The following is a 140,296-nucleotide window of genomic DNA, read 5'->3' as shown; positions in this document are numbered from 1 at the left end:
TGCCACCACTCCAGCGCTCTTGCCTATACTGCCAAGGACTTCTGGGTGTCACATTCGACAAGGGTGCTGACCCCTCGTCCTGCACCCTGGATCCTCACCTTCCCTGCTCACCTCTGATCCCCCGGACATCACCTGACTCTTCACCGTCCTCACCTGCCCTGCTTTGCTGGAGCGGAAACAGCTCCCCCAGCCCCACACAGTCTGTCCTTGAGGTATAGGGACAGCAGAGGAATACTGCAGCATAGGACAAGAACTGCTTAAAATTTACCAGCCGACCTCACTGCTAGACAAACTCCCTGCCGGCCCTGCCTCGGGGACTCAGGGGGCCCTTCTTGGCCATCTGTTTCCCGAGTCACTGGTTGCTGGGCCTGTCTCCCCTGAGACCCAGCCTGGGCCACAGGTGCCTGTCCTCGGCCTGTTCTGCTACTTTCCCTTTTCTCTTTCCTTCCTTATACCAACCAGTTGAGCAACCATTTGCCTCCAAGTCTCTCCCACATCTGGGTCCGATAACTTGTCCTCTCAAAGCGAAGGGCTGATTTCTCCTGCCAGTTTCCCTGAACCCCAACCAGTGCCGTGCGAGGGAAGTAGAACGTGAGCCACACAGGAACGGTTAAGGGTTCCAGTGGCTTGACAAACTTAAAGGAAGTAAGTAGGACTGAGTTTCCCAGGCTCTCTGTAATCCAGTGTATCCAAAACATCCTCATTTCAGCATGTGCTCATACAACATTACTAATGAGATATTTCAACTTCGGTGTGTAACAAGATATTTTAAACCCCACGTGTGTTCTGCGTGGAAGTCCCTACTGTGTGCCTGTGTGCCTGACGCATGCATAATTTCATTCACAGCCCCATAACTTATTTACTTTTCTGTTGATGAACACGGACCTGGTTTCGGTAGTCACTACCTAAACAACGGTTTGATGAACATCTACGTTTATATATCTGTGTGGACGTGGGTAACGAACATCCCTGCAGAACACCTTCCTAAAAACGTGAGTGCCGAATTACTCTTAAAATGTTCGCAGCCGCTGCCCAGACGCCCTCTGCAAGGCTGAGACAGAATTCGTGAGTGAAGTCGCTGACTCAGCGTCTGGGCCTCAGCTCTGGGCGCTAGAGTTTGTTTCATCAATGCCAGTTCGATTGATGGGCGCACCGTATAATTTTCTTTTCCCTGATGTTGTGTAAGACTGAGCTCTTTTCACCTTTGTTCTCTAGTTCTCGTCTGTGAGTTATCTATGTCCTTTATCCATTGTTCTGTTAGACTTATTGCCTTTTTAAAAAAAAATGAGTTTCAGAAGCTTGGTTTGTATGCTTGCTCAGTTCTCCGTGGGTCTTTTTCTAGCTGAAGTATTTCTTCAGCACTAGGGTATTTTCTTCTACTGTATCTTTTTTTCTTTTCTTCTATCCATTCTCTGTGTTTTCCCTACTGGGTCTCCTATAATAAAGGATTTTTTAAAAATTTCATATAACTTAACTTTTAAAAAGATGGCATGTTTTTATTTTTTTTCTAATGCATTTTTGGAGAATCACTTAAGCTTGATCGTCCAGCTTACTAATTTGGTACTCATTGTCTACTTAGCCCATTTATTGCATTTTTAATGTCAGCAATCATGATTTGCATTTCCAAGAACTCCAAGTCTATCTCTTTAAATGGATATGATACACTCTTAACTCTCTCTGGGATATTCATTTTAGTCACTTAAAGATTTCTTTTGTTTTAGATATTAATTCTGCTTTTTTTGAGTCAGATCTGGTTTTGCACCTCTTTCAGGCTCTAGCTTTTCTGAACTGCCTGCCAATTCTTGGTTTTCTGTTGATATTTGCAAATGAGCATATGGGCTGAACAGTGTCGGTGGCTGGAGGACACTTCCTTATGCTTGTGAGAACCCCCTTCCTCTGGCAGGGACCGTAGGAGCTGGAGGAGGAGCTGGAGGAGGAGCTGGAGTAGGAGCTTGCCTCAGGGGACCATGTGTACAGGGCACAGTTAGGGACAATGGAGAGGAATTAGCTCACCTGTCCTACTGCCCCTCCTGAGCTCACCCTCCCACTCGGCCCCTATTGCCTCTGCTCTGGAACTCTGCTGGCAGAATTTCCTCTGTGGTGACTCTGTATCCAGCTCTGTGGCCCTGTAGCTGCCATTCCATTCTGTCATCCATTTTTTCTTACAGTTGTATATTTCTCAAAATTGCTTAATCTTCTGGATGTTGATCCCACTCTGCCTGACTGTGCACCACCTCCAAGATTCATGTATCTTTCTGCTTTCCTTCCACCATTTCAGTGGGATTTGAGGGAAAGAGGGATCACACCAGTGTGTTCTCAGCCACGCTGAACTTCAGCACACTTATTCCGCATTTAGAATTACTTCATGAGAGTAGGTTGTCCCCAGACATGGGATCATTGCATCAGAGAGCAGGAATATTTTGGGGGTTGTTGACACATATTTAAAACTGCTCACAGGACTAAGGAGCAGAGCAGAAGGGAGGTGCTGGCTTGGGCAGGGAGAGAGCAGAGTTCCAATCTTGGGTCCTTCACTCTCCGGCTGTGGAACCTAAGTGAGTGAGGGAACGTCTCTGAACCTCGGTTTCCTCATCAGTAAAGTAGGCGTGGCAATAATACCGGCCTTTAAGAATAACCTGAGGACAAATGGTGCAAAGCGTCATCCCCAAGTCCCAGCCTATAAACGGGGCTTGATAAATACTGTTACTCAGTGTTGCTTCAAATAAGTGGTTTGTCGGCATCAAATAATTGTGACTTCAATTAGGTGCTTGGAAAAGCATTCCCTTGATTGGTCACTGGCATTTCACGCTCCCAGATCAATCACTTCTGAGCTTGGCAGCTCCCTCGCCAAAGACAGAAGCCTCCCTCCTACCTGCCTGCCTGTGAAGGTGTCTGATGATTCGCTGTTACTTCTAAAGCCCTCAGAGATGCTCCGTGAGAACCCCTGGGTGCACGTGGGGTTGTTTTCACTGGAACGATGGGCCCTGGGCCCCTGTCTCCGGCTCCAGACTGAGCCCCAAGCTGACTGCGCCTTCTGAACATGGCCAAGTGTAAACTCCTGTGGAAAAAAATACCTGATCCTTATTCTGGGCCAACTTCCAGAAATTTAATTTCTTCCTCAGCTGAGATGTTGGTTCTCGTGACTTCCTTTTCCTATTTGACAACTCATTAATTGGAAATCCCCAGCAAACCTGCAGGGGTGGGGGACAGGCTGAGCCCTCAGCACCCCCGGTCCAAGCCCAGGAGGCCAGGAACAAGCATTTGTGCTCTGCCCCTCTGAAGGGCCGGAGGGGACTCTTGCTAGAGCCTCTGAAGTCACTGGCCCAGGAGTGCAATGGCCTGGGGCGAGGGGGTCAGGAGGCATGAAGGGTAAGGATATTTCCAAAGAGGCCAGCTCAGTGGCAGAGAGGTTGGTACTTGCAGAACCATGGCAGGCCCAGCGCGAGGTCGGCCAGGGGCCAGCCTTGGGAGAGGTCACTGAGGCAATGTTCTGAGAGAGAGTCAGAACAGAACACAAAGTGAGGGGAGGGGTGGGAGGGGCCAGGAAGGGGAGAGCCCATTAGGAGAAATAACAGGTGAATTACAGGACAAGTGCAAGACCTGAAGGGTGTTTCTTATGTCTTTTATTTTAAGGTATTTCACTCTACTTTGGTTTTGATTCAGTAAGAAGTAACAGGAGGGAGAGCTAGCCAGTCACTTTGGAATCTCTTCCTCTCTTCCCCTTTCCCGGCCCCACCCCCAGCAGGGCTGACCTCTACCTGCGGCCTGCAGACAGGCCCCCCGAAAGGACCACGACTTCACCCCCACAGAGAACCAGGCCTCCTCCTCAGGGTGACTGCTCCCAGAATGCAAAGCGGTGCCTGGGAAGGTCCAGGGGCTGAGTCTTGGCCACTCCAGGGAGCGGGTCTGAGCAGATTTGGCAGGGACGCAGCGGGCACTGCTGGCTGTCACCGGGAGCAGAGGAACATCCTGTGCCATTTTCACAGAGTCATATTTCCGACTCGAATGAAAGAAGAATCTTGAACAATATATAGATTTTCAGGGACTGAAGGCTTGCTCTCGCCAGATCCCAGCATAAAGCGTATTTTACAGCTGGGAGGATAAGTCTCCGAAAGATGGCATTTACCATGGAAACGCTGACACAGGCTCTCATTCCCTTCACGGTGATTACAATCCTCATTTCAATTTGTTTTTCTTTATTTTGAGCCGGAGTCATCTGCAAGCCCAGGAATCTATCTGGCTGGGACAGAAAACTAAATACTGCCCTCTGTCGGAAATGAGGCGGAAGTGCTTTTGACTCGCTATTGTGCAGATCTCGGTTTGAATTTTGGGCACCCAGGAGAACAGCCTTTCTTGCTGAGAAATTCCTGCAGGGCTTACCTTGTTTCCTAGAGAGAGTGAGGCAGGGAAGAAAAAGCAGTAATAGAGGGTGCTTTATCAAACCAGAGGCCCCTATGGGCAACTGGCCATTCAGCCCACTGGGGAATTCTGGGAGCCCCTGTAGACTGCGCACCTCAGTCACCCTGCCTGCAGGGCAGGGTGGAAGCCTATCACTGGGTATATCAATTCTCATGCACCGTTGGCCTGCTGGCCTCCGCTGGCTCCAGCGGCCACAGCAGGTCCTCAGGCCGAGATACAGATCCAGCCTTTGCCATGCTGAGTCCCCAGTGGATATGGGCAGCTACTGAGCTGTCTGCCGCACCCACTCCCCATTAAGACTTGCATTCTCCTCTGGACTCTTTCATTTGCAGGCGTATATTATGCCCTCTGCTTATTCAAGGCCTGTAGTCTCTGCTGCGCCCGAAGCTCAGTAATCCTCCTAACCAAATGCCCAAGAATGCTTCTACTTTCTCCGATAATAAAATCCATAATGCACCTGACTATGCTTCTCAATCTGCCGGCGCGATCCCTGCGGTCTGTGAGCTGATATGGTCTCAAATTCCTCACCACCTAAACAGGGCTTCATTCACCTATACAGATCACATTACAGATACACATACAGAACGTGGCCCAGCGCCTTTGCCCGCTTCTGCACACAGCCAGTGCTGGGGGATGGGGTTTTCCAAAGCTTGTGCCACAGATAATCAGTGGGCAGAGATGCTCCTCACAAGAGTTCAGAGCCTGAGTCAGGCTGGTAAGGTTGCTAGCTGTAGTGCCTTCTTGAAGGCCGCGATACCGTTGTAGGAAAGGCTCTGAGAAGCCCTGCAGGGAGGAAATCCAGTTAACTTTGTTTTACTCAGTGCTGCTTATTTCCTCGTGGGACCATCTCTTCACGGAACATTTATTATCATCCTGCAACACTCGGGGATGCTTAGCCTTTTATTTGCCCTCTTTTCCCCCTTACTGAATTTAAAAGATATTTCTATTAGACAAAACGTTTTACATGTTCCTTGTAGAAAAACTAGAAAAATGCTGCCCTGGCTGGTGTGGCTCAGTGGATTGAGTGCTGGCCTGGGAATCAAAGGGTCACAGGTTCGATTCCCTGTCAGGGCACATGCCTGGGTTGCAGGCCAGGTCCCCAATAGAGGGGCACAAGAGAAGCAACCACACATCGATGTTTTTCTCCCTCTCTTTCTCCCTCCCTTCCCCTCTGTCTAAAAATAAATAAAATCTAAAAGAAAAAAGCTAGAAAAATGCAAATAAGCGAAAAGCAGGGGAAAGGCACTGAGGCATCATTGCCGTGGACATTTGGGGTTTCCACGAGCGTGTGGGTGTTGCGGCAATCCTTTGTGGAAGGGGATTTTTGGTGCAGCAAGAGTCAATCTGCCTTCCCCAGACGATGTTCGGTTTTACGATTCTGATTCTAAGTGGCAGGTTTCATAAAATAGAGCACACATTTCAGCCAGCAAGGGCTGCAGGGTCATTCTGAATTATTTCCAAACCTCAGGTAGAGGAAAATTCCTCTAGCATATGTTAGAATTTTTAGGAAGTGGCAGGCCAAGAAAATAAATGAATTGGTAGACAGAGAGAAATAGGATACATAGTGATTTGTCATGTGAAAATATTATTTAAAAGATTGGAATGAAATACGCTCTGGAAGATGAGCTCAAGGTGACTTCTCCTCTCTTTACTGTTGTCAAAGCAAAACAAAGTATTTTTTAAAGTAACCCCCGCCCTCCCCCCGCCCCCCCGCCATGCAAGGCCAGTCTCAGTGGGGATTAAAGCAGAGCAGGGGATGCTGAGTCTGGTGGGGGACCCTTGCCTGGGAGGGGCAATGGTCTACGGTGTGTGGGGGAGGGGGGAGGGTCTCTCGTATCTTTTCCACCCAAGAGGCGCGGGGCTCACTCAGGGTGTCACCACTTTATTTTCCTCCAGATACAACAAGCACTGTGGCTGGTTCACTGACCCTCCAGCCAGGCCTGGGAGCGAAGGGACTTTCTTAGCCCTTTTCATAAATGCTCTCTGCACACAGGAGCGCCTTTCGGCTCTACAGGCTTTGCACTGGCTGCCCCCTTGGCCTGGGATGTTCGTCTTTCAGGTCTGAGCCCAGAGAGGGCCTGTGAGGACCCCCAGAGCGCACGGCAGGGGGCTGAACCAGCGGCTGCCTGATGGCAAGTCTCACAGGCAGAAGCTGAGTCCCCAAAGGGTTCTCAGACGATACAGTTGGAGGACATTCCTGTGCAAAGTTTGACGCAGGAGGCCAGGGTGACACTGAAGCCAGGCCTCTCCAGATCGCCTTTTTAAGATAACGGCTGGTCTGGAAGGCTGAGGTATCCCAGCAGGCAGAGCCAGCCCCCCATCAGCGATAGCTGGTGTTTACTGGGTGCCAACTGGGCGTCACGCTGGCTCTGCAGCCCAAGCTTAAGCATCGTCCCGACGAGGGGGAGGGCACCTGGAGAAAACCATGCTCCAGGCTCGTGGCTCTCCCTGGCCCGTACGATCCAGCAGCCTTCACTCTCAAACTCCTGGTCCCTGTCTCTTTTTCTTCTAAGCATTCATCACCCACTGGTGGGGTATTACTTCTCTTTTATGAAAGGCAGACATATGCATCGTCTTGTCCACCTTGATTCCCAGCACCCAGAACCCTGCCCAGAACAACAGATTCTCTATAAACATCTATTATTGAATGGCCACCTGTTATTTCAGTAGGCTGGGTATATCAGAGCATCCGGAGTTCAGGTAAGGGCTGCTCTGGGCGATTCAGTCTATTTGGCTCAAGTTCAGGCCCCAAACCCAGCTTCAGTGATTGCAGTCGACAATGCAGACTTCAGGAGTAGAGATTCCTCCCTGGGCTCAGCAGTCCCAGCAGTGCAGGGTGATGCTCGGGGACCTGGGCTCTGACCCCCTTCTCTGTGTGACCTCTGGCATGTCTCTGCCCCTCCCTGCCATCGGCTTCCTCACTTACATAGAGAAGCAGGTGCACTCTATTTAAGTATCTTAGGATAGGTCCCTTTGACAAGCATTAATGGGAAAGCGGTGCATTAAGGAAAACCAGTAGGGGAGTGGGGGAGGGGGAACCAGGAAGGAGGAAGGCACAGCATCAGGCAAAGTCCCCTGAGGCACCCACCAAGCTCCATTCCACAGGGAACCCTGGGACAGTGCAGGTCACACCCCAGAGTGTCTAGGTTGGGAGTCAGAGCAAGAACATTTATACCCCTGCCCTGGCCTCCCAGAGGGTGCCCCTGGAAGGGTGCAAATTTCCAGGGACCTCCAGCTCCCCAGGTGCCCCAGTTCACCTCAGGCACAGGCCAATGGACTCCAGTGGCATGCAGGCAGCCCCCAGACAGAGCAGAGCCTGCCCTGGGAGTGACAATGGTGGTATAGGTGGAGTTCTGACACCATCTCGTGAAAGGTAGGAGGGCCCTTCCCCACACAGTGCTCTACACAAGTTTTGGAAACGTGGGTTTAAGTCCTGACGAAGGACTTGCCAGATGTGCCAGCCTGTGCAGGTTACTGTATCTCTTTCAGCCTCAACACACTCAGCTGAGAAACCTGAGATACCATCTCCTCTGCTTGCTGGGTGGGAGGCATGTCCTTGATGAACTGCGAGGTTTGCACAGATGGCTGGTGATGTTACCACGATGCTCTCCATCAGTACTGACAGCAATTTCAAGCGATTCAGAGGCTTGCTCCTTATATTACTGTACTGCTGTCTGCCTGCGACAATCCCCAAACTTTAGTGACTTAGCCCAATAAAGGCACACATCTTACATGTGTAATAGTACAAAACAGGGGTTTCTACATTGTGGTGGGGGACCAGGTGGGTGGGGGGTATCTGCTCAAACACAGGGACGCAGGCTGACAGCCGCTCTGCATCCTGTAGCTCCCAAGGTCATCCCGGACATTGACCTTGAACTGACAGGAGAATAGAGAAAGGGTCACACATGGGAGGCTGCCCTGGAGAATGTTGCTCCTGTTCCATTGGCTAGAAGTTGGTCATGTGACCTCATCTATCTGCAAAGGAGGCTGGGAAATGTGGTCTAGCTGTGTACCTAGGAAGACATGGAGAAGGTTTGGCAGTGAGCAAGCAGGTTCGGCCACACTCCTGAATTTTGCAGCTGCCGTCGTGGGGATGTGAGGCTGCTCTCCCGGGGGCTCCGCCTTGCACAGGTGGTCTGTGGGCACCATTGTGCTGCCCCTCACATTGCCCATGCTGTCTCTGCTTGTGGACTGAGTCCTGGATTTTATCCCAGCCTGCAGGACACCCCTCACCATAGCAGGTCCTTTAGGGGGCCAATGATGTATATGTGCAGTCTCACAGCTCCTCCTGCAGACTCTTACTACCCAGCAGGTAAACCCCGGGCCTCCGAGTTAGCATTTAAACACAGAAAGCTTTTCTCCCCTCCCCTTTATTCCCACCAACTCCTGCCATTCGGGGGTGGCTGCTGCCCACGATTTCTAATCACCGCTTCAGAAAGATGCTGTTTCTACCTGGCCGGATGCACTCCCAGCACCTCGACACTTTCAAGCGGATCCCAGTTCACCCACAGCACCCCACAGGCCATAAATATTTCATTTCATCCACAAGACAAGCCAAGCACTGCCTGAGGGTCGGAGATGTGCCTATGTGGCTGGATTTCAAAGGAGCAAGGCCAAGTTCATGCCTATGTGGACGAGGCCTGTGGCTACTATTCAGATCTCGTGCTTTGGGACAGCAGTCTGGTTACCTAGAGGGCGCAGAATGGAGCAACAACCTTCTTCCGGGGCTTCCCATTCCTTCTCCCTGTATCTCCGGAATCTAGAAGTACCCATGATTGGAGGCTTGCCCTGTAAGATAGAGAACCAGGTGTCTACTTACTGTCCTTTAATGCCTCCCCCAGGTCTTAGATTCTTTGGAACCCAACAGGTTTAGGGTGATAAACAGCCACAGGAAGGATAGCCCAACTCCCGTGGCTGACTGTGGGCGCAGCCCTGTAATTGTGCAGTGAACCCCCCAGGGTGCAGTACATTCTTGGGGCAGGCCCCGTCCTGCCGCTTTGGAGGTAATGATGGGCCAGGGGGATCATCTGTGACTGCAGACTTGGAAGCTCAAATCCACTAACGTGGTCTAAGGCCCAGAATGAGTCCTTTCCCTCCGTGGGCCTACATTTCTTTGTGTGTACAGTGAGGTGGCTGAACAAAGTTATCTTTGAGGAAGAATAAGCCTCTGGTTGCAGCGGTTGCAGTTCCGAGACCTGCCAGGAGAGGGCAGAAGGCAGTAAAGGCAGGTGTTGCAGGAATTCAGAGGAATGCAGCTGAGGTGTACCCGAGCCACAAGGGAGGATTTCGGGGGGAGTAAGGAGGGCTGTGGCCCCCGCAACTCCTTTCATTGACGCCTGCTGTCATCACGTGGGCATCCGCCCCCAGTCCCCACTCGGTACCCTCGGAGACCTGATGGTCCTCTATCCTTTCAGATTCGCACTGCTTGCCTCCCCTAGGGTGACCTGGATCCCAGGCCTCTCACCTGTTCCAGCCCCTTACTCTACATCTTGATTCTGTTAAAAGAGCAGAAAATCAAGCTGAATGACCTGAGCAAAATGGAATATAAGATATCAGGGACACAAGATATCTTACAGGAAGCTGGGTAATCAGATGTGGGAACGACCTGGTCGGACAGTGCGGGGCTGGCCCTGAGACGTACATTACTCTACAAGATTTGCTAATTGTATCCTTCCATATGCATTTACCATCTGGCATTTTCTACAAAGAACTTTCATCAACTATTTGGTTTCCCTGCAAAACAGTTCATGCCGAAGAGTCAGGAGAAATGTTTGATTCCTTCCCCCTTTTTTTGTTGGGATCCCTAGCAACTGCCGAAAATTAACCAGTAAAGTTTTCTTCTTGTAAATAGCATGATAAATTTAGGGGTTTTCATTCCATCCATTGCAATTTCAGGCTATTGCATTAATTTTTATGTCCAAATTGTTCCATGTTTAGCCAGCAGGAGACCCTCAAGCCCGGGTGCCTTCGATAAGATACCATTAATATTTGACACCTTCCTCACCTTCCGGGATAAGCACACGTCCCAGAGCCTCCAGCACATGTTCTGCCCCAGGTGTGGAATCAGCCATTTCTCAAGGAGCCCTGATTCTTCTGGGAAATGGGGTTTAGAGACTGAAACTCAGGCATGAAGGCCATTCATGGCTTCTAGGCCTTTTCAGCAGACAAAGCTAGGAAACACTTCTTTTTAGAAAGGAACTAAAGAAATAACGAATTACTGAAATTTTCTATTTAAACGTAAGATGACAGGGTTTTCCCATTATTTCATTGATTACAGCTCTTTTCTTCTTACACCCTCCCAGGTTTCCCGGCCTCCCCAATTTTGATTGTACAGACCCAAGACCTAAACCCCCCATGGGTTAGATCTCTCCCTTACTTTCCTGCTCTTACTTTTCCACCTGAGCACCTGCCAGCTCTGAAATGTAATGAGTAGTCTGATATTCTCCTTCGTTGAGCTAATGTAGTGGAAATAAGATGGGCTTGAGGGGATACGGTGAAATTCTTGCCACCCAGGACAGCTCAAGGTCATGTGAGCCATTGGATTTCTAAACACCAACCATTTCCAGCAAGCGCTCCCCAGCCTGCCCAGGAAATCACTTCGGGCAGAAACGCCTCCCCCAGGGAAATCACAAGGAAAAGTAATTAAATGAGTATGATAGTTAAGAGCATATCGACAGCGATCCCATCTCCGAGAGTCCCTGGAGAGAAAGCTGAGTGCTTTTTCCATTCTTTTTTTTTTTTTTTCTCTTTCTTTCTTTCTTTCTTTCTTTCTTTTTTTTTTTTTTTTTTTTTTTTTACAATCTGGTCCAGGTTAAACTATGTTCCATCACAACTTGCATCAGTGGAGTTGTCATGGTTACAGGTGAGCCTGAGAGCGAGCTATGACAGCCTGGGCTCTGAGCTCCCTGGGCTGCATGTACCTTTAAGACATGCCCATTTGTCTTTCTGTCCTGACTAGAAAAATAAGGAGAATTAATAGCATTTCCTGGCAAGGTGTAGCCTGTGAACAGGTGCAGGTGAGGGAAAGGAGGCGCCTCTTCGAACACGTGCCAGCAGCCGGCATAGTGTCCCAGGACACATCACACAAATCCCCCATGCGTTCATCTGCCCATGCGTGGGGAGCAGTGGAGAGCAACTCTCCAAATGGGGAAACCGTGAGCCACTCCCAGAATTCTCCTTAGATGGAAGGTAAGAAATAGTATCTTCCTTCATCCACGGCAGGACGCCAGCCACCAATGCAAACCACACACGTGGTGTTACCTTTTACTTAGTAGCCATATTTTAAAAGTTCAAAGAAACAGGTGAACTTGATTTTTTAATGCTTTATATTTAACCCAACATATCCAAAATACCCTCTCAAACTAACTAGTATAAAAATTAATGAGATTCCTACATTCTGTTTTTTCGCAGTAAATCCTTGAATGCTCGTGTGTACTTTACACTTAAATTACTTCTCAATTTGGCTGCTGAAATCTATCAGAGACACTTGAGCTATCTCAAGATTTCATAAAATTTGCAGTTGAAATTGTCAAGTCATATACTCAAGTTAATCCACACACATTTAAGTTTTCAATAGCAAATTGAACATGTTTTAAGTCTTAAACGTAAAGGAAGAGAAATTAAATTAACCATCTAGCCCCTTAGCCCGACTGGCTGCAGTTCAAGTGTTCAGTGGCCGCATGTGGCTGGCGAGCACCCTGGGGGCAGCAGGGATCTGAGGCGGCCACTCCAAGTGTGGCCCGCGGACCAGCGGCATCAGGGTCCCAGGCAAGGTGAGTGGAAGCGTCCTTGCTTGGGCTCTGCCCCAGACCCCCGATTCAGAATCTGCACTGCATCACCCCCTCCAGATGGCCCTCGAACACGTTAGTGTGAGAAACTCTGCTAAAGGGAAAACACTGCAGGCCCAGAGAATCCGTGAGCTGGGGAATGCGTGTTGTTTTCAGCTGCTTGCTGTGAAGGTGACCTATTACGCAGATAACGAATACAAATGACGGTATGAGGACCTCGGTCTACTTCTGCAGCCTCGCGACTCACCAGCTTTACCCTGCGCTCCAGCCGTAAGGACTTGGTCCGTTTCCTAAGGATCTTTTTGCTCTGGCTCCTTGGCAGGTTTTGCATTCACTGTGCCTTCTTCACCGCCACCCCCTGACTCCCTTCGACTCCCTTCGTCTACCCAATTCCTCCTTGTCCTTCAGCTCTCCGCTTCAACAACACCTGAGCCTGCAGGTCTGGGTCGGTGCCCAGCACACCTTGTGTCGTATCTGCTTATTAAATTGTCTGTCAAGAGACCCCAGGCGACAGTGGCCCCCACCGTGGTGGGGACCGTGTCAGTCTTGCTCACCACTGCACTGTGTTCTCTAAAGCAGGTTTAAGGCCTGCCAAAGAGTAAACAGCCAATAAGTATTTGTTGAGCGTTGTTGAGAACCAGGAAAAGAGGACCGTGGAAAACCAAACAGGACGGATGACGGTGGATAGGCTGGGGCAACTGACCCCCAGAAAAGCAATAAAGGCAACAACCACTCAGGATGTTCCCAAGGGCAGAGCTCATGAGAAAGCAGTTCAGAGGGTGTAGTTGTCAGTGGGGCAGCTGAAGCTGTTTTCTGAGATTCAGATAGAACAGGGGGGTGCTTTCCACGGATCTGTAGAAGTAAGAGAGAACTCTGCCCAGGCCTGGGGTGGAAGCAAGGTACACTAGCAAGAATAGGCGGAGATCCAAGGCCTGGGTGCTGTGGTGTGATCACACTTGAGCGGAGGGAGGGCGGGGGGGAAGACAGTTGTGCAGGAGAACATGGGAACTGCTCTCCTTTGTCCTGGGTACTTGTTTTGTTGGAGGGAGGGGGATCATTGCTTCTCCTAAACCTAGAACCCTGGGGCCCCCTCTCGAACCTCTTCAGAGATTCTGAGCTGGTGGAAAGAAGCCAGGGAACGTGGCAGCTATCTGGAGAGATCAAGAAGCAGGAAGAAAAATGAGAGAGGTGGGTACAGATACTGCTGAAGGTGTAGGTCACCTAAGATATGGCGGGGGCGGGGAGGCACATCTATTTTCACAGAATTCTCCAGGGATTACAAGAAACACAGACTCCAACCAACCCCGACTGAAAAGCAAAATACTGGAGGAGAGCAAGATATTTGTGTACTAAGATGTGTAAATTCTGTGTGCACGTCAGCGATAACAAACAAGCGTGCACAGGCATCGGCCCCCGCTGGCTCGCGCCGGTGTGACTCAGCGTCCTTGACACTGAGCCATACCAGAGTGTGTCCAGATTTTCTCCGATTCTATTTTCTCCCTTGAATGAAAACTGTGATTTTTACACTGTTGCAGATCAAATAACAGCATCAGCGGCCCACACGCATGGCGCACGCCTCCTCCCCTCTCCCTGATGCCACCCAGCCCCCAAAGAGTTAAGTCAAAGGGTAATCCATCTGACTGGGTGGCAGTTGAAGATGATGAGCCAGGAGGAAGATTAATAAAGAGACACGAGGAAAACGGGACACTTTGTAATGGCCACGTTACTGTTTTGGTTGCAAAGAGGGATCATCCCCTTTGAAATGGCCTGGGTTGCTCTGTGGAGAGCTGGCTGGCTCGGGGAAAGAAGCTACAGGAAAGGCCAAGGCCAGGAGCCTTAGGTAAAGGCTTCTGGATGAGCAGTTCTTCTCCTCATCACCCCTCTGTCCCTGGAGGTACCTGCTGAAAGTAACCCCCCGGAACCCAGAGTGGAAACCCAGCAGGGGCCAGGTTGACCTTGTGACATTCTCCTACGTGGGTGTCATCCCCAGCAGCACATTAGAATCACCTGGGCACTGTAGGGGAGGGACGATGCCTGTGACCCTACCCAGGGACAGTCCCATCAGAACGTGGGAGGGAAGGGCCCAGGTCCAGGTGTTATAAAATGAGCCGCTTGGAGATTCACAACCACTGCGCCGAACCAGTGGTTCTCAGGCTTAAAAGTGCACCCAAATCACTGAACTGGCTGTTACAAAAATAATAATAATAATAATAATAATAATAATAATAACAACAGATTGCTGTTTAGTGGAACTTCTGATTCAGTAGCTCTGGGATGGGGCCCACTTCCCCAGGTGGTGCTAATGCCAGCAGTTGGGGACAACTCATTGAGAACCACGGCCACAGTAAGGTATTTCCAGCATCCAGCCCCTTTTCCCCTGGCCTTTCCTTGCTCCTCATAGTCCACTCCGTTTCTGTGGTTACAAGCCCCTCATCACTGGTTGATTGTTGGATAGTCATTTGACCGCTCCAGTGATACCTTCATCACACGCTCCCGGGCCTGGTTTTAGACCCATTTTAGACCCGTCCTCCTTCTCCCTTTTGCACCAGCCTTGACCTTGCAGGACCCCAGCCTCGCTCAGGGATCCTATTCTGTCATCTGCGAGCATGACCAGAGTCTCCCCTGGGCTCGCACGGTTCCGGCCCCGGGATGGAGGACACAGCTGGGGGCCTTTCGTTCACCGGTCACGTCAGGGGCCCCTGCCTTGTCTCAGTGCGACGACCGTCTCAGATCTTCCCGGTCATGCTATCTCCATCAGACAGAGGCATTTGGAAAAAGGTGCGAACCGTCCCTGGGGACTAAAGATGTGCCGTTGGCCGGCTTTCGGGCCCAAGTCCAGTTCCGTTTATCCTGGACCTCAGTTGTCGGACCCATGAAAGAAGAGGATCAGACTGAAACTTTGCTACAGCCTCTTCCACCTCTACGCAGTGAATCATTTCCCTACGATCCGAAAGGCTGAGCAATTAGCTCACATTACCGGTATAATTAGACTCACCCCAACGGAATAAAATATATTAATCTGGAACAGAGTGTGAGCGCGCACCTATGGCAACAAAGACGATCACGGGCTTATTAAAAATAGAAAATTACAATTTAAAACTCTCTGCATTCATCTCAAAGGCACTTAAAGAAAGTGGTTTGGGCCGAGCCAGATGAGTCAGCAACCTTATTCCAATCTATTTGTGATTCTCGTGAGAATGGCTGTCATTTCCCGAATACTCTCCTTCCCAAAACTCATGACCTACTGGTGAGCGAAAAGGGCAGGTTTCCAAACAGTGTGCACAGTATGACCACCCCTTGCAGCTGTCACCACACAGAGCAAACAGTCTGGAAGGCGATACAGCAAAAGGCTAACGGTGGATCTCTCTGGCTGGTGAGAGGAAGGGTAATTTTAAACTGCCTACTTCTAGCTTATAGTGGCTTTTACTTTCATCCACAATGAACATATCATCACTGCTTTGATAAAGAAAACACAGAAGCTTTTTCAAAAAACCTTTTCCTTCCAGACTTGTACCTCCTGAGTGGCACGAGCCTGTGGAAAGGACGCTGTGTCACAGCTCGCGCAGGTTGGGTTCCCTGGGGGCCTGTGTCCAAGCCATCGTTGCTGGTCCCGCCCTCCACCCACAGCACCTGTCCACGCTGTCCCCCTGGGGACACTAGCGGCCACTTCCTCATGTTTTCAGGATTCTGTGTAGGTAGGCAGTTTGGATAGGCAAGAGAGCTCCTCCAGCCTTTAATTAGTAAGGCGTCCATAAATCTTTTAAAATCACGCGCGGGGGAGGAAGAAACTGTCCTCTACCTGTCTAGGTTCTTTCGCCTGGTCTCCTAATTAAAGACATGAGACAGGTTAACGAGAGAAAATGGCCAGGTTTAATCACACACGTACATATAGGGACGTGAAAGAATCAGAGATCCACGTGGCACCTGGGGCTCGGGGACAGAAAGGGGAGATGAGGGGTAAATGACATCTGAGCTAAGGACGGGGTCAGGCCCCTTGGGCTTCGGGGGAGGAAGGCCGCTGCAGGATGCTAAGAAGAGCAGATGTCCTGTGACCAGAAGCTTGCCCTGCCCTATAGGCAGGTCATAAAAAGCCACCGGGTGATAATTCTTATTACAGGCGAGGCCCGTAGTTTAAATTCTGGAAGGGAAAAGTAAATGTTTCATGTGACCTTCAAGGTCCCAATTGCCTTCAGCTCAAAATAACTCACACACCCAAGCGGCACCTCTTGGGGAGGCCTGTTCTGAGCCCTTCGGGGGTTTTCCGTGCTACCATGTGATGTGCACTGTGAGTTCACTGCAGAGACTCTGAAGAATGTAACAAAGGAAAGCATTTCATCCTTTCCCAGTGGTGTGTTTTTCCATCCTTGTACTTTCTCATGCGCGCCTGCCCACATGCCCGCAGCCCTCCCCATTCCCTGGCACAGTGAAGGCTTCCTGAGGAAAGGACCCGGGATCCTCCATCTGAGGGCTTTCTTCGGGGATGTTCAGTCCACAGGTGTGAGGCAGACCGAAGTGCCCGGACTCCTAGAAACAGGTCCTGCCAAAATGAATGGGAGTTGGAAGATAAAAGTCTCCATTCCTACCTCACTCGTGTAAGAGGACTGTGAGGAATAAGTTCACACAGTGTCCAGGGTTTCCCGGGGGGCCCGAGCCACAGTTTCCCACAGTGGTGGCCTCCATGTTGGCTTCCTTCCCTTTCCTACCTCACTTCTCCAACGCCCTGGCTGGAGCTTCCTGGGAGCACCTTTCAAAGAAACCGCCTGTCCTCAAATTCTTGTTCTGGGGGAGCCCAGCTTAAGAGAATGCTACATTGCATGGAAGGCGTGGGGCAGCGGGGGTGGGGAGAACCCTGTCAGTGGGGGTGACCTGGGCTGGACAGTGGCTCTGCAGAATCCAGTGTGTTCACTGGGCTCTGGAAGACTGTAACTGGGGGAGGGACGGGGGGACGGGGGGAGCTCTACGTGCAAAACTCCAAGGGGCAGGAGCGGAAAACGAGCAGCTGTATTGGAATGGTTTTCTGCTCTGACAAGCTGTCTTTGGTTAAGCATTCTTCTCCCTCCTCTTCAGAATGGACGAGTGACTCTTAGTGTGCCGCTGAGGCCGTTTGTTCTTTAGGTCACATTGCCCAAGTCCACCTTATTTCTGCTCTCACAAAGTGAGCACCCTCCCCCTGGTGGTATATTGCAGAGAGTTCGCTGAAGGGAGAACACAGGTGAAGCATGCTGCTCCCCGGGCAGAAGTGGAGACCCAAGTCTCCCTCCAGACCTCAGCGGGAGCCGCCAGCAGGGAGCAATGCCGTCCCACAGCATTGGGGTGCAGGCCAACACGCCCGTAACTGGGCCCCCCCAAATTAACTAACTGCCCCCCAACCTGCAGGTGTTCCCTTGCTAGAACGGCACGGGGTACACAGCAGGTCATTTGCATGGTTTGGAAAGAAAATAGAGTCTGTTGGGCAGCTAAACAACCAAGCATTCACGAGGTGGCACCCCTGCGCAGGGCAGTGGTGGCCGAGGAGGGCGGTCTCTCCACGGTGCGGGGCAGCGGCGGCGGTGGCTTCTCTCTCAGGGCCAGGTGGCGCGATCCTGGAGGCGGGAGGCGGCAGTTCGGCGGCAGGAATTGCTCCCGGAAGCCCAGGGCGCTGCCACTGATGCACAGCGCGGGACAGACTTAGAACGTACTTCACTGGGGTGTCTTTCGAATGAAAACCTCCACTCCGCTCTGACGGTGCTTGAGCATTCAGAGCTGGAAAGATGATGACTTCTCCCCCGTGCCTGTAACAGAATAAATTGGAGCCCTTCTTCTCCGAATGCCCACTCATTTTCAGAAAGGACAAAGCCGTAGTCGGATGGTAGCTCGGGCTTTATTCCTCCCCGTAGATGGGGCTGTTCCCGGACAAATCTCCCACAAGTCTCTTCCCAGGGGCCTTTTCAAGTTTTCACCGGGCAGGAGCTTTTGGTGAACGGAGCCACCGGGGAAGCCCATTGCTTTGCGCCATTAGTGCTGTGTCATTATAGACAAGCAAGCCGGCGTCCCTGAGCAGTCCCCACGCATGAAGTGCCACCAGCTGCCCCTCTTAGTATGGAATGTGACACTAAGAGATCCCTGCTGTCAACAGGGTAGCCGTGGTGGCCTTAGAGGGTCGTCAGGCAGACAACCTCCAACAAGCAGAACATTGCCATCAGCACTGGCCGCACACCTGTCTGGGCCTCGGCTTCCTCCTCTGAGGATGGAGGGTGGGCCCTGTGGTCTCCAAGAGTCCTGACCATTAGCTGACACATTCTCCGTCTTGGGCACAGAAGCCGTTGAGATGACCTGGCTTTCTGTCTCTCCATTTGCTTTGAGTCTGAGTGTTCCTTTTAAATTGCCTCATAGATGCACGGGTTTCAAGCTGAGTAGAGTTATAACAGGTGGCTACGGTTTCTTCATTAATTTAACAGACATGTCCCCTTTTTTTAACCTTATGTTTTTATGAAATAGCTAATACATACAGGTCCACCCTGAATCTGGACAGTAGAAACAAGGCTGGAAAAGGAGGAGGAGGAGAAACAATGTAGGAATTTATGGAACGTGGCAGCAGGGAGGGAGAGGGAGCCGAAGGGGTGGAAAGGTTTGGCAGGTTCAGCCCCTGGGAGAGAACGGACGGGCTGGTGTGGAGTCACACTGAGCTGAGTGCCTCTCCCTCCTCCATCTGCTAAGCTACACAGCCTTGGGCAAGATTTTTAATGACTCTTCGCCTATTTTCTCCTGTGTAAACTAGGGACAGAAATGATCTCCTACATAAGGTTGTAATGAGGATTAAATGAGATCATTTCCATCTGAAGCCAAGCACATAATGGATACTGAACAGATGGTGTCTGTTGCTAATCACTATGGAAGCCAAGAAGGTCTTCAACGATCCTCCCCTCTTGGTGTTCACACCCATGCCTGGCCCCTCCCACACTGAGTTGGTGCTGACCTATGGGACCAATAGGAAAACTGCACAAGAAACAGCGTGTGAGGCTTCTGAGGCTTCTAAAGCTAGGTCATGATGGTTTGCTTCTGCCTCAGCCTGCTGGATCACTTGCTGTGGGAGGAAGCAAACCAGCTGGCAATGCAGACACCCAAGAGGCCCCACAGAGAGGGCCCCATGGAGCGGGGCCTCTGAAGAAAGCAGACCTGCCATCACTTTGATCTTGGACTTCTAGCCTCCAGAACTGTGAAAAAGTGAATTTCTGTTGTCAAAGCCCCCAGTTTGTGGGACGTTGTGATGGCAGCCTGAGCTCACTAATAAAGCCGTGCCTGTCCTTGTCGTGTGGCCTGGGCTGGCTCGCCACATGATGGCTAAGTTCTGAAGACACACACACACACACACACACACACACACGCAGAGCAGCGGTATCATTTTTATGGCCTAGTTTCAGAAGTCATAGAGCATCACTTTTGATATACGCTATTTATTAGAAGTGAGTCATTAAGGCTTGCCACTGAGTCGCTAAGCTATTCAAAGCAAAGGGAATCCGACTCCACCTTTTAAAGGAAGGAGTGTAACATAATGTGCAGATATATTTTAAGACCATCCCCATCATTACCATTATTGTGTTGGTCATATAGATTTGAAGATGCTGGCAGGCCAGCCAGGTGGAGCTGTGCCCCAAGCAACTGGATCATGAGTGTGGATTTGGAATGTGTGGGTCTGGGAGTCACTCACGTAGAGAAATACAAAGGCAATGCAACCCCAGGGAAAGGGAGCAAGGCTCAGCCTTAAGGAATGCCAAACCCAGCCTGGTGCTGTATAAGTATTGTTGATTTGCTGAAAATATTGGCAAGACTTCAAAAAGCCAGCTACTCGGCCTACCTTGGGCATTTACTAAGAGGAAAGTACTTGCTTCTTCCCATCTATGAAAGCTTCTGACAGCAAAAAGCCACTACCTCACACTCCAGGGTCAGAACAGGCTTTAAAATGTGATGAACTCATAAAACAAAACATCATCATTGTCTGCAAACTGGGTCCTAGGGACCCACAGGTCGCATCCTTTGGGATCCTAACCAGAAGACTCCGCTTTGACCAGAACACAAACCCGTGGGAAGTAGGGATGGCTGGAGTGGGCGGGAGCGGTGGGGGAAAAATGGAGACAACTGTACTTGAACAACAATAAAAAAGAAAGTTAAAAAGAACCCAAAAACCCAAACCCCACCCAACTCCAGTGATAGGCTGCTCTCTTGGGCTGTTTGGTGCCTCTTCCCATCAGCTGACCGTCACTGGCTTTCTTGCAGAGGACCATACACTCGACACAGGAGCTTTTTAAAATCAAAACCAAAACAGGCTCTGGCCAGGTAGCTCAGCTCGTTTAAGCTTCGCCCGGATAAGCCAAGCTTGTGGGTTCAATTCCTGATCAGGGCACATACAAGAATCAACCAATGAATGCATACCTAAGTGGAACACCAAATCGATGTTTCCCTTTCCTGCTCTCTCCAAGATCAATACATAAAAAAGATAAATGAGTGAAATTCAAATCTATCCTAGCAAAAACTCAGGAGGCCTATAAATGAAGAAATAGGGCATATGCAGATTCTGGGCGGGGACAGTAAGTGTCAGACGCAGCAGCGGTGAGCATTGGGATTGGTTGCCCTGGAGGAGCTGGGCGGTCTGCGTGGGTTAGGATGAGGTTGGGACAACTGAAGCGACGTTCAAGAGGAATGGCGTTTTGTATTTAAGTAACCAGTCATACTACATTTTTAAAGCATGTGAATATGTCACCATATTTTGTATAATGCGCACCCACATTTTGCGCGCATTATACATGAAATTATTATGTATAATGTAATAACATATTATTTTGTGTGCATTATAAATGGCATTGTTATATATGGTATAAAATATATTATTTTATGCGTGTCATACACGGGATTATTATATATGTTATACCCATGATATGTAATTATTATACCCATGTATAATGCGCATCCTTATTTTTCCCTCAAACATTTGGTCAACAACTGCGCATTATACACGGAAAAATACATACTTAATTTGATTTTACAAATAGCATCTGATTATTGGCTTAAGTTGCATTTAAATTTATTATCAGGACTCCCATAATTGTATAAACTTAACACCAAGTAAAACAGCCTCTCCCAGAAAGCAAACTACAACTCCCAGCATCCCGCCGATGGCAGAGATGGTTTGTTCCCCGATTCAAACTACAATTCCCAGAACTCCGCGAGCCAAGAGGTGAGGTTCTGGCCGAGGGCTGGGTGGCTGTGCTCGCGAGCCTGCGCACACGCACGGACTCCCGTGCCCGGCTCGCACGCCGGGGCCGGCGCGCGGCGGGCACCCGCGAGCCCGGCGGTGGCAGACGGGACGGGACGGAGCTGCCTGCGCCCCTCGCCTGGGCCTCCCCGCTCGGAGCAGGCGCCCGGGTGGCGTTGCAGCGGCGGATTCAGACAAAGCTGTCGCTACAGAAAGCACTCCTGCACGCGTGGGCGGAGGGGGCTTCAACCCCGGGGAGTCCAGGCTGCGGGTGAGATGCGCGCGCTCGGCGCTGGCTAGGGCTCCGTGACCCGGCTGGGCTTGGAGTTGCGGGATGGGCCCCTGGACATCTCCAGGGGGTGGACGATGGGGCCACCGGGCCTTTGGGAGAAGGGGAGCCGAGGGTAGTTTGCAGAACGGAGGGGTGGCGTGTGATGAGGGCTTAAGAAGGTGCAGGAGGTGGGCAAGGGTCAGGGGGGTGGACCCTGAGGGTCCTGGTGCCGTGGGCCCGGGCGTGCCCGCTGAAGCCCTTGGCTCCTGGCAGGCACTGCAGCTGGTCCCCAAGCCCTTTGCCTGGGGGATGATGGTGCGCGTGAGGCGCGGGTGGCAGGGAGCCAGCCGAGGTGTGCGAAGAGGGCCTGCGCCTCCCGAGCTCTCTTTGAAGGCAGGACCTGGGCAGGCCTGCAGCCGATCCCTGGGCTACTTGGGGCCCAACAGGGCACCCACTGTGAGTGTGGCCATAAGAGCCTGTCACACATGCTTGACAGTGCCTGGGTAGCCCCTGAAGGAGGGGCTCCGTGGACTCTGGACCCCATGTGTAGGACCCCGTCCCCAGGTCACCGATGGAAATCCTCTGCCAAAGCCCTGCACTTGGTGGTGGGCGCCCAGGGTCTGTTTATTTTATGCCAACCAACTCACAAAGCCTACTCTTGGGAGGCCTGCATGGTGGGGTTGCCCGACCTAGCGGGAAGGGTACAGACAGAACAGCCGTCCTTCACCAGATGCTCACTGTTCACATGCTGGACATTCGCACCCTGCCTCTCCCTTACCAGCTGTGTGCCCTTAACCATGGCGCTCGCCCTCGGTGGGCCTGTCTCGCCCTCTGCAAAACGGGAGTAAAAGTACCATCATCACCCAGTGGCTGTGGCAATTAGAGAAAATAATCCCGACAAGTCGTCAGCCCAGGGTCTGGCCCACGATGTCTGTTCGGCACATGTCACCATGTGTGGTCGCCTCCGATAGAAAACGTTAGCGGTGAGCTTGGAGCCCAGCTCTGCCTTCGGGCTGGGACTTGCTGCCCTCTCTGGCTCTCAGCGGCATTGGAGAACCTCCAGTTCACCTTTTCACCTAACAGATGGGGAATCTGAGCCCCCCTGGGAGGCACAGCCAGGAAGGAACACAGGGTCTCACTTCCCCAAGGATGGGCAGCCTCTCCGGGAGGAAAAGGGAGAGTGGAGATGCCCAGCAAGGCGGAGGGCGGGTGCTGGTGGCTGGGTTCCCGCACCCCCTGGCCATGTGGGCATCCTGGTGGCCTCCACGTGGGGGCTGTCAAAGCAGCTGCAGCTTTTTTCATACTGGCCTTCTGGTTGGCAAGCGCGTGCTCTAAGCTTTGCTTTAGAAAATATTTAGCTATAAACAAAGGCTTCCAGTGACTATGTTGAGCTAACTGGAAAATTAAATTACCAAATGCTTCGTTCCCTAAGGATCCCCGGCACGCTCGCTTTGCTTGTCACTGGATACTCTCCCCGGGACCCGCTCAGCACCCGAGGGGCTCTGTAAATGGGGTGAAAGGACGAATGTGAAAGGGGGACCCACAAGTGTCACCATAGGCGTTGGAACCACACCTGGGCTTGAATCCCAGCCCCACCGTTTAATGGCTGCGTGACACAGGGCAATCCGCTGAACGACCCTGACCTTGTGCCCTCAGATGTGAAATGGATAAATGAGATAATGCATGCAAAGGACTTAACGCTGTGCCTGGCGGAGAGTAAGAGCCAGCGAATGGGAGCTGCTCCGTCGTGATTATGACTAAGAATACTGATATAAAAATAATTGTCAGGCAGTGTGCTTTGCTCGTGTTGTCTCTTTGAATTCACAAAACCGCCCTGGAGAGCGAGGTGTCGTGTCTGTTCTTCAGACCAGGAAATGGAGGCTGGCAGGGGTCCAGAATCGGCCCTTGCAGACAGACGCAGAAGAACAACTCCTGCGTGACACTGTGGGGATGGTGGATGTAAGACAGTCACGCTCACAGAAGCGGAGAGTGGACAGGTGGCTGCCGGGGCCTGGAGGAAGGGGTCGGGAAGGCCTCAGGAAAGGGCGCAAGGTTTCAGGCACACAAACGACTACGTCCTAGAGGTCTGCTGTGCAGCGTAGTGCCCGCAGTTAGCGGTTCTTGTGTGTCACGATATACGTGCAGTTTGCCAGGAGGGCGGATCTTCTGTGCTAAGTGTTTTATCACAGAAAATGGGTGGTCATAATAAGAGGGCAGGAGGAAGCTTTCGCAGGTGATGGGTAGGTTCATGTAGAGGACGGTGAGGGTTTCACGAGTGGACCCTTATCTCCAGGCCCATTGAGATGCAGACATTAACTCCGCACAGCTTTCTGTGCGTGAAAAGGAAGGAGAAGAGGTGGTCCGGCGTCCCGCTGCTGCCAAGCCACAGGACAGGAGCTCACTTCCTGGCGTCTCAGCTCCAGAATCCGTGCCGTTTAACTCTCCACCTCTCGGTCTTTGCAGCTTTGAAGCGCAATCATGGCCCGGGGCAGCCTGTCCTGTTAGGGCCGGGGGTGTTCTCAGACCACTTGGAGAAGACACCGGACTTGGCAGCCTGGCTGCGTGTTTCCTGTCCCTGTCTGAGGTCCCGTGAGGCTGGAGGAGGCTGTCCACCAGGTGAGTCTGGGAGCTGCCGTGTTAGGAAGAGGCAGCTGAAGCAAGCAAGGACCCTCGGGGATGGGGGAGCGTGCCGTCTGGTGAGACCTGGAGAGCTTGGTTATGAGAAGAAGTGGTCTTGCTTAGGGGCTGGGAAGGGTCTCAGAACTGTCTTCCTCTTTCTGGGCCTGCTGTCTGCTTTTGGAAGGGGAGGAGGCCCACCCACGGGAGCCTGGATGTGAGGAGGAGCACACTGCCCCTCAGGACCTCTTTTCCAGAATAGGGTGGAGCACATCATTTCCGAGGGCTTTTTCAGCTCTAAAACATGGGGATTTGTAATTCTAAGTTGATGGCTTGCCCCTCAGCACAGCACCGGGGCAGGGGGGATAATGGCCACAGCAGTCTGCACCCAGAGTTCCTTGGGGGAGAGAGTGGCACAGCGCCCTGCGCCTCCTACCACCACACGTAGCTCCATGCCTGGCCGGTGGGGTGTAATTACACAGAGGAAGCCTTGGGTTGCTAAGTTACAGTTGAGGGCCTGTGGGTTTGCATTTCCAGAGCCATCCACACCTGCTCTGCCCTCGAGTGACAAAAACTCGCTGCTCTGAGGTCTACCCTACTTCTCCGTCACTAACGGTACCTCTGAGTCTGATGGCAGAGGAACACAGTGCTGGAGAGCAGGCCCCCTGGAGTCAGGCCCAGACTTGAACTCTGGGGTCCCTGCTTGAGCTGGAAGACCTAAAGCGAGGCGCTTCATTCCACCAAGCCTCAGTCTTTTCATGGTGCAAGAAAACGGAGATGGTACTGGAACCTGTAGGAGGACTTTTGTGAGGCTTAAATGAAAAGGAGCAGGAAAAGGGCTGAGGACCATGCCTGGCACATAGTAGGTGCTCAGTAATTCGAGATGGCGGTGGTATTGACCTCCACCCTCAGCACAGAGGCCAGCGCTCTCTCTTCCTGAGTGGGCGTGGGCGGTGATCCATCTTTCCATCTCGTGTGGCTCCCTCTGTCCCGGGACCCAGCATCCTCAGAGAATCAGACTTCTCACTCTGCCAGGGGCGACTGCCGTTGGCACAGGCTCCTGCTGAGAGTCGTCTCTTCTCTATTTTGAAGTGTCACAGGCCCAGGGAGGGTTCAGGGACCCTGGCCTGCCATATTGCCACTGTTCCTGCTGTCTCTGCTCCTCCCAGTCCAGCGTCTGGTGTCAGCCTGTTTTAGATGCGCCAGTGAGGAGACCCCCACAGGGTCCTCCAGCAGGGGGGGTTTGCGGCAGGAATCATGGCACATCCTGGGGTGGCACCAGGAGTGGCCATAGTCATGCTGGGTCCCAGTACTTCTAACAGGGGTGTAAGTAGGCACCCTAAGGAACTGGAGAAGTGGTCCAGCCCTGCTCTGTTCAGGGGCTCATTTCTCAGGGGCGGGGCAGCCAACACACGCCACCGCTGGATCTGGCCTCTCCCTGTGCCTCCCACTGGGGGCTGCTTCAGACCCAGGCTCCACCCTTCCTCCCTTTTTATCTGCGGCCGAGAAAACCCAGGGCAGATTGTTGCCCCTCGTGCCCCAAGGAGTGCAGCTTGTGCGAGAAGGTGTGGGTTGGGGAAACTTTCCTCCAGAGGGCGCTCCGAGTGTGGCAGGCTTGTCCGTGTGCCCTGGCGTGCGGGCTTGTGCATCGTCTCGGCAGAGGCTGGGGACAGAATTTACTGAGCCTTGATGGAGGGGGCGGGTCATCCTCTGTCGAATGGGTTGGTCACCCTGGGCTGGACAGAAACGCCCTGCTGGGTGTTGAGAAGCAGGGAATTGGAGAGTTGAGGAGTGTTAGCAAAACGTCCGCGCAGCTCTCATTAACACTGAGCACGTGTAAGAATCTGCAGGACACACAGGTTCCTGGGCACCCCTCAGAGATGCAGGCCCAGGAGTCTGCATTTCCAGTCTCCCAGGTGATGCTGGTCCTGCGTCCCACCATGAGTCCCAGCATGAGCTCTGCTTGGCAGGACCCAGCCCCGCTCCGTACCTGTGAAGTAGCCCTAACAGGTTGGCCTGGTTTTGCTGGCCTCCCTCCATGCGGGGACCCACAAAGTGGCCGGTCCCTCCATGGGTAAATGGCCCCAACCCTTAGAGAAGTCCTCTTCCTACATACCCACTAGACGCCTCCTCCCTGTGACTGCTTCCTGCAGGCTTCACTTGAGGGCCCTGGGCTGGCCCACACCACTGTGCTAGGGGCAAGGCAGGGTGGCCTCCCGCTGCTGGGAGTTAGGTGTGTACCTGTAGTCCATACACATGCTTGGGGGCCTGGGCTGCATGTGGCATCACCACACACATGCGTCCTGTCGGTTAGAAAGGGCTGCAGAGCCCCTCCCCCATGGGGGGGCATCCTCGCTCTTGCTGCAGAGCCTCTCAGGTGTCAGAAGATTGCCCAGGGCCAGGGCTTCTCTTCTCCAGGGAAGTGCCCTCCCTGCTCCTTCGAGCATCCCCTGCCCGACAGCATTTCTTGACCTTGACCGCACCAGAATAGGGTCATATTCATGGTCGAGCCCATAGGCTCTGATTGCTGGCAAAGGTACAGAGCTAGTCTACTCGTGAGGAAACATCAGACAAACCCACATAGAGAAAAATACTGGGAAGGAACTGACCCTCACTCTTACTATATGGTCAAGGTCACGAAAGTCAAGGAGAGACCGAGACGCTGCCCCCCACTGGAGGGAACTAGAGAGACCTGATAATGGGGTGCCACACTTCACCTTGAATCGGGTTCTGGGCCACAGAATAGGGACCACGGATTAATAATCATCGCACATCAATGTTAACTTCCCGAATTCCTGTTACATTAGAGAATGTTCTCATTCTTAGGAAGCACATGCCGAAGCATTAAGGGCTAGAAGGGCAAGATGTTTACAGCTTATTTTTAAATGGTTCAGGGAAGAGAGGGAATGACAAAACGTGTTGAATTAACAGTTGGTGAATCCGTAGCAGAGTTCTTCGTATTATGCAGGCAACTTTTTGTAAGTCTGGAATGATTTCCAGATAAAAAGAAGGAAACACAAGATCACAGTTGACGTCACCAGCCTGCCTGGGTTCGAGCCTGGTTGTTTCCTGTGTAGCTTTGGGCAGGTCCAAACTCTGGCAGTGGTTTTACCATCTATTTAAAATGCAGATTGTCACTGTGAAGTGGAGAACTCGGCATCTAGTAACTGGCCAGGGATGCTGCTGTTGTGTTGTTAGGATGGTGAAGGGGCCAAAGAAAAACCCGAGCCAGCCCTGACCAGTGTGGCTCAGTGGGTTGGGCATTGTCCCACAAAGCGAAAGGTCCCCGGTTCGATTCCCCTTCAGGGCACGTGCCTGGCCTGCAGCCTGGGCTCCCGGTTTCTGCCTGCCTTGTCGTGCGGGGCCCGGCCACCACTGCCCTAGGATGGGTGAGGAGCCTAGCGGCCTCAGGTCTTGCTGAGCGGGCAGGTGTGATCACTGGGCATGGCGGGGCCTGTGGCTGTGGTCAGGTTTGTAGCAGTCACTGCCCTTGGGGACACGTGAGCACTTAACAGAAATGTTCGCCTTATCCCCCATGACCACCAAAATACCTCCAACACCCTGCTAAACACCCCCTCGCCCTCCAGGTCGCTTCTCTGGCGGGCCCCAGCCTTGACCAGGGTGCTTTCCTGTCAGGCACCTGTGCACTGTGCGTGCTTCACGCATCTTTGTGAATGTTGGGTGCTTCCTGTGGTGAGTTGTCTTCTGCCCCTCTTGACATGGCAGTCCTCTCAAACCGGCCCCGGGGGCCCACTGGCTGTGTGTCCACGGTGGGGTCTGAGCACCCTGTAGGAGTGGCTTTTGTTGGAGTTTGCAGTTTCACCTAGAGAAACTGATGCAGGCGTGTTCCCGGTCTCCTGTTTGAGCATCTCAGCAGCGGCTCCCACGATTCTGGTCCTTGCTGGCATCCCTGTTTCCGGCCACACGGGTGCGCTGTTGCGCCGCTCTGCGGTGCTGGAGAGGACCACACAGGAAGCTCTAACTTGCAGGCAGGTGACTCACCGTGCCATGCAGAAAGCAGATGGTGTCAGAGCAGGCTGTGCGGCCAGCGGAAGGAAGGTTTCAGCGTTGAGAGGCTGATGAGAGTGCAGGTGAGCCGGTGAGAGGCTGGGCTCGCCTGCCCCACTGTCCTACCTGGGCTGAGGGCCTGGGAGGCTGGGCTGTCCTCAGCCAAGCCTGACATCGCACCCATCATGCCTGAGTCCCACAGACTGGAATTCTAGCGGGGCGCCCCTCTTTGAAGGTGTTCCACCCCCTTTTGCTGATGAGGAAGTCAAGTCCCAGTCACCAGCTGTTAACCTAGGATCAGTGTCTCCAGCTCTGACTCAGCTTTGCCCTTTATACAAAACAGTGATGGATGTTAAGGTTTAGTCTAAGAGTGTGAGTGCTTAACTAAGTGTTAAATGTGCCCGCTCAGTTAACCGCCAGGTTTACAAGGAGCACGCAGAGGCTGCCGTCGTTTGGCAGAGGGTTAAATACTTTCGTCAGAACACCCGCGGCCCTGCAAATGTCTAGTGTGGGGGCACAGTCAAGCAGTAGGTTGCCAGTTCCAGTTGTATGTGCTGCTTCTGGTAACAAAAGGAGGTGGGTGCGGAGAGAGATCGTTCTGTGGACGTCTGAGGTGTCGGAACCAGTTTGCGCTTCCCTAACTCGCGGGGTGCGAGGCAGCATCCATGCAGGACCGAAAGCCTCCGTCGTTCCGCTCGAGTAATCCAGGCTGCAGCTGCCATCACAGCACTTCTCGGGGATGAAATCAGCGCGCTGTGATTCTCAGTGAGCGTTAGGAACAGCCCTTGGCAGTGAAACTGTTGGAAAATGATGTGACACCCTGTGTGGACGCCGTCTTGACTGGCGGGTCTTCTGCAGCCTGGGGCTGGCGGTCCCCAAGCTCTGCCGCCATGCTCTTAGAGGAGGGGCCGGTGCACAGCAGCTGGTTCTGGCTGTCATGCAGCTGGGGACCCGGCTGCAGTGGGGGTGGCCAGCAGCCCCAGCCCTGGGGCCTGCACCTCATCTTCATTCAATGTGAATGGTTGCCGGAAGTTACACGTTGGCACACTTCACATCGTCGGTGGGTTTCTGTCTGCTCTGGAAAGACCAGCAGAGTAGTGGAATGGACTGGGCTTTGTTCCCACAAATTCACATAGTCCAACCCTAAGCCCCCAAAGGCCTTTCCGAAGGTAATTAAGGTTACGTGAGGTCATCAAGGCCAGGCCCTAGTCGGGTAGGGCTTGTGTCCCTGTGAGAACAGGGAGAGGCCAGAGGCTCCGTCCTCTCTGTGCACACACAGGGAAGAGGCTCTGTGAGCACGCAGTGAGCCAGCCAAGGACAGAGGCCTTAGGGGAAACAAACCTGCTGACATCTTGATCTTGGACTTCTAGCCTCCAGCTAGAAGAAAATACATTTCTGTTGTCTAAGCCCCCAGCCCAGCCTGTGGTCCTTTGTTACAGCGGCCGGAGCAGGCTGCTACAAGTAGGTACCACGGGGCCACCTGCCTGCCCTGCCCCCGTTACCCTGAGCTGTAACGTGGGTGTTCGGTCTCCGGTCACACAGCCCAGGCATTGGCACACCCAGAACAGGGAGAACTGGCCTGGAGAAAGGGGACGTCCCTGGGGCTGTGGCCCACTAAAGGGCTTTGCCCATTTGTTCACTTTTTTTTTTTTTTTAAAGATTTTATTTATGTATTTTAGACAGAGGAGAAGGGAGGGAGAAAGAGAGGGAGAGAAACATCAAATGTGTGGTTGCCTCTCACATGCCCCCTACTGGGGACCTGGCCCACAAACGCAGGCATGTGCCCTGACTGGGAATCGAACCAACAACCCTTTGGTTTGCAGGCCGGTGCTCAATCCACTGAGCTACACCAGCCAGGGCCATTTGTTCACCCTTTTGAATCTTCCTCCTGGGAACTGTGTTCATTATCCAGGAATGTTTTATACGGTGATGGGGGAAGGCCTCTTTGATCTTCTTCAGAACTAGGGGTCTGATTAATGTACTCTTTGTCTCCATCGGTTCCCTTTTGGAAACCTTCCTGAGGATTTTGCTTGATCTTTCAGTTCTTCTGGTTTATGCAGAGCAGCTTGGGGGGCAGGGACCCAGAGGGGAGTGTGGGTCCCCTGTAATGACCATGACTGCCCCAGTACTTGTTGGCTTTCTCCCACATCACTGGGGGTGACTTCCCAGCAGGTAAAAGTCCAAGGGTGGCTCTCCATCTGTGTCCACGGTGGTGAAATACTGTGGAGTATCTGTGGAATTCATGTTGCCCCGGAAGCAGATCCTGAGGCAAGGGTTCAAGTGCAAGGAGATTGCTTGCATTGGTTCCCAATAAACACGAATGGGGGAGTGGAGGTGGTGTCCATGCATCTGTTCCCACCGGGCGTTGGCGTGGGCTCCCTGGCTCATAAGAGGTCAAGTTAGAAACCCAGGCACTCGGCCCTGGGGCCCTGTGCTGTAACACCTAACACCACTCTGTTTCCGGCATGATGTTCTGTCATCCCCTGCAAACTCTCCTGTCCACACTCCCCCGGAAGGGTTCCTGAGAGCCTGCAGGGCCTCGGGAGGGGCCCTGTGCTCATCCTGCCTCCCCAGCCTAGGGGGTGGGCGGGGGACCAGCTGCAGTGAATAAACAGTCCCCTCCCATCCCCAGTCTCCCGGCTACGAGGCCCCGGACCCCTGTGTCGCCTGGTTCCCATAAGCTTTGCCAACCTAAGCTCAGTGGACTGGCTGCTGCCCACAGCCCCCCAGGCCCAAGGGAAACCCTGGCCTCCTTCCTGCCTGGGGGCCCCACCCCACATCGCCCCTGCTGCCAGCCTGCCTTCACTGCAGGGGTGCGTGGGGGGGGCAGGTAGCAGAATGCCCCCGGGAGACGGGAGTACCCCGGGCTGAGATCCTCGCTCAGGTTGGAGGTGGTCTTTCCTCTTTTCTCTCCTCCTTCTCCTGGGGGTGTTACTTTTTGACAGTCCCGGGTGTGTGGCTGTTAGCTTCGCTTTCTGTTGGAAGCCGTTCTCCGTATGATCAGAGCAGATCCTGCATCCACTCCTGCCGCACAATGTGCCTCTCCTGCCCCCGGGAGAGCTTTATTTTTTACCTCTTCTGAATATTACCTTACAAGTCCTCTACTCTCCAGAACTCTGCATTCGTAATAGTGATTTCTTTGATTCTTTATTGTTTCTTTTCTGGCCAAGCCCGAAGTCCAGGTGAAGAGATGTGCACTGCCCCAGGGAAGCCGTGGGGTCTAGTCCACTGTACTGCTCACGTGCGGAACAGCGCCCGGGTCCCCTAGGGCGGACGGCCCCAGAGCCAAGCACCGCGCCTGGCCCACAGTGCCAGCGGCGGACAGACTGTGCCAACACCTGTTCTCTGTCCTTCTCTCCTGCAGGCTTTTGCCCATCGGTGCCCAGGGTGCCCGCCGGCATGGCCTGGGGCACTTGGCAGCGGCCATCGTCTCACTAGGGATCCCACGCCGGCGGCGGCGTTAGGATGCAGCTCTCAGCCGTGTTCAACGCCCTGCTGGTGTCGGTGCTGGCCGCCGTGCTGTGGAAGCACGTGCGTCTACGGGAGCATGCGGCCAGTCTGGAGGAGGAGCTGGCCCTGGGCCGACAGGCTCCCGAGGCGGCCCCCGCGCTGAGGATCGACTACCCGAAGGCGCTGCAGAGCCTGATGGAGGGCGGCACGCACATGGTGTGCACAGGGCGCACGCACACCGACCGCATCTGCCGCTTCAAGTGGCTCTGCTACTCCAACGAGGCGGAGGAGTTCATCTTCTTCCACGGCAACACCTCTGTCATGCTGCCCAACCTGGGCTCCCGTCGCTTCCAGCCGGCCCTGCTTGACCTGTCCACCGTGGACGACCACAACACCCAGTACTTCAACTTCGTGGAGCTGCCGGCCGCCGCCCTGCGCTTCCTGCCCAAGCCGGTGTTCGTGCCCGATGTGGCCCTCGTCGCCAACCGCTTCAACCCCGACAACCTCATGCACGTCTTCCACGACGACCTGCTGCCCCTCTTCTACACCCTGCGCCAGTTCCCCGGCCTGGCCCACGAGGCCCGGCTCTTCTTCATGGAGGGCTGGGGCGAGGGCGCACACTTCGACCTCTACAAGCTCCTCAGCCCCAAGCAGCCTCTCCTGCGCGCTCAGCTGAAGACCCTGGGCCGGCTGCTGTGCTTCTCCGACGCGTTCGTGGGCCTGTCCAAGATCACCACCTGGTACCAGTACGGGTTCGTCCAGCCCCAGGGCCCAAAGGCCAACATCCTCGTCTCCGGCAACGAGATCCGGCAGTTCGCCCGGTTCATGACGGAAAAGCTGAATGTGAGCCACGCGGGGGGCCCACTAGGTGAGGAGTACATTCTGGTCTTCAGCCGCATGGAGAACAGACTCATCCTGAATGAGGCGGAGCTGCTGCTGGCGCTGGCCCAGGAGTTCCAGATGAAGACAGTAACCGTGTCCCTGGAAGACCACGCGTTTGCTGATGTCGTGGGGCTGGTCAGCAATGCCTCCATGCTGGTCAGCATGCACGGGGCCCAGCTGGTCACGGCCCTTTTCCTGCCGCGTGGGGCCACTGTGGTGGAGCTATTCCCATATGCGGTCAATCCTGATCACTACACCCCGTATAAGACGCTGGCCACACTGCCTGGCATGGACCTTCACTATGTTGCCTGGCGGAACATGGTGCCAGAGAACACGGTCACACACCCTGAGCGGCCCTGGGACCAGGGGGGCATCGTCCACCTAGACCAGGCCGAGCAGGCCCGAATCCTGCAGAGCCAGGAGGTCCCACGACATCTCTGCTGCCGCAACCCCGAGTGGCTCTTCCGAATCTACCAGGACACCAAGGTGGACATCCCATCCCTCATCCAGACCATACGGCGCGTGGTGAAGGGCCGCCCAGGGCCGCGGAAGCAGAAGTGGACCGTGGGCCTCTACCCAGGCAAGGTGCGGGAGGCGCGGTGCCAGGCGTCGGTGCAGGGCGCCTCCGAGGCCCGCCTCACCGTCTCCTGGCAGATCCCGTGGAACCTCAAGTACCTGAAGGTGCGGGAGGTGAAGTACGAGGTGTGGCTGCAGGAGCAGGGGGAGAACACCTACGTGCCTTACATCCTGGCCCTGCAGAACCACACCTTCACCGAGAACATCAAGCCCTTCACCACCTACCTGGTGTGGGTCCGCTGCGTCTTCAACAAGCTCCTCCTGGGACCCTTTGCAGATGTGCTGGTGTGCAACACGTAGCGAGCGTGCGAGGCCAGGCCTCGGGAGGGCGGCTCCGCCAGCTCGGGGTCCCTGGGCCGCTATCCCCCAGGGTGGCTTCTGGGAGGCGATTGTTTATTTGTTGAGTAGGCCCGCCCTGGGCCTGCGCCTCTGTGTCTTCTTACTGCATCTGGGGTGCGGGGTCTGCGACATTCCTCTGTGCCCTGTTGCAGTGGGTCACTCCCACCCCTGTCCCCTTCTCCCATCCTGAGCATCCACACCCCTGCAGAAGGTCCTTAGGGAGAGGAGGAGGAGGAGGGAGAAGGAAGGTAAGAATCCTACGGAACCTGTTTTTCTGGGTGATCACATTGGTCCCTACCAGCATGATCTTTCTGGCTGGTACCCAGGTTTCTGGAAACTACAAGTAACCGATCATGTGGTGGTTTGGGCAGGTGGGTCATCAGCTTCCATCACCATAAAACTCACCTGTAGCCCAGTAAAGGGACATGCATTAAATGCTTCTCAACATCTTTGTTGAGTTTTTTATTGGACAGTAGGAAGTAGGACTGGGAGGTGCCCTTTAGTCCCAATTGTCGCCCACAGGGGTGCGGCAGAGGGAAAGTGTCAAGGACTGGGAAGCCAGGCCTGCCGGATGATTGGATTTCACCTTGACTGCCAGGTGAAGGTCACGATTCCATCTAAGTAGGACGAAGCCTGGAAGTGGGTGAGAGAGGGTGAGGTGAGGAAGAACAGTGACCACCGGCGGTTCTCAGGGTCAGCTGGACATTCGCACTCACGAGACCATGACAGACCCCGGCATGGTGTCCACTCAGAAGGATGTAGGACAGAACGCTTGGCCAGGTGGCAGGGCAGTGCCTTCCACAGCAGAGGGGCCCTCACACCAGTCCAGGGTCCATTCTCTTGCTCACCACCCCCCCAAGTGACTGCTCAAGGGTGACAAGACGAGACCCACGGTGGTAGTTGTGGGGGACACTTTGTCTCAGAAGCCCCACGGGAGCCATTGTCACACAACTCAGTCATAGTCCCTGGCTCCCCTCAGGGGACATGCCTGGTGTAAGAGTCCCCACCCCCGGGGAGCCTGTGCTCTGGCGTCCCCCCAGGAATTCAGCTCATCCCTTCGGAGTCCCCCCGTCCAGACGTGGCTCATCTCACAGAGGTCAACCTCACGGTCGGCAATGTCGCCAAACACACACCTGACACTCCGCCTTCACCTGGCTTCCATTGGACGCAGGGCTAGAGAGTTAACCCCAGGTCACATTGTCCTTAGAGGGGAAAGAGTCTTCGCCTCTCCTTCAGAGGGAGACACCGCTGCCGGCCCAGCTCGGAGCCCATGCGGATCCACGGCGGGAGACCTGAGGGGCATGTTTTCATGGTCAGCATGTGCCTCTGTGACATTTAACCCAGAATATCTTTCTCCCTAACTGCACCCCCCTCCTGTCACCATCCCAGGCCGCCGCATGAAGCCACCGCAACAAGTCCGTGCAGTCACAAGTCCCAGACCCTGCCGGGGCCCGGGCGGGGGCAGCAGGACCACTGGGCGGTCCTGCTAAAGACACAGTCTCGACTGCAACTTCTCTCAGTGACTCTGCATGTAGATACACACCCAGGAAGTGAGTGCCGGCGTCCTCAAAGGACAGGCACAAAACTGGTCCCAGCTCTGACTAGGCAGAAGCTGCAAGCAACCCAAATGTCCACCGACAGGTGAATTCACACAAAACACGCGACAATGAAAAAAGAGAACTTTGGGTTTGTCCAACAGTGTAAATCTCACAGACAGACACGTCAGACCCAAAATACATACTGTGATTCCATTCATGTGAAGTCCTGGGACAAGAAACCAATCTATGGCAATAAAGGCCAGAGTCCAGGTTGCTAGGAAGGACTGGATGAACAAGGGGTGAGGGGCGGGGTCTGGGAGGTGGGGCATGCCTTGAGTTACAGGGTAACCCGGGGTTCCCTGGTGTGTCTGTCCACGTAAGCAAGCAGCAGCTTACGCTGGAGGTTAGTGCACTTTACACACTTCATAGCTGCATGTTGCACCTCAGTGACAAAGGGAGAACTCAGCTCAAGGGGTGGGGAACCCTGTGTGTGTCCTCTCCAGCTCCCTGGTAATTAGCCCTCCTGCCGTCTCCCAGCCCCAGCTCTGCTGCCCGTTGGTCCTCCGGGAAGGCACTCCACCCCCACAAGGGGGCGCCTAGAGCCCAGTGAGGGTGTTTAAGTCTGCACTCAGGTGAGCGAAGGGGCTCGGGATGGTTCCTTGGTTCAGTGAACCAACGGGTTTCTGCTCGGGTCCAAAGTCACTTTCTCCGAATCTGAAATCCTGCCTTACGTGAAGCCTGGTCCTGATACTCTTTTCCCGTAACATTGTGACATGAACGCTTCACCCTGTCACCAAAATGATTCTTTGAAAACAAGGTTCTAGTTGGCTGGAAAACTTACCGGTGTGTGGCCTCCCTAAGAAATCGGTAACCTTTCCCCAAGTCCCACCCTTTGAGTATTGCCGGCTCTTCTTTTGCATCTTTTTTCAACATATTTTTTTAATTGATCTTTAGTTAACGTGTGAAATACACAGGTCTTCAGTGTAGACATCCCTGAGTTGGACGAACGTGTCCGCCCACGCACACCCCACCCCTACGCGGTGTGGATGGCTTCTGTCATCACCACATTTGTGCTTTTTTACGCTTCAGAAATTTAGTAGGAAATTTCTTTGTTATTATGTAGGAATTATTAAAGTGCATTTACTGCTAAGGGAATTATTTCTCGAGGCTGTTGGCTTTAAACCTGCCTCTTAAACACATCGGCCCACTGGTGACTCAGGTGAAGGTTCCGGTGGGAGGCAGGGAGCTGGCTGCTCGGGAAGCCCCTCGGACCACGCCTCACATGGGCTGCCTCCTCCGTCAACAAGACAGCCAGGTGTGTATCACGTCCTGGCACCCCTCACTCATATCCCACCACCTCTGGGGTTCCATCTGCCACCTGTGTCTCTGCCTGACACCGCTGTCTCCTCCCCAAGGCCTCGGGGGGATAGAGTCCAGCCATCCAGTAGTTTTCCCAACCTGTCATCTTCTATGTCACTTGGACCAAAACTGAACTCTGTCTCTGCAGTTGAGTGAAACCTGACTTACCACCTAGAGATATCTTCCTCCCTGGTTAACTTCCCCAGAGACCTGGAGACTCTCCTCTTATCCGCTGGGCAAAACCAGAGGTTACCCCAGCTCTCCCACTCACCTTCCAAAAGCCTCCGGTCCCCCTACCCAAATGCCCTACCAGACCCCAACGCCCAAAGGAGCATCCCCTGAGCAGTGCTTACCAGAACCCCAGGTGGGCAAGCAGAGGTCTCTGGTGTGGGGCAGGAGGGCCGGTGATTCCCAGCCGAGGGGGAACTCCACACTGTCCCTCCGAGGGGTCATAAGAAATCCTCCCTCCTCCTGCCTTGGGGCAGAGAGCGGGCAGTTTCAAGGGGAAGAAAGGCCGACGTCCCTGGAAAAGTCCCAAACCAGAGAGACAGCCCTTGCCTGCAGAAGTGGGCCTGCAGGAAGGGTCTTATCTGAGCCGGCTGGCGAGCCTTGGGCATTCTGGTGGGACGGCTGAGAGCCCAGGCCACCAGGGAACAAACATCTCAGGGTGTTCACCGAGGTCTCCGTCCCCTCCCTCATCTCCTGTGTCCTCCTCTGACCTCCACAGCTGCACCCTCAGTCACAGGGACCTGCTTTCCAAACAGAATGCCAAGCACGCGCTCTGACAACCGGATGGAACGTGCAAACCTGGGCCTGTCTCCAAACATCGGGAACGCGTGGTCACCGCAGCACACAGCCTCTGATGCCTTCCAAATTGTGTGTTCTCTGCGGAAATGTGCTCGATTAGATTTTTAGAATGAATTGAGGGAAGGGAGGGAGAGAGGGAGGGGGGAAGGGAAGTAGGAAAGAAGGGTGGGTGGTATGAGCAGAGGCTCTGGAGTCAAATGAGCCTCGGTTCCAATCCCAGCTCCACCAGTTACCTGCTCGGTGACCTTGGGCAAGTGACTCAACCTCTCTGAGCCTCGGTTTCCTTGACTGTCAAACAGGAGCAATAAAGCCGACTTCGAGTTATTCTGAAGGTTTGCAATAAGGGACACAGGGACAGCTCTTGGCATAGAGGCCGCTGTCCGTGTTCAGCTCATGCCAGGCGGTGCCCCCCAGGTTCACGGGCAGGCTCTGCTGTCTCTCTCTGAGGCCCCAGGCAGCTCACTCCCTGCCCAGCTGAGCGTCTTCGTCTGCAGTGAGGATCTGCAGCTGGGGTCGTTGTAGGCGTTCAGGAAGTCATGGGGTAAAAGCACAGCACCTGGCTTGTAACAGATTAGCTAGGACAGCTCCGGAATGCCTTCCCCAAGCCCTGGCAGCCAGATGAGGCGGCAGAAGTCTGAATTTTTCAGGTAGAGAAAGGCGCCAGGTATGCAATCTTCCCAGCAGGGGCTGAGGTTCCACCCAGTAACTGCCCACAGAGGTGTCTCTGCAGCGAAACACGAACATCCACGCAGCGTGGGATCCGAGTTCTGGCACCAGCCACCTGGCAGGCTTTCCATTTGCAGAGCTGGGGGGCTGCTGGGACTGCACCTCGGGAGCCCTGAACCTCTGTTCCTGTCGTCCACCTCTGCTGCTTGGAAACGCCATCGTGTTCCTTGGAATGGCCTTTTGGGGGTGAGGTGCAAAGGAACAGGGTCAGGCCTAGGTGAGGCCAGTCTGGCAGCCTAGTGGCCAGCGGCTGCGATGGCCTCACCAGCACGCTCTGTCAGGGCTCTCGCTGAAGCCCGATCCCTGTACAACGGAGCAGAAACCCTTCCCACCCCCACCCCCTGCCATGCAGACCGAGGCAGCTCCTGCCCTGGAAGCATCTGGCGTTGGTGGGAATGTCCTCATCTCCACCCCTGGCAGTTCACCTCCCTTGGCACATCCTCCTCGTTCCAGAGGTAATGGCAGGGGAGGCGCAGAGCAAGCAGCGCTCACGCGGAGGCTGACCGTGCTTTTTGAAAAGGATAAAAAGCGAATGAAGTTTCAAGTTTGCAGGAAAGACGCAGTCCGTAGACTTTCCAGCAAAGAACAATGGGCTTGGCCGGAGTCTTCGCCTGCCGCTCCACGGTCCAGGGAACGGGCAGCCTCGCCTTCAGCTCTGAATCCGAGCGGGTAGAGGAAGAGGCGCTGTTGGCGGGGCGGGAGAGGGTGGGGGAAGCGTCTTTTGCTGGTGGCCCTGGGCTCGAGAGGTGTTAGCACAGCTCCTGCCTGGGTTTGAATTCTGACCCTTCCACTTACAAGCTGGGTGACCTTGAACAAGTTACTTAACCCCTCTGTGCCTCATCTGTACAATGGAGGTAATAATTAATCACATCTACCCATCAGGTTGTGGTGAGGTTAAGTGCTTCAGACCATGTGAACCACCATCACTGTGCCTGGGGCATAGTCACCAGGCATGAAATGCTAATGGGTTTTCTTTTTTAATTTTTAAAAAGATTTTATTTATTTATTTTTAGAGAGAGGGGAAGGGAAGGAGAAAGGGAGAGAAACATCACTGTATGGTTGCCTCTCATGCACCCCCTACTGGGGACCTGGCCCGCAACCCAGGTATGTCCCCTGACTGGGAATCGAACTGCACCCCTTTGGTTTGCAGGCCGGCACTCAGTCCACTGAGCCACACCAGCCAGCGCTAAATGTTAGAGGTTTTTATAGAGGGTACTCTTGGTGAATATTTGTCAAGTGCTAACCTCAGATCTGAACCCACAGCTCCTACATTCAAATTCAGTCCTCTGAAAGGCAAAACTAGAAAAAAATATTAAGGATAGATGTAGCTATAAATCTATGGGTATATATTTAAAGACTTTCTGAAGCAGAAGATAGGAATTCCAGGGGCACCTGTTAGGGAACCGCACATTGAGAGGCCTGTGCCCCCAAATTGCAGCCATTCTCAGCTGAGGAGTGGCCAAGGCGGGCTGGGGCCTGACCCTAGATTTCTGGGGGCTTGGACAGAGCTGGACTTGGAGCACTCCCGTCCCCCCTCACCACCCCTCTCCCCAAAGTAAGAGGCCAGTGTTGAGGGGAGTGCGCCGGGAGATGCTGTCTTTGCCGGGTGGGCTAAGCCGGGACAGCTGGACCCCACCCCACAGTGCCTCAGGTGGTCCACAGGCCCTGGGCAGCCTGGGAGGGGCCATCGACTGTCCACCCACGGCCCCTCTCTCTGGCTGAGCAGACCTGCTCACGTCAGGACACAGAAGTGCTTGCCGGAAGCTCGGGGCCCTGCTCGCTGACAGGAAGGTCCTGGCTTGGTATCTTCGGAGAGGAACTCTACACATGCGTGTGCACACACCAAACCACACACACACCCCACGCAGACTGGGTGGATGCCCCTCCTGTCCCTGGCAGCCACCCAGACCTGTTTCCATGCCCAGGAAACTTGCTCCCAGGGGTGGCGCCCCCTGGGGGATGCTGGCCAGCTGCCTCAGCCTGAGCACCCTCTAAGCCTCAGAGTCAAGCAGTGTGAAAATGAAGAGCCCAAGTAGAGATGGGAGAGCCCTAACTCTGCTTCAGTGATGAAACATTTCTCCACGTTCCTCTCTCCTTAACGTTTTCCAGGGTGACAAGGGTCTCGCTCCCACCTCTGGCTGAGGGTGGGTCATCAGGCAGGAGGGAGGGCAGGGGGACTCCAGACAGAGGCCTAGCGGGGGCTGTTAAATGGACCCCGGTTGAGTCCAGGAGGGGCAGTGTCCTCTGGGAAGGAACAAAGGGAGAGGAGAAAATGCAAGAAGTCAAAGGAAGACAAATGTATTGATGCTCTTGAGAGAAATACCTGAACCTTCTGAAGCCAAAGTCCCCCTTCCAGGGGCCTCGATCTTGCCCAGGACACTGCTGCATCCTGTGCCCACTGAATACGCTGGCTTGAGACTTGTTTGTGTGTTCGTAGCCCCCACGCCCGAACTGCCCTCTTCCACACCAGTGCGGAAGCGCCTTGAAAAGGTTGTAAAAGATCTGGAGAAAGGCACCAGGCCCAGGTGGTTTTATGGGGGAGCGCTATCAAACCTTTGCAAAACACATGATTTCTGTTTAAATTGCTCCAGAGTGTTAAAAAGACAAAAAATTCTGAATCTATTTCATGAGGTCCACTTAACTTTAATAACAAGGGGATCGTGGAGTGCACAGGGAAGGAGAATCTTAGGCCACATGTGAATATATATGCAAAGAATCTAAATTGGCAAATGAAATCCTGTAGTTCCTAAAAGGCTAATATACCTCAGCCAAATGTAGAGACGATTCAGCACTAAAAAGTAACAAAGAAAAACTATACATTCCATAGACATTGAAAGAGCATTTAACAAAATTCAATCCCCATTCTTGATTTCTGAAAAAGTCAGTGAGCTAAGCATAAAGATAAACTTTTTAAACTTAATAAAAGATGCTTATCAGAAACTATCTCTTTGAACCGAAAATACTCAATGGTGAAATTCTACAGGCATTCCCCTTAAAGTCGGGAGTGAGATGAGAATGCTCACTACTCCTGCTCTCAGTCAAGTTTACCCAGAGACCCCGGCCAAGGCAGTGAGACAACAAAAATAAGTGAAGGTCTTCATAAAGCACACACATTCACACTCACAGTTATGAAATAAAAACGTGAAATTTTCGTTATTTGAAAATGATGTGAAAGAAATTCTACGTAAATACTAGAATAAAGCAGAAGAGATTATTTCAATAATCTCAAAAGAAGAAGGCATGAGACTCAGAAAACTTAAAAAGAGAGTAAAGCAGATCTGAGTCCATAGAAATTGAAATTTTCTACTTGGCAAAAGACACCGTAAACAAAACCAGGAGACAAATGACAGCCTGGAAGAAAATATTTACAACACAACCAAAAGGACAAAGACTGATGGCACTAATTAGATTCAAAGATCTCTACCAAATTGACGAGGAGAGAACCAACATCTCAAGAGAAAGGGACAACTCACGAAAAGTCAAATACAAAGGCCCAGTCATTTGAAAAGATAATCATTGAAAAGATAACCTCATTAGTGATTGCGGAAATGCGGTTTTAAAAAGAGGTGTCCTACCAGTCGAGTAAAAAGGGAAAGTTTGCACACAGCAAGGTCTGACGAGGTGGGGGGAAGCATTCGGGCCCCTCCCTCTTGGTTGGAGCATAACTACACCACCATTTAGGAGGGCAATTTGGCAGTTTTTCTCAAAAACAATAAAGACTCATACATACCCTTTGATGCGGAAATCCACTTACGCAAACATAGCTAACAGAAATAATTGCACGCCACGCAAAAATGTTCACAGCAGCATTGTTTACAACTGGTGAAAAGTTAGAGCCACCTAATTAATGTTCATCATAATGAGAATAACTAAATAAAGCATGGCACGTCCCTGCCTTGCAATTCTGTGCAGTCCTCAGTAAGAATTGGGTCCCCCTGACCCGTGCGGCTCAGCTGGTTGGGCATTGTCCCATAAAGCAAAAGGTGGCCGGTTCTATTCCCCGTCAGGGCACGTGCCTGGGTGGCAGGTTTCGCCCCTGGTTGGGGCGCCTACAAGAGGCAACTGATTGATGTTTCTCTGTTTCATCAATGTTTTTCTCCCTCTCTCACTCCCTTCCTCCCCCTCTAAAAATAAATAAATAAAATCTTGAAAAATAAAACTTTCCCTATTAAAAAAAAAAGAAGAATTGGGTCAGCCTCCAGGTGGCTGACACTGAATATAGAAAACGTAGTAAAGTAAAAGTAGTGATGGAGACACAGAAATGACACTAGTTTTGTTACAGTTTCACTTGCATGTAGTGTGGGTGTCAATAAAATCTCTAGGAAGTTTCCGGGACTTTCTTATACCTTGGTCTTCGGTGCTTCTATTATTTATGAAATTTGTCATTGGTGAGCATGTATTACGTTTATAATCCTTAAACTAAAAACACAGCAGAATGAGAATTGAACATCTGAAGTCTATGAAGACAAAATGCTTGGCGTTTCCTTTCTCAGACCTGAGTCGACTTGCAGCCCGAGCAGTTCTGGGCCACGAATATAATTCCACGAAGACCCTTGGTTAGGTTCATCTCATACACACGTGATGTCATGTATACATGTCTACACACACACACACACACAGTTGCCCAGCTCTGTGTATGCACATGGGATGCACAATTTTACAGTACATGGAATAGTCCATAGAACATTCTTGAACATGTTTATTGGTGCGAGGGGTAAATGACCAGAGCCGAGAGGGCAGAAACGAATGTAGTGAGATTGAAAACCCACCACCCACCCTGTGCACCGTCCCAGGCAGGCAACCCACCCATGGTGCCCTCCCGGCTCTGGCTTTTCCCATTTGTCTTCAGATGAGTGAGCCCAGGGCAGTGTGGCCATTGGCATGGGGGCTCGTCCACTCGGGTGGTGTTGTGAGCGCCCCACCAGCGAGGCGGGAGCCCTGCCTGGGCAGCGTGGGGCTCACGGGTCCTCATCCCTGAAGACTGTCAGATTGTGCTCCCGGATGTGTCGCAGAAGGACCTGTCCTCGCCGCTCCAGGGTCTGGAGCACCTGCTTCAGCCCCTGCCGGCCGCCTTGGCTCTCCCAGAACACCGGGTCCATCTGCAGCGACTTGAGCAGCATGTTCTGCAGACACCCCGACTGCAGAACCTTCACAACACACTCAGGAAACCTGGACGAACATCCCCCGGACGTCAGAATGGAAAGGAAAAGCAAACGTGACCTCAGAGAGTTTCGATGAAAGGCAAAGCCAGATGGCTGGAACGGACACAGCTGGGGAACCCTGGCAAGGTCAGTGTGCAGAGTCCCAAGGGCCACCCGCCCTTGATGACTAACGATCTGGGACTCTCCCACCCGCTCAGCTGTGGAAGCAGGCAGGGGATAAAGCTTCCAGGTGGGTCCCATCCCACAGAGTTGCTGGGTGAATCAACTCTGCCTTCCCGCTGCTCTGCTTGGCAAATGCCAGAAAGAGTCCTAGGAAGGCTGAGCTGCCTGCCAGGACTGGGCAGGGAGGACAGGCTGCCAGGCTAGCCGCCCTCCATCAGGACAAGGGAAGGGTTAGCCTGCCCATAGCCCAGCAGGGCAGCTGCTATTCTGTGGGGCCAGGAGGCCCTCTGGATACTAGGGGTGGGGGCATTCCATCCAGAAGATGAAGGGCCTGCTGGCTCTATCCCCTCTCAGCTTTCCCAGGGCCCACCCCTCTTCCCGAGGCCCAGATCTAATGGCTTCTGTCTGATGATGCACTGAGCACTTCTCAGGAGCCACGGTGTAATGCCCCACGGTCTACAGCAGGGCCGTCAAGCCTCAGTCCCTGAACCTCCACCCACCCTTTTAGCACTCACCCATCAATGCCCTCCAGCAGCCGGAAGTTCAGCTTGTCCTCAGGCCGCTGAAGGTGGCCGCTGTTATCAATGTAGACCAGATGAGATGGGTCACTGCTCCGGACCTCAGGGAAGGAGAGGGGCAGAGACAGAGGTGGGTGAGGATGCAGCCTAGCTGGTGCCCATGGACACAGTCAGGGGGAATGGAGGGGCTTGGGGGCCCTGAGCTGCCCACCCCACCATCCGCCCTGCTGCTTGTCCAGATGGTCCCCAGGTGCTAAGCCGCCAGATGGCCCGGTGCTCAGTCTTCCAGGCACCATCCCAGTGAGCCCCCCAGATCGCTTAGACGGGGGCCTCTAGTGTGAGCCCCATTTTCCAGAAACAAAGGCACAAGGAAGTAATTCGCACCAGGTCCCACTGCTAATAAGTAGCAGGCTGGTCCAGACCGGGCCCAAGCCACGGTGCCATCCTGCGGGATTGCGAGGCAGAGGGCTGAGCCTTGCTGTGGTGGCCAAAGGGGTGAGGAGCATGGTGAGAATCGGCAGGTGCAGAGGTCACTGCCCAGCAGGACTGCAGGATGTAAGGCACGCAGGCACCCTCACACACCCCCCACACACCTGTGCCCACACACCTGGGTGTGTCCCTGAGCATCACTGAGAACACACAACACTCTCCTCCTCGGGGAGCACCGACCCGGCTCCATCTCCACGGGAGAAGAGTTTAGCGCCTCCTAACCCTCTTCAAAACTAAACCCAGCAGCAGGGAATTCTTTCGCACCTCCCAACTGTGGTGTGTTTGGGAATAAAAGGCCATCTCTTTCGCCCCTCCCCCCACCCTGTGCACACACCCCATTCCTGTACGTTCTTCAGGATTCCATGGCAATTTCCCATAATTCTCCCCAGTGGCCTCAGTTCAAATGATGAATGTTTGTCTCTAAGACCCCAGCTTCCCACAGCAGGGCTCATCTGTCTCTCAAAGCCTAGTGACTCCTCCCTCTGAAGACGAAAGGGTCAGTTACATGGCTGCCCATCAGAGTGAATGATGGACAGAAAGCCTTACCTTTCACTGAGGGAAGGGGTGAGCCACTCTGGGGGCCAGGGATGGAGCATTCTCAGCACCCAGAGACTCTACAGGAGCCCTGGCTGCCAGGCTGGTGTCCTGCCTGAAGTTCAGCCTGGGACACCATGCCGATGGCCACCTACCAAAAGCAGCCGGTCTGGTGAGGCCACACACACACCAGGCCTCAATAGGAGAGAGGCCCCCCCTGCCCAGGGGCCCCTGACTCCTTGTGCAGGATGAGTGGCCTTCCTGCCCCCTACTGCCTCTCTCTGATGGCCTCAGCACAGCGCTTCCCACCCCAAGCACCAGTTTCAATGGGGGCAGGACATCAGTGTTCCTCTGGTCAGCCCACCTGGGAGCTATCAGGCCCTAGGAGAGAGCTCCGTCGCTGCCACCAGCCAGCCAGATGGCCCTGGAAACACCCTCCCAGTTCCAGGTCTCAATCTGCATGTTCACTGGCACAAGGAGGATGTCCCACTGGACGCACAGTCCTGACACTCTGCATCCAGGGACCCTTGGGGCTCCCTGGCATCTCTCGGGGACAGCAGAGTCCGTGAAAAAGGCTCTTGCCCTATCCGACACCTTGACCCCATTCTCTCAGTTGTATGTATTATTCAGACAAAGGGTTCTGCTGCGAAAAGGAACAGGACTGGGAGCCCCCAGGGCTGCACGATCTCTGCAGCTCATTCATAGCATCTTCTGAAGGCGACAGGAAGACGGGAGTCTGGGTGACGAGGGGACATACCAGGATGTGGACCAGCCGCAGCTCGCCTGGGTTCCCGCATTTCTCTCGGAGCCCCTCTTCCACACAGGGCTCCGAGGGCTCAGGCTCAAAGCCACAGCAGTAGCGATCCAGGCGGTCGTGGACCTGTGGGGACACCCATCATCTGAGGGCGGTGGCACAGTGCGTCTCTACCGGGTTCAGCACCCAGGCCTGGCCCCTGGGCCACACGCTGGGGACAGTCCTCAGGGGCTCTGTAGCTGGCCTCCAGCTCCTACTGGAACTTCTGCTCCGCTCCTCTGGCTGGCAGCCAGCCCTGCACACCAAGAGCTGTTTGCTCACGTCTCAGGCCGGCAGGGGGTTCCAGCCACACCCTCGGCTTCCTCTACAGCTGCTCCAGAGCTCTGGCCTGAGGCCCGGGGTCTGATGCTGACTGTGTGTCTACCTGGGAGACCACACAGGCCATTCTGTGCAGATTTCAACCTGTAGCCGTGTTTGTTTCCAGAGAAAGCTACAAGGAATTTGGGCCCTTACACACATGCATTGCTGGCTTCCCCAAATCTTCACCCATCTAAATGTCTAACAGAAAGGGCCTGGCCGGGCCCAGTTTCCAGTTGATTACTGTGCCAGACCCTCTGGTTATTCTTTCCACTTAAGAGAAATTCAGTTTAAACAACAGCAGACTAGCAACCAAACCAGACCAAGTCCAAAGTTCATCCCCATAGCCCTTCAGGATTTGATTCTTTTCCCCCTTTTTGAAAAACTGACTTGGGTCAGTGGATTCCAGAAGAGCCACTGGCTGTCCCTGGTGGCCCATGCCCCCCACTACCCCCGACTCCCACCCCACCAGGCAGGAGCCCTCCCTCAATGCGGGGGCAGCCACGGGGTCCTTCCAAGTGGAAGGGGTGGCTCTGGGCCAGGCTGGCTTGCTGCCTAGGGTCAGATTACGGTGGGGTAGCAGCTTCTCTCTCCAAGGAGGGCAGGGGCCGGTCCCACATGGACTGGCTGGCTGTTAAAGATTTTATGAGGCTTTGGGGAGGTCAGGGTGTGGGGGAGGTAACTTGCACTAAATCTGACTCTCCTCTGGGGCCTCCTGACAAAGGGCAATCTTCCCAGAGGCTCCGGGGAGGCACGTCAGGATGCCCCATCTGCACCAAGCCTGAGGAAGAAGTTGAGACACCAGCTTAGGGTTTGGATGAACAGATGATGGGCTTTGAGGATATGGGTGGAGGAGACTAGGTCTTATCTAAAACGACGTGTGCAGATCACTCCAAATTTTAAACATCGACACAAACCCCAGCAGCTATTAAAAATGAATCTGCCCTGGCTGGTGTGGCTCAGTGGATTGAGTGCTGGCCTGTGAACCCAAAGATAGCTGGTTCGATTCCCAGTCAGGGCACATGCCTGGGTTGCAGGCCAGGTCCCCAGCAAGGGGCACATGAGAGGCAACCGCACGTTGATATTTCTCTCCCTCTCTTTCTCCCTCCCTTCTCCTCTCTAAAATAAATAAATAAAATCTTTTTTACAAAATGAATCTTCCACAGCAAAAACACTAGAAATTGCCCCAAGTCTGCAGAAATGAGTCACGCCCATGGTGCCATTCATATTGACCACCGCCCTGGAGGCCCCAGCAATGCAATGGGGTAAGAGAAAGAAGGAAGAGGCGATGTGAAGACAGAACAGTCATTGCAGATGAAATGGGGGTGAACTTGGAAGCGAAGTTAGCAGGTGGCCAGTAACCAAAGTAATACACAGAGATAAGGGCCTTCACACAGACCAAGAGCTGCCGGCCAAAACACATAAAGGAGGAGCAAGGTCCATTGTCAGCAACCACAGGAGATGAAATACCCAGGCATAACCCAACACGAAAGCGGGGAACCGGCTGAAGGAAACATCAAAATGCTTCCAGGGGCGCCCATATACAGAGAGCCGCATCCTATTCTTGGCTAGAAGATGCTGCATTTTAGGGTGTAAAGTCTCTCTATCTTAGTCCACACAAATTTAATTTGATTCCAATAAAACCCCAGAAGGACTTGGGAAGGAGAAGGAGGTAACAAGCTAAGTTTCATGAGAACAGTGTGCAAGAATATCAGGGAAATTCTAGGAAAGAGCAATGAGAGAGACCACGCCCTGCTGGTTAGTAACATAAAATATAAGCACACAGTAATTAAAACAGTGTGATTCTGGCATATACATAGGCCCTTTACTGGAACAGGGAAGAGCCCAGAAATAGACCCACGTGCACATGGAAATTGGCAGTATGTCAGACTGGGATAAAGATTGATTATTTAACAAATGGTGCTGGAACATTTGGGTTACCATTTGAGAAAAGAAAAATTGCAGTTTTGTACCTTATCTCTTACTCCAAAATAACATCCAGATGGATCAGAAATACAGGAAAACACATGAGAGAGTGTTTGAAATAACCCTGAAGTGAGGATGGCCCCTTAAAATATAGTAACCTAGAAGTTGCAAAAGAAAAGCTTGATAATTTTAACATAACGTTTTTAAAATCTCTGCACAGCCAAGAGACTGTAAGTGGAGCTTAATGACAATTGAGCCTGAGAGAAATATTGCAGTACAATGAAAACAAAATAATAATTTCCCCAAACTCTAAAAAGCTCTTGAAACCATGAAGAAAAAGACCAACAACCCAACAGAAAATGGGGCAAAGATAAGACCAGACAGTTTTTAAAAATGTCTCAACAGAGACCAGATTGGGGCGAGGTGGAAGGAAAGCGGGGAGCCCCACTCTTAGGGCCGTACAGGGCAGGGTCATCTCCTGCGAGGGAGCCGCCCACCGTGTTCGCACCTTGGGCCCTCTCTGGCCTCATGAAGTCCTGTCCTACGCTGCTTACCAGGTTAGTGCCTTACGGGAACCCACACGTCATCTCACGGGTTCCGAGAGTCAGGAACCTGTCGTGTGCGTGCTGGGTTCTCCTCTCAGGGTCTCACCAGGCTGAACTCAAGGTGTCGGCCAGGCCACCTCTCAGTTGCAGCTCAGGGTCCCCTCCTATATGCATTCCCCGTTGGCAGCAATCATTCCTTGAACTTGCAGGACTACTTCCCCGGGACTCTCAGAGTCCTCCTAGTGGCTTCCCTGACCCACAGGCGGTTCAGGAGGAGGCTGTTAGCTTCCTCCCTTGAGGCCAGCAGGAAAATCTCTCAGCTGCTTTGTCTTCCTTAAAAGACTCACTTGATGAGGTCCCGCCCACCCAGGAAGAGCTCTCTTCTAATCAGCTCAGAGTTAACGGTTAGCAACCTAATCACTGAGGGTCTATCAGATTCACAGGTCTCGAGAGAAGGGGTTAGTACTCGGGAGAAGGGAAGCTTGGGAATCTTCTTAGAGTTCTGCCTCAGCCTAATCTGGGTCTCACTTTTGAACACGTGAAAAGATGCCCAGAGCCACCCTTCCAACCCCCTGGTCCAGGCAGATGTTCGCTCTGCTACATTTGGCCGCACCACCTGGGGAGATGGGGAGAAGCACGGCACCTGTCTCTTGGGTCTCTGTAGGACTTAAATAAGTTCATGCGTGCGGTTTGCACCAGACATTGCACTCCACAAATGGCAGCCGCTGCTATAGTTCACGTCTCTCTGGTTGGAAGCCCAAGAGTTCAGCCGTGGTCATGAACCTGGGCTCCTCTTTAACGGATAAAACACCTGACATCCCAGGGAAACCGAGCCAGAGGAGCTGCCCATGAACGGCAGCCATCGGTTCAGACTCAAAATGAGAAACACACACTGATCGCAAGACTGAAATGGGCCCCTTGGGAGGGACATGGGGCCAGTCTCACCTGGGAGGAACCACCTCCCGAACCCGGGAACACTGGCCTGCTGAAACTTGGAATTAGGAGGTCCTGTTGGTATCCCATCCACATCCTCTTGGCATCCACAATTCCTGCACGAAGTGCTGTGGCTCTCGGCCTTCGCCCCAGGCTTGGCTGGCCCGCACGTGGACCAGCCTTCAAGTGCCAGGAGGTCCACGCCCTCAGGAGCTGTCCCAACCAGTGACGCTGGGTTGGCGGGTAAACAGCAGGCTTCTTTGGCCCCCAGGTGGGACAACTCTGAGGCCTGTCCTACATACCCCTGAGATCTCAGGGGGACGGAGCCTCAGCTGCCCACAGCAGTGTCTGGGCACCATAGGGGTTGTGTGCAGAGGTGTGTGGCTATAGCACTAGGGGTATAAGGTTCGTGTGTAAGTATACAGTGTGTCTGTTCGAGGTGTGTGTGATTGATTTGGTTGTTGTCCAACAAGTATTTTCTCCTCTCCCCCTTCTACTCTGGGCGGAGTGTGCTTGCTTCTCTTCCCTGACGACGGGCTTGGCCGTTGACTTGCTTTGGCCAAAGGAATATTAGTAGACATTGGCAGAGGTCTTAAGTGTGCTTCTGCAGTTTGGGTGGGCTCTTGGGCTTCCCCCACTTCCCCCCAAGAGGTTTGCCCAGGTGGTACTGCTCCTGCAGCTGGGGCTCCAGGACAGAAGGTGAAGAGCCACCCTGAACCCACCCGCAGCTGGGAGCCAAGTTCAGCTGAGCCCAGCTGACGCACAGACCCTGGAGCAGCAATGAGGAGCTGGTGTTTGAAGCTGTTGAGTGTTGGAGAGGTTTGCTACATAGCTTTGTCTCCACAATCACTCACCAATACAGAGTGCCGTGCAGGATTTGCAAAGCATAGGGTGTGGGGGTATAAGGAAGGTGTATGTGTGCAGTGCTTGTGTATTTTGTGTCCAGGTAAGTCGTATGTCGTCACACACACACACACACAGACACACAGGAAAACAAGGGTTTCTGCTGGGTTAAACAGCACAAAGGAGCAAGCCTACCACCGAGTGCGCCGTATGTGGGGTTTGTACCCAGCTCCTGGTCACCAGGTACCTCCAGTTCCTGTGTGGGAAGCCCACAGCCCCGCCTCTCCCGCTTGCCAGGGGTTTCTAGGAAGGCAGACAGGAGTGTTTGACTTGACCAGCCTGCAGCAGAGCAGGGAAGAGGTGGCACGAGGCCAGCTGAGTCGTGTCTGACCACACACCCAACCTGTGTGTGCTTTGGCTGCTGTGACTTCCATCCCGCAGCAGGCCCGGGCAGCGGGGGCGGGTCCCACACCACAGCCCCAGGAGACGGACAGAGGGCCTCTGTGTGGAGCAGGAAGCCGCTGTATGCACATCAGCTGGGCCAGGGCTTCGCAAGGAGGTGCCTCTGATCTCAAGGCCCCAGGGCATCCCTGCCAAGGTCCCCTCTTCCTGCCCTCGTCATGGCCAGGTGAACGGTGACTGTGATGGAGAGGGTGAGATCTGGAGTCAGAGCATCCAGGCTGCATCTCCACTCCCCCAGCCGTGACCTTGGGTAAATAACTTCATGGCTCTGGGCCTCAGTTTCTCAACTTTGCTATAGAGGTAAAAGTAGTACCTCACTCGTATATTTGCCCTGCGGATTGGATGAGTTAATTCATGCTGGGTGCTGGGGACGGTGCCTGCTTATGGTGGAGCATGTGCTGCACCAGGCACTGTCTCAGGCACATTCCATGAAGCGTCTCAAGTACAGAAGCCGCACTAGGTCAGGGTGACCCCTGGACCCAGTGCCCCCAGACAGATTCGAGATGAGGATTCAAGCCAATGCAGTTTATCTGTGAGCCGATCCCAAAACACAAGCAGGGGGTGTGACACAGGGAGGGCCAGCAGTCACCGCTGCGGGGGCCTGGGCACCGTCCCCCAGGGCGCTCTGAGAGGCCCATGGATGTACGCCACAGAGCGACCCGGGGCCAGTCCACAAATGACTGATGCCTGCAGCCCCCCAGTTGCCCCTCTGCCCTGACTGGGGGTCCCAGAAGCTCCAGCCCCTTCCCCAGAGTCCCCAGAAACTCCAGGTTACTTCCCAGCACAGTAGGGACCTCAGCTGCCCTGCGGCTTCCTTCTCACTCTTCAGTGCCCAGACTGGACTGATACCACCTCTCTCTCTCTGTCTCTCTCTCTCTCTCTGTCTCTCTTTCTCCATCATTCTCCCTCCTTCTCCCTCCTCTCTCCCTCTCTCTCATTTATAAATTACACAACCTTCTCAAGTCCTTGCTGAGTCACGGATATAACGTTACAAACAGTGGTGTGCTGATGAATGTTTCACTCCCCAGGGGTGGGGGAGTCTTGATATGTAGCCTGTGCTAGTTTCCATGGTGCAAATCGCCCCACCCGGGCCAGTTCCCAGCCGCCAGCATGACCAGGTGTGGAGCTGGCAGGAGGCGTGGAGCCGCCGATACACAGTATTTACTAGACAGACGCTAATAACCTCAACAGCACGGGTAATTAGAAAACCGTAGTAAAAGAATTAGGAAGTAATGCGTTCTCAATGTTTCTTACCTTTGTTGCTAATAGAATTATTATATTTTTAGTTTATATAATTTAATTTTTAAAACTCCTGTGTTTCACAATCAGGCCACAAAAATTCCTGGAAATTTTAACCATCAGCTCTCATGAGCTGATGCAAACTATTCTAGCTCACAGTGACTGGAAAAATAACCACAGAGGCTGACCACGTGGGGTTTGGTAGTCAAAACACAGGCCTTGGGGGAAGAGTCCCCAGCCGTCCCCTACTCCTGTGGCTCTCCAGCCCCACCCGGCCCAGCACCCCATACCTGGAGCAGGAAGTCGAAGAGGGCCAGGCGTGCCCACTCGGCACGGTGGATGCCCAGGCACGACGCCTGGCCCAGCCCGCTGCAGCCATGTGCCAGCAGGGCCTGGTACTGCAGCCAGCCCAAGGCCAGGGAGTTCTGGTCGTCGTCTGGGTCGCCCAGGTGCTGCACGTCGGGCGCCCACCAGATGACGGGCCTCACGCCACCGTCCGTGTAGCGATAGGGCAGCAGGGGGCTGTGGAAACGCCGGGCCACAGCGGGAAGGCTCCGGCGCAGCCCCAGCACGCGGTCCAAGTGGAAGGCCAGGACCTCAGACAGGTCTCCAGGCCTCTTGATCAGGCCGCAGAGCCCCTGGGAGCAGAGTCCACTGAGCCCAGGAGACACGTCCTGGAGGGCACCCTCCGTGGAAAAGCCCACTTGCAGCACCTGCCCGTGGCCGGGGACCCTGGCTTTGCCCACCACCTCCCCCTGGGCCAACAGCTGGAGGGTCTGCACATCGTGCTCGGTGAACCAGGGGGGCGCCTGCCCGCTGGCCCCCAGCTCGGGAGTGTCAGCAGCACACCAGGTGGGTCCTTGCAGCTCCCCGACAGAGCCAGGCCACCAACGAGTCCCTGTGGCTGAGGTGGGACCCCCTGCTCTCTGCCCACCAGTCAAAGCTCTGTTCCCAGCTCCTGGCAGGTCCCTGCCTTGGGCTGGATGGGACCGGAGGGGCGGTCCAGCAGCAGCTCTCCGGTGCCCTGGGAGGGTGCTGGCCAGGGTTCCTGTCTCACTCTGTGCCTCCCAGATGGGACCATCCTTCCAAGGGGGTCGCTGCAGGTCTTTGGCTCCTGGACCCTTGACCTCATCCTCCCTCAGGAGCACAAGATGCTGAGTGCCGAGTCTCAGATCTCCTACAGATGCCAAAGCACTGTCCCTCTCGACCCACCCTACATGCCGGCTTTCCCCTCCTGGGGGCCTGCTGTCGTCCACTCCCCTTCGGTGGCTTTGCCCCTCAGCACACACAGGGACGGAGCCCCTGGGCAGGGCCCAGTCTCTCCAGGAACGCAGGCTTCTTGTCTGCGGCCTCCAGCGGGAGCTCAGAGCCTGTGAGCCGTGGGGGGCAGGGGTGCCGGTCACCGCCTGGGGCTCCATGGCAGCCTGAGGCTGTGTGGGGAAGCAGGTGACAGCCATCACAGACAGGGTCATCAGGGGGCAGAATGCCACCACCAACCGCCTCTTGCCACGCAGCTCTCTCCAGAGCCAAGACGCCTGGGGGACAGGGTAGAAAAAGAAAACTTGAGACCTGGGATAACGTCAGCCCCAACTCACCACGCAGTGAGGATGGTGAAGGAAGGCCCTTCCAGAGGCCTGCAGAGGGGAGAGAGAGGAGCCCAGGCAGAGGACACCCCGCTGCCTTCGAGGGAGGCCGGGCACCTCAGGCAGCGCTCCTGCCTCAAAGCCCAGCCTGTTGGCATCCGGGGAGCTTCTGCTGATCCCTGCAGGCAGACCGGGGCTTCCCCTTGGAATAAACCACCACACGGCACGTGCACCGCGCACCGTAAGGGTCTCTTACACATCTGTCCCTGCCTCTGGGTGTTGGCCCTCTCTCCATCTCCCTGAGTGTCCCCGGGGCCACTCTGTCGTCTCCCACAAACACACTCCCCTTACCAGGGGCACACGGCTGCTCAGCTACGGAAGGCGCTGCCAGCCTCCCTCACAGGCAGGCGAGACTCGAGGGCACGTGACTAAGTCCTTGCCGGTGGCAGGAGCCCGCCACTTTTGCCTGCCCCTCTTGCTCAGGAGGAAGTTGGCTGCCCGACCACCAGCTGGCAGGTGCTGGCAAGGACGCACCCTGGGGCAGTGAGTTTTCTCAGCACGTGGTGCCGGATCGACAGTATCACGCGGGAACTTGACAGAAAGGCAAATTCACAGGCCGCACCCCAGAACTACTCAATCAGAACCAGGGAAGGAAGGAGCTTGGGAGCCTGCGGGAGCAATGGGGGGCTGCCAAGAGCTGTTTGGGCTACTGGGCTTTGGAGTCAGAACTTACTCATTTTGTAACCTATTCAACTTACAACATATGGTCGTTCTGTCTGTAATATGTTGAGAAACCTCCACCCTGTCGCCCTTAGCGGCTATGCCAGTTTCTCAGTCCAAGACGCGTGGTAACTATTTTTAGCACAAAGGAGGCCGCCGGTCCACACCTTGCTTTGGTTGGCATGACAGCGTGCCCTGAGGCCTTTTCCACAGCTGTCTCTGTCGGTGTAGCCGGAGCTCCTTTCCCCATCCCTCCACGGGGAGGCTATTCAGATCGCTTCCTGTTTTCATTCTAGCAAATGGTGCTGCGCTGAAGGTCCAGTGCGGGCAGTTCTGGGGGAAGCGGTGCGGGCTTCTATAGTGGCTGCCCTGAAAGATGAAGGGTTGGGTCCCACTCCTTCTCCTTGGCATTAACTTTCTGCTGCCCATCATTTAGTATCTCCCTTGACCCTCCAGAACATACAGAGATGGGAATCACAGCATCCCTGCTTGACAGGTGAGGAAACAAAAAGTCTGGAGCACGGAGATCTGTCCAGGCTCACGCAGCTGGCGAAAATACCCATATTTTCAATTAAAACTGAAAGGAGAAATGTACATGGACAAAGACTCTGGGGTTTTTTTTTCCTTCCTTCTAAAAAGAAAAAAATGTGTTCAAGTTGGATTCATCATCTGTATTCTCAAATTTTTGGATCCCACTGGGGAAAACTAAATCATCTTTTCAAAATGCCACGAGGAGACAGAATGTTTTGGTCCCGCTCTCGGCCTTCCTTGGCTTCAGACAACCTGGGGAAGCTGGCAAGTGTGCGGCTGTGCAGAGAAAGGTTCCAAATGGCCCTGAGCAGACGTCCCCGCGGGCCACCCAAGTAAGGCTTTGGGAAAAGAAAAGCAGCTTTGATCAAATTGAAAAAAAATCTTCTGAAGAGAACTATTCAGCTGAATGGTAAGGAGTATGTTAGAGAAAGGAAAAGGGGGGGGAGACACCCAATATACTAGAAAGTTTGCTGGTGGAACCCATGGGGCCCCACGGCTGCCCAGGCCCCGGCTGACCCCGCCCCGTCTCCCCAGCTCTTTCCCACAGGGTCCCAGGATGACAGGGGCAGTAGGGAAAGAGGAATGGGGACCCTTCACTGTCGGGCTCTACAAGGGCTCCTTTTCTCCTCCCTCCTCAAATCCCGCCTCCCCCCCCCCACCGTGTACCAAGGCTTCCCCTTAATTCCTCAGAGAAGATGCCCATTGGCCCAACCGTCACGTCCACCCCAGATGCAGGGGACGTGGCTTTGGGGAAGACACAGCAGAGTTCTCGACCAGCTCCTGCCCTTCTGAGCTACATTACAACAGTGAGTTACACAACCTCTGCCCCATTTCCTCAGTTCCAGAATGGGGGAGAATGAGATCATTCCTTCCCCACAAGGACTGGCATGGGAAATGCATGCACCAAAATGGGTTAGGGGTCCACTACGTGGTTTGGTACATTTAAATCAGAGGGGGGACTGAGATTTTTCTGCCTTCACTTTCTGAACCCCCTGCCTTCCTGGGATCTGAAAAGTAACCCACGCCCCTTCCCGGGTTTGGGCACATTGTAATGTCGGAGGCACCTGGGACAGACCTGAACTCACCCCCCAGCCCTGTAGCCAAGATAAAGTTGTAGGTTATTGTAAGTCATAAAGGTATAGGTTGTTGGTTGTTATCCAGCCTCATGACAGAACATCCCAGCGAACGCAGATCCCTTGGTGGTTTCTGTTGGGCTCAGTGTGGGATGTCTTGATGGGAGTTTTCTGGGTGGGAGAAGAGACTGAGGGGAGCCACATGGTGATGATGGTGATGATGGTGTGGTGGTGAGGTGGTGGTGGTGGTGGTGGTGATGGTGAAGATGGTGGTGGTGGAGGTGGTGGTGATGGTGATGGTGCTGGTGATGGTGATGGTGGTGATGGTGGTGATGGTGGTGGGGGTGATGGTGTTGGTGGAGGTGGTGGTGATGGTAATGGTGGGATGGTGATGGTGGTGGTGATGGTGGTGGGGGTGGTGGGGGTGGTGGGGGTGATGGTGGTAGTGGAGGTGGTGGTGATGGTGGTGCTGCTGATGGTGGTGGTGACGGTGATGGTGGGATGGTGGGGATGGTGGGGATGTTGGTGGCAATGGTGGTGGTGCCGTGTGTGTGCAATAAAAACTAAGGTTGGTGCTGGTTCTGGAGTCATCATTAAAGATGTGACAGTCCCTCTGTGCCGTTCCCTGACCTCCTCCCTCTTCTAAACAGCCCCACGGGCTGACCATCAATCCATCCCCACCAGACTCTCAGCAAGACTGACAGAGATGTTGGAATATGCAGTTTCTGTTCTATTTTTAAAAATCAGTGGAGTTATTTCCATAGCCAAGGCCAGGGTGAGAGGTGACATGGGAGCATATTGTCAGAGGACGGGATTGAGAGCACATGTCAGTCCTGTGAGTTTTGCTGCACACCCGACCTGATCATACCCTGCTGCCCTTGGCTGAACCCAGAGTCAGGCCCCAGGCAGGGCGAGCTGGGCTGGCACAGGCCTCTGCGGGCAAAGGCGACGGCACAGCGCGTCAGAATCTCCAGGCACACAGTATCTCTCTCTGAGTCAGATCTGCTGGGCCCGGGGAGGCTGGAGCTGCCTGCTCCGTTGTGGCCAGGACCCCAGGCTGCCTGTCTCCTCAGCCGCCACCAGGCCGGGCCGCTTTGCTCAGCTTCACTGGAGAGCTGTGATTTCCTTTCCACATCAGCAACTTCAAGACAAGAAAGGACTTTTGTCTCTGTAATTTCTGGCCTGGCCAATTCCCAGGAAAAAGAAAAAAGGGGGGGAAAAACCCAAAGAATTATAACTAGCATTTATATAGTGTTTACTATATGCCCGGGGCTGTTGGAAGAATTTTGCTTCTGTTAACTCATCTAAGCTACATGCCAGTCTTATGAGATAGGTATTAGTATTTATTATCTCATTTTACAGGTGAGAAAAACAAGGCACTGATAATCGGGGTGACCCGAAGCCCCCAGACCTAGCAAGGGCACCACTAGGACACGAAGCCAGGCAGTCTGGCTCCAGAGCCGGAGGCCTAGTCGCTGTGCTGCCCTGGGAAGGGGCTACTCCAGCCCCGATTCTGAAAGACTGCACTGGGTCTCCGGGGTGGGAGCTGCTCCCAAAGGAGGGTCACCTCTTTAGGACCGGGCAGGTCATCTGTGAAATGACGCTCAAATGAGCTCAGGGTAGGTGGCCACCAGTTTGCACAAATCGATGGAAAATAAGCATATTTTCAGGCTACATTTAATTTTCTCCCAAAATGAAAATAACTTCATTGTATCTCCAGTCCTGCCTTATTAAATAGAAGAATATCAACAAGAAAATGCCACCATCTGACCCACTGAACTCTGGGCACCTTGAGAGGTAGCATCAGAAGCAGGTTTCCAATCATCTGTTATCCTCAAACCAGATCTTGGGCTTGATCTCAAACCCAGGCAGGTTTCTACGCCTCCTGCTCCTTCCAGAACCAGACGGTGCCCAAGTGCCTTTCAGCTCAGGCGTTCTCAAGACCGTGGCCAGGAAACTGAATGCGTCAGACCTGAGAGGTGAACGCCGCAGATCCTATAAACAAGAGGCATTTACCGGGCATGTACCGCGTGCCGGGCACTCTCAAATCCCTGCAAGGTACGTACTAACCTGGTGATTTCACAACTATAGAAATAAGATGTAGAGAAGCACCTCGCTCAAGGTCACACAGTGAGTCCACGGCCGGGAGGATGTGAATTCCCCCCAGAGCCCAGCGCTCCATCACAGAAGATTCAAGATGAAGGAGGGAAGATTCGAGAACCTTGGAGGGAGAGGGGAGTTTAGGGAGGGGCTGAGCATGGGAAAGGACCCAGGGATTCTGCTGCCTCTTTCAACACTGTCCTGTGGCTTCAGTCTTGACTTGCAGCAGCCGTGGGTGCCGAGTCAGAGACAGCCCAGGCTTGTCAGTAGTGGTCCACACAGCGAGTTCTCAAGACAGAAAACGGTCCTCGAAAATGAAAATCTCTTTTCACCTCCTCCTCACCCTTCCTTAACTGCCCCACGCAAAGGCTCTCCTTGGCCCATCGGAAGAAAAGCATTTTGACAGGCAAAGGCTCTTGGAGGTTTATGGCACAGACGGGGCTGAGCGCCCAGGGCAGGGGGTTATGGCAAATCCTCTTGACTCAGAGTTGAAGCTCATGCCCTACAAGCAAACGAGCCCCAGGCTGTCTGCCCGGGTGCTGCTGCTTTGCTCCCATAGCCTCACTTCAGGGACGCAGCGACCTGGGGACACGGTGGGGACCTCCCTGTTGAACAAATGGCAATCGCTGGCGCTGCGGATGGTGGAGACAAAGACCCAGTGACATCTTAGGAGAGTGATGGCTCTCGGTCAGGGGGAGGAGCCCCAGAAAATTCCGGCTATGAACACAGTAAGGAGGAGAATGTCACCTTTGGAGAGGGCAGAAATCTGGTGAAAAGGCATGCTCCACACCCTCGTGGAAATACGAAAAGCAATTCAAGAAATTGCTTTGGCAAAGGCTCAGCCAAAATAAAGACAATTTTTCAAAAACAGTAATAGAAATGGACATTTAAACTCTCTCAGCCCTCTCGGCCGCATTGCATTTGGAACATAAAATGCTAAGAGGTGCTTTTGCCTCTGGGGATTGAACACAGAGCTCCTGCCGGCGGGAGGCCTGGGCTGAAGGGGACCAGGAGGAGCTGAGCAGAAGCGCCCTGGAGTCTAGCTCTGCTCACTTCAAACTTCTGGAATCAAGAACTACACGAGCATAAATTCATGTTGTTTTAAGCCGTCAAGTTCGTGGCAATTTGTTAGTCATGATTATGTAAACACTGATCTAACCAAAATTATCATCTAATCACACTGGGGGGGGATGAACGATGAGAACGTGTGTGTGTGTGTGTGTGTGTGTGTGTGTGTGTGTGGTGGAGGTGGGAAGAGGGGCTCTCCCGTGTTTGACAGATGAGGAGAAAAAGCCCGGGGAAGGTGTGGTGAGTTACCCAATGAAGCATCTTCTCTCAAGAAAAGGCTGACCGCACGTGGGCGCTTGTGTGATGATCTCTCTTTAGCTGGTTGATGTTCTGTGTCTCAATTAATTAATGAACCACCGGACAGGTGAATCCAGACACCAGAGGGAACTGTGGGGAAAGAGTGTGTGCGGGATCTCCCGAGGCTCCCTGCTAAGTGAGGAGCAGCGAGCCTTCGCTCGGAGCTGCTAACCCCCTTCGTGGCCCCCTGAGTGGTTCTCACAGCCTGACCCAGACATCTCTGTGAAGTCATGCTAAGCACTAAAGGTCACCTTGGCCAGCCCAAGAAAAGAGGCCTCCATTCCCCACTTCTCCATCCCCAAGTGCCTGAAGCCGGCCAAAACTTCTTCCATCTGAGGTGGGCAGAAAAACAACCGATTTAAAAACCAAAGCAACTGCCACCAAATGCCACCAAAGCAACTGCCTAGTGGATCCTCAGTAAATGTGTGTGAGTGAACGAAAGAATGAGGTGCACACATTCAAAACTGACACAGTGGTGGGGTTCAACTCACACCAGGGGGCACAATCACTTTCTGCAAACCAGAGGTCTCAAAATCTGCTGAGGGCATCTTTGTGGTACAAAGGTTTACAAACTGTTTTTCCCAGTCTGCATGAGTCATAAGCAGGTAGAGCTACATGAATATATTCACTATAAAACATGAACAAGAAATTTAAAAAATCATAGAAGTATTAGGTGAAGTAAATGTAACCAGAAGCTCTGATTTTTTCAGACTGTAACCCGGTGGGCTGCCTGGGGTGCCTGCTGAGGTGAGGGAGCCCCACTGTGGAGACCTCTGACTTGGAAGCAGTCTGCTTCTTCACACTCAGGACAACTCTGGCCGAGAGTGATTTGGGCTTGACCGTGCTCATCTATTATTCCTTAAAAATGCATACTTCCCCACAGTGAACTAAAGGTAATTTGAAGGTGTGACGGGACCAAATAAAATAAACGTTTTCTGGTGTGAATCAGGAGAAGCACCAAGACGGAGGTCCCGAGTCTAGAGCTGCTTCTCAGAAACCCATGAAACATGGAGACCAGGGGCATTTCAACAAGAAAATCGGGGTCTCGTGAACACCTGTAGTTTCCAAATGTTCGGAGGTGAAAACGAGGGAATGGGGTCAGGAAACCAGGAGCATGGGAATGGTTGAGCGTGACCTTGGGGGATGGAGGCATTGGAGAAGGGGGTTCTGCTGAGCACCTCTGTCCACCCAGGTCCACGCTGCCCGACAAAACTGGGGTCCTGACCCCATGGGGGACTTTGAATGTCCCATCAGCCACATTTAAAAGGGGTTAGGGGAAGCCAGAGGAAGTTGATTTTAATAATATTTATACTTAGCTAAACGTATCTAAAATATCATCATTTCTACATGTTATCAATATAAAAAGCAGGAATGAGATAGTTTATAGTTTCTCTGTAATATGTCTTTGAAATGCAATGCAGATTTCACATATCTGGCACGTCCCAGTTCACACTGGCCACCTTTCAATAGGTGGCCGGCGGCTGCCACACTGAACTGCCCAGCTCTAAGCTAGGGCACAGAGAGGTCCTGGAACCCCAGGAGCCCACAGGGTGTTTGAGAAATGCCGCAGTAAAACGTAAACAGCTCCAGAGCGCTTGGCCCGATGCGACTGAACGTACAAGCTCCACGGCCAGCACAGACCTGAGGCACGGTGGAGCGCCAGCCTTCGGGGCAGCTGGCTTCTCACAGAGCAGATGAGGTGAAAAGGAAGTCCTGATCGAAATTACCCTTGACAGTCCCTTAAAACAAGGAAAATTGAGACACTCTCCATTTTTCCTCCTACCTTAGAACAGATGCTGAGTCTTGTCTCAACAAAATAAAACCACAGAGTTGGAACATTCTAGTAGCACCTTCACCCTCTGAGACCACCCGTCTTGAGAAATACGCTAGACCACCTAACACGGGGTCATGGCACAGCAGGTTCAAATCCAGACCCACCCAAGCCCCACTGTCACTTGGAAGGAGGGTGGTTATGGTCAGTAAGACTTCTCATTGACCCGGCGTCCACATTGTCATCTCCAGTCCTAAGAAGCAGCCGGAGACGGAAGGAGGGTGGGTGTGACTATAGGAGAGGTCGGGGGGCTGCGAGGAGGACGCCTTGAGAAGACACACACACACAACTTCAGGGCAGAGGTGGGTGCTGGAGGCAGCAGGCTGGGTCCCTGGAGCCCGCAGGAAGGAGCAGCTAGCCAAGGGTCCAACTGGCCCTCGGACATTCTGCCTCCAAAGCTAGTGCGACTGCCTCTCACTGGCCGCATAAATGGAAGTATGGGTGTCCCAGAGCCCCCAGTGCCAGGGGCTGTCACAACCTGTGCCCTTAATTACCTTCCCTGCTGCCTCTACTGTTTCTCTGAGGCTCCTGGGATAAGTGTTCCTGGAAGTCAGCGGTGGCCCTGCCTTAAATCTCACTTCTCCTCTTTTGAAAAGGACGACGTCAGCCCCTCAGCTTTGTGTCCTTGCATAAACAAGCAGGCACGGCCTCCGCGTCCACATTCTTGGTAAGGGCTGCGTGAGCCACACGGAGACAGACCGATATTTCATGCCTCTGGCTCCTTCTCCTCCACCCTGGCCTCCTGCCCCGGCCTGGCTGGGCCAAGCCCGGCCCAGGCTGGATGAGACTATAGGCTGCTGGGATGAAGGTACATCCAGGGTTAGAAGGCATGGTCCCTTACCCCGGACTGTGGCTCCCCAGGTTCCACCCAGGAGAGGAGCTGGAAGGGTGACGCTCGGCTCCTCTGGGTCACGAAGTGCAGCTTGGTTCAGCACTTGACCCCGGGCAGGCCTTCTGGACTAGTTCACAGTGCCGGAGCCCTGGTTAGACAGAGCTCTGACGAGCTGCAGATCTGATGCCGGGGCATCTGGAATGGAGTATCTGCTGGCCCGGGGCGGAGAGGGTAGGGGACAGAGGTGGAAAGGGGACAAAGAGCCCTCCTGTGAGGGGCAGCTCACAAGTGCACGGTGGTGCCAGGTGGTCCCAAACAATGAGGTTTTCCCTGTCTTCAAGAAAATGTGAATTATCCCAAACTTCGGGAAACAGGTCCCGGGCAAGACTTTAAAAGGCAACACTAGCAAGTAGGAGAAATTAGTCTTCAGTGTCCTCCGTGCTGCATCCCGCCCCCAACTGCAATGAAAGCTAAATTGGCCATAACTTCAGCGGCTTGTCGGACCATCTGACTGCATGGGCGTAGCGCTCTCAAACAGCACGTGTAAGGAGGAAAGTATTCACAGAGCAGGAATGCGCCTTTCCTGTTTGCATTCCTGACAACCTCAGCCACCCAGAAGCGTTATCGGGAATGTGACAAAGAGTTAGACCAAGGAAATGTCCACCCTCCGACACCCTGGAGGTGGCTGGGGTGGAGGCTGCTGGCTGTGGAGAGGCACCCGTGTGCACCGGCTGGTCCAGAACACAGGGCATGCTGGCAGGGAGGGGTGTGGTCTGAAAATGCAGCAGCAGGCATGCCGCCTCCCAAACAGGCTCCTCCCTACCCCCACCACCATCCCAGTGTGTGCTGGTGGCAGCTTCCAAATCAACTACCTGCACTGGAACCCTTGCTGGAAGGTCTGCTTCTGGGGGAAGCCACCCAAGACATGACCCTATAGGATGGTCATGCAAATTAGATGAGGTAACTGTCGAATGCTTGCAATTATTCCAGACTCACAGTGCGTGCCTGCACGTCAGCTGGAAGGAGGGGGCTGCGGCAGAGGCGGCTCCTCCCTGGGCTCATGTGATGGGCGGCTGGGAGAAGAATCTGCAGTGACTGCCCTGGGTGAGAGCCCTGGGTGCGTTTTTGGAAAAGGATGTGTTGTTTTCCGATGTGGAGATTCTTCCCATGTCTGTGAATCCCAGACCTATCTGCTGCTCCTTCCCTCCCTCCACTCTCTCTCGAGAGAACAGCAGCCAGCATACTGAATGCCTGCCACTTGGGAGACAGAATAGTCAGGCCAAGAGGGAGCCTGCTGCAGCGGTGGGGGGCAGAGGCCAGCAGTGGACCAACAGGACCTGCTGAGGGCCTGGCCACCCTCAGAGGCAACTGGATCCCAGACTCCTTCGCCAAACTCCAGACACAGCCACACGCAAAACTACCTTCCTGTGACTCTGTGTGTCACCCAAGGTGTGGGTCACAGAGGTGGAGAGTGGGCAGGAAGAAAAACCTCTGTACCACGTGTACCGAGCAAGGAGCCCTGGCTTGTGGAGCTGCCCATCCCAGGCCCCCGGCCCCGACACCGAGGGAGCAGTGCTCCAGCCCACGTCCAACCCTGACTCTGACTCACCGCTCAGCACACGGAGGGAGTGTGGAATGTGCACTTCTGCACAAGGTCCCTGGCACAGACAGCTGCCCGGTCTCTGCTCCAGGGACAGAGTAACCTACGTGTCATCAGAAAGACAAACGGCCTCTCGGGGTTGGCACACATTCTCCAGGCGGGCCACAAGTCCTCAGGCTCAGTGGGGATGGCCCACGGCCCACAGGCATCGGCTCAGAAGGGACTGGGCACCCACACCCAAACAGTCCTGGAGGGCCCTCCTGAGCCCCCAACTGAAAGATGAGCCCCCAAGCTGGTTGCCAAGTTTCATTTTGGGGCCCAGAGGAGGAGGCAGCTCACCAGGCTTCCCTACCATCCCCAGTCTGTTAGCTCAGAGCCAGGCTGTCTGGGTGTTGATTTCAGCTCCACCGTGTCCTTGCTGGGTGGCCCTGGGCCTCAGTTTCCTCATCTGTACAATGGTGACAAAAATAATACCCCCCTCCAAGGAGAGTCCACTCATCAGTTTGCCGGGCAGACACTCCTGAGCCAACACCGCTCCTGACAGAAGAGATGCATCAAGCACCAAATGCACAAAAGCCACTCCCCTTAGGAAGGTGACATCCTGGTGGGAGAAGTGTGACTTGTCACTCATGAAAATGAAATCACTCCACCAAGCACCACGAGAGTTTTATGAGCTGTTGTGGGCACAGCATTCAAAACAGAGCCTGGCCCAGAGTCGGGTTCCCTTGGTGATCCTATCGTTACTATTGTCACCATGGCGACAGCTTTCTGGCAATGCCCACAGGGTGCACTCCGTGGTGGGCACTCCTGGAACCCGTGGGGAGAACACAAGCCCTACAGGTGGGCCGTGACCCTCTCCTCCCAGACGGGAGGGGGTTAACTGTTGTGTCTGGTCTCTCCCGCTGTTCCCTGGTCGTTGGGCTCTGGTCTCTACGTTGATTATACGCTGCAGCAGCTTTGCCGGCCACAAGGGCCTTCTCCCTGCCCCAAACTGAATTACCATTTTGTTCCAGCTCACAAGAGCACCAGTGTGGGGACCCCGCAGAGGGACGGAATTTCGGAGCCCCTGTCATTGGTTGGAAATTTTCTCGGGCTGCCTTTGGACTAACAGCCATAGATTTTGCTCTCAGGCTGGGGTGGGGAGGGAGTGGGGACTGCTGAAAAGAATTAAGCGCGTTCTCTCTGGGCTTTCCAGGACAGAGATGTGCCGACCTCTAATAACAAGTGCACTTTCAAAGTAGCGAGGAGTGAAGACGGTATTTCCGAGTGTCTGCTCCCATGCACATGATGGAAAATACCTGTCTCCTCTTGGGGACAGTCACAGGCTCTGCTGACCCTCCTGTGGCTAGTGCCTACATGCAATGTTGAGGAAATGCTGCATTTCGGCCAGACGTTGGTGTACACGAGGGTGGGACTTTTCTTCAATGAAGTTTAGGGCTCCCTGAATCTTAAGGTCAAGAAGCCTTAACTAGCCCCCCTGGGGTGACCCTTTCATAGGGTATGTGAATGTCTGATCACTATGTCATACACCTGAGCCTACGATCACACGGCACGTCAACTGTAACTGGAAAGTAAAGTAATTTTTTTTAAAAAGGACCCTTGAACTAGGCCTGGTTTTGCTTCTACCATTTGACTGCATCCTTCTCCAGCTCACTGTTACAGAGGTGGATCCACGGGCTGACCTGACAGTGGTCCATTCACAGCACATATCCCTCAGTCCAGAACCCCTTCTCGTGGGAGCTAGGGTCCAAGGCTGCCCCCCAACTCATGCTGCCCCTGCAGCTCCCTGCAGGGTCCTACTAACTGTCCTAGAGGCCCAGGCCTTGCTGCACCTCCAGCCCTGTCTGTTGCCCAGGGACAATGCCATCACAGCTGCATTACTTGAGCACATTACTGCGCGCCCGTGGCCATTGGACCAAGTGCTTTATGCTCATCACAGCATCGAACACACCAGCCCACAAGGGGGCAGTGCTGTCTTCATGGGGAAACTGAGGCTGAGAGGTAGATAGTTTGCAGACTCGGCCCAGGTGCTAAGCAGTTCGAATTCACTTCTGAGTACCACCGCGCTCTGAACTCCTCACGCTGTAAAGCTGCACCAGAGAGCAGGGCTGTGATGGTTAGGGTTTAAGCCCAGCTGCGCTGGGCCCCTGCTGGGGAGATGAGTGTGAACCAGGAGCCGGCAGCCCTTCCTAACTGCCAGCAGTGGGCACTGCTCAGTCAGCCATCCGCACTCCCCCCCCCAAAGGGATTTTAACTAGAGATGCAGGAGAAAACGTTTGGAAAGAAGGAACTACAATAGCACCTTTGTAGTCACGATGGGCCCTCTAGGGCTCTGGGAGAGGTGGGGGTAGTCAGGGGTGGCCTGGGGCAGAGAGCACACAGCCAGACAACTCAGATCAGGACACGCAGACCCTGGCGGGGGGGGGGGGGGGAGTGGGCGACCAGCAGGGAAGGCTCATGCTGTCTAGGAGGCCACCCACTGCCGAGGCCAGGTCCCGGGCCCAGGTCCCCCAGGAGGTGCACACTGGGCTTCTGTGTGGACAGACAACAGAGCCACTCAGTCCCGGAGAAAGAGGCCTGTGTGGCCTGCCCACCCACCCCCAGCTCAGGGAGGGACGCCCACATGCCCGTTCACTGGCCATCCTGGCCTCCCGGCCTCCAACCGGCGGCTGCAGCCTCTGCCCCCACTGGACCCAGGCGTCCCAGACACTGCAACCCCCAGCCCCGACCTGGGCCAGGCACAGCTGGAGTCTGGCTCCAGCCCCTCCCCTAGCAAACACTCCTGCGTCAGAGCAGGGTGCTGTGGCCCCCCTGCAGCTGCTCCAGGGCCATTGGATTGTCCCTGGGGCCGGACTTCACTCATCTCCTTTGGGCAAAGGGATGAAGGGCCTTGTGGATCCTGTACTTTTTGAAATTGTGACCCTTCGATGTTACAGGTTTGACTATACTGGGTCTTCCCTTCCCACTGAAACACGTCCTCAAGCATTTAGAAGAACTAAGCCGCTTTTTAAATCCTTGACAGAGTATCTGGAGAATTCCCCAGTGCCAGGTGCACTAGAAGCCACCTCAGGGTGCTGGTGCAAAACCAGTCCGGACAGAGGCAAGGCTGTGGGACAAGCCGAGTTCATCCTGCTCACAGTGCTCCCTCCGTCCCCCTCTGGGGCACAGGGCTGACCTGGGCCTGGGGAAGTGCCCACAGGCAGTGCCCATAGGCGGTGGCAGTTGGTCCTTGCCAGCCAGCCAGGAACGCATCCCTGCTCTGCTGCAGGGCGGTGCCCTGCTGAGAGCCCACCGGGAACCCCAGACCAGTGCAGCCCCAGGCCCCAGGGGCACACTCTCGCACTGTGGTCTGTGCCAGCCTGGGAGCCCCCAGGAGGGAGGACCTGCACACCGGTCCTTTCTGTCCCAGCCTCAGTCTACTCAGCTCCCATCCACACAGCTCTGGCTCTCGTTCTCTCCCTTCCTCTCTTCTAGCCCTACCCCCTCTGCTGTCTTTGACCAGGTTTTTGGCTGATGGTGTATCTGGAAAAATCCCTACCCGACTTGGCTCCTCGACGTGCAACCACGAACCTGCTGCCTAAGCCGAGACAGGATTTGAATCCTCCAGATGGTTCTGAAGAGGAGGTTGGCTCATTGCAAGCAAACACCCTCAAAAGCCAAACAAAAACTGCCCACAAGTAAACAGCATGGGACGCAGCCCCTTCCTACCGCCACTTAGCAGAAACCCAAGCCCACGGCAGTTAGGGAAGCGGGGCCAGGTGAGATGGAGCGGCCACCGCCCGGCCCACCCTCCAGCAGGGGCGGCCAGCTGGGCCTGCAGCCAGGAGAACGGACCCAGTGTGGCTGCGCTGGCTGGCAGAGGGCAGGCAGGACCAAAGGTAAGGTTGTGAAGTGGCATAATCACCGTCATCCTTTAGCATGGCCACAGTACCTATCCCATCTTTACAATTATCAAGGCCAAACCAGCTCAGAGGACTAAGGGGGAAGTGTCAACACTTCAGCATTGCTCTTGAGAATATAACGTAATTATCTGTTTGATAGGATTAAAGTGACTGATATCATTTTTAAATACGTTACTTCTATATCATGATTACTTCTAAGTGTGACTAAAGGACGCATTAGATCAATAAAAGCGAAGATGAGAAGGAAGGAGGCAGCTATGCAGGGAGAGGCCTGTAAACTCAGATGCCTGAACAAGAACCTGAGGTCACTATTGACCTGTCCTCCAACTCCCCATCTGAGGGTGCCAAGGGCTGGAAGTTCTCCCACCCAACTCTCCCTCCCCACTGCTCCCTCTGCCAGCAGAGGGCCCACTCCTCCCTCCTGTCTGCCAGGATCAAGATGACCCCCCAAGCCCCCCTCCACTCTACTCCACTCCACTCCCTGCACCCCACCCCCAAACTGCTCTCCAAAATGCAAACACAAGCTCACCTCTCCAAGTTCAAAAGCCCTTCCCTTGCCCCCTCTGTCTCGGGTAATCACACAAATTCCTGGCTCGGTGTGGAGACCACTCATGCCCCAGAGCCAGGCTCTGCCTCCAGCCCCATTTCTAGGAGGTTCCCCCAAACTCTCTCTCCCAGCCAACTTGGACAGCTCACTTTTGCCTCCAGGGCTTTGCACAAGCTGTTCCTTCTGCTAGGCTGCCTTTCCCTCCTTCTCTTGTTCTATGATTTTTAAAAGAAATTTACATACAAAAAAGTAAAATGTTTAATGTACAGTTCTAGGAGGTTGAACACATGTATAGATTCATGTGACCACACCCCCAATCAGCACATTACAGTTCTGTCACCCCAGAAAGCTCCCTTGTACAGCCCCTGGGGAGTCACAGGCTCTCCATCCCTCACCCCGGCAACGATCGCCTGTTCTCTGTGCCTACGGTTTCCACCTCTCCAGAATGTCATACTAAATGAGTCCCATGTATGGAACCCTTGAGACGGAGACCCTCCCCTCAGCCTGATGCCTTTGGGACCCACCCGTGCTGCCGCATGTGTCAGCGCCTTTCTCTTCGCGGCCGAGCCCGTGGCAGACAAGGCTCCTGGTGTGTTTATCCAGTCTACAGCTGAGGAGCACCTGGGGCGTTGCCAGTTTGGGGAGATCATAAATAAAGCGACAATACACAGCTGGATCCAGGTCCTTGTACAGACACAAGTTGTCATTCTTCTGGGGGAACATACAGGATTTCTGGGTACGTGGTAAGCGTGTGTTTAACTTCAGGAGACAGTGACAAACTGCTTTCCAGTGTGGCTGTCCGGCTGTGCATTCCCACTGAGCTTCCGTTGCTCTGCGTCCTGGGCAGCACCTGCCATTGTCGGGGTGATTTGTTTTCTAGTTATGCCAGTGGGTATGTTGTGGCTTCGCTTCTCTTCACTTGGCAGAATCCAGGCTGTCCTTCGACACTCCCTGTCCCTGTCCCTGTGCAGGAGACTCCCGTGCCCCTCACTGCTCAAGCTGGGGGCATCCAGCAGGACGATCCCGCCTCTCTGCATTCTCATCAGAGCATCTGGCTCATAAGAAAGAAACGTTTCTCTGTGCTTCCCTCTCCCCCAAACCCACAACCTGCTCCACCCCATGTGCACACCCACACAGGTGCACCTCCACAAGTGCACACATAGGCACACACAAGCAGCATCACCAGAATGCACACTCCCCAGGGCACATCTGTGGTATTTGTTGTTGTGCCTTCTGCCCTAGAACAACGTGGCCTTAACACAGGCATTTTCTGAATGAATGAATGAATGAATGAATGAATGCCAAGGCAGCAGGAAGAGAGGAGCACTAATACACACTCCTGCACGGATTGTGAATTCCCCTTTTGTGGCCTTCTAGATGTGCCACTCAAGAATTCCAACGCCACTGGCCCAGGCCCTGCCCAAGGGAGACACATGTCCGTTGGAACCAGTGGAGGCCTGGAGACCAGCACGAGGCCCCACCGGTTCCTCATCCTCCACCCCCCTCTCCCTCCCTTTCACTCTCACCTCCTTCACCCCCAAACTCACCAGCTGCTACCTCAAAGCACCTCCCATTCTGGAGGCGCCAGGCCAGGCCCTCAGGAATATGGCCAGACCCTGGCCACTTCCAGGATATGAGTCTGTGTTTTGGGGGTGGGGTGGGGGGTGGACACAGGGGTCCACACAGAGAAGGGCAGCCTGGGGGTCACCCACAAACCACTGCTGCGTCCTCACGGTCAGGTCATTAGACACAGGCCGGTGTGGACACGTCAGACAACACAGGGATTGCGCCCCAGACACCCCAGACGGAAGTACTTCAGCAGTCACATCCAAAGTCATCCAAGCAAAGGCAGCCCCGGTGGCTCATGGCTCCGGGGCCTTGAGGATGCCTGACATGGTCTGTCTCCATGTTAGTGCATTGGATGCAGAGAAAGGGCTGGACCCCCCCACCACATACACACACACACCCGACCTCCTGTGGGAGGGTTGTCAGCATTTCTGAGGCCCATCTGAAGCCCATTTCTCCCGCTGGCCCCTGAAACAGCTAAGGAACTCATTCCTTTGTGAGGCCAACCCACCCTCCTCCACCCTCCTCCTCCAACCCACTGTTTCTGGACCAACTCCTGCTTGGTGTAGTTGGGGCCAGTGGGTTGTTTAAAACCCTGTGCTCACAGCCAGTCAGCCCTGTGCTCACCTGGCTCAGGTGTGCAGCAGGAGCTGCGGATGAGGGGCGTGACCACAACACAGAGGGTGTCAGATTCCGGCAGGCTGGGCCGGCGGGAGGCCTGGATTCCCAGTTCTGATTCCAAAACCGGTTTGGCTTCCTGAGGGACTCATCCAGCCTGGGCAGGCTGCCTTCCCACCCAGCAAGGAGGCCCGGGAACAAAGAGGGGCAGCTCTCTCCTGCAGACTGGGCATTTCCTGCCTGCTGAGGGAGAGATTTGAAGCAGCAAGAAAACTGAGAGTAGAAACCGCCCGCCCTGGGTCCCCACTTAGAGAGGAGCCCCAGAGACTGGTCCTGGAGGAGCGCATGGTGACTTCCTTACTGTTTGCTTCAGTCCCTGACAAACAGAAAACCTGTTTTGGTGGGTCCTCTGGAAAACCCCGTTGTTATAGCACCTCCGGGGGCTCCTGGGCTCCTAGTGTTTTCATCTCTGATTCCATTTGCTCCTCATGACAACCCGCTATTAACAGCCCATTCTACAGAGAAGGAGCCTGAGGTTCGGAACATTCAAGTGCTGACTCAGAGCCACAAGGCTGCCTCATCGGGCATACACCCCATTCTGATTTCAAACCCCGTGTCCCTTCTCCACCACTCCAAGCCACTCCAAATGTCTCCAGTCTGTGAAGAGGCCCCTGTGTCTGTGAGGGGACCCATGTGCTGGCGGTGGGAGGAGTGGAAGAACTAGGAGACCCAGGCCCTGGGCCGGCTATGAGGGTGCACTCAGCTCCTTCACCTGGAGACTCCCCTCTGAGCTAACCTCCAGGGATTTCAGCTCTCGGTTCTGTCGAGGAGAGCTGACCCATGCGTGGGCTCTCCTGGGACCCCCTTCCCCCTCCGCGCAGAATGAAGACAGACGCCTCCCACGCTCTGGGCCCCCAAGGGTGTCTGGCTGCAGCAAAATCTGAGATGCAGAGGCTGAAGAAGCAATTTATCCCCAGGAGCTCGCCCAATTCCCACTTAGCCGGGCTCTCAGATCCCCGTGTCCAGGGACCATCAGAGGCTGGCCACGTGCCACTGCAAACAGCCCCAAAGTGGAAGGTCCCCACACGCAGGGAGATGGCTATCAAAATCCTGCAATGGATGGAGCATTAAAAATACGCGGATTCTTTGTAGAGAGGTAGTCATGGAAACACGCTTTGATAAAAAGGTGAATAAAACAAATCAGGCTGTAAATCTGCACGTTCGGTATGATTTCAGCTCTTTCAAATACTCCTGGGAGAGTAGGAGGTGCAGCACAATGGTAACCATGGCTACCACCTTGAAGACAGAAGTTGGCTGGATGGCCGTCAGTTCTTTACCTCCCAAGAATCAGAAAGAAAACTTTTGTTTTTTTTTTTAATTTGGCAGGAAGAGTCTTAACTTCATTCAATATTTTTCATCCAAGCCCAGAGATTTAGTACTCATCAAGAGTCCCGCCGTTACCATACGGAAAAGCAGCGAGGGTCCCACTGTAGCTTTAGAAATCTACTTCCTCCCAAGCCTGGCAGAGGCCGGGACCCCCTTCGGGATGATCAGAGAAGCCCCCAGGTCCCGCAGCGCTGGGTTTACTTTTGCCAAAAGACAGTTAAGGGTTCCAGACGTTTAGCTTTGTCTTTCCAACTCAGGCTTCCCCTTCTTCTGTACCTTGGATCCACAATAGGGCGGTGGTAAGGAATTACTGGATTAGAAGTTGGCCAAGTTCACATCTCAGTTTTAATGAGTTTAAAGAGGTTTCTCTATGGAAGGATTCCCTGAGAGGCACGTGTAGCCTGTATCATTTCCCTGGTGAATTTCACCAAAATCTTCCATTTTAGGACCTGAGACTGAGGTGTGGCCGGAGGCAGGGACCCCTGGGGAAGGGCAGATTTGAGTGTCCCCTTCCCTGGTCCCTCAGCCTTCGAGGCCTGGGGTTCTCAGTCCCGGCTGCATGTTGCAATCTTATCTGAGGAACTTTAAAAAGGTCCCCCACCCCGGATTTGGTCTGGGGAGCCGTCAGAAGCAGGGCTGAGAACCCCTCCCTCCTCACGCCCTCTAAGCTGTCTATGCTCAGAAGAGGTCACCGCCAGGGCTGGGGCCCAGCTTCAGCGTCATTCACCCATCGTCTACTTTTGCAGCTAAATGGAGCCTCCGTGGACATCTGGTCCAGTCTCTCCTTTCACAGAGGAGCAAACTGAAGTTCCTCCCGAGGATTCCTGGCGCCCTGCCTCGTCCTTTGCTGGCTCCAGCCAGTGCCTGCCCATTGGGGTCGCTTTCTCAAAGTGTCTATCCTTCCTGCTTGTTGGTGTCTGTGAACTCCGTTGATGGAAGAGCTACTTTCACGAGGTCCCCAACTTCGTGAATGATGTCCCGGACTGACCAGTGTTCCCACACCAGCCCTGCGGTCCTGGGGTGCGGGGGTGGGCACTGGGAGCCAGGCATTGGAACCTTACCAGGGCCAATAAGATTACGGTAATAAATATAGGGCATTACTTTTTAATATTCAGACATGGCTCAGTTATAGAAGATAATATAAAGTTCACACGCATTTTCCAGTAAATAAAGTGACTTCCAGGTGCCTCACCCATCGGAGGCAGCCCTGAGTGCCCCCACCCCCCACCTCCTGTGCTGTGGATTGGATGAAGTTTGTGCGGAGCCGAGAGGGGGTTACGGTTCAGCCAGGTGTGCGGGTCCATAATGAAAGCCCCAAATCACGATCCTCCCTGCCAGGGGAAGCAGCACAGCTGACCACCCCTGTCCTGGGTGCAGAGACGAAAGTCGCCACCGCTCCCATGGAAACTTTGGGAACAATTCTGGCCCGAGTAGCCTGGAAGGCTCTGCGTGCCCATAGTGGGTGGGTACTGCCCGTGGCCACCTGTCTGGGTGCCCACCCTACCCTTCCACAGCGCTTCCCTCCAGCAGCGCCTACCATGTCCCCTGTGGTGTGGCTGGACCCGCTCCTTGGTGCTCAGTCGGCTCACCAGCTCATCCTGCTGCACCCAGGCCGCCCAGCGCAGTGGCTCGCTGGACTTCCCTGGACGTGGGTTTCTCAGACCAAAGTCCACAGCTTCCTGGCAGCCAAGTGGCCCCACGGACAACCCTTGGGCAAGGGATGCGCGCGGGATGCTCCCTGGGTGGAGTTATTAGAGGAGGTCTGGGCGAATGCGCGCGGGATCTGTGGGTCTGCGGGAGCCCTCCCGCAGCCTGGAGCCACCGAGATCAGCTAGGGACATTTGCAGAGTTTGCAAAGTCCCTGCCGCTCCTCTCGGCCCAGCCTCCCCACTTCCCCGAAAGCACGGAAGGGGGGAGCTCCTTTCACAATAAAAGCCCTGCCCCATGCTCGGGCAGCCGCAGCCGCCAGAAGCAGGGTCCCAGGTGCTGGGAAGGAACCGTCCTGCCCACCGCGCGGTGATGAGCGGAGTCAAGAGGCCAGGGGCACCTGGGCTTAAGGCCCAGATCCCGCCTCCAAGGAGTGTGGGTACACTATGAGTCCGCAATTCGGAGGGTCCTGCTGAGAGTCACCAAAACCATCACTCTCCCCTGCAAACCCTCAGAAAGACAAGCCCTTTTTTTTCTGGCACCCCACAGCCCCTTTGGGGAGCTGGAGTACATGACTGATACCCACCCTTCCGTTATCGGAAGCACAGACAGTGCCTGTGTCCCCTGAATCACCTCCGGGTGGGCTGTGCACAGTCCCCCAGGACAGAAGAGTCTGCGTGCTCCTTGTTGGAGAGAGGACAGGGCGTGGAGTCCACAGCCAGGAGTTAGCTGGGGGCTGGCACCTGGGTTAACAGCTTAGTGACGTTCATTCAGTGCCTGGACCTTTTAGAGACCCGGAGTGGCCCAGCTGTCCGCCGTTGGGCTCCCTGGGAGCACCTGGGACCGGGCTGAAGCAGTACCCTCCAAGATGAAAGCTAACTAACGAGAATCAGTGTTGGCTGTGCCTGTGACTCTGTGACAAAGCGTGTCTGCAACGCTGACACTCTCTGTCACGTACTTTCCCCACTCCCTGTCCCCCGGCCCCTCCCTCTCCATGTACTCATCCAGGGAGCATTGCCGCACCTCCTGCGTCTGGTGCCGAATGTCGTAACAAACAAGACGTACCACCATGGTGGAAACCTTTCTGGCTATCTGCTCGGACTGAATATCCACGCGCTCTGTGACCCCGCACACCCGCCCGCAGACCTGCACCCAACGGCCAGGTGCCAGCACGCTCGTCGCAGCGTTATTCCTGGGGTCTCAGACTGGAGACAACCCACATATTCAGGAGACGCGTGACCACGTCAGCCAAAAGACAAGCAGAAGGAGGTTCACAGTAGCTTCATTCACACCCACATGTCCATCCCCCAGCAGTACATTCAGTCAGTGGGACGGCGCTCAGCGGTTTTGAAAGGCCTCTGTCACACGCCACAGCATGGATGCATGTCACAGGCTAAATGCGGTGAGAGCATCTGAACCTACAAGTTCGCACAGCCAGTTATTTCCTTTGTGCGCAGAGCAGACAGCGCTCGCCGGCGGTACATAATAGACACGGTTCGCCCTCGGGAGGGGGTGACTGGTGGGAAACCGGGGAAGCCTCCCCAATCTGGGCGGTGGGCACAGTCCTCTCTCGGTTCGCCTCCACTGAGGACTAACTCCTGTTCTCAAGCTTGCTTTTCCTCACTTAGCAATATATTGTGACTATTTCCCTGCCAATCAAAGTAGCTCCATCTCATCAATTTTAGGTTGCTGTCACCTTTTTTTAATTGAACGTACTTTTAGAAGTCGTCTCCCTGAGGTAGTTGTACGTGCTACAGGGGTGGGGTGCCATCTTACCAACCACACGAAGAAAGAGAACTTGGGAGCCGTGGAGCATCACCCCTGAGCTGTGTAGTCTTGGACGGATCATGCGCCCACCCAGCCTCAGTTTCCTTGTCTATGAAATGGGAGTAATGCCCACCTCGCGGCATGCGTTGGAAAGTTTTAAACAGACGGTGAGTGTAAGGAGCTTAACGCCTTATGGGGGCTCATCAAAGGACACCTCTTCTCCACCCCCCTGACCAAGGCGGTGCTCACAGAGACCTTGATGAAGCTCTGATGGCCCCCTACCCTGTTCCTGCACCCAAGCAGCAGCCTAGAACGGCGGGCCCCAGCCTTTCTGGCACCAAGGACCTGTTTTGTGGAAGACGATTTTTTCACGGGCCTGGTGAAGGAGGGTATGTTTTGGGATGATTCAAGCACATTTCATTCATGCTCACCTCTCGCTGTGTGGCCCAGTCCCTAACAAGCCGGGACTGGTACCAGTCTGCGGCCTGGAGGTGGGGGACCCTTGGTCTAGGGGGTGAAGGAGGGGCAGCACCAGCTCAACATGCTTCCCAAAGCCAGGCCCTGCTTTCCCAGGTCGGCAGTCACTGGTTAGCGTCTGAGGACAAATCCTGGGATCTTGGGTAATGGGGATCATGAACGGCCTTCACCATGGCAGACAGTATTCCCTCAGAAGGCATGCCAAGGAGGAAACGCACTGAGCTTCAGGGCTGGCCGGCAGGACTGGACACAACCAGGCGGTCCCAGAATCAGGGGTGCCCAAGGCAGATGTTTTAAACAACGAGGCCTTGAAGAGGTAAACAGCACCACCGTGTGGCCATGCTCTGCAGTGCAGCTGGTCTACGCTTTGATTCAGCCTTGGGTTGAAGTCACCAAGTGGTATTAATATATCCATTTCTCTCCCAGTGCCACCCCTGTGTCTCAGAGACCCTGATCGAGCTGAAATGGAAAAAGGGAGCTAACACACAACAAACCACCAAAAGCAAAAGGCATCTACTAGACACAGAGTTTCTGAGGGCTGTGCCTCCCAGCACCAGACTGAGTGAGCATGGGGGGAGAGGTGCTCTCAGGAAATAATTCAACTGAATCTAAAGAGGACAAGTCAGAATTCCTCCCAGGTGGTCCAGTTTGTAGCACAACAAGAACAAACCAGGATTCGGGGCAGCAGACCTGGTCAGAAATCAAGAATCCTTTGTGGTTCACCTGCAGAACCTGAGCTCCTCCCGCACAGAGGGGAGCAGCCAGAAGAATCTCCCTCCTACACTTCACACTGCAAGGAAGTGCAGTCTTATGCAACCCAGTCCCGGGGCTGCTATGAAAAGCGCTTCCCCAAACCGCCTGAGGCAGAGCTGGGCAGGCTGCCTCCTCCTTACCTTCTTTGTTCTCCCAGAGTCTTATACACTCTTCTTTGATAGCATCACATTTTGCTGTAATTAGACGTTTCTGTATAATGTCCTATTATTAGATTGTGAGGTCTTCTGCGGTAAGGGCCACATATTACTTTTTCTGATCCCTGGCAACTAACACATGAGTAAAATACAAGTGTTTACTTTTAAAATACTGGTTGACTCTAGGTCATCTGTTCACTTTGAGTGTAAGACCCCAAATCTACCAAATTAAATGAACTGTGCCAATTCAAATCGAAGCTGGAAGCTTGGGGGTTAAGTTTGCTCTTGGTTGAGAAATTAGGGGTACACCATGTATGCTGTGAGCTCGGCGACTCTGTCTCAGGCCCCGCTGCACTAGGGGAACACCGTGTCCAGGCCGAGCCTTCTGATGCAGGGCAGGGTGGAACACCTCAGCAACAACAACAAATGGGACAGCCTGCCGAGATATACATTAGGCTGGCTCAGTGCGAGGGGCGGGGCGTGAGCAAAGGAGCAGAGGCGAAAGTTGTAAAAGGGAAGGCAGGTGGGTGGAAAGACCGGAAACAGAGACGACCTGGAACTTGAGAGGCAGAGGAATGTAAAGGATAGGAAATAACGGAACAGGGACGTTGTTATTCCATCAGTTCCCCAAAGGATAAAAACAGATCGCTCACCTTAAGATGTCAACAAGAAACAGGAAAGACTAAAGTCTGTTCTACAGACTAAGGTGTCTTACGTTCCGCACCTGAGAAAGAAGCAGGAAGGGATGGACCTGCAAAGAGCTGCTCCGGAGGCTGTGTCGGGAAACAGCGATCTCAGCTTCCCTCCTTCCTATCCATCCACCCACTGCCATCTCCTTCCCCAGAGGGTCGACTATGGTTCTGTCTACAGCATCCGTAAGAAACGGCCTCACACCCTCCCCGGCCACTTCCAGAGCCCCCTTCTTACTCTAATGGCAGACACCTGTAATCACAAAGGTCCACTCTAATAAACTAGTCTTTGGGCTTGGCTCAGATGTGTCTCTTTGTAACTCCCATCTGAAGCCTCCCAGGAAGCAAACCAACTCTGCACCTTCCACATGACGACCTTTTGATGCTGCCGAAGCCAAGAACTGTGTGTTCCCGAGTATTCGCTTCTCTGAGACAAAAGTGAGCTTGGAGTGGGAACCTGTGCTCCCCGGTCTGCTGCAGGTCAGGGAGTTAGGGTTTGGCCTAAGGAATAACTTAGCTGTTGGCTTTCTGCCTAAAGCACAGATGGGACATTCCCTTGGGTGGCAGGGAGGGGAAGCACCGAGATCCTGAGAATGCAGAGCACATCGTAGTTCCCTCTCTCCATCCATTGCACCCCTCCCCCATCACAGAGTAACCATGCCCTTTGGGGTGGGAATGATCCCAACCCCAGCTCCCAGTCTGGGCCCCTCACTGGTCTAAGCTAAGCTGGTTGTCCCACCCCACTCACTACAAGAGAGACCAATTCAGGGATCAGCAGTCCAGGCCTAGCCAATCAGCACACAGCATTTCCCTGGCCACAGTACCTGATTTAGAGCTGGCAGGAGGCTTAAGATGGTTCCCAGGAGCAACACTCGGGACTCTGGTCAGCGACAGCTGAAGTCTGAAGAAGGCCTGCCCTGCTCTCCCCTGGGTACCATTCACAACTAGCAATCACCTCATACCCACGAGAGGAGCCAGACTGCAGGCAAAGCCAACACACAGGGAGGCGGAGAAGAGCAGAGATTGACAGCAAAGCCCCATACAGGACCTAAAGGAATGCCAGGGCTTTCCCCACCAGAAATCCCTGAGGGATAGGAACCATTTGGTTCAGGGTTATTGAAACTTCTTCTTCCTTTTTGTAATCCTCACCAGAGGACACTTTTTATTGCTTTTAGAGAAAGAGGAAGGGAGAGAGAGAAACATCTGTGTGAGAGAGAAACAGCGACGGGTTGCCTGCCGTACCCTCCCGGACTGGGGATCCATGCGTATGGTCCACGCTGACCAGGGATCAAGCCAGCAACCTAGGCATGTGCCCTGACCAAGAATCGAACCCGCAGCCTTTCGGTTATAGGACAACGCTCCAACTAACTGAGCCACAGTGACCAGGGCTATTGAAACTTCTTGATTTCTAATGCAAAAATGGCCATGGTACCCCGAAGGGCGGTCGGAATCTTCTGTTGGACATCATAAGCAGGACAGGAAAGCAGAAAGCCCACCTCAGATCAGAGGAAACAGAAAATCAGGGGGTAAAGACACAGCAGCCGTGATAAGAACTGGGGAGATGAAGAGAAAAAGGTGAATGAGGATGGCACCCAGAGGAGCCAGGATGAATAAAACCAGAAGACGGGAAACCATGGGAACAGAGGACAAGAAGCAATCCACGCGTGTCTGACAGCACTAGGTGAAGAGAACGCATACCCACTAGAATGTAAAGATCGAGACAAGGGAACCTGTCAGATGACTGACACTCACGTCCCCAGTCACCTGAGGACATGCCCCTCGGGCGCTCTCCATCCAGAGCTCCCTGAGGAGTGGAGCACCTGGGTGCTTCCCCTCGCTCCAGCTGGGAAACCAGAGCTGGTCTGGGAAATGGAAAAGCTTCTCGAGGGGAACGAGGGGAAGGAAATGGGACAGGCAGGTGAGTGGGCAGACAGAGTCATCCCAGGGCTCCTCCCAGGCCAGTATCTCCAGGGAAGGAGGGGAAAGAAGGGACATTACTAGGGAGAACAAGAAGAGGACGTCCAGGGAAAGAGGCAGGAGACCCAGGGCAGAGGGGGCAGAGGCTTCCAAGGTCAGGGCGTGGACAGAGGAGCAGGTGCTCAGAGAGTGTGAGTGAGCAAGTGGGCGATCGCACTTGCGGAAGAATGGAGCTTTCTGGTTCTCGCCCTCTCTTAGAGCACTCAAGCTCAGACTTCTGCAAGACCAGGTTGATTTGGGGCCGGGTCTCCCAAACTGAGGGGATGAGGAACTGAGGCCTTGGCAGGGGGCACCAGGAATCTAGTCTCCTCCCACTGTACCCACAGCACAGGGCTAGGGGCTGGGCAAGGAGGTCCTGTGTGAGGTCATGTCAGCTCTTGCCCTATAGAGTCCCCACAGCAACCCACCCTGCGCTCTGGGGCTCAAAGGCTTTGGTTGGCTCACCTTCGCCTACCTGAAAAAGTCCAAATCCTCAGCACCACAAACAGTTCCATTCACTATTCCGGGGCCCAGTTTACCTGCCAAGGATCATCTCTTCAGCCACCACCCTTATCTTTTCTCCTGTGACCAACCTGTTAAGAACCCAAACACTTTCTTTGCCCAGATATGTGCCCTGGCACCTGGAGATCCCCTGCCTGAAGACCCAGCTCCTCCCTCCCTAGCCTGCAAACTCACGTTCATTTCAAGACCCACCTCAAACGTAACCAGCTCTTCAACCCAGTGTCACCTTCTGGACATGTGTCGCCGTGCACAGCACTGTGAACACTTCTGCCGCAGCCCAAGGCTCAGACTGTGCAGCCAGCCAGCGGCAGGTGTGCTTCCCCTGGGTGTCAGTCAGTCTGCAGGGTGTCAAATATACTCTGTCCCTGCCCTCCACTCTGGGATGTACCCCACCTTCCCGGTCGCCACACTGCCTCCTTTCTGCCCCTTATCTGAGCCTAGAGCCCGGGACAGAACCGAGCCTCGTGGTGCCTGCCCCGCACTCACCAGGAGCGTCTGGGCGGGCGTGAGCTGTCCCGGCAGTAGCTCCAGCGCAGGGCCCAAGTGCGCCCAGTTCATTAGGCTTGCCCTGGCCTCGGCCACCCATGGGGAAGTGAGCATGAGCAGGGCCCTCCTGCGGGCTGCCCAGGGTCAGCAAGGGATGCTCTGGACCCAGGCAGGCCTGGCATAGCAGCCTTGTGCCCGGGAGTCCCACCAGCCATGCAAGCCCCCCCTCCCACCTGCCAGCACCCCACCCTCCACGGGAGCCTGGGCTCCCCACCAGGGAAGTGGAGGCTGAAGTACTCATGCCATTCTGGCTTGTCTAGGAGGAGGGAGGGCGGCTCATCTCTGTGGTCCTCCTCTCTTCCCTGCAAAGGAGGGAGGGGAGAGGGGTCCAGCTCTCCCCGAAACACTGACCGTCCCTGGGGTCACGCTGCTGCAGGGATGGGGTAGGTGGGAGAGCTGGCAGCTGGAGGGGAGGCTGCCTCTGGGAATCCTCTCCTGGAGGCCTTCCCACTGACCACCCTTCTCCGCTTTGCTGCGCCCTTGCAGCATGGGTGCTGACACAGAGCATTATATACTTTACTTCACTAGGCCTGTTAACCTATCTGCCTTCCTTTACCAGGTTTTACACTCCCAGAGAATAGCCTCCTTCCTTGATAGGTTCGTCTTTGTGCCTCCAACAGCCGCCCAATGTCCAGCACCTCTTAGGGCCCAAATTCTCTATGTGCCAAGGAATATTTGTTGAATAAAACAAATGTTGAACCCGTTTCTCAGTTGAAGAAAATAAGGCCCAAAGAGAGGAAATGGCTTACCCAGCATCACACAGCACAACAGGAAGTTAAGCTTTTAAACAGGGTTGCAGAAATAAACAGAGACCACCCATATGAGAACAAGCAAAGCCTATTTATTCAGAGTTTATTATAGAAAGGGAGCTGGCCCTAGTCACTTACTGGCATCTGGCAGAGTCTCAAAGTAGGCAGAGAAGTGGGAAAGGTTTATAGTAGAAAACAGGAAGGCTTCAGGTAGGCTCTGGTTGGAGAAGGTTAGCATGAGGGTTAGCTAGAAGCAAAACATCTCTCACAATTGGCCGAGGGACCATATTCATCAAATGCTGGCTGTTTGGGGCTACCGGGGTTATTTTGGCTTCCGGGGCTGGTTGCTGAAGATTGAAGGTCAGAGTTCTGTTTTTCTATACGGTCTGGCCCTTATCCGTTTGTACATTCGGTCCCTTCTATTCACGTATTCATTCCCTTCCCTTTATCCCATAATTGGAACACTATTTGGGTTTCTGCGTGAATCAGTGCTTCCCGAAGAGCTGTCCTTTCACCTCAAATAAACACCTGCTGCCTCTCACTTTGGCTTTTGTTGTTAGGTTAACACAGGTATATGCGATGCTGACGAGAAGGTGATTAACTTTGGGCTGGACCGTCAAGAGCCCAGCTGCCATGGCGGAGTTTCCTTCAATTTCTGGAAAAAAGAAAGATCCTTGAAGGCTAGGCAGGTGAAGGGACCATAAATAAGCCCATCCCTAAGTTAAATGAGACTATCACCCAATCTAAAGGCAGCATGAAATGATTCTCCCCTGCATCTCTATTTATTTCAACGGTGCCACTGTTGCATCCGGGGGGGAGGCAGCGGGCAGAAGTGGCAGGCATTGAGGGAGCAGCCCAAGTCATCTAGAATTGGAACAAAGGGCAAACAAGACTGGGGTACAGACGGTGCAACTGGACTACAGAACCCACAGAGAACCCCACTATAGGAACCCCAACAGGTCAACAGAACCGTCTCTCTGGTCTGTGCCCAGTTGCTCAAAACCCTGGGCAATACGTGGACTGGGCAGACGAGAGCAGACGGGACCAGAGACTCGCTTGTGCCCTCTTTAGAGAACTCAACCCACCCCACTGCCCACCCTGGGATGTGCAAATGAGGCGAAAAACAGGCACACAGAATGCTGAAGGACAACGAACGGAACGAGGCTCGCGCGGGGAAAGGAGACGAGAGCTGCCAGTAGCCTGAGCCACAGTGGCGGCTTCGCTATCGCGCAGGTTAGAAACAGCGGTGCTGGGAGGGAAGGAGGCACCCCTTGCGCCAGTCCTCCTCCAGCCCCAGCCCCGCCCCGCTACTGATTGCTCTGCAAACGAGCTGGCAGATACCCAGCGAGTTGGTGCAAATCCCCAGCACTGACCGACAGGGAGCGCCTCGGCACCGAGGTTCGCCCTCCGCGCTGCCCCAGAGATGACATCGCGCAGGCGTCACCGCTTGTCCTGCTCTCAGGCCCACGGCCACACTAGGGCACCCGCCGGGAAGCCGCCTTTGCGTGTCGTTGGTCCCTCCAGGCCATCCCCCCCCCCCCCGGCCCCGCGGATCTTCGTGACCTCGTCCCCACCCTTCCGCGGAGCTTCGGCAGAAGGGTGGAAGGCAGAGGCGTGTCGAGGCTTCGCCCTGCTTTCTGTGGATCGCTGACTGCTGTCCCCGCGGACGGGTGGGGGCGGCTGGGAAGGCCAATTTCCCTGGGGCGGGCCAGCCTCGGCTCGCGGAAGCCAGTAGTCACTGCCCGTTCGTCCCTCGGGCCCTCGGGGCTGAATCCAGACACCGGGGTGGCCAGACGGACTAGTGCCAGAGAGCTCAGTGAAGCGTGATGGTCCGAAGCGCGAGTCTGCGCTGAGCCTGCGGAACCCGCACCCTGCTGGAGGCTCTTCCCTCCGCGCTGCAGCCACACTGGCCGGAGCGGGTGCGCACTCTGTATCTCAGGGCAGCTCTGCCAAATGCTTTGAGCGGCCCGCCCCTCTGGCAGCAGCACCACCACACACAACTCCCATTGACCTGGCCTTGGCATTTGTCATGTATGTTCGTGATAGGGCCTCTCCTGTAAGTCAGTCGGGCAACTGCTTGGCTAGCTGCCTGCTGAGCAGCCGGCACCAAGGAATAGACACAGGGCACGCACAGTAACCATGCTATTCACTCAGCTTTTACCGAATGATGTTCACTCAAAGTAGAACATCAACATACACTGATGTCCTACTCACACTCTAACAATCTAAGAGAAATGTATCACCCCCACACAGAACAACCAATGGGGGATAATGACCCGAGTCCCAGAGTCTCAGTCTGCAGGTCCAGGAGACAGCACGGTGGGCAAGGGAATTGTCAGCGTCTTGCAAGAAAAAAACCTCCGGAGCCAGGCGGGCAGCGGGGCAGGCGAAGTCCTCAGTCCAGCAGGGCAGAGCCTCTGGCCGCCTGTGCCAAGGGGCAGCAGTGTGGCGTGGAGCAGCCCTCTGGTGTGTGGAGCTCGGCTGTCTCAGCAGTGGTCTGGAGCCCGCCTCTGTTATACGTTGAGAGTGGTGTGCTCCCACCCTTCTGGGTCTTTCGATAAGTGTCTTGGCACCTCTGATGCTGAGTGGGGAATTTGCCCAGGAGCCCATGGGTGGTACATGGCTGTTCTGCTTGGCCCCCAGGATGGCAAGTGCAGAATTTCCCCAGGAGCCTGTCTATGAGTGGTCCCGCTCTGCAGACACAGCTACTCTGGTCACGTGTGCAGATATCTTAGGTGTGTCTCCTTGCCAGATGTGTCTGCTCTGACTTAGGTAGTTTCCCTCTTGAACCAAAGTGCCATGGCTGACGGGCAGCCATCTTGGTTGACATGATGACTCCACTTTGCTTTAGATACTTTATGCTGTCTTGATAGGACCCATGTCCTTTTATTGGTCCTGCCCTCCGTAGTATCCTCCAGGTCTTTACTTAATTACCACCTGATTAATGGAGTCTTCCTGACTCCCCACCCACTTCCCACTCTGCTCTTCTCTTTTGCAGCACTTAGCACAATTGGAATGACATCTTCTCTGGGCAATGATTTAATATCTTTTCCCCTTCCTTAGGCCATAACTCTAAGAGGGCAGGGACTGTGTCTGTCTCATTCAGGATTGTAGCAAAATTCCTGGCAGTAAGTGGCCAGTAAATATCTGTTGAATGCATAGATGGGGCTGTTCCAAGGAAGGAGGGAATAAATGAATGAGCGGGTGTGAGGAAATGAATGAATAAAGGTGAGAATGACTGTAAGGTGGTGCTGCCACCCATTAAAAACTGGGGGACAAAGTTCAGCTCATTGGAGTTGGCCCAAAGATTCCTAGTGAATTCTAAGGCTGGAGAAAGTTCATGGTGCTGAGTACTTGCTGTGCCCCGAGCAATCAGAGAGGACTTCATGGAGGAAGTGTGGATATCCTGTGGAGGGGAGCACAAGGCAAAGGGAACTCACTCAAAGAGGGCATGTGGAAATCCTCTGGTTATCTGAGGAGACTGAGTCCCTGTTTGCAGGTCACCGAGAAAGTTAGAGTCGCTTGGGGGTGGCCAGAAGTGGCTGAATTGAGTCTGAACTTCACCTATTATAACAATGGGCGAGGCTGCTGGACTAAACCGTCAGAGTCAAGGGCACAGGTTTCTCCTTGGGACCTGACCTGACATGTCCCAGAGGCCCTGAGTAAACAGCCAACTCACCTCACCCGAGCCAGGGCAGCTGTCAAAGTCCCCGTTTCACTGGAACCCTATTGTGAAATAAAGCCATTGGTTTGAGGTCCCTACTATCTCCGGCATTTCATAGTTTCAAGATTTCCAGTCTGCACTCGTTAGAGAAGTGTGCAAGCCACTTGGGCCAGGGACAGGGCCCGAGGCCAGAGGCTTGGAGACTGAAGTCATATGAAGAGAGGGTGGATGTGAAACGGAGTGCTCGGTGCATTTCTGATGAATCAGATAGCAAATTAGTGCATCATTACTTTATTTATTGCACATGAGTAAATAAAGTCATGAGTGGTCAGCAAGCTGTGGGGGTGGGAGTGAGGTCAAGGAAAGCTTCATAGAGAAGACGCTGGAGCTGAGTCTGAAAAGGCCAGCCCAACACCTGAAGCTGGCAAGGAGGCCGTGGCGGTAAGCCAGAGGCTTCCTTCCGGTCCCAGTGGTCCTCCCACACGAGCAGGCTCTAGCAAGTGCTAATTGCACTCCCACACGCTGTTTCGCCAGGGTTATTTATTATAACTTGCAGCCACGGGGCAAGGTTCAGGCAGGCAGACCTTTCCATCGTCAAGGCCTCCCAGCAGCTCTCCGGCACCCAGAGAGCAGCGTGTCCAGCTCTTACCCTGGGAGAGCACAGCCATGGTGCTCTGGGGCCCAGTGCTGGGAGCCCTTCTGGTGGCCGTGGTGGGATACCTGTGCTTGCTGGGGCTGCTCCGGCAGCGCAGGCCCCAGGAGCCCCCTCTGGATAAAGGCTCTGTGCCCTGGCTGGGCCACGCCATGGCTTTCCGGAGGAATATGCTGGAATTCCTGAAGCACATGCGGGCCAAGCATGGGGACGTGTTCACAGTGCAGCTCGGGGGCCAGTACTTCACCTTCCTCATGGACCCCCTCTCCTTCGGCCCCATCCTCAGGGACACGAAGAGGAAACTAGACTTTGTGGAGTATGCGGAAAAACTGGTGCTAAAGGTATTTGGGTACCAGTCCGGGCCGGGAGACCACCGGATGATACACTCAGCCAGCACCAAACACCTCATGGGCGACGGCTTGGAGGATCTCAACAAAACCATGCGGGACTGCCTGTCCTTGGTCATCCTGGGGCCGGCGGGCCAGCGTCCGGATGCCAGGAGCTGGCAAGAGGATGGCCTCTTTCACTTCTGCTACAGCGCCTTGTTCAAGGCCGGCTACCTGAGCTTGTTTGGCTGCACAAAGGACGTGGAACAGGACCTACTACAGGCAGAGGAGCTATTTGTACAGTTCCGCAAGTTCGACCGCCTGTTCCCCAGGTTTGTTTACTCCTTGCTGGGGCCCCGGGAGTGGCTAGAAGTGGGCCGGCTCCAGCGTCTCTTCCACAAGACCCTGTCTGTGACACACAGCCTGGAGAAGGATGGTATCAGCAACTGGATAGCCTACATGCTTCAGTTTCTGAGGGAGCAGGGAGTAGCCCCGGCCATGCAGGACAAGTTCAACTTCATGATGCTCTGGGCCTCCCAGGGGAACACGGGGCCCACCTCTTTCTGGGCCCTCTTGTTCCTGCTGAAGCACCCAGAAGCCATGCAGGCATTGAGAGAGGAGGCTGCCCACGTCCTGGGGGAGGCCAGGCTGGAGGCCGGGCAGTCTTTCGACTTCGAGGTCAGCACCCTGCAGCGCACCCCAGTGCTGGACAGTGTGATGGAGGAGACACTTCGCCTGCGGGCAGCGCCCACCCTCCTCAGGGTGGTGAATGGTGACCACACCCTGCAGATGGCCAGCGGGGAGGAGTACCAGCTCCGCAGTGGGGACATTGTGGCCCTCTTTCCTTACCTCTCAGTACACATGGACCCCGACATCCACCCCCAGCCCACTGCCTTCAAGTACGACCGCTTCCTCAACCCCGACGGCACCCGGAAAGTGGACTTCTACAAGGCAGGCAAAAAGATCCACCACTATACCATGCCATGGGGCTCGGGCGTCTCCATGTGCCCCGGGAGGTTCTTGGCCCTGAGCGAGATGAAGCTCTTCATCCTGCTCATGATCACGCACTTCGACCTGGAGCTGGTGGACCCTGACACGCCCATGCCACCCGTGGACCCCCAGCGCTGGGGCTTTGGCACCACGCAGCCCAGCCACGACGTGCGCTTCCGGTACCGCCTGCGGTCTCCTGAGTGAGCGCGGCCTGCAAGGGGGGCTGCAAGCCTGGCTAGGGGGAGCCCTTGGGGTCTCCACCTCTTCTCGCCCCTCTGAAGCTCCAGACCCCCGCCAACTACCGCTGCCTCTGGCTCTGTGGCACCCTCTACCTCTGTCCTCCTTGCTCTCTGGCCTCCTTCTAGACACCTCACAGGCTAATCATTCTGTCTCACGGTGGGTTCGGCAGAGTCCTCCTTCCACAGGAAATCCACGGGGAGGGGACCTGTGTGAGGACAGCTCTGTTTGACGGATGACGCCCGCCTCCACCGCTCCTGTGGCACAGAAGCTGGTCCCCGCAAGTGGCGCAGCAGCTCCCAACTGCGAGGCCCCGTTGCCCCCCACTCAATTTTTTCTCAGTTCCATTCCATGTCTTCTGGAAGCCATGTTCTAGAAACGGTGTTGCGCAATAGCAACGTAAGGCAAGCCACGTGGGTAATTTTTAATTAATTTCCTAGTTGACACATTTCTTTTTCGGTATTGCCTTCAAAATCAGGTATGTACTTTTTGAAAAATTTGAATGTATTGGGGTGACATTGGTTAATACAGTTACATAGGTTTCAGGTGTACAATTCTACAGTACATCAACTGCATATTGTACTGTGTGTTCAAAACTGGCACGTCCTTTTTACCTTTGCGGCATGTTCCAGCCAGCCACACGTGAAGCTCGCGACAGCCCCCTGTGGCCAGTGGCTGCCCAGGGGAACAGCAGGTCTGCAGAAACCCCGCCTTCCACACAGGAGTTATTCAAGCGCTTCCCTCCACACCCGGCCTGCAGGCCCTCTGTCCTCCCTGCTGCCAGACACTGTTTTCCAAAAGCACCTCTAACTGGCACTGTTTTATTTACCGGCTTCCCATTCCCTTCACACACTCGGCATTTAAGGTTTGGCACAGTCGGTCCCCAAATTTTCCACGCAGTGCAGTCCAACTTTTCCAGCCTTTCCTGGTGGGAATGTCTGTAAAGCGTGCTGCTTGCCTTTCCTGCCAACCCCGGTGCCAGCTACTCCTGAAGCCTTCTTAGATCTGGCCCGTTCCATCCTCTGGCCTCCCGCTCCAACGGCTCCCCTAGCACCTCCGGTATCACAGCACACCTGTTATGAGTCCTTGCTCTCTGTCCTGGTTTCCTCCTCGTGCCCCCTCCCCATGCTGGGGTCCATAGGGCATGGAAACTTATTCCTTCATCTCTGACCCCCCCCAATCCTCCAGATGCAGATTAAATGATAGAAACCAGACTTCCAGTCTCGGCTAGTTTACTTTATGCCCTCAAATCATTTCCTGCCCCTCCCTGCCCGCCCTCAGCTTTCAGGCACACGAACTAGAGACAATCCCTGTCACCAGGCATGCTTACCAGGGCTGGGAGGGTGCGAGAGGGGGCTGCTGCCAGAGCTCAGCAGGCTGATGGCAGGACCCTGGCCAGGGCTAGGACTGTGGCAGCAGGTGTAGGGGTCCCTGAAGCCGGGACCCCTGCCAGGACCACCCAGTGGGGCCTCTGTCTGCTACCCCATCCCACATCTCTGGCCTCTTCCTTCTTGTTGTGGTTGCCTGTTCTGCATGGAGTTTTGCCAGGATAATAGACCTGGGCTGAGGACATCTGCCCAGGCATCTGCCTGGGGCCTGAGAGAGGTTCTACTGGTTAGGAGAAGACAGGATGTCCCATCCTGTTCCACAAGGGGCCAGGAGCACGAGGAGGAGTTGGTAGGGAGCACAGGAGAGGGACAAGGGGGCTGGGAGGCTGGGGGTCACCCATTGCAGAGCTTCCCGACCACCTGCCCACAGAGCCAGGCCCTGTGCCCCAGCGCTGTGGGACGGAGCAAAGTGGCGAGGCCTTCACATACCTCCTCGACCCTGCCCAGACCTAGGTGCTGCATCCTGTCCTTTCCCCCACGCCCAAAGCAATGCAGGCCAGGAGCCTGTGGACAGGCTGGCGGGGAAGGGCTGGTGGCCCAAGTCCACTGAGTCAGGGCCAGGAGGCCTCAACCGAGAGCAAACCTCGTGGAGCCTGGAACTGGTGTGAGGGTGAGCCTGGAACCCAGGGAAGCCTTGGTGGGTCAGGTGTAGGGTGAACACAGGTGCTCCATCCCACAGCCAAGGACATTCACCACGACAACAGGCCTCCCAGGAAGCAGGGAGTACCCAGAACTGGAGTGGGCACTTGGAGGCCAGTTCCCACCACTGGCACCTGTGGTTCTAGGGCGCCTGCATGGGGATGGCTGGAGATACCCTCTCCAAGAGCCACCCTTCCTTTGCTGGCAGAGGGCTCGAAGCAGCAGGAAGACTGAGACCCACAGGGATGCATCCAGCCACTTCCTGTCCTGACCCAGCTGTTCTGTCCTCAGTTTCTCATTTCTGAGCCAACTCCTTTCTCCCTCAGAGAAAAGCCTACCGTGTGTATTCTCTGAGGATAGCTTATAACAACAGAGCAAGCCAGGGATGACACGCCGAGGGTGGAATTCCAAAACCTGGGGAAGAAAAGAGATGCTTTCCTAAGCAGTAACTTGCCCTGAACACTCTCACCACCCTTCACAGGGTGGAGGGTGGACAGCCCTGCTCCCAGGCAGAGCCCTGCTGCCCTTCACTGTGGGCTGCTCCGCAGGTGGTACGTCACTGGTGCCTCCTGGTTGCCAGACCCTGGGGCCCCCACCAAGGCTGCGATATTAAACAAAATAACAACAATATTTCCCTGGCTGAACTAGAGGGACGGGAGCAGCCTAGTGGGGGGGTGGGCCTCAGGTTTCTCTGAAGATGGGAGGGAAGGCTGAGGGTGCTATGATTACTCTGGCTGTTGGGTGCAGAGTATTGGGTTGGCCAAAAAGTCCGCTTTTTACATAAAATAAGACACATTTTTCACTTTCACCAATAACCTCATTGATTTGGATATTTTGAGTATGTCGGCTGTCTCCTGCTCTTGGCTTCTAGTGGGTAGAGGCCAGGGGTGCTGCTAAACATCTCCCAATGCGTATGGCAGCCCCACAGCAAAGAATTATTTGGCCAAAATGTCAATAGAACCAAGAAACTTCAAAACCACTTCTGACACATTCCATCAGTCACAGCACCTTCTCCATACACTGCACAAAATTTTTTTTTTTTGCATTTCAGTTGTCTTTTTACCTTTCTTGAAATAATAAAGCATAATATGCCAAAAATGTTGTGTATTTTCATCCATCTTCGATACTGAAATGGCTGCACAAAGACTTCCAATCAAGATGACAGTGAACACAGACATGGTCCACCTCTTCCTACAACCACATCAAAACTACAACTAAACTATAGGACAACCACCACGCAGAACCACCAAAAATGGAGTTGAATAGAAGTCTGACGACCACAGAATTAAAGAAACCACATCCATCCAGGCTGGTAGGAGGGGCACAGATGCAGAAAGGGCTGGCCCCAAATCCACGTGTGATGGATATAAAATCGGGAGGGATATCTCAGGAGCAAGAAGTCCCAGCCCCACACTGGGCCCCCCAGCCCAGGGTTCCAGTGCCAGGAAGATAAGTCCCCACAACTTCTGGCTGCAAAAACCAGTGGGGATTGAGTCAGTGGAAGAAATTTCTGGAGCCCCAAGCAGTTCCTCGTAAAGAACCCACACACAGACTCACCTACTCAGACTCACTCCCTCTGAGCTCCAGCACTAGGGTGGCAGCTTGAAAGGCACCAGTGGTACACAGGGAGGAACTGAAGTGTCTGGCATCAAGGAGGGCAGAGGCCATTGTCCCTTCGCTAAGCCCTCCCCCTGCTGAGCTGGCAAGCTGGTGCCATATCTAAGACTCCATCAACCTGGCTAACACTGTTTGCCCTGCCCTGGAGATCCCCTGAGACTCCACCCCAACCAAATTATGACCCCACCCAAGCTGCTTTTCCATATGAATGGCTGGTATTGGCTCATGCTTCACAACTTCCTAATCCTCTCAAACAAGCAACAGCTGGCCTCTGTGACCCCTAGGCCCAGCACTAGCAGCAGCCACCTTAGATTCACAGCTTGGCTTCTTCTGGGACTCTCCAAACCCACCATCAGCAGCAGCCATCTCAGATTGCCTTAGAGCTCAGACTGGGTGGTGCCCAGGTGGGGGGTGGCCTTAGCCTCCACCACTGGGGAAACCCCAGAGACTGCACAACCAGTGGGCAGCTACAGACAACGTCACAGCACCACCACCCTGCCCCTGAACCGCTGATCCTCCATGGAGGGTAGAGGTTGGTGGTCGGTGGTCACAGACAGTCCTTGCAGCTGACTGGCCTGGGTAAATCTCTCCCATTGACCTGCCAACAGCAACCAAGGCTCAACTACAAGAGGAGGGTGTACTCAGCCCACACAAAGGGCACACCTCACCTAGCTTGGGTGATAGGCGAGGCTGTGCCACTGGACCCTACGGGACACCTACTATATTAGGACACACTACCAAGACACAGAGTCAAAGCAGCTCTACCAAATACATAGAAACAAACACAGGGAGGCTGCCAAAATGAGGAGACAAAGAAACATGGCCCAAATGAAAGAATAGATCAAATTCTAGAAAAAGAGTTAAACAGAATGTAGATAAGCAGTGTATCAGATGCAGAGTTCAAAACACTGGTTATAAGGATGCCCAAGGAATTTAGTGACGACCTCAGCAGCACAAAAAAGACCCACTCAGAAACAAAGGATACACTAATTGAAATAAAGAACAATTTACAGGGAAACGACAGTAGAGTGGATGAAGCTGAGAATCAAATCAATGATTTGAAATATAAAGAAGCAAAAAACAACCAATCAGAACAAGAAGAAACAAGAATCCAAAAAAATGAGGGTAGTATAAGCAGCCTCTGGGACAACCTTCAGAGGTCTAACATTCACATTCTAGGTGAGCCAGGAGGGGAAGAGAAAGAGCAAGAAAAAGGAAATCTATCTGAAAGAATAATGAAAGAAAACTTCCCTAATTTGGTGAAGGAAATTGACATGCAAGTCCAGGAAGCACAAAGAGTCCCAAACAAGATGGATACAAAGAGGCCCAGTCCACGACACATCATAATTAAAATGCGAGCAGTTAAAGATAAAGAGAGAATCTTAAATACAACAAGAAAAAAGCAGTTAGTTACCTACATGGGAGTTCCCATGAGACTGTCAGCTGATTTCTCAAAAGAAACTGCAGGCTAGACAAGATTGGCAAGAAATATTCAAACTTACGAAAAAGCAGGGACTTACAGCTAAGATTACTCTACCCAGCAAAGCTATCATTTAGAATCGAAGGGCAGAGAAAGAGCTTCCTAGACAAGAAAAAACTAAAGGAGTTAATCATCATCATACCATTATTGTATGAAATGTTAAATGGGACTTATTAAAAAAAAGATCAAAACTATGAACAATAAAATGGCAAAAAGTACATATGTATCAACAATTGAATCTCAAAATCAAACTAAACAAACAGGAAGAACAGAAATAGAATCACGGACCCAGAGATAATTTTTTAAATTATTTATTTATTTATTTTCAGAGAGAGGGAAAGGGAAGAAGAAAGAGAGGGAAACATCAATGTGTGGTTGCTTCTCATGCACCCCTTACTGGGGACCTGGCCCGCAACCCAGACAAGTGCCCTGACTGGGATCGAACCGGCAACCATTTGGTTCGCAGGCAGGCACTCAATCCACTGAGCCACACCAGCCAGGGCCCAGGGAGCATTTTGATGGTTGCCTGATGGGAGGCAGGTGTAGGGGAATGAATGAAGAGGTGAGGGCATTAAGAAGTACAAAGAGGTAGTTACAGAAACTGGTCTCTGGTTCCAAAAGGTTGAGGACCACTGCAATCGATGATAGGAGGACATGACGGTAGGAAACAGAGGTCAGCGGGGCGACTATTGCAGCAGTTCAGGGAGCCTGATGTCCCGGAAGGAGTGAGCGGATGCTGGTGATGGGTGAGAACTGAAAACTGACCGCTGGGTTTAGCAACATCATCAGTGAGACCCGTGGAGAGAAGAATTTGGGTGGATGCCCAGCTAAGCTGGGTCCCATCCTCTCTCATCAGACTGTGGCATGGCCACTTGGGTTTCCTTTTCCCCTACACCCTCCTTGTTGGGGGGGTCCTCAGCCTGCCTTTCCCCAAGGTCATTCACGCTGGTCATTTCTTCTTGGCCAGTGAGGTTGCTACTCTCACAACAGCTGGACAGTGGGGCCTGGGGAGGGCAAGGTGCCTGGTGCCGCCCACACACAGTGGCCAGGGACGCCTTCAGGTACTGGCTGAAGCAGCGGACGGAGAAGGCGTAGAGGACAGGCGTGAAGCAGCAGTGAAAGAAGGCGATGCTCTCTGTTACCTGCAGTGCGTAATCCAGGTACCGGCTGGCCTTGCAGTCCCATAACACTTTCAGGTCCATCAGCGAGTGCAGAAACAAGACGAGGTTGTATGGGAACCACAGCACGAAGAAGGCCACCACGAGGGCGACGGCTGTCTTCAGAGCCCGGCCCCGGCCTGGGGGCTTCCGCCTGACCAGGACCAAAGCAATGCGGGAATAGAAGAAGATCATGGCAAGGAGTGGAAGGAGAAACCCCAGGATATTCTGCTGGAAGCGGAGAAGGAGCTTCCAGAAGGTCCCGTGCCCCCCGAAATCCGGATAGCAGTTCCACACACCCACGGGGTTTTCATGTGCCTGCACAAAGATCATGTCAGGGATGGAGACAGCCAGGGCCACAGCCCAGACCACGACCACAAGGACCCAGCGCTTGACCCAGGTCCTCAGCCTGTGGTGGGCCTGAGCATGGACGATCTCTAGGTATTTGTCTAGGCTCATGCAGCTAATGAAGAAGATGCCACTGTAGAGGTTGATGGTATAGAGAGTGCTCACCGCCTTGCACAAAAAACTCCCAAAGACCCAATGCCAGGCCACGGAGATGACCCAGAAGGGCAGGGTCACCACGAACAGGAGGTTGGAGATAGCCAGGTTCAACAGATAGATCTCTGTCATCCGCCTGCGAGGCACGTACCGGAGCAAGACCGCTAGAAGAAGGAGGTTCCCGCCCAGGCCCAGCACAAAGACCAGGCTGTAGACGACCGGCAGGAAGACTCTGCTAAAAGACAGCACCTCGTCCTTCCTGCAGAGCAGGAAGGCTTCCAGGTCCAAGTAGTCCTCGTAGTCATAGAAGGAGCTGCTGTTCTCAGAACTGGCGACCTTGGTGGTGAGCAGCGGCTGAGGGGAGGCGGTGGTGGCCATGCTGGGAGGATACACCTGGTCCTGGAGCTCTGCCAACCAGAGTAGTGTGAGAGACAGACGGTGAAGCCAGGCAATCCCACTTCTCTTAGACCCCATTTCTACCACTCTGGGATGTCCAACGGGCTCCTCACACCTACACCTTCAGCCCAGCACATACAAGCACAAGTGCGGGGAGCCCAAGTCTGTCACTGTTTATGTCACCTTGGGTAAGTGACTTAGCCTCAGGTGTTCTCTTAGTGTCTACTTCTTTCATTATGGCTAACTTTTCTCCCTCATCATTTAAACAAACTGGTACTGGCTTTCCTACTTTTCCTTATTATTTAGGGCTACCAATTATTGTGTCTCCATACTCTTCCCCGTGCCTGGTGGCTTTTAATTATTCTTTGTGTGGCTTATGTTTGCTTTTTAAATGAGAGCTCCTCTTCAGCGGGGCTTGTTTTATGTGTAAATGCCTGGTTTGCCCCTCTGGCTTTGAGCTTTCTTTACTTCCATCCCCCGAGAATTTCCCTTGCTTTTATGTAAAGTCTTCTAGTTATAAATATTGTTTTATGTCAACATTTTCTTTTACATCTCATGTTTTATTTTAACCAGAATGTTTAGGTTTGTAGCAGAAAATTGTGATCTGTTATGTTGATAGACTCAGAACAACTAAACTTTTCTATCCCTCGGTTTCCCCATCTTTAAAGTGATAACAATAACAGTGCCTACTCGTGGGTGTTCGTGGGGCTTAAGTATTCATGTGAAGCACTTCAGGTGCTGTGAAGAGTGCCCAGAACATAGTAGGTACTCGATAAACGGTAGTTTAAATTACTGCTTTCCTGAGGCCTGCGTCCACCACCTTACCACCAGCCTCCCCTCCTCTCCTGTGTCTGTCTAACTGGATGGCACTGCCAACTACTCAACCACCTAGGACTGAAATGTGCGTGGCATCCCAGCCTCCTTCCTCACCACCCTCACCACCACCCGACTGCCTTTGGAAAATGTCCAGTCTCTCAAAGTCCCGTAAAAATATAGACATGATATTCTTTTAATAAAATTAAGACAAAGGTACTATATGCATAGGAGTTGAAAGAGATGAAAGGGAAAGCCAGGGAATGATGGGCACAGGATTCAAGATGGCAGCTGCCTGGGCAGGAGAGGTGAGAGGTGTTAGAAATGCATGAGAGAGAGAGGTGGGAGGAACTGGTTGATCTGACCCAAGTGTCTTTATTTAATGCTGTGCTGAGAGGTGGGCTGAGTCAGGGTCGACTTCAGCAGCAGCAGAAGACAAGAGTAGGGGTTTTAAAAGAAAAAGTACAGGGTTTGTGAGGGGGTAGGGGAGGGGTTAGTCTCTTCTTCTTCCAGGTGAGTGCCTCAGGGTTCCAGGATGTGAGCAACGGGTTAGGCAAAGGGTGGGCTGTTCCCAGGCACAGGAGGGTCAGTCTGGCCACTGGCCATTGTGGCTGGTGCCAGATGTGTATTGTGGGCCATGGGAGAGAGTTTGGATTAAGCCACAGGCTTAACACAGGGACAACTGAGTCATAGGCAGGCCCGAGGGTTGGAAACTGGCCTGACTGGGTCATGAGCAGCCTGGCAGGCTGGGGAACTGGCCTGACCCTTTCATTCCAGACTGCTTTTTATTATTTTTTCAAAGCTGGGGGTAAATGAGTGAAGGTCTGTCTTCCGGAACTGCTTCCCGCTGGGAAGGGTCGTAGAGCTGCCCCTCAGCCATCTCCATGAGCTGTGCTTGCGCTTGCCCTGGTTGACAGAGTTGCAGGACCAGCACTGCCCCGATTTGGTTTTTGAACTGCTCCAGTCTAGAAGATATGAACTTTACAAGCAGGTTAAAGATACATGGACTGAGCATAAGGAGTAGGAGTATTGAGAAGAGGGGTCCCAGGAAAGGCAGTAGCCAGGTCATGCTGGGGAGCCAGGAACTAGGATTTATGGAGGGACTCAGATTCTTGATTTTAGAAGCAGACTCCAGGATACCCTGAATGTTTTGCTGGACCTGGCCCGATCTGTTAACATGGAAACAGCACTCTTCTCTGAGATACAGACATGTGCCTCCTTCTGATGCTGTGAGTAGGTCTAGGACTCTTCCGCTTGGAAGGGCTACCCCTGCTAGGAGGTCTAGCTGCTTCTGGGGTGCAGCTAGGGTTTCCCCCATCTTGATAAGTGCCTCCACTGTTTCTAGAGATAATTGGTAATGATCACCTAGGGGAGTGCCACCCGTCGTGGCCCCAGCCATGGAGAGGACTCCTAGTAATGCTCTTATGGGGATCAATGGGCCGGCCCTTTTGAATAAGTGTCCCTGTCCCCTAAGGGGAAAGGGGCGTGAGGCATTTTCTCATGCGATTGATGTGTCAGAAAGAACATAACCCAAGGAGCAGATACCTCTCCATTTTGGGGGGCAGGGTCCAATAGGCCCATGGTCCACAAACCCAATATACCCCTGAAGAGTGGTGGATTTCTGCAGAAACTTTCTATTCTGCCAGCAGAATGGGCTGGGTTCTACTGAGACATATCCAGCGCTAACAAGTGTTCTAGTCCTAGAGTCTTTGGTACCCCAGTATTCAAGTCCTTATGCAGCTAGAGATGCTGCAACCAGGGGGTCGATGGTAGGATTTTGGAAGGGTTGGTCTATAAATTCAGAGTAGACAGAGCCCTGCTTTTTCCCATAAGGAACTACCACAGTGCAATCCTGGTACAGGGGAAGACAGTCCCGGTCCTCTTGGGAAAGAAGGTCGCGGAAGCTAACTTTCCTGGCTGGCTGGCCATTGCGGTGGGTGGGTGTCTGTGCTGGGATTGTGCCGTGAGAGTCGCAGGTCTTGGGAAGCGAATATGTAAGAAAGCAGTATCATCTCCAGGGTTCTGGATTCCACCTACCCCAGGGTTTGGTACCCTGGTTAGGGAGAGTCTCGGGACATTTCTGAGAGGGGGTTGTGAGATTATGAAGCTCCGTTGGCACTTGTTTGGGTTAAGTGAGCCAACCAGGGTTCCCTCACTCCTTTGACTGATGATACAGAAGGGAAAGGTGGTGTGCAAGTGATTGATGCTGTGCGAGAATAGGAGACCCTTGGGAGAGTGGCAGTCGTGGGCAGAAGATGTGTCTGGTAACTTATTTTGGTAGCGTTTGGTAACCTGAGGCCCCCAAGTATCGCTGTGGGTGGTTGTGGAGTCCAGACTGCAAGAGACATTACCCCACTGACTTGGTGGTAGGGGCTGGATACACCCCCAGCTACGGGTGGGGAGGCAAAGCCAGCAGGGGTTATTTAACTTTAAGAAGTGGGCTATATGGACCGCTAGGTTGAAAGAGGGGTCTGGTAAGGGTGAATAAGAGAGAGGAAGGAGTAAGAGTACGAAAATGCCAACTAGGGTCAGTCTACTTCTAGCCACATGGCAACTAGTTCCCAGGAATAGTCCTGGACATTCCCCTGGAGGAAGGCGTCCCATAGTACTTGGAGCACGTCCTGTTCGGGGGAGTGCTGCGATGCTGCCTCAGCTAGGATGCTTATGCAGAGGTTGTAGAAGGCCTGGATGCTGACTGATGGGGAACCCTTACTGCTCCTGGAAAAGAGAGGGGTGTGGATTATTTGGGGCAGTTGGGGGATGCAGAGAGCTTCTAAAGGACAAGGACAGTTATAATAGTAGCAGTGAGCAACAGGATAAGGCAAAGGAGATGCTCAAGAGTTTCCGTACTGCTCACGTTGTGGGACACATTCCGGTTGGGTCCCTAAGGAGAGCGGTGTGGTTTATTTCTTCCTTCTGTTGCAAATTGTTGATTTCAGTCTCAGTTTCCTTCCCTTCACTGTTGGTTCCCTGTATATTTTTCTTTATTTCACTTTGCATAGCCTTCACTTTTTCTTCTATTTTGCAACCATACTCAACCATTTCTGTAGGCATCCTGATTACCAATGTTTTGAACTCTGCATCTTACAGGTTGGCTGTCTCTTCATTGCTTAGTTCTAGTTTTGGAGCTTTGATCTGTTTTTTCAGTTGGCCCATATTTTTTTGTCTCGGCACACCTGTTATGTTGTAAGGGGCGGAGCCTTAGATAGTCACCAGGGCGGGGCAACCCACATTGCTGCCTTGTGGCGCTGTGTGTGGGGGAGGGGCCAGAGAGGGAACAATGCCGCTTGCTTGGCTCTTGCTGGCTCTCAGTCACAGCCCCCACTACCCACTAGCAAACTGGGGACTTTTGGTGCTGATTCCTGAGTGGGTGGGTTTGTGTACGTTCTAGGGTCTCTCCAACAAAATCTCCTGTGAGGCTGGGAGTTTCTCCCTCTGCCACAACCCCCTCAGGTTTTTACAGTCAGAGATTTTGAGGCTTTATTTCCCCGAGCTGGAACCCTGGGTTACATGGTCTCTCTCATTTCCCAGTTGTTCCTCCCAGTTTATCCAATGTAGGACTCCCTGGTCTTCCAGCCACCGCCTCACCCACCCCGTTTTCCAGTCGCCAAGCTGCTCTTCCTCTCTGCCCTGGCTGCCTGTCTCCACCCCTCCTACCAGTCTTACGTTTCTTCTTTAACTCCTTGGTTGTCAGACTTTCATACAGTTCAATTTTCTAGCCGTTCTGGTTATTTTTATTTTTTGCTTTTAAATTTGTTGTTGTCTTTATTTTGGCTGTGTGAGGAGACAGAGGGTATCTACCTACACCTCCATCTTGGCCAGAAATCCTTAAGGTTGAATTTTTTTAATACATTCAGTGCCAGTTTATATTTCTTCTATGAATGATTTATTGTTTTAAATGGGTGGGATTCTCATTTTACAAAAGGTTTTATACAGTAACAATTTTAGCTTTTTACATAGATGTTGTTAACATTTTCCCCAGCCCTTCCTGATAGAAGTTGTGTCTATTTTTTTTCCGGGCAGAATTTTGAAATAAGTGTTGATGCTTCTAGTTTCCTTGACACTGTGATCTCAGAGCTGATGGAAATGTCCAATGCTGCTGAGGCGGGACCTCTCCCAGGGGAACCCTGAAGTCCTCCCACTCCTTGTCCCACCCTTGGGCTCCTGTCATGGCATCTGGGCTAGATATTTGCAAAAGCCACACACACACACACACACACACACACTGTTGCCACCCCAGGAACTCAGAGTGGGTGGCTTTCTCCAGGGCCAGGCTGTGCTCCTGACTGGCCTCGGGAACTTGGTCCTATACCTTCTTTTCCTGGTCTTCCATTCTACCTGTGCACCTGGGGTCTCCTGTCCCTGAGCCTCTCCCTCTTCTGAGCAGCAGGAAAGATGCCCCCAACACATGGCTGGGAGTCTGTGAGCTGCTGGGGTTTGAAGGAGGAAGTGCTCTTCTGCGCTTGGGCCTGATTAGGATTTCTTAGGAGGTGTCCCTAATTAAACACCAGCAGTTTTGGTCTGTCAGCACTGAACTTGAACCTGACATGGGTTCTCAAAGTCCTTGACTTTTGCTTTAACAAACAACCAAGTCCAATGATTGCTTTGATCAAAGCTGGATGTCAGGCCAGTGGGTCCTAGGTTGGACCACACCACCTAGAACACGCTATTCCCTTTCCTCTCGGGGCCTCCTGATTTTTCACTCTGGGACTGAGGCCACCAGCCCCTCCCATCACTCTCATCAACAATAGCAACCACACCCCCATGTAGACCCGGGATCTGGCCAGGCACCTTCTAACGCACTATGGCAGTCCTGCAAGGCAAACCAGGAAGGAACTGTCAGCACCATTTAACCCAGGCGCAAAGCGACTTTTTCACAATCTCATAGGAAGTCACTGGCTGAGCTGCAGCTGAATCCTGGGTCTGCAGGCTCCAGGAACAGTGTCTTGTCCCTAGTCCATCTCATCCTTGGCCTCTGTTCTGACCTATCCAGCTTACAGAAAGGGGCTGCCTGAGAGAGGTGTAATTTGGGCTCAGGAGGTCTCAGCTGGCCAGGACATTGCCCTCCCTGGCTGGTCTAGCCTCTATAGAATCCACCATTAATGCCTCAAAGGCTTTACTGAGCAAAGCAAAATGCGGCCTCCCTATGGCCCACAGGTAATGGCCTCCCAAAGATGTCCACATCCTAATCCCTGCAACCTGTGAATGTTACCTTGTATGTCAACAGCGACTTCACAGACGTGCTTAAGTTAATGGCCTTGAGACGGAGAGGCCTCCTAGAGTATCCAGTACAATCACAGGCGTCCTTGCAGGAAGGAGGCAGGAACACCTGAATGAAAGATGGGACAACGGAAACAGAAGTCAGACTGATGCAGAGTGAAGCGATCCTCTGGGAGCTGGAAGAGCCAAGGCACGGATTTCCCCCCGATCCTCCAGGGGGATGCAGCCCTGCTGACCCATTTTAGACTTCTGACCTCTAGAACATTAACTTGATAAATTTGGGTTGTATTAAGCCACTGATTTTGTGGTATTTGATACAGTGGCAATAGGTAATATACTTGCTGTGACCTTTTGTGCCCTAAGCATCTCGGACCGAGGGAGTAAGAGTGCATCGTGTCCACCTCCTTCACCTTACATGTGGGGAAACTGAGACTGAGAAGGGGGACAACTTGTGCAAAGCATACAGTAAGTAGCCAGACCATGAACCCATGGTCCTGCCTGCTCTTAGGTCTCTGTTACCCTCTAGCCCCCGAACTGTCCTTCTAGCCCCATTCTGGCTTTCCCTCTGTTTTGTTTTCACTTTTCCTAATTGCCTGAATTCATTTAGTTTACCCAGCAACACCTTAAGTGGAATGAATGGAGGTGTCAGTTATTCACATCCTAGTATGAATTAGCAGGTAGTAAGGCAACCCTAGATAAAGCTCAGTAGTAGAACTTCTGGGGAATCCAGAGAACTATATGCAGGCTAGAGTGGGAGGCTTTGAAAAGGTCCTGAGGGATAGCAAGGGCAAGGTCAGCTGAGTTTCCCCTACAAGGAAGCCAAGGGCACAGAAGCAAACCATAGCTTGTCTCTAGGGCAACAACATCAACCTCTTGGTGACTGACTGCCTGAGGCTGCTGGCCTGGGCTGGCTCCAGCTTTGACTTAGCAAGAGTCTCTGGCTAGACAGTCCAGTTCCTCCCGAGGATCTCGAGGCCTCTCAGAGAAGTCTCAGTCAAGGCCATGAGAGAGAGGATAAGGCTCCATCCATCTAGACAGGAAGGCAGCCGTATTAGTTGGGTTCCTTCTACGAGCTACACACTCACATGCAATTTCACGTCTAATCCTCATCACAGTTCTGGGAAGTGGCATTACTATGATCCCCACTTTCCAGATGAGGAAACTGGACGTTTGGAGAGGTGAAGCCCCAGTGCCCACAGTTTTGCTTCAGCCAATGACAGATCCAGGATTAGATGGCCCGAACAACACAAGGTAGATCTGATAACCCTTTCCTCCCAGCTCCCCTTTCAACACAGACTGAACTTGGATGTGAAGGATGAGCCTATGATAGTAGGACTCCTAGCCTCAGCACCAAGTGGCAGAGAAGCTTCAAAGTCAGTCATGACTCGGAGCCAGCCGAGCCTGCTGTGTCACGTCTGGGAGGCATTCGGCCGGCAGCCACGGAATTAACCAATTCTACTTTCAGGGACGGCACGTTGGCAGCTGGAAATGGGTCGTGGTGGGGATGTTTACACCATGGCATATGCTACAAACCAGAGCTCCCCTCTCCTGTGTGTGCCCCGCACCCCACCACCTTTACCAGCACAGCCCTTGTCAGGACCCCGTGGAGCTGGACCAAACCCTGTCTCTCTGTCTCCCACCACCTTCCCTCTTCCACCTTCCACATCAGTCCCATGGCTGCCCTCCTCCTGAGCCAAGAGCTCGAGGACGGGGTCACAGGTAGGTCCCCTGTCAGGTGTCCTCGGCACACCCATGCTGAGAGTGCTGGTCACAGTGCGGCTGAGACCAGTGAACAAATAAACAATATCGGAAGTGACCCCAGAGGCCACACCAGCTTTCAAAAATATAAAACCAAAACTAACATTTGAGATCACTTCTAGTGGACAGTCATTTTTGCTGGCTTCCTTACAACTTAAAAGTCATATCCTTTAAAATGTAACCTGAACCCTCCCTTCCCAGAAGCTGCCAGGGCCACTGGCCCAGTGTGCCCCCCACCCCGCTCCCCAAGCCCTCACAGGACATCACTTGTCAGCCTCAGTGCCCACCTCCTGGCAGCAGAGTCACCTTTTGAGGACCCACTGGCCTCCTCTGATAGACTGGTGTCGCCCCAGGGTTGCTGGCGCTGAGACGCACTCAACAAAGGATCCTGGGATTAATCAGGGCAGCCACCTCTCCCCCTCCCTTCTCTCCACTCACATTTTCCATGCCTGGTTTTCCCCACGGCGCCCAGGACACAGCTGGGCCAAGACCCTCCTGGAAGCTGTTTTCTCAGCCCAGGCTGCTCTGCCCCAGCAGCCGTGGGAGCCTGTGACCGTGCAGCGTGACTGGCCCAGAGCCTCCACTGTTTCCACTTGAGTCACGTTCCAACGCCACTGCCAGCTGGTGCAGCCTCCCTGGACCAGTGTCACGGCATGTGCCCTGGGACCACCCCATTCCATCCCACTCAGTCCTCCTGCAGCAGGCAAGGGGACCTGAGGAATGGAGTCCTAAGGCCTGGACATGGCCCTGACTGTGGCTGGGACTGTTCAGGCAGGAGTTGTGACATTACTCACACTCTGACCACAAGGTCTGGCTGCAGAAAGCACTCTGGTGTGGGGGCACATGTGGCAGAAAACCTGCCTTTGGGGGGACTAGTAACAGTGTTAGGCTCTCTATTTTCCTCCTTCTAGGATTGGGAAAACGCCAGGTATTAAACAGTACCAGGCATATAGCAACAACAACAACGACAATAATAATACCCACCACTTACACGGCACTTACTCAGAATTTTACTGCAAGGATCAATTCACTTGATCCCTGCAATAACACTTCGAGGCAGACACTACTATTATCTCTGTTTTACCTGGGAGGAAACCGAGTCACAGAGAGGCTAAGGAACTTCCCTAAGGTCACACAGCTAGTAAGTGGCAGTTGAGATTTGAAAGCAGGCCCAGAGTCTGGGCTAGCTCATTAAAAAATAGGGGTGCAGGAGGAGGACTGGTGATGGAGAAGAGACAGACGACCGGGCTGCTATCGTTCAGGATGCCAGAATAGAAGGCTGGTTGGGAGGCAGATGCTGTGTGAATGGAAAACAGCAAAAGGAACTGACAGCCGCGTGAGCGAGGTTTGAGGAAAGTAGCCCAGAGCCACACGGGAATGACCGCAGGGAGAGAACCCATGAATGACCAGCTTGGGGCAGGGCTGGGTCTCTGCTTCCCCTCTCAGTTTGCCCCGCCAGCCCCAAGACAAAGTCAGGGCTTCCGTCCAGGAGCCCTTGACTTCCATGAGCCTGTGTTCTCACTCATAAAATAAATACAGCCACGGACTTTGTGAGGGTCAAGTCTGACACAATCGTATAACAGCTACCACCGTGGGACCCTGGCAGTGTGCTGGATGCTGGGGCAAGGGGATTTACATATATTAACTCGTGTATCCTCTCATGTACCTTATGGAGGTTAAATGCTATTATTAGCCTGGTTTTGCAGCTGAGGACACAGGCACAGAGCGGATAGGGAACTGGCCCAATGTCAAGGAGCAAGTGGTAGTAGAGCCAGGATCTGAAAGCCAGAGTCCAGGCTCTCAAACACTAAGTGACGTTACCTCTCACAGAAAGCAACAAGTGGCCCTGGACATTGGCCCATTAGGTTAGACCCTTGTGTGACACACCCAGATTGTGGGTTTGATCCCTGGTCAGAGTGCATGCAAGAAGAAAGCAATGAATGCATAAATAGGTGGAACGACAAATCTCTCTCTCTCAAATAATAAATGAAAAAAAGTCAGTCGTGGTCCCATCCACCAAGCTCTATATGTATTTTTAAGTATATTTTATTGATTATGCTATTACAGTTGTCCCATTTTTCTCCCCTTTATTCCCCTCCGCCCTGTACACCCGCCCCCCACCAGCATTCCCCCACCTTAGTTCATGTCCATGGGTCATACACATAAGTTCTTTGGCTTCTTCATTTCCCATACTATTCTTAACCTCCCTCTGTCTATTTTGTACCTACCATTTATGCTTCTTATTCCCTGTACCTTTTCCCACCATTCTCCCCCTTCTCCTCCTCACTGATAACCCTCCATGTGATCTCCATTTCTGTGGCTCTGCTCCTGTTCTAGTTGTTTACTTAGTTTTTGTTTTTTCTTTTTTAGGTTCAGTTGTTGATAGTTGTGAGTTTGTTGTCCTTTTAATGTTCATAGTTTTGATCTTCTTTTTCCTAAATAAGTCACTTTAACCTTTCATATAATAAGGGCTTGGTTATGATGAACTCCTTTAGTTTGACCTTATCTTGGAAGCATTTTATCTGCCCTTCCATTCTAAATGATAGCTTTACTGGATACAGTAATCTTGGATGTAGGTCCTTGACTTTCATGACTTGGAATACTTCTTTCCAGCCCCTTCTTGCCTGCAAGGTTTCTTTTGAGAAATCAGCTTATAGTCTTATGGGAACTCCTTTGTAGGTAACTGTCTCCTTTTCTCTTGATGCTTCTAAGATTCTCTCCTTATCTTTAATTTTGGCTAAGGTAATTATGATGTGCCTTGGTGTGTGCTTCCTTGACTTCCTGGAAGTCTATTTCCTTTGCCAGATTGGGGAAGTTCTCCTTCATTATTTTTTCCAATAAGTTTTCAGTTTCTTCCTCCTCTTCCTCTTCTCCTCTGGCACCCCTAAGATTTGGATGTTGGAACATTTAAAGTTGTCCCAGATGTTCCTAAGCCTCTCCACATTTTTTTGAATTGTTGTTTCTTCATTCTGTTCTTGTTGAATGTTTATTTCTTCCTTCTGTTCCAAATTGTTGTTCCGAGTCCCAGTTTCCTTCCCTTATTTCCCTTTGCATAGCCTTCACTTTTTCCTCTATTTTGTGACTATACTCAACCATATCTATAGGCATCCTGATTACCAATGTTTTGAACTCTGCATCTGATAGGTTTGCTATCTCTTCATTGCTTAGTTCTTTTTCTGGAGTTTTGATCTGTTCTTTCATTTGGGCCATATTTCTTTATCTCGGTGCACCTGTTATGTTGTAAGTGGTGGGGCTTTAGATATTCACCGGGGTGGGGCAACTCACTTCTCTGCCTTGTGATGCTATATGTGGAGGAGGGGTCAGAGAGGGAACAATGCTGCTTGCTCAGCTCTTGGCCAGCTTTCAGTCACTTCTCCTGCTACAATCAAATTGGACCCTTCTGGTACTGATTCCCAGGTGGGTGGCTTTGTGTACATTCTAGGACCCTGTGGGTCTCTCCAACAAACTCTCCTGTGAGGCGTGGAGTCCCTCCTGCCACAGTAACCCCATGTTTTTACAGCCATGGATTTTTGAGACTTTCTTTTCCTGCTCTGGAACCCTGGGTTGTGCGGTTTGTCTCGCTCTCCAGTTGTTCCTCCTGGTTTATCCGCACACAGATGTGGGACTGCCAGCCACTGCCTTGCCTGCCTGGTCCTCTCCGCCCCAGCTGCCAGCCCACCTCTCCTACCTGTCTAGACAAATGTTTTTTCTTTAACTCTTTGGTTGTCGGATTTCCATACAGTTTGATTTTCTGGCAGTTCTGGTTGTTTTTGTTTTTAAATTTTTTGTTGTCCTTCTTTTGGTTGCGTAAGGAGGCATAGTATGTCTACCTATACCTCTATCTTGGCTGGGAGTCCTCCATTTTGGCCAGAAGTCTGTAAGTATTAATGTATTTACTGCTCACAACAACTTTATGGGACAAGCACTATTATTCCTATTTTACAAACGACTAAATGAGGCTCAGCAAGGGGGAGTAATGTGCCCAAGGACACACAGCAAGTGGACTTCAAGTCTGGAAATCAAGTCCCTGTATCTGGCTCTGCAGCCTGTATCCTGAACCATACCCCAGGGCTGAGCCCTTTCCTTAAACTCACGGGAAGACAGCTGCCCTCTGCATGGTCCACCATGGGAATCATTGCATTTGGATTCAGTACAATGTAAAAACTACAAGAAAACAACAGTAACTAGCCTTGTCGTTTACATGCGGCTCTATACTCCCTGATGCTTTTTTATATCCCAGACCTTGCCAGTCCTCCTGGCTCCCTTGTGAAGAGGCAGCAGGTGCCACCTCCCTGGTGTCACAAGTCCAGGGCCACACCACAAGCTAGGCAGTGCTGACCCTACAGCTCTGACCACTGGCTGAGCCCTGGACCACTGCACAGTCACTGTCTTTCTCTCTTTACTTTTTTAGCATGTGGTTTTCCTAGTTATAATAGTAATACATGCTCAATGTAAAATATGCAAATACAAGAAAAAATAGAAGGCTGAAAAACACCCCATAACCTCAGACTCCCTTCCCACCCACCCCCATCTTGGAATTACCCTCGGGACCGTTGTGGTATATCTTGTCTGTTTTCATGCCCAGAGCCCTGTCTGCTGCACTAAACCTCCCTAGATTTGTGGAATCAGAGTCTGGCTGGAAGAGGCCTTTTCCAGTCTCCGGCAGGGCAGGGGTCTCCTTGATTAACATGCCACCTCCTCATCCCTGGGGAATGTGAGGTCTGCCTGCTCCCCATGCTCCCAGGGACCTCACATTACTATTCAATGCTTTCCTGTCTCTTATCAGGAAATGGGGATGTTTGTGACAGTGATAAATCACAAGGAAACCCCTCCTCCCAAAGCTTATTTCAATGAATAAAAACTAAGCAATCTTTGAGCCTGACTCTTCAAAGAGCTGCTGCAGCAAAAGAAATTGGGATTTTCACATCTTCCCCGAATTGTTCTCGCTTTTTTGCCTCTGTCATTGTTGCTTGAAAGTCTACCTCTAGAGCTCCCTGCATTTGTATCTCAGCATTATGCTGGTTCAAAATGCAACACAACCAACAGCCCCAGGGAGGGTGACATGCTCAGCATGGCACAGCATAGAATAGACAGCATAGATTAGTCTACTTCTTAATGGCTGAGTATCCCTGGGAAAATTACTTAACCTCTCTGAGCCTTGGTTTTCTCACCCATAAAATGCCTCCTTGGTGGAGTTTTTATAATAAATGAATGCATGGCCAATAACTATTGGTTTCCCTTCCAGCCCCTAAAATGACACTTGGCTCAGTCTGGCATAGATAAGGGGGGAATCCTGGGACTGCTTGGGGTAGAAGGAGAGGCTGAGAACTTGGGGGGCAATCATGAGAGGATGGGGAGCACAAGGAAAGACTATGGATGTATGCAAAAGATCACAGAGCTGGGGAACTTCAACCCTGGGAGGGGGAACCCTTAAAGACCATCTTACCTGTCCCCATCATAGAACAGCTGGGGAAACTGAGGTCCAGAGAGGAGAATAAATGTCTGAGGTCACCCAGCCACATCTGATACCAACTCTCAGGGATTTTCAGAACCCACACAGCAGATTCTCAGAGCTGGAATCAAGCTGGGAAGGGGCCAGCAGACCGCCTCACTCCCCAGCCTCTGGGGCAATTGCTCCAACAGTTGCCCTAAAGAGAAAGCTCCACAGTGACCCCTGGTAACACCTCCCTCTCCCCACACATCCCCCATGTTCCAGGCCACTGGATCCAATCTCTCCCTGCAGTCCCTAGGCAGGGCCCACCCCACTCTGGAAGTGGCCATAACGTACCAGAGCCAGAGCCACTTGCCTGGAGATACGCACCCAGTGCGCAGGAGGACAGCAGCAGCGTCTGGGTCCTTCTCACTCAGGGAAGTGCAGAGAGTGTGTTCTTCCTCCTAAGCTCTTCCGCTCTCCGGACATCCCCTACACATCCTGATTTAAGGCTAAAGGCACCCCGTTGTGCTGGCCACAGCCCAGCCTTGCTGCACAGCCACAAACTGTTTTCTCTCACTGAAAATAAGTCCAGCTTGGCCCTGGCCCAGCAGCTCAGTTGGTTAGAGCATCGTCCTGATCCCTCTAGGCTGCAGTTTTGATTCTGGGTCAGGGCTTATATAGGAAATGTTTCTCTCCCCCTCTTTGTCTTCCTTCCTCTCTCTCTCTCAAACAGTGTTATTGGAAAACATGTCTCCGACCACACCTCTCTGGAAGATTAGTAGCAGTTCCCAAGCTGGAGAGTAGCCACAGTCCATGAAAGATGGAATCTGTGGGTTATGTAGACCCCTGATGATCTGTTCATCTCAAAGCTCATCCCAGTGCCTACTGAGCAGGGGGTTTGAGGGACAAAGAGTTTGCGGCTAGTGGTGCTTTCTCCCTGCCTGTTGATTTTTGGACGGGCTTTGGTCTCTGAGCTGCAGCTCTACAGCTGGCTCACGAGGGGATGGTGTTTAACAGGATGTCTGATCCTAGAGGGCCTTGTGCTGTGTGGGCCTGAACAACGTGGCCTCACGTGTTCGCCTTACCCACGTCCTGTGTCTCCTGTGTGTGCATGCACGCACACACACACACTTGTATCCCTTGGAGTGCCTCCTGCCATCACAGGGGGCTCTTCTGTTGTGCACTGTCCCAAAAGAGCAGATGCAGAGGGCCGTGTCTGGACTTCCTCCTGAGCTGTCCTGCCTTCCCAGGCCAAGGTGTGTTATGAGGAGCAGCTTTTCACTTGGCCACATGGCAAGCATCACTGTGCTTAAGAAACCACGGAACACCAGCTGGATGTTGTGTCGCATTGTCAGAGCTGATAGCCCTTCCCCCTTTGGGATTGCTGTGTTTCATCCACTGGGCTCACCCTTTCTGCATAGTCACTTTCTGCCTAGATCCTACCTGTCCTTCAAAGACAGACCTAGCAGCTCAATAAGTGATTCCTGAATAAAAGCCATGGCTTGGTGTCCTGAATTATACGGGAAGATTCAGACGTGACAACACCTTCCCATCTCTCCCTTGCTGACATCTTTGTGAGTTTAAGAGGCAGGGTCTTGGTCCCTGTTATTTTCCCCCCTGCTTCTGCCTTGCCTCTTATGACACGTCTCCTATTAGAGCAGTGCTCTCTTTGTACACTCCTGTTCTAAGGAATCCCAGAACCTAGGGGACCCAAGACTTCGATAAGTCAGGCAGCCAGAGAATTTCCCTCCTCTAAATCAAAGACACACTCATCCCTGTTCAGCAGGAAGCAGTTACAGAAGTATGATGCTCATCTCTAGTCCCTCAAGGATGAGAAGTGACAAATCTCAGGGGGGAACTGTAAGAGAGGACAAGGGTCTCAAAGTCTGGGCAGTTCTTACTAAATACATTCTTGCCAAATGTTAAAATGTAGCACTTTGTTTTGCAGATGCAGCTGTAAACACTATGAGGTTCAACAGAAACTCAATCTGCTGAGTGTAGCCAATTGCAAAGTAGAAATCAACATGCAATTGGTCAAAGAGTTTATATAAGCAATGGCTAAGTCTCCCTTGGGGAGACAGAGATTTGGATATAAATCCTGTCTCCTTTATTTGCTGCAAGTAAATTAAACTACCTTGTGACAACCACATCTCCTTGAATAGAACACCCCAAGTGGTGAATCCCTTGAGTTCGTAACACCCTACCTAGGCAGCCCTCCCAACCTCCAACTCCATTCATCCTTGACACCTCCCCAGCAGGATCCTACCACCAACCTTACCCAGCTTTTCTTCTTTGACTGTAAGTCCCTTCAAGCAGTGCAGTGTCGGCTTACCCACAGTGTCAGCAATCTTCTCATCTCCTAGACTTCCTCAACCATCTTCCCCTTCCCCCCGCCATCCCCAATATGGCACGTATCTCTGTATAGCTAGCTGCCTGTTTACTTGCCTGCTCCCCTGCTAGGTCAGGAGCTCCCAGGGGAAGGACTACATTGACCCACCAGCCTGAGCCCAGGTCTAGGCAAGAGCAGAGCCTGAATGAACAAGTATGTGTGTGACACACTGCCCACTACATGTTGGGCAGTATGAGGGTAGCTCTCCGTCAGGACAGCATCTGTGGTCCAGGGTCAATGTCTCAGTCACCTTCACCTCTAGCCTCACTGTCAGCCTGGCACAGAGCAGGTGTTTGGCGAATGCCCGTTGCCTCTCCCTGAACTGAGCAGCATTGAATAATGCCAGGTGGTTACAGGCACTGGCATTGGGGTCACACAGAGTGGGGCCTGAATCTGGCTCTGTGTGTGCCTTCTGTGTGACCTAGAGATGGCGGCTTCCCCTCTCTGAACCTTGGTTTTCCGGTCATACTGGTGGTGGTGATGGTGCCCCCTCCGACAGGCATGGTAAAAGCTGCAAGTTCCCAGAGCGGTGCACGAGCGCCGAGACATTTGCTTTTCCCTGGGATCCACAGGCCACCTAGAATGGAGACCAAGCCCATGGCAGGTTCTCACTCCAACAGAGGGCAGGTGAACCTTCCAGGTGGGAGTGTCTCCAAGTCTCTAGTTCAAACGCTAGTTACCAATAGGGAGAGTAAGACCCAGGGAGCTGCCCAGCAAAAGCCAGGGAACTGGTTCCATCCTGGGGAACAGTTAAGTTCTAGAATCTGGGTTCTTTCCTCATACCCACCTCTTCCTTTTTAAGCTTTTTTATTTCAAAGTAATTTTTAGACTTGCAACAGTAGTGCCCAGAATTCCCGCATACCTGTCAGCCAGCTTCCCCTAATGCCAACATCTTATAAATCACAGTGCGATACTCTAAGCCAGGAAATGAACATTGGCACGACATTACTCACTATCCTAGAGACCTTACTTACATGTCACCAGCTGCTCCACGTACATCCTTTCTCTGGCCCAGGGTCTGAAGCGGAACCCTACATCGTGTCTGGCTGCTGCGTGTCTGTCTGTCCATCCCACGACACAGCCTCAGCCTCGCTTGGTCCCTCCTGACCTGGCGGTTCTGAAGAGAACTGCGGAATGTCCCTACATATTGGTCTGACTGCTTCTCCCTAAGCGGACGGAGGTTGTGCATTCATGCAGGGGCACCACGGAAGTGATGCGGTGTCCTCTCAGCGCATTATGCCAGCAGTACACGATTTCAGTGTGGCCCAGGAGGGACAGTGTTAACTTTGATCACTCGGCAAAGTGGTGTCTGTCCGCCAGAAATTCCCAGGGTAAAATTACTATTTGTTCATTTGTAATTACTAAGCATCTTGTGAGGAAGCAATTCAAAACTATGCAAATATCCTGCTTCTTTTCTTACTTTCACCCACTAATTTCGGCATCTGTTAGTGACACTTTCTGACAACTAGTACTGCGGTATTGGCCAAATGGCGGTCATCTATTTCCATTACCCTTTCTACATTTATTAATTGGAATTTGACTATAAGAAAAAGATGGCCCTTCCCTGTATTATTTATTCACTTATCAGCACGAACCCGAGGGTGTTCATTTCATTCCATTATCGTCATTATTTTGCTGTTCCGGTTGTCTCATCCTCTTTTATAATCTCAACCACCTGTTTCCTGTTGAGCTGAATTCCCAGCCACAGCCCATCAAACACCTATTCACACAGGGCAGGTTGTGGGGGCAACTCAGAGTCTTTGCTGGCATCTTTCCCTTGAACTCACCGAGGCATCTTCCCAGTAAGGGCTGGGCCTTTTTGCTGGAACTGAGCAGGTTCCAGGCAGGGGAAGTCAGTGCAGGCTCCAGGGCCAGGGAGTTCCAGGTAGGCCCTCGTGACCCCACTGTTCTCATTGGTCATCCCACCCTCCACACATCCACCTCTGTCCTGGCCCGGGGGCAGCGCCAGCCAACCTCACATCCTGAGTTTTTCCTTCTCGACGCGCCCTTCTCTGCTCTGCTGCAGAGATAAGTGCCGAGAACCCCAAGTGGCAGACATCTGGACGGCACTTGCCCAAGTTCTTTCCTGCAGAGGAAGTGCTCTCCACCCAGGGGATAGTGCCAGCTGTTTCCCACCAGCCCCCAGGGCAGCGGGTCCTGATGACACTTTCTGACCCTCAGTGCTGTGGTATTTGCCAAATGCTGATTGTCTGCTTCCATCCTTCTTTCTATGCGCGTATTTACTAGTTGGAACTTTACTGTAAGAAAGCAGAGATCGCAGTGCACAGCAGCAAGGGAAACTAGTCAAGGAGGAGGGGGACTTAAGGGAGAAGCCTCTGAACTCATCTTCTTTGCTCTCTTTAAGATGTACAAGGAAGATGGCGGAACTGTGAACCACTGTGCTCACCTCCTCCGTGACCACATCAAAATTACAACCAAATTATACAATAACCACCCTTGAGGACCAGCTGAAGAATAGCTGAACAGAAAACTCTCTTAACTAAGGTTATAAAGAAGAGGCCATGTGAAGACTGGTAGGAGGGGTGGAGATGTGATGGGCTACTTCCACACCCAGGTGTGGCAGTTAAGAATCAGGAGGGATATCTTGGCTGTGGAGGTGCCCCGTAAGGAGCAAGGGGTCCCAGCCCCACACCAGGCCCCCCTGCCCGCACCACCAGGGCTGGGAAGGAGAGTCCCCTCAACATCTGGCTGTAACACTAGCAGGGACCCGTCCAGGCGAGCGGAGGGCTGCTGGCATTGCAGGCGCCCTCTGCCCACACAGAGCGGGAAACAGAGGGCTGGCCAGTTGGTTTGCTGACAGAGCCCGGCCAGCACTTGACAAGCTGGCTTTTTGATGGAAGAGCCCCAGTTTGGCTCCCATCTTACGCTCTGTCTTGCTCTGTTCTTTTCTCTCCATCTGTCTTCCTTGGGCAAAGGTCACCCCATTCTGGGCTGAGGCCACAAGAGGGTCAGTCTGATTCATCCCTAAGGTCTTAAAACTGGAATTTCTAAACCGCAAGTTGGCCCTCCACTTTAAAACTTGTTAGTGCCCGTGTTTACTCGCTTTGATTAGCTGTTTGCCACAATCTCAGACCAACTCCTTCCCATCGCACTCCACTGACGGCCCAGCAGGACGCAAGTGTTGCTCACCTCACCGCCCCCGCGTCCTCTTTCCGCGTTGCCCCCACTGGCTGGCCCCCCAACGTGCATTGTCTCTCCTTTTGTACATCTGCCCGGAGTCTTGTGCTCAGCCCCTTGGAAGGGAGCTTCTTTCTGCTAAGGTGAGAGGGTGCTGCAACCTTTCACCACTGACCAGTCCCTTGCCTTGGTACAAACATATTTGTTTAAAATCAATATAATTATTCATTTGTCAAAACATCCTCAACCATAAATCACATGTAAAAGTTCATGCAGTCATTCTCCAGATGTTTTCTCTGTGGGCTAGGCCCAGCTGAAGTTATCACGCCCACTGTGGGGACAGGGTTGCCAAGGCTCGGAGACGGAGGGTCGCTTGTGCGCAAACGCCGTTCATAGGAGGAGCCCCCGGACTTTCTGACTCCCACACTCACGCTCTCTCGGCCACAATGTATGTGACTGTTCTGTTTAACTCTTCGCTCCTTCCTTCCCGCCCGCCCCTCCGACTCAGATCTAGTTAGCTGTTCCAGGAAAAAAATTATTTCTTACTCATCTGAGGATCCCTCGCAGAGTAGCCCAGCCAGACCTCGACAAGCAGTAAACACTCAATAAATCTGTTGAGTGGATGCTTGTTTCTACGCAGAAAGACTTCCCAGATGACCTACTCTTACTGAAGACTTGTCCCAATGCTGTTTGGCCACGGACTGCACTCCCTAGGGCTTCTCTGGGGCTCAGTTTCCCTGTCTGTAGAGCAGTTGTAGAGGGCTGGGCTTGATGATGTCTATACTCCCATCAGCTCCGACCCCTGCTGTTGGCTCTGGCACTTTGCGCATGAGGACTGCTGTCTGTGCTTCTGGGAACAAATGACTGGAGGCTAGGGTGCCCCGCCAGCCCGGCATCAGGGAAGGCAAGCAGCGGCAGCTGGGCGCACCCTCGGGTACCGAGCAAAGGAGACAACATTGTGTAGGGCTTTGGACACTGGTGATGGTAAAAAAAAAAAAAAATCAGCCTTGAAAACTTTATGAGCAGACAACCAACTGCTGTAAAGAATAGACTCACCACTTTCTCACTTTATAAGCTGCTTTGTAACAACCTACCCCTGAGCTTCATTCCACGTTTTGGCTTGTGTGTTCCCAGTTGACAAACTGTCTCCTTGGTGTGTGCACAGTAAGTTTCACTAACTGCTACTTCAGTGTTCGTTGGTTTTACTCGGCTATTTATAAATCTTTGGCAGCGTTCACAGCTGAGCCTGGAAGTGGGTGGCGGGCAGGGGCAGGCTGAGCTGCCAGCTTTCTGTAACCAATTTCATTCCTCCGAAGTTATTTTCTTTTCGACACTTTCAAACTGAAACCCTGGCTGCCAACCAACAGTTCCGAACTGGAAACCTTGCTGGACCACTCCTTCACCTTTTCACCCCATCAGTCCACCCAGAAGTCTGTCCCCTGTCCAGGTGGCCTGACTCCCCAACGCCGACCCTCCACCCCCAGCCAGTTGGCTGGCTGCACTTCCCTTCCTCATCCAATGTTTCCTCTCCTCACCAGGTAAGTTCTGTGGTTCTAGTAAGTTGTTTATTGTGGCAATTTCCAAACACATATCCCCCAAGGTACCAGAATAGAATCATGAACTCCTCTGCGTCCATGATCCAGCTTCAAATGATCAATTAGTGACCACGCTTTTTCACCTACACTTCTACCCACTTACCGCTTCCTGTATTTTTTGAAGCAGATACCAGGAATCACATCATGTGATCTATAAATATCTGAGTGTGTGCCTTTAGAAGAAAGGGCTTTGACCGTGGCCACACTTTAAAAAGTTAACCCTAAGTCCTTACACCATCAAATAACCCAGCCACTGACCTCATCCATCTTCCCCTTAAGTTTCTTTTTTCCAAATGGGGTCCATACACTGTGAGTGGCTGATGCATTTTTTAAATCTTTAAAAACCTATAGGCTCCCTCTCCACCTCCACCTTCCTTTATTTACTGAGGACACTGGTTGCTCGCCCTGTGTGTGAAGTTCTGCACAGCCTGGCCTGTGCGGAATGCGTCCCTGGTGTGGATCAACACCCTGCGCTCTGTGTTCATGGAAACTGGAAGCTGGGAGTTTGATCTGACTCACGTTTCATGCTCCCCGGGTGGTGCAGTTCATCCAGCAGGAGGCACAGGCTGCCTGGATGTCGTTCTGCTCGCGGACGTGAGCAGCCACGGACAGCCAACGCCCAGACCTGTTCATTCTTTCCCGGTTATAGGATGGCGGCGGGCTTACTTTTAACCACTTACGGTCTCCTGCAGACCCTTGCATGCCCCGGACCTCGGTCTAGCAGCTTCCTCCCAACTGGCTTCCTAATCACTGGCATTCCTTGGCACTTGGCCACCAGACTCCCGTCAAGGCCACCAAGTACCATAGATGGCTGTGGGCACAACAAGCAGGAGACAGCCCAAATTCCACCTGAAACTTCCCCGTTCGGGGACTGGGATGCTCAGTGGTTATCACAGTGTGAGGCCTGACTCCTCCGACTAAACTCTCAGCGGGTGAGGTCAAGTGTAACCTAGTGTTGGCTGAGAGCACACTGTCCTTTGACAAGAATGAAATGGGCTTGCCTCTGGCAGGGAACTATTGCCTTGCTAGAACTCCCAGAAGCTCATGTTGTCACCGCGATGTCTAGTTCTTAGAATTTGCTTCCTTGAGTTCTCCGGCCCACCCACAGCTCACCTCCCATGCTGTTCCTCACCCCTGCAGCTCCAGCTGCGGGCCTCAGCCCCATCGTCACCCTACTCTGTCTCCTGAAAACCACTCATATGACTCACTTTTAAGTGTGGCAGATACTGCTTCGGTTGGGGGCAATGACTGGGTTTCGGGTTGCCGTGTGCCTGCCCCGCCCCCCATTACAGTGGAGATCAGTTCGGTGATGTGGCTGTGATGACAGATTGTCTGCCTCAGGTCTCTAAAGCAGCACAGGAGCCCTGGCCAAGGCTCTGAAATGCTGCCTCTCCCTGTCTCCTTCCCCACCCAGTTCCTGCGGCTAGAAGGGAGCAATGTGGAGATAAACATTTCTTGCCTTAGAGCCAAAGTTTTGTGCCAGTGGTCCCTTGGGCAGTACGGAGAAGGGTTGGATTCCCTCTCAGAATATTTTTAAAAACATAGAACAAAATATGTTTAAAAAACCAATTATAGCCCCGAACTGGAAATAATCCAAACGTCCTCCAGTGGGCAAACGGCTGCACAAGTCAGGTGCGTGCCTACCAGGCCACACTACTCAGGAAGGGGAGGGGCACGCTGTTATCTACACAACTATCTGGAGAGCCCTCAAGGGAACGGAAGAGCAAAGCCAATCTGTAAAGGTTACATGCTTTAGAAAATATGTAAGCCTCAAAAGGGTGGATGCCGTAATGTGACATTCTTGAGATTACAAAGTTGCAGCAATGGAGGGCAGACTCGTAAACGGCAGGGCTCAGGGAGGGGAGCAGAGGGAAGAATAAAAGATCAGCATGAGGGAGCCTTGGGGTGACGGAACGGCTCCGGTGGTCACACGAATCAACACCCGTGATAAAATCAGACCAAACTGAACACGCATACACACACACACACACACAAATGCGTGCACAGCACTCTGGTGAAATCGGAATCCGCCCCATGGATGGCAGCGGCGTGACCCTCCTGGCTGTGCTGTGGCACTGTATGGTTTTACAAGGTATCATTCAGGGAGACCGGGCGAAAGGTATGTGGGACCTCTCTGTATTATTTCTTGCAAATGCACGTCTACAGTTATCTTAAGATGCTTTTATTTTGGAACAAAAAGTTTAAAAATCATTCTGAAATAGCTAAGGTGTTCTTAACTCCTTTACGCTGCAGCAGCACGTGCCCTCCGTCACTCACACACTTAGAGAGATCCTGCGACAGGTCTCACCACTACCACAGCGGCGACGAGTGTAAATGGCAGCTCGAGGTACCTGTGACGACGTCCTGCTAACAGCACTGTGCTTTGTGGCCTACATTCACGACTGAAGGAGACGTTACTCTTGGTAACCAAAATAAAAATGTAAATTTGCTTTCTGTCCAAATTCAGGGCTCCCTGAGTTGTATCACGGACCCCCAAGTTAAGAACCCCTGCCTTGTTTAAAATGGCAAATTTCCCCCCTCTGGTACACACCCTACAAGGATGAACACCAAGGGCAAAAGGAAGTAGAGGGAGCATCTGTGGAAGAGATAATGATCATACCGCGTTGGTCATGGATGCCGGGGAATTTCTGCAATGCTAACAACTGATGTTTTCCCATAGCGACCTTCCCTCCACTCAAACAGCCTGGCCTCAGGAAAGCGTCTCGAATTTTTCTTTGTCCTTTGAGTACAGGAGTTTGAGGAAATTATGGTTCTCTTTCTGTCCTGTATCAGGCTAACAAATTATTTCTGGGCTGCGGAGAAATAATACACTGGAAGGACTAAACAGTAGGTTAGATGAAGCAGAGGATCGAATCAGCAATGTGGAAGACAAGGTAGAAAAAAAACACCTAAGCAGAGCAGCCAAAGAAAGAGAGAAAGAAAGAATTTTAAAAAATGAAAAGGGTTTAAAAGCCCTTCGGGACAACATAAAGAGTAACAACATCTACACCATGGAGATACCAGAAGGAGAAGAGAGTGAGCAAAGGATGGGAAACCTATCTGAATTAATAATGACTGAAAATTTCCCTAACCTGGTGAAGGAAAAAGACTCAGAAGTCCAGGAGAGTCCCCAAAAAGAAGGACCCAAAGAGACTCGCACCAAAACAGGTCATAATTAAAATGGCAAAGCTTAAAGACAAGGAGAGAATCTTAAAAGCCACAAGAGAAAAGCAGTTAGTTATGTACAAGAAAGCTTCCGTTAGACTCACCCAATGTCTCAATAGAAACATTTCAGGCCAGAAGAGATTGGCATGAAATATTGAAAGTGATGAAAAGCAAGGACCTACAACCAAGGCTACGTTACCCAGCAAGGCTGTCATTTAAAATTGAAGGAGAAACAAAGAGCTCCCCAGACAAGAAAAAGCCCAAGGAGTTTGTTACCACCAAACCAGCATGGCAACAAATATTAAAGGGCTTGCTTTAAGAAGGAGAAGAAAAAAAAAAAAACAGAGGAAAATAGTTAAAAATTAAAAAAATTATATATATATATATATATATCAATAATCACTTTAAACGTAAATGGCTTTCATGATTTGTGCTATTTGAGCCTTAGCTAAGAAATCTTTGCTCACCCCAAGGTCCTATGTTTTCTTCTACAAATTTTACAATGTCAGGTTTTACATCTAGGGCTATGATTGATGAACCTACATTAGCAAACTTCAGAAAGCTATTTAGTGTCTGATAATGTAGATTTTGAAAAAGGTCATAGTTTGTGCCCGGTGAAACACTGAAGATATGTAAGGAGGGTCACAGTTTCTCTGCCAAGAGTCAAACACTAAGGATTTCTGCTACTTCAGAGTTTATCAGAATGAAGGACATGAAATTCGGGGGATGACAGCGGCTGCTTGCCTCTTTGTACCCTCCCTCTGACAGACGGACCATGCACAGTACACACCTAGGAGGCTATAAACTGTGGGAGGAACTCCAGCAGTGGGAGGATAAACTGTGGGAGGATCCTCCCGTCCGCTGCGGATGGTGAGTAAGTCGTCCCGGACACAATCTTGCTGTTCTGGCGGGAAAGGGGGCGGCGATTCCCTCTAGTGGAGAATGCCCCGAGCCCTTCTCCCAAACGGCTTTTACTGGGAATGGTAAGTGTAGGGGTACACAGCATACACGCATAGCTCATCAATCAATATCAAAAGGCTGTAGTCATACAAAAACAGGTATTATCTATAGATGACAACTGAAGGAACACAGAGATCTGTCATAGGTCAGGGCCTGTTAGTCATGCTGACGCCAGAGGGTCTTTAAGACGGGTTTCATGAGATAAGCAGTTTACTGATTATGCTTGAACTCAACATCCTGTTTATGTCACCAGGGCCATACAAACAAAGCAGAGCAAGCTTCAAAGGATGCAATGTATTCATCAGGCCTGGTTCCCACGGGAGCCCCTGGTGTTAGCATCAAGCCATGCTTGCCACCTGCATGTTTACCTGGTTTCCCAGGGAGACCTACTAGCCCCTTTCAGGGCTGGCTCTCACGGGGCTACAGTCTTGGAAACCACACAGAGCGGTCCCCGGCAATACATGTGCCCTTTCAGACAAGAACTAATTTCACATATCACACAAACCCTAAGTGGCACAGTGAATACATAGAGTTCATCTTGCAATCAGGATAATTCGTAATTAATGACTTTTAATAATTGCTCGCCAATGTCTAAGACCCGCCTGAACCAACTGAAGGATTATTCCTCTCTTATGAAGAGAACCTGGGATTCTTCTTCAATGTTATGAGTATCTTCTTCCATCTACTTGGAGCCACAGGTAAAGTTCCTGAGGTATTTTATTCCTCACTTGTTAAGTGAGGCAAAAACCGAAGTCTCGCTTTCTGGAGCCCGTTGGCATTCCTTGTTGCACTGGGCCTTGTTCTGGAATCCCCACTGGCTTTACAATGGGCTACTCAAGTTCAAAAATCCAAGTTCCAAGAATGACAGCTACAAAAAGGGCACAAAACCAAATGTTCCCGAAGGTAGAGTTCTCCATAATCCAAGCAGCTGGCCAACACCCATGCGATGTCAGGGACGATCTGTGCTTCAGTGGTCTTTAGGTGGGGAAAATTTTTTAAAGATGCTAACTCATTCTTTTTTTTTTAAAGATTTTTTTTATTTTTAGAGAGAGTGGAAGGGAGAGACAAAAAGAGAGAGGGAGAAACATCGATGCATGAAATACATCTTGCCTCTCACATACCCCCACCCAGGGACCTGGCCCGAAACCCAGACATGTGCCCTGACCGGGAACCAAACTGGGGACCTTTCAGTTTGCAAGCCAGCACTCAATCCACTGAGGCACACCAGCCAGGGCTGGTGGGGGAAATGTTTGTAGTGTCTGGCACACTGTGTCCCAAAGGTGGAATATGCAGCAATAGAGAACTTCAGAGACGATGCTAAAATCTGCTGTGCACCAGCTGCTGGGTAGTCACGGGCCACCACGGCAAAAGACCTTCAGGAGAGCTAGGGTGAAAGAAAGGGGCAGGGAAGAGAGCCCTTCCTGATATGCACAGTAGGCCACAGTGGGAAACAAGGCAAAGACTTAAGAATTCTATGGTATTAGCTCAGCCGTCTCCCTTTTGACACTGGACCTGGGTTTATTTTTCTGACATCTCCACACAGTTCTACAAAACTTCGTGGTCTTCACCCAGCCCATCTTGAATATCCGACAGTAACCCCCTTTCCTTTGTAAGCTAAAGCTGCCGCAGGGCTTTGGTGGCCTCTACGAATTGTATCCAGATTTACCTTGTTTCCTATTGGTTTCCATGTAGCTGTGGCTTGTCATCCTATATCCTCACGGACGGTCAAGAGAACATCCTAGGGCTCCTTCCATCTGGGTTCTTCCTTGAAATTCCTTTTCGTGGCCCCTGTATCCTGCTGGAACAAATGTGCTGTATTTCTTCTAAGGTGGCCTGAGCTGCAAAGGAACTCAGGACAGAAGCGAGTACTTCCCAATAAGGTGACGAGGGGTTCTGCGGCCTTGTTCTTAAGTACAGGAGGTTGTGCCTTAAGGGGTCTGGAAAAGAATACCCTGACATTCCAGAGGAATGGTATCTTAGATGCAAAAAGATAATAGACAGGCTCACTGAAGGGAAAGATTAACCTTTGTCCAGGAAGCTACAGGCCTAGTACCTGACTGCCCGCATGACTTGCTTTCCGCTAGGAACTTTTACCTCCAGACCCCACGTGGCTTCTTCCGGTCTCTGAGTCTGTAGGGCCTGCCCGCTCTGCAGGCCTCCCCTGAGCTTGGCCGTTCAGTGTGGGGCCCCTTGCGTCCACGCTAACATTTACAAGTCCCGTGTACTGGATTTATAAGTACGACTTTCTCCTTGGGGAAGCTTTAACTTAGTAAAGCAGTTGAATTATGTAAAGGGAAATGGTTGAGAGGAAGCAGTCCACCATGTAAATATTTATAATACCTTCCCTATTCCGATCCCTAGACCCCTGTCACTTCCCTGGTGTAAGAACAAACAAGCCCTGGCTGGGTGGCTCAGTGGATTGAGTGCCAGCCTGCGAAGCAAACTGTCACTCACCGGTTCAATTCCCAGTCAGGGCACATGCCTGGGTTGCGGGCCAGATCTCCTGTAGGGGGTGCATGAGAGGCAAGCACACACTGATGTTTCACTCCCTCTTTCTCTTTCCCCTCCCCTCTCTCTAAAAATAAATAAATAAAAATTTAAACAAAATTTTTTTTTAAATAGCCGCTAGCTATAGGTGGCTACTGAGCACTTGAAACGGCGGAGTCCGAATTGAGAAGTGCTGCAAACATAAAGCGCACAGCAGATTTCAAAGACTCGGCACAAATAAACAATGTAAATACCTGATCGATTTAATATTGATTATACCTTGACAAAATATTTTCAGGTTTTGGGGTTAAATGAAATAGATTATTAAAATTCATTTCACCCGTCTCTCTTTACTTTGTAAACGCAACTATTAGAAAAGTTTTCATTGCGTTCGTGGTGCCATCTACCCACTGGGCAGCGCTGGTCTGGAGTGACTCTCGGTCGCACACTCCGCGTGCGGCCCTGAGTTCCTTAATCGCACAGAAGGACTGGAGCAGTTTTCCCAAGGCCACGGGCACTGCGTCTCCCGCAGTTCATGGTCTAAGGGCCTTAAAGGGTGTGGGCTTTCTGCTGCTGGACTGTTCTTGGTGCCAACGCTACTGAAGGAAAATGGAGAACCTGTTCTCTGAAATTCCAGAAACCTCAGGCCCCCAAATTTTGTAAGTTTCATCTTACTCCCATTAAACCACTCAGGGACTTAATACCGATTCGAAGTAGGAAATTCACAGATATGATTTCTGGGTAAATAAGCTGGTTCTGACTCCTTTTGTGTAGTTTCCAGTAACAGCTGGACCCGTGTATTCTCACATGCTCAGTGGAGTTTCTAATTTCCCACAAACGTGACCTAATCGGGTACTGTTCTGTTTACTGGTAGTTGCATTTTCAGCATGATGTCCCATGAAAGGACAGTGAGGAGACGGTCACCACAATGACTGGAAAAAGAAAAGTTTAATATAAAGAGTTATTAACTATTCAAAGGGAAATGCTATGAGGGGATAAAAGCGAACTCTGAAGAATACCTGAGGGCAGAGAGAAGTACTCAGAGAAGGAACTGACTTGAAAAGGGAGCTCCCCCCCACCCCGCCACTGCCCCCCAAAGCTGGCACGCAGGCTCTTTGCAGGGGGTGTGATGGCTGGCAGTCACTGGAGGGCAGAGAAGTCCACAGGGCTGTCTGGGCCAGAGCTGGCGCACATCAGAAGCTGAGGCTGGCAATGCTGCAGCCTTGCCTGGCCAAGGTAAGTCTCCCGCAACTGGGGTTTTTAGTAGGCAGAAGCTAGAGGGTTGGAAACCACCAGCTCCTATGGATGAAATTTGCCCTCTAGCACCCCCTACTGATAACAGTGAGCCTGCTGGCAAGGAAGAATGTTCCAATACAAGAAGAGCAATGAAGGGTAGATTTGGAATAAGGAGGCATTAAGTGAAAACTGGTACACCCCCTCTAAAGGTAGAAGGCTTGGTATTTTGCTATCGGGGTTTTTTCCCACTGTAACATAAAACTTCCTAGAAAAAGATTTTACCAATATACTTCTCCTAGGTGGCAATTAAGGTTTGGGCCTCATTTTCATTTTTTCACAGATCTCTGGACTCAAGGTAGCCATGATGAGAACTTCCTTTTTTTTTTTCCTTACACATTCCAGTAAATTATGGTCCTGGGATCAACCTCAGAAGTTCTGGGTCCTCTCTGGTACCCCAATTCCAAATTGCACAGAAGTGGAACCAAAATATTTAAAATTAACTGGCGCGGGGAAAGTTGGAGTTCCCTTCCTGACCCAGACGGGAGCATCCACAGAACATGTATCTAGCCTCAGGAGAAAGAGAGTACCCCTGATTTTGAGGGGTCTCAGGGGACAGGGGTACAAGAGAGGCCAGACAGACAGTGAAACAAACAGACCAACAAAGCCTTTCCGGAAAGAAGGGCAGCCCAGGGGCAGAACTGAGCCTCTCTGGAAACAAGAGCAGCCCAGGGGCAGAACTGAGCCTCTCCGGAAAGAAGAGCAGCCCAGGGGCAGAACTGAGCCTCTCCGGAAAGAAGAGCAGCCCAGGGGCAGAACTGAGCCTCTCCGGAAAGAAGAGCAGCCCAGGGGCAGAACTGAGCCTCTCCGGAAAGAGGAGCAGCCGGGGCAGAACTGAGTCACAGCATCACCGGGAGTGGGTGGCGAGGGAGGAGGACCCACAAGAAGACAGTAAGGACTCACCAGGAGGCACCGTCCCCCCCTGCAGTACATCTCTGCTCTTCTTGCCGTCTGTGTGGCTCCATGTCCTGTTTTTGACTAGGCCAAACTGTTGGGGGAGGGGGATGCAGGCAAAATTTAAAAGCCAGATTTTGTTACTTGTAGGGACTGCATTGCAGAAGGAAGCAGAGGAGTGCCCATCAGCCAGAGACCAGTACCTCCAATTCTTCATACGTGGGAACCACACACTTCCTTCGGTGCAGGGATACAACCCAAGCCGCCCTCTCCCACGGCAGGTGGTCATCAGGGGAGCAGAGTCACTGAGCAATTCAGGCAGGAAAGATGCGTCCTCCTCATCTTCATCAGGGAGAAAAATCCTGGTTGTAAGTTAACTAACTTCAAAAAAAAAACCCTACTTAAAAAGGGGTAATAAAAAGAAAGTATTGAAAAGAGGTTTCAATGTTTAATTGTATTTGCTTAATAAAATATTAAGAGGCCTATGAAAGGTTCACAGAGTTTGTTAGTTCACATTTTTTAAAATGTGACCTGAAACTGGGTTTTCTCTTGAGAATAGGGTCATGGAAGATGGACCTCTGCCCCCAAGCTCCTCCTGCCTCTGTGTGTGTCCCCTGGGGCACTTTACCATTGAGGGACAGCCACCTCAAGTTTTTGCCACATCCTGTTCTGTGTCCTTCTGCCTCTCGATACAACGAGGGGGGAGACTCAGAGAGAAAAGCCTCGTGGCGGAGGCTGGAGTGCAGGGGATGGGTGGCCCAGAGGCCCTTCTCCCAGTCCCGACTCTGAAATCAGCATGCGGCAGGAAGGAGGCAAGTCCCTTCTCCTCTCCAGGCCCAGGGTCCCTATATCAGCAGAGAGTTATTTCAACTCCAGGGCCCTATCAAAAAGGTGAAAGGACAAGAAAACTGACAAAACCAGAATTTGGGGAAAGGTGATGAGAATGAGCAGCAGAAGCTAAAGCCCTTGGCCTGATCTCCTGAGAAATAACTATCGCTAGTCAGTTTCACCTTAGTAACGAATCCCCAGCACGAAAAAAAACTGTATATTACAATACTGACGTTACTCCAAATCCTCCTAATTATAACATTCACAGCCACAGAACTTATATTTTACATCTTATTTGAAGCGCTGGTGAAGGTGACTCACACTGGCCCACCACTCCCACTTTCTCCCCGGGCCTCCCTGGGAGAGAGAACTCCTGGTAAGTCAGAGGTGGACTGCCTTAGTCATCAGTTCAATAGGGCTGCGGCCCAGGGCACAGAGAGTCATGCGGATGACTGACAGGCACCGCGTGACTGGGCTTCCCGGCGTTGAGCTCCGAGAGCCCTGACACACCTGGGGGGACAGCGATTTTCCTGTGCCTGGCCCCTACCGGAGCCCAGGTGTACAGCCTTCCAGGGACTCTGCACTGCTCGAGGAGCGCATCTTACATCTTCCAGCCTCTGTGGCCCTCTCCTGACCTTCATCTCTCTTCCCCTCCTCTCCACGCCACGCTCACCCACTCTTCCACCCTGCTCAAGGGACAGGCAGGACACCTGCTTCGACCCTTCCGTAATTCGCCAACATCAAATGGCTTAATGTCCCCCTCTCCCGGAGTGCTTTGCCCAGTAGTATTCTGACTGGCTGTCAATACATGTTACCATGACGATCGTGATGAAAATGCCATTCATTTAGTCCATTATTATATGCGACTGTGGGCCAGTTCTTTTATTATCCTCCTATTTTATTTAATGTGCATCACCAAGATTGTAGGTATCTGACTTCATAATATAATTTTCTTTGGGGGGGAACATCGATTTTTGTTGTTTCACTTATTTATGCATTCACTGGTTGATTCTTGTATGTATGTGCCCTGACCTGGGATCGAACCCACAACCTTGGTGCCCTGGGGCCATGCTCTAACCAACTGAGCTAGCTGGCCAGGGCTTTTATTTTCTACTGTAATTCTCTTTTCAGAGATTACAAGAGAAAAGTTTACATTCTGGCTTGAAAACCATCCCACTGGATTCCTGATAAGAAACCTGCAGGAATAGCCTGATTAGCCCCAGAAATCATCAGCCTTTATCCTGAATTAGAATAAAATCTTACTAGTGTGCGGGATGAATCCATCTGTCCCAACCCCATACCCTCAGACCTCCCCAGCACAGTAACACAGGTGGTCTCTAGGAGAATAATAGGCCTCGAGAAGAATTTGTTTTGATTTCCCCAAAAGTGACCATCTCAGGATGAACTTGATCGAACTTTCCTTACCTGACATCAAAATATGACACAGTGTAAGTGTATCCTTTGACCTATCCCATTGGAACTAAAGCTTGTGACTGGAACTCTTTCCTCCCCTTGTTGATTTCAGAGTTTCTTTAAGGCTTACAGTTTCTTTTCTGGGGAAGATTGAAGGGTGTACGGTAGCTAGAAGACAATTCAGTTTCCCCTCACTGCCCAAAGTTGGCAAACAGCCATCATCAAAGTCCTGAGTAGAGAGTGTTGGGGCCTCTCCCCGTGGGTGAGACGTCCAGGTAACCAGCTGCCAGGGGATTCTGCACTGACTGAGGCTTCCAATCAGGACTTCCGAGGACTGCTCTAACCTCACAGCTCTGAGTCCCTTTCTCATGCAGGGAGAGACTAAGTAGAGGAGCCCAAACTCTGAGATCCTCTTCTCGGCACTTGGTCAGATCCCGTGTTACAGGTTTCTTGTGGGGAAATACTGTCTTAACCAAGAGGCAGGCTCCCCAGAGGCAGAGCGCACTGCCTCTCTCCTCCCGCCTCAGTCTCTGAAGTATGCAGCCTAGGGCTCCACAACAACCACCAAATTCTTTCACCCTTTCTATGGCACAGTTTAAAGTTACTGCTAGAAGGAAGGTTTCCGGGATTTGCAGATACAGTTTTGAGGCATAGTTAACACCAGAGTTGAGAAACACTGATAAAGGCTGTGACACAGTTTGGGGAGCTGATAAGGGGGGTTAAGAAAGACTCGACAAACAAAATTCTTTGGACCTGGAACTCAAAGGACTAATAATGTTTTGCCGGGTGAACAGTGAATACTTAAAAACCCGGGGGAGCCAAACACTCCACTCAACGAGAGAATACACAGTCTCCTCTGTGGCTCGTGCGGGCTCTCCGTGACAGACCACGTGCTAGGCCGTGAACAAGTCTCGATAAATTCAAAAGAACGGAAATCATACAAAGCGTGTCATCCAACCAAAAGAGAACTAAACTGAATGGTTAACAGAAGGAAACTGAAGGAGTTCACCGTTATGTGCAAATGAAACAACCCCCTTCTGGTAACCAGTGGGTCAAACAAGAAATCGCAAGGGAAACCATAAAAGACTTGGAGACGAAAGGAAACAAAAATAAAACACACCGAACTTACAGGGTGCAGTGCAAACAGAGCTGATGAAAAAATATCCAGCTGTAAATAAATGCCCGTTAAAAAGAAAAAAGACCTCAATCAAGGTAGTAACCTTCCGCCTTAAGACATTAGAAAAAGTAGAGCAAACTAAACCCAAAACAAGCAAAAGACAAAATAAATATCAGAAGAGAAATAAATGAACAGAAATACAAAAAAGAAATTTAAAAAAAAGTTGTTCTTTGAAAAGATCAACAAAATGGAGTGCTGACTCACTGCGTAAACCCGGGTCAGCAGATAACCTTCCTTGTCCAGACTTCCCTCAACAGGGCAGGCGGCGGTTCCTGTCCCTAAGCAAAAGCATCAGCCTAGGGAGAGTCACTGGGGGCCACCAATTTGAGTGACGTGCCCGTTCCTATAATCCATTTTTCTCCCAGAGCTATAAAAGCAGCTTTCCCATCCATTATGTTGTCCCTCCTGGGACTGGAACTAATTCAGATGTCAGCTGCATTTATGAGCCCTCAATTCATGAAGCCATCGAGATCAACAGATGGTGCCCTCCACTCCGTGTGAGGGCAAAATGACTCGGAGAGCCTGGAGATAAGTCCATAAAAACCTATTTGCAGGGCCATTGAGTACGGCAGTGCCTCCCGGAAGAGGCACCTCATTCTCAGAGAATTAACAGACTGTAAGAGTAGCCCTAAAGCGTTGTTAGGAGAGACAGAGTGTGAGAAAGCAGAAAGGCAATCAGTATCCCAGGCAGTTGGCAGGGGGTGGGGGGTGTGGGGGGGGGTGGGGGGGGGAGTTCTTTTCAGAAGGCACAAGAGCCCACAGGCAGCCGGTGTCACCAAACTCAGGTGCTCGCCCCTGCACGGAGACAGCCCGAGCCCTTCTCGGTCTTTACTGGAGGTCTCCCGTGTGGACGACAGCCCCAGGCGGAGTGGGCAGTTCTGCTGCCGGGTGGTTGCCATCCAATATTCATGCATGACCAAGCACTCAACATCCCACTGGCCGTTAGGAACCGGCCAGGGAGTCCAGGCAGAAGACCACGTTTAGCCTTTCTGATAAAAAGAGCTGTTCGCCTGCGATAAACAGAAAGCTTTGCTTCCAGTAATCAATTCTGTTTCTGTGTCATCTAGTCCCAAACCTGTACAAATACAGAATGTAAAAATAAGTCAATCATTTTAGTGAGATAGATTATGTAAGATTAAAACATTTCTAATTTAAAATCAGGATAATAAACCACATAAAACAATATTAGAAAGACCAAATTCTGCCTACTCATTCTCTACTGAAAGACATTTAATAACAAAATAGATGGGATATAAAAGTATACAAATTTTTAAGAAGACATGGTTGCTTTGTTAACCCCAAACTAAATGCCTTCCAAACAAGGTGAAGAGGCCAGAAGGCTTCAGCTAAGTTAGGGGAGTTCTGTGCCCATCACCCCATGGCCTCATCTCCCCTACTCCCCCACTCCCATCCCTATAAATAACTGAGGAAGAACAAAAAGGAATTTTGAGGAGGTGCAATGAATTCAAGATCCATTTTTCAGTGACAACTTCACAGCTTTTTGTTTGAAAACACTGTCAATGAAAACAGTCTCGTCTCAAGCCTAAAATGTACAAATGTATTTCCTTATTTGATCTGTTAAGTGCTTTCTGTGGAAATGATCCTCTCACCCTCCCTGCATGCAGGGATCGGGTGAACCGGGGTCCGAATGGTCAGAGCTCAGTGAAGTCTTGTGTCCGGATGGACCCTCCCCTAGATCTCCATAGGGCTGGCCCATCATTCAGCTCCCTGCTCAGATGCCATTGATTGGATGGGGACAAAAGGAGGAAGATCACAGTGGCTCTGCTCAGGTTTCATGTTTGGTTGAAGGGATGGATAGCAGTTCCTCCTACCAAGTCAAGTAGCTTAGGAGAAACTGCAAGCTTATGGGGAGGAGGGGGTCCAGAGCAGGGGGAAGGAGAGGAGAAGGATGATTAGTTCAGTTCACTTCCGACACATTACGGACTCTGTGCAATACTGACGTGGAGACGTCCAACACAACTGAATATACAGGGTGGGGCAAAGTAGGTTTACAATTGTTCGTATGGAAAATACAATAATTAATAAACAATAATACAAGAATAAACTCTGTGTTTCATGAACTCACAACTGTAACCTACTTTTTGCCCCACCCTGGACAGTTTCGGAGCTGAGGCAGGAAATACGGCAGAGAGCGAAGAGAATGTCAGTAGACAGATGAGACTAAAAAACCCGTAAGAGTGCATGAGACCATCCCAAGGGAAGGGAAGAAAGTAAGAAGGAAAGAGAATGAGCACAGAACCCTGGAAAACACCAATATAAAGGCACAGAGGAGATGAATTCAGTGACAGGGCAGAAGAAAGAGTGACCAGCCTGGAGGAGGACCAAAAGAAAAGTGTCAAGGGAAGACTTATGGTGTCAAGTAAGATAGAAGATTAAGTAAGATGTGGGTGGGGAAACTGAGTCACATCCACTGAACTCCGTCCTCCACTACTGCAGATTACGTAGTGTGGTAAGAACAGAAACCAGCGCATTGCGTGAACAGGGCGAAGGTGTAGAGATCACACGTACATTTTTTCTCTCCTAAACATAGTTGTTGGACATTTATATAACTTACAAAGCGCCCCCCCCACAAGTCTAGGACCCACCTGACATCATACACAATGATTACAATATTATTGACTATATTCTCTATGCTGTACCTATATTCCCATGGCTACTTTGAACTTGCTGGCTTAGAGGTTATTTAGATTACACAATGCAACCCTATAAGGTTCTTATTAATAGCCCCATTTTGCTGATTAAAAAGCTGAGGTTCCTAGAGGCCAAATAACTGGTTCAAGACCATAATGCTAAGAAGCACTCAAATCCACCTCTTTGACTTCACGCACGGCGGCAACCCTGGGGCGCCAGGCCAGTGCCCTTCCTATTCCACCTCGTTTTTTCCTCCTTGGCGCTTGTTAAGAAGAATGCCGCTGCTCCGAAAAAAAATAACATAATACTGAGTGCATCAGTGGAAAAGTCAAGTGGAGACTAAAATATGTAAAGTATATTTTTGTTCACTAAAGAAAATGTCACTGCATAAACACACAAATCCTACTGCCACACTGGTTACCAATGGAAGAAACATCCCACGTGGTTGGGTGAATGACGTACAAGTGGCAGCCGGTGTAAACCAAAAAGAAGGACAGTGCCTGACAGCCCCTTGCTTCTCATCTGCTCAAGTCCTGGTTGTAGGTTATATTCATGATTTTTATGTTAATCTTCTGTAACCAAAGCACTTTTTAAAGTGCAAAGCACACGCATGGGCAACTATCTATTGTGTTTGCAGGTAAGCTCAGTGAGACCTGCAGGAAGTCACCAAAACACCAGAAGTATAATCATTAATATATACATAGCACTTACTATGCGCCCAGCAATGTTGGGGTTTTACACGTCACTTAACCCTCGGAAGAGCCCTGTTATTAGGCAGGTCCTGTTGTTGCACAAAGGAAGGGACTCGGGCATAGAATGATTAAGTGATGTGCTGAGTACCACATAGTCAGTAAGCAGCACAGCAAACTGCAGAGTGTGTTCTTCCACACTCTCGTCCTGTCTCTAAAATTTAAAAGGTGGTCGTGACTTCCCCCCTCCAGAGAATCCTGAAATTGCATTTTAGAACGATTCTTCCTAAAGGGTGGCGCGGTGGACCAGGTACCTTCAGAGTTAATGTTCTAGAATATATAAATTGTGAAAAAAGAAAAACCGTCTTAAACCTGGTGGTCAGGTGTAATTATCAGAACATGATAATTATAACATGATCTAATTGGCAGAACATGCTGGTCAGATATAATTATCAGCTGTTCCTTCTGGGGGAAAACACAGCATTTCCTATCAAACATGTGAATAAGTAGTCCAGGGAGCGGCCCGATTACTTTTTGCCCAGAGAATCTTTTGTTTGCTTAAAAGCTCCTACCTTTCAGATAAATTTTTTTAAAAAAACACTTTAAAACATGCTAGTACTGTGCCTGGGAAGTTAACATACAGCTTCAGCACTATTCCATGATTCTGCAAAGTGTAAAAAGTACAGAGTTGCAACATCATGAGTAGCCCTTCAGGGCAGACTTCCAACATGGAACATAGTGATGGTGGGGACCCTGGCTAATTCCCCCAGGGGACTGGACGTAAGGACCACTGCTGCCCCCAAGCAGTGGTCCTTCTCCCGGTGGTGGAGGGATGACACTACTGCGTGTAGCGGCCTTCATACCCCTAAGACCCAGGATCTGGCCTCAATCCAAAGGACGAAACAGGCTACATTCCAAACAGGTTTTAACTCTCTGGCTGAGTGATACTGATATCTCTTTTCTAATCCATCCTACTTCACTACCAAGGACCTCAAATGCAGTCTGCCCTCGTCAACAACCTACTCCAAAACCTTCAAGGGCACCTACTAGAATGCTGTCCAAGTTCTTTAATTAGTATTTAAAGTCCTCCCCAGTGTAGCTTAAATTCACTTTCCATTAGTCTCTTACTCTGCTTTAGTCACAAATTTTTGCCCTTCCTCTACTCGTTGCCCTCTGTGCCAGAACTACAAGGGGATTAGTTCATGCATTGGGATTAATAAACTGATTAGCTAACATTATTTTGATTTGTATAAATCCCCTTCAGGAATGAATATGCTGTGGTCACTAGCCTTTGTGTTTCTAGAAAACACTTCCGGTGCACCTTCATTTTCGAGTGTGTCCGGCTCTTTTATCGCTTTAATGATCTTAGATGCGTCCCTGATTGATTATCCCTACTTAACCTTGAATTCCTCCAGCTAACTGCATTTAACATTATTAGACACCTACTAAACTCAAAAACAGTGTTCGAGACACTGGCAAGAACCAGACAAAATATGCGCCTTCAAGGAGCTCAACGCATACTACATAATCAAGGTATGGGTTTTTAATTTATCGAGCATAGCATGTTTCCTACATGTGTCTTAACTCAATTATGAGACGATCAAAACCCTGGCCCAAGGCACTTAGTTCCCAACTGACAGCGCACTTGGCAATCTGCCTGTTTTTGTGGTTACACTGAGAGATTGATATCCTCCCCAACGTACAGTCATTGATACTTTGCATCAATTCGCTCAACAGTTATTGAGTATTTACGAACAAATTAGGGCCTCCGTCCCCGGAAGGTCACTGTCACCGGGGGCCTCTTGACATTTCTTTCCTCACTGATACATCCTCCGATCAGAGTGAGGTGACAGCTCCAGGTACCTGGTGTTGGCGATTCAGGACTGCCCCCCACTAAAGTGGCAGCTCCATGAAGGGCTCCACTGGCGGCCCGACAGCGCGCGTTCGGGACGGATATTCGTCGGGGGAGCTTAAAAGATCGACCGCTCCCGCAGCCTCCTAAGGACTGGCGGCGATCGCAACGTCGCACCCCTCGCCCCATCCGGCCGGCGCTCCGCAGACGGTGTTCGCACTGCTCCCCACCCTGCCCGAGGGAGAAAGGACAAGAGAAACCCGAGGTCTGGCCGTTCCAGGAGCCAGGGCCTCTCGAGCGCCCTCGCGCAAACCCCACATTCCGAGCGCTCACCTCTGACGCGATCCCCACGCGAGAGTCCCGAACCCCCAGCCGCGGCACGTTGCCCCATCCAATCCGCGACCGGCTCCCGACCGCCCCACCCACCGCGCACACGTACGCACCCACCCACCAGCGAGACCGACCTTCCGATTGGCTGGAGTAGGACGGGGAGAAGCAGACCCGACGGCGCGCGCGGGCGGGGGTCAGAAGTGGGTTGGTATTTGAGAGGTGCTGGTATTGGTAAGTGATGTGTGAAGGGACATTTGGGGACGCGAGACGCCGAATGTGGGGCGGGAGTAAGTGGGGTCACGCGTGGCTTGGCCGAGAGCACCTTGGGAAGGCTGGGGGCCGTGAGGCTGGGAATCGAGCGGGGCCTGGGATGAAGGGAGCGAGGCATAGTGGCGGGGCTCAGGCCAGACCTCGTGGTTCTCGGAGGTCGGGGATACAGAGACCAGGCCTGACTCAATGTCGGGTGAAGGGATGTGGAGCCAGCGCGGAGATGAGGCAAACGCTTGTGCAGTGAATCGTGGCTGAAAGGGGAGATTCATGGGTGGGACAGTAATGAGAGACCCAAAGTGGGAGCCCTGGAGTCCTGGAGCCCCGGAGCCCCGAGCCTTGAGAGCGGAATCGAGCGAGTGGGAGAGCGAGCGCTCCGTCCTTGGAGGGCTGGCAAGGTCACAGGAAGAGAGGGAAGGAAGGTGGAAAGGTTGAAGGGAGGGCTTAAAACCACAGGACCTTCTGGTCCTCGCTTCCTCTTCTCTCCGACCTGTGGTTTCCGCCCACCCTCGGCGACCCTCTCCTGCCCTAGGAAAGTCAGAAGGCCCCGGGCCCAGTCTAAAGCATCTGTGACGGAATTTAAGTCTTTTCCGGTTAGCGATTATAAAACATTGCCTGGGTTTAGGAGTGGGAGCAGCCGAAATTTCTCGGCATTGTTACTCGCCCCCTCTTTTTATTACCGGTGTGGGAAGCAGCTCTTCAGGGGAATCCCTACTAAAGGCACTTTCCAGCAGGACCGGTTCGGGTGAAAAGGTGTGACAGATTGAAGTACCAGGCCCCAGCAAGACAAACATATTGGAGTCGTCCGTACTAGGGCTTCTCTTTACCCACCAGAATCACTTGGGGGTGGGAGGTGGGGGGTGTGTCTGCTAATGCACACTCCACCGGCCCTGCCGCAGACTGGCTGAGTCGGACTCTTCGGGGTGGAGCCTTGGCAGCCATTTTTAAACAAGCTGTAGACTGATGCAGAATCAAAATTTGAGATCATTGTGGTTGGATAGTAGTTTCTGAGTGGGAGATGACGGGCCGCGAAGATCCTTCAGTCTGTTGCGTCACCTGATGCTGGGCGGGCAGCTTCTCTTCCCTTAAGCCTCTTCTAGGTTCCTGTGTATTTACTCAACGGACAGAATAATTTGTTTTTTAATCTGGCTTTGAGTATCTGATTACTGGTGTCTCTTTATGCACCTGTTCAACTTTCTAACAGGAATCTGGGGTAATTGCCGTGTGTGGATGAGAACATGATCAAAGGAAAATCTAGAAGTGGTGCCGATAGGGGAAAAATCTTTTCAAACCACAATTGAAATTGTTAAGGCCCCAGGGAAGGAGGTTCCATTTAATTTTAGGCCTGACTTAACATATTTTTTACAATTCAAAGATGGAGGTGCGGCTTCTGTAAACGAATGGATTTTAATATTTTTCAGATCAAAACTGTATCGGCATCATAATAAGATCAATGGCTTGGCCATATCTTGTCAATCAAAAGAACCCTGCGCTGTGTGTCAGGGGAGCTTGGCTCTAGTGCCCCACCAGAAACGTGTTCTGGGTGCTGAGCAGTTCGCATCACCCTTCCTGATCCTTTCCCCATCTGTAAAACAAGGCTGTTAGCAAGAATTAATCATGAGTTGTTCTCAAGTTACATGATTTATAGATACTGATCCTGGTACTTTAGAAGTTAGCCATTTTCCGTTTAGGTGACGATAAATCATGATACTTGGGAAGTTTCTAGGTTGGGATTAGAATTACCAAAATCTTATATTCAGGCAGTGTTATAAGTGTAACAGGGTTAGAATTTATAACACAGTATAAAGTGTAGTATTATTTCAGGGCTGGATTGTTAATATTCCTCTTTACCAGTATCATCCTGAAATGTTCACACACAGTGTTCTGCATCCGAGACAGATTATCATTAGTCACTTAAAGGAAATAATGACCACATGGCCCCCCACATCCTGATTCTTACCCCAAGGGACTGCTTTCTGACAGCCGGGTCAAATGTCCTACCCATACACATTTCACAGACTATGAGGAATGAAATCTGGATTTTCTTCTATTCTTTTATATACAGGACAGAGACAGCCAGCGCCTGCCTTCCTGTGGGGTGGGGGTGGGGGGGTGAGGGAGATTGTGCCCAGTTGCCTCTTGGACAATTACAGTGATCCAGATGTGAGAGTGTAGAGGGAAAACTACCTACTTTCTTGCTTTTAAAGACAATTCCCAAGTGGCTTCTTAGTTTAGGAATAATTAAGGCAAAGGGAGAAAATGCTTTCATATCTGCGAAAGAAAGTGCTAGATTTTAAAAGTGGATTGTGGTATATAATAGTTTTGTCTCGTGGTTGCAAGAAGCCAAGGCCTACTCTGGTTTTCATTTTTTCTTTCATAGATAGAATGAATATAAGAAACGAAAAACAAGTGAGCACTTAGGTGTATATGGTTTGGCGTTTTTCTTACTGATTTAACTCTATACATGTATATAATTGTTATTTTTTCACTAAATATTCCTGAATAAGTTACCTTAGAAATTTAAAACAATAATTTTAATTGTTGAAAAATACTACTTTTAAATGTATTCAACACTCTGGTGTACTTGCTGTGTGCAAAGCATTGTGCCCGGTGGTGGAGATGGACGGGGCAGGCGGGTGTAGCCTCCTGCTGTCAAGGGTTCTAGCGAGAGAAACAGTTAGAGAGGCAGTTACAAGACTTCTGATAGAGAAAACAGTGCTCTAGGGGCTGCATAACCAAAACATTTTTCACGAATGTAGAGAATCGCAGATGACTTTCTAGAGGTCAGTTAACATAACCTGGAAGGTGGGGGGGGCGTTGGCCAGGAAAGAGTATATGAAAGAGATGGAAGGGAAAAGAGGAACCGGCTTGTGCAGAGGCTCCCAGGAGGTATAGAGACCATCCATGAGACGTTTAATGTGATTAAAACAGGTTTTGCAAGGGAGCTGGAAGGAGAATGTGTGATAAAAGTTAGGCCTGTTGAGAAGTTTATGGTTAGTTATGAAGGCAAATAATGAGCATATACTAGCCTAAAATAAATGTAGTGTTTAATTTCTGTCTAGTCCATTTATGTAGTTTCTTGAAGGCGATGCTCAAATATTTCTCTGAAACTGCCCAAACGTACTTGAGCTAAAAGATACCACACTCTTAATTTAGTTCTCATTGTCTCTGTTACGCTATTGGCAACTAATCACACTCGTGCCTCTTTTTTAAAAAAATCTAGTTTTGAACCACTGATATTTCTCTGTGTGTGTGTGTGATCTCTTTAGATAGCTCAGTGAGTGCCCCAAACCTTGACCTTGTTGGACCTCATATATACAGGGTGGAGCAAAAGGAGGTTTACAGTTGTGAGTACGTGCGTGCAGGCTGTATTCTTGTGTTATTGTGTATTCACTGTAGCATTATTTTCCGTACGAACAACTGTCAGCCTCCTCTTGCCCCACCCTGTAGTAAAAGCTCAGTAAGTAGGGGTTACTCAGCTAGCAGGTAATGGAGTACAAAGAGAAGTCTAGTTCTAATCTGAGTTTCCTCATATCCAGCTCTGTGATGCTGTGTAACTCCTCTGGGTTAAGGTTGTCTTCCCGGTCGGATGATAGAATCCTCAGCTCTTGCCAGTGGAGATGGGGGCTTGAGGGATGATTCACTTTTCAAACTAAGTAGTAAACCTCTCCTAGAGTTGGGTTTTCTTCGAGGGCCTTAGCCCACCACTAACAGCGCTTGAACTGCCAAGTGTTAAATGAGAGCTGTCGTTACTGAAGGGAGTGGGATGCACACGAAAAACCCAGAAGTGAAGTAAGATCTTACGTGGGCAGTGGGGTGGGCAGTTAACCAATCAGAGACTTGGGCACTTACGTGCTATGTCTGACTCCCTTGTTTTATCTGTGGGTGAAGTTCATAGGCAGTTCAGATCTGCTGCACGAAGAAGGAAGTGTGTGCATAGTTACTGTGACGAGGGTGAACCTGGGTTTGTCGTCACCTCATTGTGACGAAACGCCTGCTCACTTCCCTTGTAAAGGAAGGTGGCTGAAGTGGGAGGGGGGAGCCCTCAGTCCTTGTGAGAAGCAAAATGAATTTTTTTTTAATGCCCTCTTATTCATATAATGATCAAGCTAGTATCTTGCCTTTTTTTGATACCGTTTAAAAGAAGTTCTTTTATTAAGAAGACCCTGAGAATAGTTTGATTTTTATGCTTCAGTGATGTTAAAAATGATAACCCTAAGCCATAAACAACTAAAAGGCTATGTATTAGTTCAATTGAACATAAGTTAGGTCTAAAATGAGACATTTCTAGCCCTGACGGAGCATCACTCTTCAGAGGTAAGAACTGAATCCAGGTGACATGTTGGAGTAAATAAGTCTGTTATAGTTAAGAGCAATAAAAAACTACAGTTAAAAGTTCTTAGTAGGCCCTGGCTGGTGTGGCTCAGTGGATTGAGCACTGGCCTGTGAACCAAAGGGTTGCTGGTTCGATTCCCAGTCAGGGCACATCCCTGGGTTGTGGGCCAGGTCCCTAGTAGGGGGCATGTAAGAGGCAAGCACACATTGATGCTTCTCTCCCTCTCTTTCTCCCTCCCTTTCCCTCTCTAAAAATAAATAAATAATTTTTTAAAAAGTGCTTAGTAGGATTTTCAACATGATATTGAAGAGGCAAGAAGGAGTATCAGTTTTTCTGAATAAAGTTGTCACATTGAAATTGATCAACTACGAAGAAAAATAAAAGGATGAAGATAGAAAATTAATAGCTGCTATTTTAATTGACGAAAGTAACTTAAAATTCACTGTTTAGCAAAGTCGCACTACAAAGGAACTGGCTGTGTGGAGGAACGGGAACAATGGCGGGGAGGGTGGTAAATGCATGTAGCCCTCCCCACAAGTGACTGTGGGTTAAAAGTACAGTTGGTCTCTAAAAATGGTTTTTCCAGTTCATGAATAGCAAAGCCCAGGTTTTTATGGAAACTAGGATTATTTTAAGTACATCCAGTCATTTAACGTTCTAGTTGTTTTTAATTGCAGAACCTCGTGGAAATTCTCTTTCAGGAAGACTCTTCAAACAGTATGTCATCCAACACAGACGTTTCTCTTTCTTCATATGATGAGGGTCAGGGATCTAAATTTGTCCGAAAAGCTAAGGAGGCACCGTTTGTCCCTATTGGTAAGTTTGACTCTGAGTTCTAATGGTCAGTTCGTGCACCGTGACAGTGGAGGTGCGGCCCGCTCGCTCACCGAGCTCACCCATAGCATGACTTTCACACTTTCCGTATGTGGTTCGGATAGGCTACGATTGGCATGAGGTAACCCTCATGATAAAAATTCCTCTCTGTGTGTTTAGACTTACTGTTTTATTAACTATTATTTCAGCAAAGTGCTGGGGGATCCCGAGACCACCCTTGCTAGTCTCAGTGATTTGCTGGAAGGACTCAACAGATGTTTTTTAAACGCTGTCCTACTCACAGTTATGGTTTATTATGTTAATTGATTCCCATCAGAGAGGGAAGTAGAATAGAAAGGAGGAGTTCCCTGGCTCTCTTAAAGCAATTTATCTACTGGCTTCACATTTTGAAAATCATAACTTCCTGAATCTGTTGTTTTTGCTACCTTCTCTGGATTTGGTCCTGGGGGGGAGATTAAAAACGTGGTGTGTATGTTACTTAATTAATGGTTTCTCAAAGCATTTTTATAAAACTAGTAGAGAGGGCGTTGATGGATGGTAAAATCATCTCGGTTCCCTGCCCCCCGTGTCTGACATGATTGTGGCTGTTTCTCAGGAATGGCGGGTTTCGCAGCAATCGTCGCGTACGGGCTGTACAAACTGAAGAGCAGGGGGAGCACGAAAATGTCGGTCCACCTGATCCACATGCGAGTGGCGGCCCAAGGCTTCGTCGTGGGAGCGATGACTCTCGGTGGGTCCCGCGGGAAGTTTCACATTTGTGGGCCCCGGCTAACGGGCTTCTTTGTTAACAGAACAGTGTAGATACTTAAAGCTGATTTTTTTTCGTTTCCTTTTTTTTTTTTTTTTAATTAAAGCTAATTTTGAGGCAGTACCCAAATACCATGTTTATTTTCATGGAGAAGTGAATTAATAAACAGTAGTTCAAGTCGTGGCATCATTTTACTGTCTATGACACAGGGCGGGGCAAAAGTAGGGTTTACAGTCGTGAGTTCACAAAACACAGTTTATTCTTGTATTATTTACTAATTGAATTATTTTCTATACAAACAACTGTAAACCTTCTTTTTCCTACCTGGTATATCTTACTATGGTTTTAAAGAAAGAAAGAAAAGATAATCCTGTCCATCACTGAGTTTATAATTCCAGTGAGGGGCAAGACATGCTACTAAGTAAGGTCCGTTGTGGGAGAGACATGACTGCTGTTTTATTGAGTTGAGGTGGAAAAGATCTTTTTAATGTAGATATTACATGCTTTTATTGGCTTTATGATTCATTGACTTGTATTATGTAGCAAGAGCGACAGCTTTTAAAGTGGCCAGATAAATATTGAACAGTCTGAGCTAGTCATACTAGCCTTAAGCAACCTGGGAAACTGTAGAAATAACTTTAGAAACGTGAATTGTTGAAGAAGGCAAGAGTATAAGCAGCCCACGGTCTGGTTCCCCTTGTAAAGATGGCGTGCTAACAAAGATGCTGCTTTTAGCTATTTTATGAACTGTTTTTAATTTTCTTGATATTGAAAAAATATTTAAATGCTTAATTGGCATTCTTTTTCTTTAGGTATGGCCTATTCCCTGTATAAAGAATTCTGGACGAAACCTAAACCCTAGGAGAAGAGCTGCTGTCTCGGCCGTGGTGGTGGTGGTGGTGGTTGCCATAGTTAGAGATCTCATATTGAGGTTCTGTATTTATGTTGGAAATAAATCGTTTTGAGTGGGTCAGACAATAGGAACATGGTAATTTGAATATTGGCTTCCTTTCTTGCAGGCTTGGTTTGCTGGGTGACTAGTTCACTAACTGGGTCATTCAGAGGAGTCAGATTAGCACATAAGAAACATGCCCCTTTTAAATGCACTTGATAGTAGTAAAGTGTCCACCTTGTTACTCTCCTTTGGTGAAATTAGTTCTAACGAAGACACCCTGCCGATCCCGAATACTCCCAGTTGCTGCAGAATGTCACGTGCTTTTGATGTTATGTAGGAACCCTCTTTGCCCCAGTTTTTTTTCTGCCTGCCTCGTGGACTGGTTAACTACTCCTGTTTTTAGGGCTGGTTGGCTCCTACCCCGTTCAGAATGGTGCACAGCACACAACGTTACAAACCTCCCCACAACTGAACGTCTGTGTGTGTGTGTGTGTGTTTAAACCAAACCCAAAGTGCTAATGACAGCTGCTAGAAGGTAGTATTTATTTTAGAGTCATACTTGTAAACATTAGATAACTGTGGATCCTAATTTGACTATTTTGTAATTGCAGGATTATATTTTTGCTGCTGTTACGTTACAATAATTTTTAAATGCCACCTTGAAATAGAAATGTGTATTTTAAGTGCTAATGCAAAGGTAACGAAAAACAATTTTTAAATGTGTACAGTATGTTTATTTTCCTCTGGAGGCATCATAGATGTTAAACTAAAAATTTACCTGTGATGGAAGTGGTTAAGGATGTAAGAGCAAGCTCTGGTCAGACCTCATACACAAACTTGTGTGTACTGCAGAAGGCCTCCTTGCACTTGGGAAGATCTCCTGTCTAACTTGACTTTACATTCCATGGTGATAACATGGTGAATGTGTTATTAAAGTAAATGAGCACACCAACTGTCTTGTATTTATTTCAATTTGGAAGAAGAAATCATTCCTCGGAGTGGCATAAAAACCAAGTCCTCAGAAAAGAGAAAGGACACTTTGTGTCTTTGGTAGGAGCCACGGTTAAAGCATGTTTCCAGAACAGGAATGACGGCTAACATTTAGCGATCGTTTACTGTGTGCTACCCGCTGCTGTAAGCACGTACCAAGGATAATGTCGTTTAGGTTTCCCAACAACCCTAAGCGTTAGGAGCTATGATCTCATTTCACAGAGGAGGACTCTGAGGTGTGAAGAGTTC

At 51.9% G+C, this 140,296-nt stretch overlaps 5 protein-coding genes across 20 annotated transcripts; 3 read left to right on the top strand and 2 right to left on the bottom strand.

Moving 5' to 3' along the window:
- The first annotated feature begins 21,432 nt into the window (after nt 1-21,432).
- On the top strand, nt 21,433-34,021 carry POMGNT2 (protein O-linked mannose N-acetylglucosaminyltransferase 2 (beta 1,4-)). Its single transcript, XM_024565891.3, has 3 exons — nt 21,433-21,703; nt 24,167-24,319; nt 31,692-34,021. The coding sequence occupies exon 3, from the start codon at nt 31,793-31,795 to the stop codon at nt 33,533-33,535; it is 1,743 nt and encodes a 580-aa protein (XP_024421659.2). The 5' UTR covers nt 21,433-21,703; nt 24,167-24,319; nt 31,692-31,792; the 3' UTR covers nt 33,536-34,021.
- Nucleotides 34,022-42,688: 8,667 nt separating this feature from the next.
- GASK1A (golgi associated kinase 1A) lies at nt 42,689-73,421 on the bottom strand. 2 transcript variants are annotated; one of them, XM_045200202.3, is made up of 5 exons: nt 73,120-73,421; nt 52,219-53,463; nt 45,627-45,749; nt 43,844-43,947; nt 42,689-43,173 (listed from the first exon to the last, which is right to left on the bottom strand). In XM_045200202.3, exons 1-5 carry the CDS (start codon nt 73,120-73,122, stop codon nt 42,963-42,965), a joined length of 1,686 nt encoding a protein of 561 aa, XP_045056137.2. In that variant the 5' UTR covers nt 73,123-73,421; the 3' UTR covers nt 42,689-42,962. The 2 variants fall into 2 exon arrangements, with proteins under 2 accessions (XP_045056137.2, XP_053786395.1); XM_053930420.2 differs by lacking the exon at nt 73,120-73,421 and adding an exon at nt 63,573-63,592.
- Nucleotides 73,422-85,026: 11,605 nt separating this feature from the next.
- Nucleotides 85,027-87,946, top strand: CYP8B1 (cytochrome P450 family 8 subfamily B member 1). Its single transcript, XM_024565753.4, has one exon. The coding sequence runs from the start codon at nt 85,174-85,176 to the stop codon at nt 86,677-86,679; it is 1,506 nt and encodes a 501-aa protein (XP_024421521.2). The 5' UTR covers nt 85,027-85,173; the 3' UTR covers nt 86,680-87,946.
- A 4,231-nt stretch (nt 87,947-92,177) lies between these two features.
- ACKR2 (atypical chemokine receptor 2) lies at nt 92,178-132,026 on the bottom strand. 12 transcript variants are annotated; one of them, XR_008427530.1, is made up of 5 exons: nt 131,981-132,026; nt 123,240-123,417; nt 123,046-123,130; nt 120,029-120,160; nt 119,418-119,746 (listed from the first exon to the last, which is right to left on the bottom strand). XR_008427530.1 is itself a non-coding variant. In XM_053930192.1 (3 exons), the coding sequence occupies exon 3, from the start codon at nt 93,870-93,872 to the stop codon at nt 92,664-92,666; it is 1,209 nt and encodes a 402-aa protein (XP_053786167.1). In that variant the 5' UTR covers nt 93,873-93,901; nt 99,916-100,032; nt 131,981-132,026; the 3' UTR covers nt 92,178-92,663. The 12 variants fall into 12 exon arrangements, 5 of the variants coding, with proteins under 5 accessions (XP_053786167.1, XP_045055843.2, XP_045055842.2 ...); XR_006656277.2 differs by having other exon boundaries at nt 123,240-123,413; nt 131,981-132,017; XR_006656275.2 differs by lacking the exon at nt 131,981-132,026 and adding an exon at nt 131,659-131,967.
- An 86-nt stretch (nt 132,027-132,112) lies between these two features.
- HIGD1A (HIG1 hypoxia inducible domain family member 1A) lies at nt 132,113-140,009 on the top strand. 4 transcript variants are annotated; one of them, XM_024566111.3, is made up of 4 exons: nt 132,113-132,208; nt 137,282-137,396; nt 138,010-138,144; nt 138,975-140,009. In XM_024566111.3, the coding sequence occupies exons 2-4, from the start codon at nt 137,300-137,302 to the stop codon at nt 139,022-139,024; spliced, it is 282 nt and encodes a 93-aa protein (XP_024421879.2). In that variant the 5' UTR covers nt 132,113-132,208; nt 137,282-137,299; the 3' UTR covers nt 139,025-140,009. The 4 variants fall into 4 exon arrangements, with proteins under 4 accessions (XP_024421879.2, XP_024421882.2, XP_024421881.2 ...); XM_024566114.3 differs by having other exon boundaries at nt 132,123-132,208; nt 137,258-137,396; XM_024566113.4 differs by lacking the exon at nt 132,113-132,208 and adding an exon at nt 132,225-132,264.
- Nucleotides 140,010-140,296: the final 287 nt, after the last annotated feature.

The sequence above is a fragment of the Desmodus rotundus genome, chromosome 8 (assembly GCF_022682495.2).
Source record: "Desmodus rotundus isolate HL8 chromosome 8, HLdesRot8A.1, whole genome shotgun sequence".
NCBI classification, from domain to species: Eukaryota; Metazoa; Chordata; class Mammalia; order Chiroptera; family Phyllostomidae; genus Desmodus; species Desmodus rotundus.
Note: the sequence above shows the minus strand (reverse complement) of the source record. Positions and strands in the feature narration are given on the sequence as shown.

What these genes read in the sequence shown, in the direction of transcription:
- POMGNT2 (XM_024565891.3), top strand. Translation starts at nt 31,793, where the DNA reads ATGCAGCTCTCAGCCGTGTTCAACGCCCTGCTGGTGTCGGTGCTGGCC.
- GASK1A (XM_045200202.3), bottom strand. An exon ending in TGCGGCTGGTCCACATCCTG is followed by an intron (nt 43,948 to 45,626) that starts GTATGTCCCCTC and finishes TCCTTCCCTGAG; the next exon opens with GTCCGGAGCAGTGACCCATC. An exon ending in CTGCTGGAGGGCATTGATGG is followed by an intron (nt 43,174 to 43,843) that starts GTGAGTGCTAAA and finishes ATGTTCGTCCAG; the next exon opens with GTTTCCTGAGTGTGTTGTGA.
- CYP8B1 (XM_024565753.4), top strand. Translation starts at nt 85,174, where the DNA reads ATGGTGCTCTGGGGCCCAGTGCTGGGAGCCCTTCTGGTGGCCGTGGTG.
- ACKR2 (XM_053930192.1), bottom strand. Translation starts at nt 93,872, where the DNA reads ATGGCCACCACCGCCTCCCCTCAGCCGCTGCTCACCACCAAGGTCGCC.
- HIGD1A (XM_024566111.3), top strand. Translation starts at nt 137,300, where the DNA reads ATGTCATCCAACACAGACGTTTCTCTTTCTTCATATGATGAGGGTCAG. An exon ending in GGCACCGTTTGTCCCTATTG is followed by an intron (nt 137,397 to 138,009) that starts GTAAGTTTGACT and finishes GCTGTTTCTCAG; the next exon opens with GAATGGCGGGTTTCGCAGCA. An exon ending in CGTGGGAGCGATGACTCTCG is followed by an intron (nt 138,145 to 138,974) that starts GTGGGTCCCGCG and finishes CTTTTTCTTTAG; the next exon opens with GTATGGCCTATTCCCTGTAT.